At 45.1% G+C, this 144179-nt stretch overlaps 2 protein-coding genes across 5 annotated transcripts in view; both read right to left on the reverse strand.

Moving 5' to 3' along the window:
• Positions 1-49737: 49737 nt before the first annotated feature.
• Positions 49738-105081, reverse strand: LOC142771418 (uncharacterized). Of its 3 annotated transcripts, XR_012885908.1 has the most exons (6): positions 104903-105081; positions 84216-84352; positions 84082-84149; positions 80515-80598; positions 75974-76093; positions 49738-50009 (listed from the first exon to the last, which is right to left on the reverse strand). XR_012885908.1 is itself a non-coding variant. In XM_075872899.1 (5 exons), exons 1-5 carry the CDS (start codon positions 105008-105010, stop codon positions 49852-49854), a joined length of 555 nt encoding a protein of 184 aa, XP_075729014.1. In that variant the 5' UTR covers positions 105011-105081; the 3' UTR covers positions 49738-49851. The 3 variants fall into 3 exon arrangements, 1 of the variants encoding a protein (XP_075729014.1); XM_075872899.1 differs by lacking the exon at positions 75974-76093; XR_012885909.1 differs by lacking the exons at positions 75974-76093; positions 84082-84149.
• Positions 105082-121920: 16839 nt separating this feature from the next.
• The window catches only part of LOC142772020 (uncharacterized), a 61084-nt gene continuing 38825 nt past the window's right edge, over positions 121921-144179 (reverse strand). The window contains exons 1-6 of one of the 2 annotated variants that reach the window (XM_075874090.1): positions 133397-134119; positions 129744-129880; positions 129610-129677; positions 128592-128681; positions 126281-126443; positions 121921-122790 (exon numbers count right to left, since the gene is read on the reverse strand). In XM_075874090.1, coding sequence (XP_075730205.1) covers positions 122700-122790; positions 126281-126443; positions 128592-128681; positions 129610-129677; positions 129744-129880; positions 133397-133507 — 660 coding nt within the window. In that variant the 5' untranslated portion in view covers positions 133508-134119 and the 3' untranslated portion in view covers positions 121921-122699. Of the gene's footprint in view, positions 122791-126280; positions 126444-128591; positions 128682-129609; positions 129678-129743; positions 129881-133396; positions 134120-144179 lie in introns of those variants that run through there. The other variant, XM_075874092.1, reaches the window with a different exon arrangement.

Genomic DNA, 144179 nt, shown 5'->3' on the forward strand with positions numbered 1-144179 from the left:
GGTATATACTAGTTCATTGTATTCATGGCCCTGTGGCTCAACGCTCGCTAAACCTTTCTAAAACTAAGGAGGGTACACCCAGCGATTATAACGTAACTACCCTTTCTTGGCAGATAGTGCTCAATGTACATACCAATGGCTGCTAACGGGGATTGCAGCGTGCGCGTTAACTAAAAGCCGAATGCACCTGTCTCTCATTTCCCATTAGCAGCCATTGGCATGTATATTGAGCATTATTTTTATTGTTCAACAACGCACAGAAGAAATCTCTCACTGGCACCACCTTGGAGGTCAAAATGTTATACTTGTTACATACTAGAACGGCTACGATGGACGAACGGGTGCCGCTATAAGGAGCTTTGCCCCTAAAAAGGAAAGATCCCGTCCTTGCAAAGTCAACACCTTTCTACAAATAGTAGCTATGGCGGCCGTCCAGTGATGTTTGCTACAACGATTGTTATAGAGAGCCACACCAACATAACGTACGGGAGCTTCATTACAATTAATATTTGCAAACACCGAGGTAGTTATTGCTCACGCGTCTAGTCAGAATTCTCTAGTTTTACCAGAATTCATATATGCTCCGAAAATTTCAAAAAAAAAACGCATGGTAGTTTTTTGCCTCTTGAACACTCGGTTTCGCCACGCAGAAGAAGGCAATGTCACCTGCTCAAGCTACAAAGTTGATTTGCTCGGCTTCATACCTATATGCTCTAATACCTAAGTTAAGTAGCACACCTAAACAAAGTGGTTCCAAGTATACCGCAAAAAGTAAAAGCGAAAGCGTACGCCCCTTACGCACTGATGAATCGATTCTATTGTACTTGAAGGGTTTGATTCAATATCATTTTTGTTTTGCACTTTTTATAACATAGTGATATGCCATTCTACATCGCATCTTCTAACTGCAGATGTCTGAGCAGTTCAAACGAAAAAAATTGGCAAATCACACGTACAGTGAGAAGCGATAATATGCGAAGCACGAATGACGAAGGTGTATATGTCACTGTAAAATAAGCACTATGTTACGAAGTGGGAGTAAATGAGGCCCTACATGACTTACGTGTCATGATTATCGGGCTTGAAAGTGTCGTTTACTTTTGTCATCAATTTTTATCACGTAATACTAAATTTAGTATATTTGGAGATAGCGAAATGGCCGTGAGCGCGCTATGAGCGTGGTATGTTGTCATTTTCTTAAATGACACGCTTGTCAGCATTATCATGTTTGCGCCAGTCTTATAATTTGTTCATCCAATAACGTCACGTAACACTAGGTTTGTTATATGTGGACTTATCAAAATGGCCGCGAGCGCCTCATGAAGGGCCCAATATACTTTAATGTAGCGTTGACGTGCACGCACGCTGGGCACAGTGACGCTACGTTAGCAAAACTACTAAGAGTTCTTAAGAGAGAAATGAAGAGAAAAGTGAGCCCCGTAACTGCCTGCTTCAGCGAGCGACACCTCAACAAAAGCTTACAAGAAATGGGGGTGAGGAGGGATTAAAAGGGTAGGAATAAAGGTGTAGAAAAGAGAAAGAGTCATAAGGTGGTAAGCCAGAGAGAGCGACGACAAATCGAGGGGATAGGAGAGATAGGAAAGGTAGAAACACGGTCACAGGAGTCCGAGGACGGGGCACCATTTGCGAGAACTCTTGTCGGCGTCAGTAGATGGCGTAGAGCAAGCCCAGTTGGTCAGAGCTACACTCTCGTCGAAGGTCGTCGGTGTCAGGAGATGACGTAGGGCGAGCCCGGTCGGCCAGAGCTACGCTGACGTCGGAGATCGCGAGGGCACAACCGGTCGGCACGGGATCCAGCAAGCGAGTCTCAGCAAAACGCGAGCACTCTGTAGTATGACTCCAGGCGCGACCGGCACGACCAGCGTCCGTTCGCGCAGCCCGACGGCAACCATCGCGAAATGCGACGTGCTCAATTTCGCGCCGATGCCTTTCTCAGGCTGCACTGCGTCTCTCTCTTTTCGTGATGGAGGGACGCCAGACGCGCCGAAACGCGCATGCGTCAAAACAACGCAGCGCGGCGCGCGTCTGCGAGTATATGGCAAGAGCGGCGCCTGGCGTGGCAACGCCTGCGTGACGCGACGAAATGAACGCCGGTGAGCACGCACACCACGTCACGTCGAAATGCATTGGCACCTTGACTGTGGTATGTAGTCATGTTCTCGCATGACACGCATCTCATCATTATCATGTTTGCACCAGTCACATACCTTCGTCATCCAGTGACGTCACGTAATACAAAATTTGGCGTATGTGAAGCTAGTGAAATAGTGAAACGGCCGTGAGCGCACCATGAGTGTGGCATGTAGTCATGTTGTTACATGACACGCATGTTATGATTATCATGTTTGGATGTGTCATTTACCTATGTCATCCGTTCACGTCACGTAATACCGAATTTGGTGTAAGTGAAGCTAGCAAAACGGCCGCCAGCGCATCATTAGTGTAGCATGTAGTCATGTTGTTACATGACATGCACCTCTTGATTATAATGTTTGCACCACTTATATAGCTTCATCATCCCTTCACTTACCGTATTACAAAATTTAGTATATGTGACGCTAGCAAAATGGCTGTGAGCGCATAATGAGCGTGGCATGTAGTCATCTTGTTACATTACATGCATGTCATGATTTTCACGTTAGGGTCGGTCGCTTGTGTTTGGCATGGAATCATGTCATACCATACAGGTTTTGCACCATGCCATGTCAACGAAACCACCGCAAGAGCTAGGGACCATGAAATGAAAATCATGAGATCCATGAAAATCATGACATACATGTCTTGATTTTCATGTTATGACTAGTCAAATATGTTTTTAATACTGTCATGGTATGCCATACCTAGTTTTGTATCGATACCATTATCGAAACGGCCTGGAGAGCTAAAAGTTTTAGGCGGATAGATAGATAGATAGATAGATAGATAGATAGATAGATAGATAGATAGATAGATAGATAGATAGATAGATAGATAGATAGATAGATACGCCCAATGTCGCTGAGGTTCGCCAAGAAATGCTTCGCATTTAAAAAAACGCCACGCCTGCGCGCTAGGTGCAGCACAGTCACAGCGAAAGCTAGAAGAGTGGCCGTTCAGAGCCTCTTCTAAACACTCATTGGGCAACTGCTGCAAGCACACTTGCTTGATAACACCTACGGCATTACTATCAATAAAATTTAAAAGTAGACTGGCATTTTCTATGCAATTTTTCGTCATTGGTACGCAAAGCGTGGTATCCGCTTAACAGTTGCAGGGAGAAAATTTCGTGCCAATATTGCATGCATTGGCTGACGGCGATGAAAAATTATTCCTAAAGTGGATATGTGCCACCATTAATAGGTGAACAAGAAAAAGATTTTGTAATGGGTTGGAGCATCGGACGGTCCACTCGTTACGCTACTCGTATTGTGCGCCGACTAGTGGTTCTTTCGGTGTTTCGAAACGCTATACAAGTCGCATTAATTCGATTGCTATCCCGATATCAAGCCTGCTTAAGGCAAGATTGCCAATAGTTGCCAAACACCGGCGTGGCTTAGTGGTTGAATACTGGGATGGCTCTCAGCGGACCGAGAAATCAGTACCCCACCCCCCCCCCCCTGTGTCATTGGTACTGATTTCGCCCGACGTGTTTACGGACACCTTCGGCGGTGGCGGCGGACAACTACGGCGCCACGCGTGACTCGAATTTTAATCTCATAAAAGTTTTCTTTTTAAATCATCTTACCTTATCGAAAACCTTAGCGAGGTCAATCTCAAGAAGATCTACCTGATTCATGCTATTGTTAATGCACTGAATGGCTGATAGCATGCATGGTTATTCGTCTGTATAGAACGGCCTCCTATTCCACATGTTTGATGGCCACCTATGCATTTAGTAGTCACTGTGTGCAGCCTGTTCATCAAAATTTTCGCAAATATCTTATAATCATTGTATATAAAAAATACGCCTATAACCAGATACTTTCTTTAGTGCATCACTGTCGGTACTGTTCGAGATCGAAGTGGTACGACCCTGGTAAGAGGGAAGATGAAGTTCCCCAAGTTCACAGGCCTATTTGAAAAGTGCCTCACGGAAAGGAGTGAGAAGTTCTTTAAAGATCATGTGAAACTCCGTGCTGAGGCCATGTCGGCTTGAAGATTCGTTTCTCTGCAAAGTTCCGGTTGCAATTTCGATTTCCTCCTTAGCTTTTGGTCCATCGATCATGAGCCCATCGATCATGAGAGAGAGAGAGAAAGAGAATAAAATGAGGGAAAGGCAGAGAGGTTAACCAGAAAATGGAGCATCCGGTTTGCTACCCTGCACTAGGGGAAGGGGGAATGGGGAAGAAAGATTGGAAAGAAAGCGAAGAGGGAAATAGACGCGCGCAAAAAAAAGGGGGGGGGGGGAAGCTGGGGTGCAACAGTCTATACAATAGGCCGCTGCCACGCAAAAAGTTCAGTAAGGCCTTCACTGATTTTCTGTGAGCACACAAATCATGTCGTCTTTCCAGCACTGATTGTTCAGACAATGGCCTGTCGTCAAGGCGAGCTAAAGCAGCAGCTAATTGCCGTCTTTGCACGCTGTAACGAGGGCAGTGACAGAGAACGTGCTCTATAGTTTCATCGCTGCCGCAATGACCGCAAGCAGCACTGTCTTCCATGCCGATTCGGAAGGCGAAAGCCTTGGTGAAGGCGACACCAAGCCATAGTCGGCAAAGCACCGTTGTCTCAAGTCGAGAGAGGCCAGATGGAAGCCGGAGTCGACGAGACGCGTCCAGTCTATGCAGTCGCGTGTGGCGTAAGCACTCGGCGTTCCACAGGGATTTTAATTTTGCATTAGCGATTTTTCGGATGGTCATTGCAGCATCAGTCCTTGAAAATGGTATTGATTCTTCTTCACCATCTTCGTGTGCTGCTCGGGCAGCTGCATCGGCATGTTCGTTGCCCAATATGCCGCAGTGACTTGGAAGCCGCTGAAACGTGATTCTGTGTCCTTCGTCGAAGAGGTTGTGAAGCAGCTCTCTAATTTCCAGCACTAGTTGTTCATGAGGTCCCCGGCGCAAGGCGAATATCAAACACTGTAGTGCTGCCTTAGAGTCCGTGAACACGCTCCATTTCTTGGCTTCTTGGTGTTTAATGACTTGAATTGCGCTACGTAGAGCAGCAAGTTCCGCAGCTGTCGACGATGTGTGGTGGGATAAATGAAACTTCACCGTTGTCGCTGTTGCAGGAAAGATCACCGACCCTGCAAACGCATCCACTTTAGTTGAAGCGTCAGTATATAGATGAGTATGCTCACTGTATTTCTCATATAACAAGAGAAGAGAAAGCTGCTTTAGCGCAGGAGACGAGAGACGGGCTTTTGACCCTATGCCTGGAACCGTGAGTTCAACTTGTGCATAGGTCATACTCCATGGGGGGAGTTGAAATCCTCGATGGAGTTGTATATCCCATAGGAATGCGTGTGCGATATGACAGGACTGTCTGGCAAAATAAGGCACGAGGTCGGGCTTCTGGCAGTGAATCTAGATGATAGGCAGGGGCACGAGTAAGATGCCTCACGTGTGCTCTGAGCACTTCCATCATGATATGCGTCTTTAGCGGGTAGTCATTAGCGATCTCGATTGTCTCAGCTGTTGATGAACATCGCGGTAGCCCCAGACAAACTCGCAGAGCCATAGCCTGGATGCTTTCGAGAGTCCGAATGTTGGTTCTACAGGTGTTGGTCGACACAGGCAAACTGTAGCGCAAATAGCCAAGAAAAAGCGTCTTAAACAATTGCATCATTGCATGTGCTGATGTTCCCCAGGTTTTTCCTCCGAGATACTTGAATAAGTTAATAATTTCTGTCAGCCTCTTCTTCAAGTGGGCCACATGTGGGCCCCAGCAGAGGTCTCTATCATTGAATACGCCTAGAAATCTGTGCGTCCTGACATATGGTATGACTTGGCCATCGATTGCTATAGCGTATGGTCTCATTGGCTTTCGACTAAAAGCAATCAATGCGCATTTCGCTGGCGAGATTTTCGGACCCTGGTCCTTGAGGTACATTGATATCAACGTCATGGCTTTCTGAAGTCTTGCGCGTACCTGAGGTCTTCTCACGCCAGATGCCCAGACGCAGATGTCGTCAGTGTACATGGATAACTTGACGACACTTGGTAGTCGTTCTAAAAGCCCAATGAGAACGAGGTGTAAGAGGGTTGGACTCAAGACGCCACCTTGCGGGACTCCACGATGCGTTGGGTGTTGGGAGGTTGGACCATCTGCAGTGTTCACAAATAAGGTCCGCCCTTGTAAACACCTGCGTGTCCAACAATACAGTTGCCCGCCTAGGCCCACTGACTAAATGGCTTCGAGGATGGCGTCATGTATAACGTTGTCGTACGCTCCTTTTACGTCAAGGAACATGGCAGCAGATAGTCGTTTACATGCCTTTTGTTGCTGGACATATGTGACGAGATCTATAACATTGTCGATCGAACATCGGTGACGGCGAAAACCAGCCACGGCGTTCGGATATATCTCATAGTATTCCAGGTACCATTCAAGCCTGGCCAAGATCATTCTCTCCATTACCTTTCCTACGCAACTTGAGAGTGCGATCGGTCGATAAGAGGCAATGTCCAGGGGAGATCTGCCAGGCTTAACAATCGGTACCAAGCGGCTAATCTTCCAATCTTGCAGAACGACGCCAGCTTGCCAGGAATCGTTGAAGATGTTAAGGAGTGCTTCTCGTGCCCGTTTACCAAGGTTGCACAGCATCCTGTATGAGATGTCATCCGGGCCAGTTGACGACGACTTATTACATAAGACGAGCGCCGCATCGAGCTCCTGTGATGTAAACGGTAGATCCATGCGCGGGTCCCGTGAGTGAGGGATATGATTCACTGTATTTAGGCTTGTGTAAATTGACTGGCCCACGGTCATAGCGCAGAAATCTTCTGCTACCTCAATTTCGTGCCGGCGATGAAAAAGTGCAAGGGCTTTGAAGGGAAAACGCTGCTCTGGAACAGAACGTAGGCCTCGCGCAATTCTCCATATCTGAGGCAGTAGTTTATGAGGATCTAGCGACGCACAAAATTTCCTTCATCGTTGGGTGTCTAATTTGTTCGGGCGCCGTTGTATCTGCTTTTGGATGCGCCGGGCTGTTCGTAGATCGTCTGTGGAATTGGTGCGTCGGTATCGCCTTTCGGCACGACGGCGGATCGCACGAAGTCGCTCCAGCTCGAGGTCAAATTCAGAGTACTTTGAAGAGCATATTATTGTGCGCATAGCCGCATGTGCAGTTTCTTTAATAGCTTGCTGAAGACCATTGGACAGGCCTTCTTCGCAAGCATCCTCAAGTTGAGTTTTGAACACACTGCAATCTATTCTTTGTGTTGGGATAGAGGAGTACGTGTTCGAAATACCTTTAATCTTCAGGTAAGTGGGAATGTGGTCGCTTCCGTGTGTTTCAATGTCCAAAAACCACTTTACCCGTGTAGCAACTCGGCGTGAAACAAAGGACAAATCAAGGCAGCTGCTATATGTAGTGCCTCGCAAAAACGTAGGACTCGCGTCATTCAGAAGGACGAGACCATGGCTGGAAACCAATGATGCTAGACATCGTCCCGTTGAATTAAGCCTTGAGCTTCCCCAGATGGGATGATGCGCATTGAAATCCCCGGTGATAACCCACGGACCCGGATGTGCCCTTAATATGCCGTCTAGTTTATTGGCGTCGAATTTACTTGATGGGGATATATACACACCTAGAAGTGCGAATGTCACCTTTCCTTTTTTAACAGACAAGCACACATACTGATTGCCGTCGTGTGGTTGCACTGGCTGGACGACGTAAGTAAGCTCCCGGCGAATAAATACAACAACCTTGCTACTTTCGATGTCCCTTGAGGAGAAAAATGACTCGTAGCCGGATAATCTGATTGGGTGCGATAATTTCGGTTCACATATAATCATGATAGGAAATCGGTACAGATGAACGAACTGGCGAAAATCAGATATCAGAATCAAACCTCTTGCGTTCCACTGAAAAATCGACGCTTCTCGGACCTCCTGTCGGAACGACTTGTGATTGTCGGCCATGGCTTTGCTGGAGGCTTGCAAGGACTGGACTCAACGCGTCCAGCACCTGTAGGCCGCTCCTAGCAGTTGGCGTATTGATGCTCGTCAGAAGACTTCTGATGACACTCACAATGGATCGCAGCATAGGAATAATTTGACGATCGGCTGTTGGAGCCTCGTCATCAGCAGCATTGGCTTTCACTGGGAGCAGAGAGCGGGAAGGCTGCTCGGAAGGCTGTGCGTTCGCAAGCACCGGCCAGTCTTCAGGGGAGAGAGGCTTCGTCGGTGGAGGTATTCTTGTACTGTCTGGCTTTTTACTGGATGTTGATGGTGGTGTAGACCGAAGTGGTGTATGAATATCACCATGACTGGAGCGCTTCCGTCGGTGGCGACGTCGACGCCGGATTTTCTGTGAAGCTTCTCTATGGGTGGAGTTATCCCTGACCATTTCTTTCAGGATACCCATTTCTTTCTTAAGTCTTGGGCATTCCTCAGACGTGGCTTCATGCGTACCTCGACAATTGCCGCACCTATAAGTTGTTGCACAACAGGTGTCTATCGTTTGCGCCTCCGCCCACCGGGGGCATACGGTAGAGTTCACACAGACGCCCTTGACATGGCCGATCTTGAAACACTTGTGGCACTGAAGTGGCTTTGGAACAAAATGCCGTACCACATGCCAGAAATGTCCCACCTTGACGTGCGTAGGGATTGAGTCGCCCTTAAAGACTATCTTAACGCAGCGGCTGTCCCCGAGGTGGCTTATATGCTTAATGACCACTCCTTCGTACGCCGGTTTTATCAGAATGGGTAGATCCGTGTTTGGGATTGCCAAGTCAATGTCGTAAATGACACCTGCAGTGCAGGTCCCAGTCATCGGTACGACCGCTCGTACTTTGACATCTCCAAATTCTGTCATCATTCGAAGCTTCTCCAGCGTGTCTGCATGTGTTGTGTCAACAGCTAAAACGTTCTTACGTGTGTTTAGCCGGACCTCTTTGATCTCATTCTGTGCTATTCCCTTAAAGCAACAAATCGTTCAGCTTTTGGGGGCGAAGCTCCCTAGAGTGGCACCCGTTCGTCCCTCGTCCTAGTCGTAGTCCGTAACCAGTCTTACATTCTGATCTGCAAGGTGGTGCCGGTGGATGATTTCTCCTGTGTGTTGTTGAACAAGAAAAAATTCGCGGCATGCGTGCTTACTAAAAGCCGAATACTCCTGTCTCTCATTCCCAATTAACTGCCATTGGCAAGTGCTTTGAGCACTTCTGACAAGAAAGGGCTGCCAAGTTATACTCGCTGGGCGCAATCTTCTTGGTTTTAGGAAGGTTTAACGAGCGTTGGGCCACCGTGCCATGAATACAGTGAACTAGTACATACCATGAACTCGAGGTGGTTAAAGGTGGGAAGTAGGCAAGAAGCTCAAGCGGTAAGAAAGTGGGCGTGTGCCATCTCTCGTTTAGCCATTAGAATGTCCGCTGAACGGCGGTGCTTCTTATGCGGAATATATGATGAAAAGATGCCAGATGGTGGAACTTGGAGTGTTCACTAGATGGACGAACGGACACACAGACAGATGCATGGACGGACGCACGAATGGCTGCATTGGCGAATGGACGCATGGACGGACGAAGGGGTGGATGCATGGAGGAACGCAGAGACGGACGCATGGATGGACGTGCAGACGCACGAACACACACACGCACGGCCGGGCGTATGGACTCACGGATGGTCACACAGACGGACGCATGGACGGACAGAAGCAAGGGCGAATAGATGGACGGATGCTTCGCCGTCGTCTCCATCCCTCAGCCTGAGAATATGCTGCCACTTTTTTCTTCATATTCATTCGTAAGCTTAGCCATTGTGGACAGGATTTTGTAATGATCTTCAAATGCAGCTGCTATTTGTTGAGTATCTGTGCATATGAAGCCGTTTAACTGAATTTGCAGTATCTGGTTGAAAAGTGCGTATGACTTTTCATCCTCGAGAGCTTTTTTGGGGGCTCATCTTCAGTGTAACGAATAAAACGACGATGAATCATTGCTTCTCAGTTCGCTTCAGTATCATAATTCTGTATTTGTGCTCAAACTATTTTTGTTTTAAACACGTACAGCCTTGGCTCTTGGCTTTCAAAAGCATGCAGCTTAATAAATAGACAATAAAGACAGCGTTGTTCAGCTTTCTCTCCTTGTGCTAGATCACATGAGACGCTTATCGCTTCATTCTTTTTCTTTGAACATTTGCTATTGAGCGAAAATCAGCAGCTACCGATATGGGGTTACCACATAAAGCAATTCTTTGACTATTTTAACAAAACATTCCTCATGCAAGATCTGTACGTTTAGCTTCCATAATTCCGAATTTGTCAGACTCTTGCGAAATTCTCTAGGACTCCATGAAACGGTCGCTAAGCAATCGTGTGTGAAAAATGTACGCTGTAAAATATAGGCTTATAGAGACCTAAACATGAGCAAGCTGAGCATGACAGACACCCTAAATGTGCGTAAACATCGATCAGACAGGCACACGCTGTCCCACATCCATCAGATTATGGTCATTCAATAGATTGCGGCAATCAATCGGTTTACGCATCGGAACAATTTGTGAAATATGAGCAATCACTAGAGTCAGAAACTCAATTAAAATACCCTAACACAATCAAATGTCTATCAGTGTTAGCAGCCAGGTGAAAAATTGGAGGACCCTTCAACTTCGCCTTTAAGAGTTGAACTCGATAGCGAAATTCAGCCCCTAGTGCACCCTTACAGCTAAGTGCATACCTATTCATATGTTTTGTTAAATACACACGCACGCACACAAACACGCACACAGTATATTCGACCAGCGCGTGCTATTATCGCCGAATGGGCTCATTTTCGTCGTGACACCTGTCGAAGGAATTGCGTTAAAGGGGCCTTGGAACGTTTTCTCAAGTAACCATGGAATGAATTCAATAGGAAAGATTATTGCCTCACAAATTTAACGCCGCAAAAATTTTAAGAATCCGTCCAGCGTGAGTGGAGTTACAAAGGTTTGTCGCATGCTGCAATTGCATTATCTCTTCTCTTGTTCCGACGAAAGCGCTGGAAGCTAAGCAGGGAGGGGTGGCACGGCAAAAAAACTACAGCGCCTCATGACTTTAATCACTTTTTTTATTCTAATGCGCAGATTTTCCAGTGTGATCCCGCGCGCACGCCTGGACAAGTAGCGGCCTCCCATGGCTATCTTGGTAACATGATTTTTCGCTCACAGACACACAGACGATTTTTCGCTCACAACCAATGGGGCCGACACAGGCGGTGGGTTTTCGACACAAGCTTTTTAATGCTATCACGTTAAGAACAGCCAAAAGGAATTCATGTCATTCATTTTTGCGAAAGTATATATATATATATATATATATATATATATATATATATATATATATATATATATACACAAACGATTCTCCACTTGCAGAATTAAGAAAGATATCACAGCAACGAATATGACCTTCCCTATCAATATGCAGTGAAATCAAAGAATTACTCAGCTGCTTTTTAACTAATTAAAGGATACAGTGGAAGCACCACGTGCGTGGTTACTGTACAGATTGTAATTTGGAAAAGTTTCCTGTGCAGAACTGACATCTTGAGGTGACGATATCTTTGTTTTTCACACTACAACATTAACATGATGTTGCCAAAGCAGGTGAATTAACTGCTGCTGATGCCTTGCATTTGTTATACCACTCACATTGAGTGTGTCTGAACAAGGGGGGAAGGTAAGCGAAGTAGCCATTTTAATGAAAGTTTTTGTTGATGATCTTTTCCCACAGGAAACTTGTGGCTTCACCTCCCTTGCACTATTCTGAGGCACCTTTTTGAGTACGCTGGCACAGACGGCTCGTTTCTACACCACTTCACAAGGGCCCAACGCGCTGTCAACATGAAGACCCGTATTCTGCTTCATTAGACGCAGCTGCTCTTATTCCGACACTCTCCGGCGAAAGGCGTTTCCTTGCCTGGCAGCTATTCGTTGCCTCTTTTACAGATTCATCATCAGCAGGCTTTTCCTGTGATTTTTCCAAGCCAGGTTCGCCAATAGCATCTTCTTCCCGGGTGTCATGGCATGTGCTTGTAGCAGCGCCATTGTGACTGCTTGGCATGAGCTCCAAGGCCAAGTGTTATTTTGATGCGACCCACTGCTATTTCTGGCCCATCGACGTCCTGGATAGCATCCATTAGATGGTCGAGGTGAGGGTCCTCTGAACTAAGGTGGCCCGAACGCGCACCTTGCTTACGTAGGTCGACATGCAAACATCCGACAGATGACCGAAGCGATAGCACTGCAAAACCAGCGGTGTTTTGCATTGTCGACGAACATGTCCCACTCGCTTGCAGTGGTGACAGAGCGGAGGCCTACTTGGATATGCAACAGGCACCGGTGACCAAAGATGGTCATGTGTGGTATTAAGGTGACACTGACGCCAGTCATGAGCTCTAAGGACACATCCCGGTTTGTTGTCATCCATTGCTCCATAGCAGCACATCTCCACGTCTCTCTCTTTGGACTCCACGAGGATATAAGCTTGAAACGCCCCTTTTACACGTGTACTTTTTAAGTGAGGTGTAAGGCGAAGCAGCTTTTGCTTCATATTTTTGGTCTCCGGGTCTATCACCATGCATTTACGCCCTCTCACACGAAGCTCCCCATGGGTGACAAGTTTATGCTTTGCAATTCTACTTGCACAGGTTACCCTCCATACTGGCTCATTTGATACTGCCCTACACCCACAACGTCCACAGTAGTCAGTAGTTCAAGCAGAGCGTCACGAAATCTGGAGGTAGGTATAGTCTACCAGCCAAGTCCGCATAGATAGAAACGTAATTCAAAACATCATTACCGGTTGGTAGACGCGGTAAGGTGACTTTGTACCTTTCGTCTTCATCAGGAAACGATGTTGATGATCCTCGGCTTGGGGCCGATACGCTGTTTCCAGAAGAGAGCTTGCTTGCTTGCTTGTTCCTTTCTTTTGTGGCTCTCACCCACTAAGGGGGATTGGCCAAGAAGCCGGTGGTTAATGCAAGTAAATACCTATAGATTTTCTAGATTAGGGGAATATGAATACTGTGTTTTGACTGTGAAATTAATTTGGCGCAATGTTTAAAAAAAAAAGAAAAAAAAGGGGGGGAGAAATAGTAGAATTTGTTAAATATCTGTGGTGGAATCGTTATATGAAATTCTCCTGAAAGTTGAATCATTGCAGTGTATCAGCTAAATAGTAAGTGGTAGTGTGACTAGTAAAATTCGAGAGCTGATGGCTGACTCAGCAAGGTAATCTTCTTGTGCTATATATGAAATCGCAGAGAGCCCCGCAGATGTTCCTGTCGCTATGTCCCAATGAAATGGCCCCAAAAGACAAAATATTGGGAGTATCAAGTGATATTCCTAATTTTCTGAATAAAATTTCGAAGCAGTTTTTTCTTTGATTTTTGAATCGGTGACATGTGATAAGAAAATGGTCGATATGTTCAGGTTCGTTACAGCTTGAGCACAGAGGGGATGGCACCAGACCAGACCTGTTTAAGTAGAAATTAAGAGGTGGTACACGGCAACGTAATTTTGTTACCAAGACTTCCAATTTACGCGTGGGACACCATTTATTATTCCATGTGAAGTGCAGGTGCGAGAAATCTGGATTCGGTATCATGGTTTTTGATGAGTCTTCAAGAAGGGCAAGTTTTCTAAACCTCGCTGCTGTTACATAAGCTGTAGGAGGCATGATTGGCACAATCGGAAGATCAAGAGATGTTCGCGCAAGTTTGTCAGCCATCTCGTTTATAAATATACTACGATGGCCTGGCACCCATATCATTCGCACTAGATGGATGTTTGCTGGGATTAATGATTTAAAAGTCTCTAGTACTGCTGATGTCGACGACGATGATAAGAATGAACACACAGAATACGAGTCAGTCACTATCACAGCTGTCGAATGAGTCACAGGAAGTTTACGAATAGCTAGTATAACGGCCGTTAATTCCGCTTCAAATATTGGTGTATAATCTGGGAGGCGTAATGAAAATGACCAGAATAATGAGAGAGAAAAAATACCCACACCTGCCTTCTCGCCACTCATAGATGCATCCGTTGCAATTACTGTATTAGTACCTAATTGAGACAGGTGTTGTTCTAATAAACCAATCAAATATTTAGAGGGCAAGTGTTTAGCGTTCATGGGAAAGATATCGTCAAATTCTATTTGCACTTGGCCGATTGGTTTGACAGATGGTGTGATCTCGAATATATTAACATTTAAAGCATCTAGAAGTTTTTGAACAAATAGCACTTGGGGTTTATATACACGGGACCAATGCTCATTGAAAAAGACACCAGGCTCGGCAAAGAATACAAATTGTCGCCTTCTTAAAGTGGATTCAGAAAATTTTAAATAGGTGTTTACTGTTAAAATACAAAATCTGCAAGCAAGGGTGGGTATCCGAGCTTCTTGATACAAAACATTGTTAGCTGTGAATTTTGGCACACCTAAACAACTACGTAGGGCTTCCCGCTCTAAGAGAATGAGGGGGTTTATTTTGTATTCTGGTCCACCAGAGAATAGTACACATCCAAATTCAAGAATCGGACGAACGTACATGCGATAAATCATGATCATCGTATCTCTGCGAAGACCGGAATGGAGGCGGCCAAGCCTACTTATCATTCCAACAGCGCGTGTAGCCTTAATTTTAATATATTCAATGTGGTCACGCCAGCTCAGTTTTTGATCGTACAGTACACCCAGATATTTAATACAATTAACCTGGGGTATTATTTCTTGATGGTACTGAAGAGAAATAGTAACTGGTGCGTCCAACGGAAAAACTATTATAGCACTTTTAGTTACGTTCAGGTTCATATGAATTTTCTGAAACCAGGTTTCTAATGTTGCCAAATAACACTGTAAAGTCGAATGTAGTGAATAAATATCGTTGTCAGATGCAAAGAACGCGATATCATCTGCATATACATATACGTGTACCTTATCACTCTGTGGTATTGAACTTAACAAAATGTTAAATAGCACAGGCGATAGAACAGAGCCTTGAGGAACACCTCTCGTTTGGCTATACTTCGACGTGGAAATACCTCGTTGGAAGCAATAAAATTTCCTGTCTTTTAAAAATTCGTATATCCAATTTGTTATGTACTGCGGGAACGTAAGATCTTTTAGGACATTGATAAGAATAGCATGTTCAACATTGTCATATGCCTTGGCTAAATCAAGGGTTACTAGGGCTGCATATTGTCGTCTGTGCCGAGCAAGCTTTATACGAGCCTCTAAATCAACATGCGCCCACCATATAGAGTAACCTGGTCTAAATCCAATCTGGCACGCACTGAGTATCGCATTATCTGTTATGAACTTCGTAACTCTAACGTAAAGTATTCTTTCTATTAACTTAACTACGTGTGATGTTAAAGCGATTGGCCTAATGTTATCTATCTGCATTCCTAGTCCCTGTTTTTTAAGAAGCGGTATTATTTTTGCAAGTCTCCAGTCAGGAGGTATCCAACTATTTTCAAGTGAATAGTTGACAACGTTAAGGAGGTCTTCAGGAGAGATGTCGAATAATATTTTTAACATTTCCGAAGTGACGCCATCTGGTCCAGGACCTGTGTTTGGCAGAATACGAACGACGTGCGCAAGTTCATCCCTACTTACTTCAATAAAATCATTTTCGAATGACGGTTTTGCACACTTTATTTTGATTTGTGATGTAAATCTCTTCTCCAATTCTATTGCAATTTCCGTTAATGTATTTTCCAAATCAGTTGTAGAAAAAATAACTGAGTCAATATTTACGTGTGCTGTAATAGCTTTACGATTACGGAGAAATCTGAATAGAGCTTTCTTGTTGCCACTCTTGGATAAGTAGCTGTACCGTTTTTCTTCATATACGTCTTTCGCTAATGAAACTGTTCTCCTAAAGGTAGCTTTAGCAAATAAATAATTTCTCCAATTAGTCGGACATTGGTTGGTGAGGAGTTTTTTCCATGCAGCGTTGCGGCGTCTGTAATCTCTGGCGCAATCCGCATTCCACCAGGCAGATATGAATTTTCCCTTTGTTGAAGATATAGTGAACTGTGATTTTTTAATTGTACACTTTAGGGTGGAACAAAGGCTCATAGCTTTCATATTTGTTTCTATATTGGGCAAGGAAGACAGCGTTGACTGTAAGTTCTTTTTAAATTTAGAATAGTTTACAAAACTTTGCACCTGGCGATCCACCGTCACTAAAGGAATGCTGACTTCAAATACCAGGGGGCAGTGATCACTACTTGTAGCAGTATCAAGAACAGTCCAAGACAATATTGTCACACTTGAGCTAGCAAATGTCAAGTCTAAGACGGACCTCGAATTACATCGAACGAATGTCGGAACACTGGAGTTCCAACAAATAAGGTTATTCCGGTTAGTCCAGTCCCACAACCGTTTTCCTGATGAATCAGTGCGGAATCCCCATGAAACGTGATGGGAATTGAAGTCTCCCACAAATAGCATACTGTTTCTGCAAAAACTCGCAGTCACGTCAAGGGCTCTTTCATCTTGTATTCCAGCTGGAAAGTAGTTGTTGACTATAGATAGTGGCGCGCATCCGGGAAAGTGAATTTCCAGAACCAATACTTCATAATCGTGTGATATTTGTTGGTAAACTAAGTGTGCTTTATGGCAAATTTTGGATGAAATGAAAAACATTAATCCTCCACCACGTGAGTCTCGGTCCAGTCGAAAGCACTGATAGTCTTTTAGATAGAAGTTTTGATCAGAAGACAGCCAAGTTTCTTGTAAAATTATGACGTCTGGAGATTGTTGAGAAATTAGATATAATAAGTCTGTAGTTGCAGAGAGAATTGAACGGCAGTTCCACTGAAGTACTCTAAGGTACCCTATGATGATAAGCAAGCAGTAGCAACTGCTTGATCTAAGATACTATCTTTTAAGAAGTCCGCTTTAGTCCTAGGTTCCTTCACACTCTTTTTTGTTTTCGGATGAGAAGAATTATTAAGTTTGCTAGTGGGTGATCTGGTGCGTTTCAAAAGGCGAGCATCCATATCTACATCTCGATTAATTATTGATTCTGAATCAGATATACCTTCCTGCTCAGTTGTGTTAGGACTGGAAAGCATTGCCTCATTATCGATAGAGACATCTGACTGATGTTCGGCAGGTTTACTAATTGAGGCACTAGGAGGTTGGATACGCTTAGTTATTCGATCAGATGTAACCGACATCTGTGAATCCATAATACTATTGAGTGAGTCGGACAGATTGAGTAAAAATTTTTCTAATACTTTTTCTACGGCCTTTTCTACCATAGCACAAATGGACTGAGAAAGTGATGCATCCATAGAAAGAGGTGGACGAGCTGCTATACCGGCATAACCCTGACTCCTGCTTTGAATTTCTGCAATTGCTTCTCTACGAGAGCATCGTCTCCTTTCAATGATTTCAAACACCTGAAGTTCCTTTGATCTTGCAGGGCAGTTAGGATCGTCTGCAGCATGATTTGCCTTGCACAAACAGCATGTCTTATTGTCTGATTGACACTCAGCAGTACTATGACCAGCCCCGTATATGGCTCCGCATATGCGGCATCGAGTCTCCGATCGACAACCTTTAGTACTGTGTCCAAAGCGCCAACATTTAGCACATTGCAGCGGACGGGGAGCCAAAGCTTCGACCTTATAAATAAGCGGCCATGCCTTGATCTCCGAAGGGCGATCTGTTCCAGCGAATGTGGCAATTACAGTTTCAGTGGGAACTTTCTGTTGGTTTTCCTGTTTGGTACAGCGGTAAACAGAAATAACACCTGCTGGGGAAAAGATGTCCAAGACTTCTGCTGGGCTTAGACTTGCGTCTACCCCCCGAACCAATCCTTTGCAGCAAGCTAGATGAGGTGGGATAAAAGAGCTCACCGGATGTGATGCAAAAGTAGTGCACTTTAGAAGGTCTTGGATGCAGGCCTTGTCTGGTGAGCAGCATAGTATCCCCCCGCGTCCAAACTGACGAACCTCTGTTATCAGTAGAGAGTGGGGAGTGATCGCACGAAGTTCCGTTTGGATTGTCTTGGGGTTTTTCATGCGGATGAACCCACCGGTGGTCGGCACCAAAGCGACAGGAACGCTACGGGTTCCATTGCGGAGAAACAACTCCAGGGAAAGATCTTGAGGGGGAACAGAGGCTGACCAGAGGGCAGGCCTCTGGCCCGGAGAAGAAACAGACATGAAATAAGAAGTTACACTTATCAATGCACTAAAACAGTTGCGGAACAAGAGGTAGATCTAATAAAATAAAATAAAAGTAACCGCCGGCTACTTGACCGCAACCCTGAGGATGGAACAAGGAACGCAGCCGCAGGCACGAACAAGGAACGCAGCCCAGCGTTCTTCTTCTAGTCTTCTAGGTGATGCTTACCCATGGCTGCGGCTTGAGAGAGAAGAGAGCATTTCCAAACACAGCAGTTTCACACGACTTCTTTTTCTTCCACGCTTCCCCGCCGTTGAAACGGCCATGCATGAACCACTAGCGTCTCAGCAATCATGCCTGCGAGGGTGACAGCTATGAAATACGAGTCGAATGCGTGGATGTCGAGGGGAATAACATCACCTGCATCACGACACGAATAAAACAAAAATCAAGATGCATATTTCTATAAACAGGACGGTACAAATGTTCGGCTAGCACAAGACTGCTTTCGCATGTTTCAAGTAGCTGTTCACTAGGGCTCACACAAGCAGCGGCTTAGGTTTTGAAGCGACAGTCTTAGAGCCAGTTTCGCAGAACTGCTGGTGTCGGCGTCGGTGGGTGTGAGCAAAAAATCACCTTGTGCGCGACCAAAATATCAAAAAAGCTGGAAATAAAATATTATGCGCCGGAGTGAGGTTCTAACCACGGCCACTTCAGTGATAACTACTTGATTGGTTCGCTGTTTCTCAGAGTCCTGGTGCAACCCACCACGACTCTGAGGAACAGATAACCAACCAACTCATTGTTCTACCACAGAGCCAGCGTCTTCTTTGAAACACCGTGAAAATAAAGTTCCTCTGCTTGCCAATACAGCGAAAGTAATTTGCACGCTGTACAAACATACGCGTCTTGTATACATTATTCTCAATGCAACATGTGATCTCGCTGTATTATTGCGTCGTACAAGCTTGCATTGCATTAAGTCGCGTCCGAACATGCGATTATCACTAACTCATGATTCTAAGTAGGGCACCCACTACAAAAGACGCACTCGCTACTGCGACTTTGCCTGTAAGGCCCCATAGCAGGTGCATAGCAAGCTCGAGAAGACTTCTAGCGCGCAAATGACTGCATCGATATGAGAAAGCGTATCTGACATGACCCATTTTAAACTCAGTATTCTAGGTAACTCAGCACGCTCGGTGAACTAGGTTCAAATATATAACATTTCAGTTCTGACATACTTTCATCTTGGGTGTTTTTGAACGAAATGTAGAATGCCCTCGTAAATTTCGTCGAGGACTGGGGCACGTTAGGTTGAACGGTTACATTAAACTGGGCAGGGCCCAGTTTAACGTGAAGCTTCAAGTAATAGCGACAGAATTAAACTATTCATGACATGATTAGCTCAGCAAACATACTATTCGAACAAAAGCAAGCAAATCCTACATCCTTTTACTAATGAAGGAAAGATGCTTGCAGGTTCTGAGAGGGGAGCTCAACTTTTTTTAATTTCTCATGAAATATAATGAGTTTTCAGGTGAAGTTTCATATGTGAGTTTTCAGGTAAAGTTTTCAGGTGCTTGCCGTTCTTCGCGTGACATTACAATTTGTTGCAGCTGCGATCATTCCATCGCCCTCGTGGTGAAACAGTTTACAATAAACTACCAATAAAGTGGCTCTCTGAAGGCACGTTTCAGACTTCATGTCATACTCCTTTCTACAGAGACAAACAGCATGTTTTTTATATACTTTCTTCAACCCGTTACGCTAATTGACGTCCTCAATATTGCTTCTTTAGCAGTGACATTTCATTCTGGTATCAAAGCGGTAACATCATAAAAATATTTGTGTTTTTTATGGCGCTGTATTTGTTCTCAGTGTTTAGTATCACAATGACAGCTGGGTAATTTTTATGGCGCCGAAAAGAGAATTACAATGCCACCATCTGGTCACTCCAATTGACCATCATGAAAAAAAGCTCTGAGCACGTAAAATTGCAATTTTGAACAAAATGCCCTTACAAAAGCAGAAACCTTTTTAGAAGAATTTACTGGATACAATGAAGCCGAAGGGTATGGTGCTAGCCTCACGACATAACAGCGTACTAAGGTAGTCCACCCAACTCGCCGCCAGCACGGTTACATTTGGGTACCCATTCCTTAGGATCATCATGTGCAGTATTTTGATGTAGTACTTTGGCTTTGTTCTCAGATACCGGACGGCCACGCAGATTTCCTGGGCTGCCGTGTGGCTCAAACAATGGCTTCTGTTCTTTGCGTCTGCTGACGCTTTCTGCGACATGTAATTGCTCACGCTGTCCTGTTGGCGTTCCCGAACTCTCTTGCCGTTTCTGGCTTGATACAGAATGTGAATAATTTGTTTTGTATACCCAGATTTAATGGGGCGTGGTAAGTGAGTTTGTACCATGCATGACTCGAGAAAAGGGTTCAAGACATTCATTTCATAATCTGTTAAGCGTGCTTCTCCTTCACTAATGTCTTCTTGTGTTGATTTTGGAATATACTAGGTTCAAGAGATATGGAAGCACTGGAAAATAGGCTGATGGTTAGATAGGAACGCCGAAAGCACTTTTAGTAGGCAAACCAATGATTGGCATTTACGTAAATTAACAGATACTAGGTATTCGGAGTGAAACTTATAGAACAGCAAGCAAGAACATACCTACGCCACACTTTGAACCAGGTTTTAGGAGATAGATATATGCATTTATGTAATTTGTGTAGCTATACGCAGACGTTCGGCTTACCAGACAGGTTTACTACACTGAGACCCGTATTCACAAACGCTCCTTCACTCAAGGGCTCCCCTCGACTTAACGAAGTCAAGGCGGAGCTTGCTCCACCACTCAAGGAGCCGCAGCGTTTCACGCACGCTCCTCTACACTTCGTCAAGGTAAGCTTGGAAATGCTCCCTTCACTTAAGTGAGCTGCATGCGCCGAAATAAGTGCCTGATAACGAGATTATTTTTATTTGTGGTTTTTAGATGCCTATCTCTGTACAGCAAAACAACGGTTTTCTAAGTTATCTTTTTTAACAAATTCACATTAAAGCAAAATACATGCATTTAGAGGGGTAGCATGGTTTCCCTAAGCCTTGTGCTGGTAGAGTTAGCGAAACCTCTGCCTCAAGTCTGGCAACAATCGCACCCAAGCTACAGTGTCTAGAAATATATATTTCTTGACACTGTACCCAGGCAGCTGAACAAACAGCTCATGGCGTTTCGTCTGCTGGCGTTTCTATGGGCTTAGTTTGTTTTGTCTCGTATGGGTCTATTGATTGCAGTTTATATTCACGAAAGTGTCTACGTAGTGTAATTTGAGACCGTATACTTTCAACGGGTTGACTAACAAACTACGTGAGGGATCACAGGAAGCACAACAGATGGTTCGTTGCTTTGTTTACTTTCACTTTGCTGAGAGCCTTCTGATGCCTAATGTAGCCATAGAATGGATAACGTGTTTGAGTTAGTAATTTTACTATGTATCACATTACATTGGCGTGCTTTTGGAATTCACCACTGAATTGCATACAAAGATTACTCGTACGTAAATTCGTTTTCACTACGAGAGTACGTGCACAGTTCCCAATTTCAGGGGCCTGTACAAGGTTTATTTTTCTCGATTGCTGCGAGTATGAAGGTGGCGCTTTCGTAGTTGTTCCTCTGCGTATAATAGGAAATTTGGAAGACAATGCTCGTAACTGCTACTCAAGGTTATACCAGGGTAGCGTTAAAAATTAGGCATGTTATACTCGCGGCTGGCTGAGCATTCAAATTACACTGCTACGCAAGTTGAAAAAAGCGATTGTGTGCTTTTCTTTAGGTATTGGCGAAAAATGCGTTCTAAAGTTGTTGTTTTTAACAATTAGCAGAATACATAGTCAGTTAACAGGAACTGGTGTGTGTCTGTGTGTGTGTCAATTTTAACAATTTACACTTCCAAGGATATCTGAATAATCACCTAATTGTTTTTTCTTTGTTCTATTTACCCTGCATTTGTCATTGTGCCTAATTTGATAGACTTGAATAGACGTACCCTTTCAATCTGTGTAGCTTTAGTTTCCAAGTTCACAAAGCGGCAACGTCTTAAAATTTTTTTACCGTTTTCTTCATCTGCAAGCTCAGAAACACACTCGTTAGTGCACGACTGACCTTCGCACTTATGTTTTGGCTTTTATTTGCAGAATAAGATTGCTGGGAATACCTATTGAGAAGGATTATGGGGACTGTGCTGCATTCCAAAGCCTCGGCGGTACATACTTTAGAGGCGATGTTTTATTCTTTGGAAATTATAAAACTAAAGCCGTGTCTAACTTTAGGCACTGTTCTGTTTTGAAAATAATCCTGTAGGTTCTCTCAACCTTCGAAAAAATGTCATCAAGAAGCAGCGTATTCTACACTGCTGATTCATTGAAGACGAGTGTCAACAAAGTGTTGAAGAAGGCTCAAGAGTATTGCAGTCATCACGGATACACCTCTTCAGAACCCTGCAAATAAAATATCCGCTATTGCTGCATCATTAGCACATCTACCGATTGGAACCACGCCATCTCAGTTCTGTGGAAGAGGAGTCGTGCTGCTTTATATAAAACAAGTTTGAGTTTTCTAGAACTACTTTCCTGTAGAATTTGAGAAGTGGTTTTTGAAGTCGGGTCTTATCATGAAAAGACTAACACGACAATAAATATGTATTGATAAATGAACAAAACAAAAATTGTGAATGGCAAATGAATCTTTATTTCATGTGGCTGGTGAAGAGCAACGTGGCAAACAAAAGAATGCAACTTCAAAGTGTTCATCAATCAAACATACGCAACCTACACAGTGTAAAGGTGAAGTACGAGTTCGGAGGACATCATAAATAAGATTGAGGGAGTAGACAACATAGCGTGCCTAATGCAGAGCAGCTTCACGGATTCACTGCAGCTTTTGTCCTTTTTGTACAGTCGGGAACTTATGTGATTCTTAGAAGAAAAAAGAAGTAAAAAGTGAGCCCCGTAACTGTGTGCGTCATAGTACGACACTTAAACAGTAGCTTACGAGGGATGAATAAAAGAGGGATTAAAAGCATAGGACTAAAAGGTATAGATATAGAGAAAAGGGAAAGGAGAAAACGTGGTGCAGGGACAGTAACATACGGAAGTAAGTAGACGATAGGGAAGATGGACACGCTCGCAGGAGTCTTAGGACGGAGCACCACTCAGCGAGACCTCTTGTCGGCGTCAGAAGATGGCGTAGGAAGAGCCAGTCGGCCAGAGCTGCGCTGTCGTCGGAGATCACGGGGGCACAACAAGTCGGCACGAAATCCAGAGAGCGAGTCATAGTCGTGAAACTCTGCAATGCATTGCTAATACGACACATCTTAGGAGACCTTTGCTCTGTGTTCCTCTTTCAGCAGCTTGTCCCCTGCGCAAAAGAGGCAAGAAATAATATCAGAAAAACGTAATAGCTTGTACCCCGAAGCTGCATTTTTATTTACTAATAGAGGTGCACACATTCATTATTAATTTTAGCATTCAAGAACAGACACGGTCGAATTATTGAGCTTTGACTATTTCGAAACATGTTTGGCTCAGGCACTTGGGCAGCTGACCAGGCATAAGGTTCTACAATTTTATTATCTTATTGCACGAATCATTCCCACAGCCAGCAATTCTTAATTGGGGGGATTCCATCCTAAAATAAAAATAATCTAATTGTGTATCTGCTGTATCTTTATTTCATATGTTTGCGTGTTTATACGACACTCCATGCATTCTCGCGTACATGAAACTTTCACAGAGCATGACCCCCTCCTTGATCCCCTGAAGGTGGGCTTGGTTGTTCATTGGTATTGTTACCGGGAAGATTGATTCACCGACAGCGGGTCTTCCTAACGGCTTAAAGAGCGCACCGTCATGCAGGCCAACAGGGGAAGCTCGAGAGTCCAACCCACAACAACCACGTTGTCGTCTTCCTCCTTTTGGGTGCCATTTCAGGTGTGCCGGAGCGACCGTTCCATGCACGTATCATCACCCCGGCCGATAATAAACCGTCTTGGCGCCTGTTAAATGAGCGAGTCCGCGGTGTAGGGCTTGAGACGAGAAACGTGGACCACTTCCGTTCTGGGTGCAGCAGCCGATGAGTTTGTGGTAGCGGCTATCTCGTAGGTCACAAGTGTGACCTGACGAAGGACTCGGTAGGGCACAGCGTATCGCGATAGTAGTTTCTCACAGGGGCCAACAAGTCGAGATGGGAGCCACAGGAGAACAAGAGATCCTGCAGAAAAAACGGCATTCCTATGTCAACGGTCATAAAAAGACTTTTGTACTCTCTGCGACGACAATAATCGAGCACGAGCTACCGCGCGTGCCGTGAGGACATGGCTGATCGCATCCTGAGCGTAGGAAATGGAGGATGGATGTTCTGATGAAAGCAGTGTGTTGAAGGGCGGTAGGGGATAACGTCCGAAGAGTAGATAAAATGGGGAGTACCCTGCTGTTTCATGACGCGACGAGTTATAGGCGAAGGCGACGAAAGGGAGAGCTATGTCCCAGTCAGTGTAATCGGCAGATAAGTACATAGAAAGCATGTCTGTCAATGTGCAGTTTAGGCGCGCCGTAAGGCCGTTAGTCTGAGGGTGGTAAGAAGTGGTGAAGTTGTGACGGGTAGCACAGGATCGGAGTAGATCATCAACCACACGAGATAGAAAGTAGCGACCATGGTCTGTGAACAGGTGAGATGGAGCGCCATGCTGCAAAGTAATGTCATAGAGCAGAAAGTCGGCAACGTCGGTTGCGCAGCTGGTTGGTAGCACTCGAGTGATTGCATACCGTGTAGCATAATCTGTTGCCACTGCAATTCATTTATTTCCAGTTGTAGAAGTAGGAATGGGACCTAGCAAGTCCAACCGCACTCAATAAAATGGCTCGGCTGTAATTTCATTAGGTTGAAGAAGACCAGCAGGGGGAGTCTCAGGCTTCTTTCGGCGCTGGCAGAGGTCGCAAGATGCGACGTAACGGCGAACGGAGCGGTAGAGACCCTTCCAGAATACTCGTCGTCGAACGCAGTCGTAAGTTCTGGAGACTCTTAGATGTCCAGAAGTTGGAGCATCCTGGAATTGTCGCAGAACATCGTTTCACAGGTGATGTGGTACGACGAGTAAAAGTTCAACGCCATCGGGGTGTAAGTTGCGGTGGTACAAAACGCTGTCTTGAAGCAAGAATCTGCTAAGGGAAGGGTCAGTATGACGTGATTGAAGGCGGTCAATGATGGTGAGCAGCGATGGATCTCGGCGCTGTTCGTCGGCTACGTTCAGGAAGTCAGTGATGGCTAAAACGCAGGCATCGGATTCCAAATCAGTCGAGTTAGGTGGATCAATGGGGTGCCGGGATAAGCAGTCAGCGTCGCTGTGCAGCTTTGCATATTTGTACACAACCGAGAACGTGTACTCCTGTAATCGAATTGTCCATGAGCCGAGTCTTCCTGTGGGGTCTTTAAGCTTCGACAGCCACCAAAGCGCATGATGGTCCATGATGACTGTGAACGGACGTCCGTATTAGTACAGCCGTAGTTTCGCAATGGCCCAATACGAGGGCTCAGCATTCCCGCTCAGTGATGAAATAATTTTTTTCCGCTTCCGACAGAAGGCGACTAGCGTAGGCTATCACACGGTTTGTGTCATTCTGTATCTGAGCGAGTATAGCACCATTGTCATGGCCGCTTGCATCGGTGCGAAGCTGTTCGAGCCGCTGGATCAAAATGAGTCAACACAGGTGGTGATGTGAGGGCGGTAATCAACGATGCGAACGAATGTTCTTGGTCCTTGCCCCAAGAAGAGGCCACATTCTTTTTGAGGAGATCCGTGAGGGACCTAGCAATATCCGTGAAATTGCAGACAAGTGGCGGAAATATGAGCAGAGACGAAAAAAACTGCGAACTTCTTGTGTGGTACGCGGAACCGGGAATTCTCGGGCTGCACTGACTTTGTCAGGGTCCGGTTGAACACCAGTGGCTTTAACAAGGTGAACGAGTAGTTTATCTTCCAGCGTCCAAATGAGCATTTCGACGAATTCAGCTGGAGACCAGCGCAACGAAAAACGTTCAGGATTGCCGAGAGACAAGACAGGTGGCTTTCGAAGAAGGGCGAGAAGACAATTACACCGTCCAGGTAGCAAAGACAGGTCGACCGTTTTAAGCCGCGGAGAAGAGAGTCCATCATACCTTCAAAAGTAGCCGGGGCATTGCACAACCCAAAAGGCATGACCTTGAATTGGTAAAAGCCATCGGGTGTGATGAATAATGTCTTCTCGCGGTGGCGGTCGTTCACCAAAATTTGCCAGTATCCGGATCGAAGTTCAAGGGACGAGAAGTAGTTGGCACCGTGGAGGCAGTTGAGCTTATCATCGATTCGGCTACAGGATAAACTTTCTTCTTGGTGATCCAATTCAGGTGGTGATAGTCGACGCAAAAGCGTCAGGTGTTGTCCTTCTTTTTAACTAAGACCACAGGGGATGCCCAAAGACTCGATGAAAGCTCAATGGCGTCTTTGCTCAGCATTTTCTCAACCTCCATCTCTATAACTTGGCGCTCAGCATGTGACACGCGATAAGGGCGTTTGCGGAGTGGGCTGGCGTCGCCGATGATAATACGGTTGGTTACGACACTTGTGCGGCCCAGGGGACGGTCGTCGACGTCAAAGATATCCAGGTAGGAAAATAGAACACTCCGGAGCGCAGCAACTTGGAAAGGTAAGAGGTCGACGGATATCATTTTGTCGAGGAACGCCTCATATTGCGGTGTGTTGACAAGTTTTGCCACGGTCCTAGTGTCAGGGGTAAAAGAACAAAATAGAACAATCGTCGAGGGTGGAAAGATCGGCTGAAGTGATGCCTTGAAGAAGAATATGGGTTGACGTAGAGAAGTTCAGAACTGGAAGTAGCGCCATATTGTTAGCAACAACCACTAAGGTATGTGGTAGTGCGATGTGGTGCGTAAGAGTCAAATCAATGAGGGGAGCGACCAGATAGTCTTTATTAGGAACGGAATAAAAGGGCGACACAGGAATATACATAGCAGCCTGGGGCGGTAGCCGTAGAGACTCCACGGACCGTAGCCGAGTGCGACTTGGAAAAGCGAAAGCAGTGCGCAAAGGCAATTCGAGCCGTAAGATGCTGGTAGAACAATCTATGAGGGCGGAGTGAGTGGTTAAGAAATCAATTCCAAGCACGACATCGTGTGGGCAAGTATCGAGGACTGTGAAGAGAACGGAAGTGTGGTGGCCGGCAACAGTAACGCGGGCAGTGCACATGCCAAGCACCGATGTTTGACTTCCGCTGACCACTCGAACAGTAGAGAACATAGCAGGTGTGAGAACCTTTCTCAGGCGAGATCGAAGTGTTGAACTCATAACAGATACTTGGGCACCAGAGTCAATTACAGCAGCAACGGTGTGGCCATCAACGAACACTTGAAGTAAATTACGTCTTGAATTTGTAACCTCTTGAGGGTTTTCGTTCCGAGTCGTCAACGCAGCGCCACCTCCAGGAGTTGCACTCGTCAGTTTCCTGGGGGATGACCAGAATAAGCCAGTGACGGAGAGCGGCGGCGTTGAGGGGAGCGTGATGGCCGGCCCTGAGATGACGGCGAGCGGCTAGACCAGTTTATTTGGGCGACGACGTCAGCGTAGGACGGTTCGAAGCGTGGAGATAAGAGGCGAGGGGAAGGGTTCTGAAGATGGTTATCCGTAAAAGCGGGTTGTGAATATTATCCACGGTCATGACGGCGGTCGACATTAGGATAGCTTGGCGGCAATGGTGGGAGATGTGCCCAACTCGAGAGCAAGAAAAGCAGATGGGTCGATCATCGTGCGTGCGCCACTCAGATGGATTTCGGTAGCGTGGTGGAAACCGAGGAAGCTGCCACAGATACAAGTGGAGCAGAGTGGTGGTCAGCGTTGTGGACAGGATTGCTCATAGGCTGCGGCACGGGCCTGGTGGGCTGGGGAACCTGGACGCCCAAGTTAGCAAGCTCTTGACGTACGACGGCTTGAATAAGCGAGACTGTTGCCCACTTGTCTTGTGCAGGGGGCTGATAGGAAGCGGGTGCCATGGCCCCCAGCTCGTGGCGAACAATCCTTGCGATATTGGCAGGAGGCGCAAGTGAACGGGGCGCTGCGGAATCTTTCAAGACGAAGTCGCACCGGTGTTTGGTAGTCTCGTGAAGTGGGGAGTTATTCGCCTGCTTTTAGCTTGTTCAAATCGTCAGCATTCAGATATGATGCAGTCGACAGTGGTACAGTTCTTACGCAATAGTATGTTGAAAGCATCATCAGCAGTGCCTTTCAACACGTTGCTGATCTCTTCCGCCTCGGATATGTTTTTGTCAGTCTTCCGGCACAGTGGCAGTACGTCTTGAATGTACGTCACGTAGGACTCCGTTGATGATTAAACATGTGACGCGATTTCCTGCCTGGCTGCCATCTGATGGGCGGCTGACCAACCAAACAAGTCGCGAAGGTTTTGCTTGCGTGTGTCCCAGCTGGTTAATTCTTCTTCGTGCGTCTCGTACCAGGCGTGTGCCATACCCCGTAGGTAAAACAGAATATATGCCAGCATAAGCGTCTCGTCCCACCTGTAGTGCTTGCTGACGCGCTCGAATAATGCTAGCCATTATTCGACGTCCGTGCTGTCCGTCCGGGAAAACGTGCCAGGGTCAAGAAGATGGGGGAGGGGGGAATTACAGGTGATGGAGCCGGCTCGAATGGTGAGGCCTGAGTGCCGGTTTCAGGCGTAACGGCTGGACAAGGCTGGCGTCCACTGCTGAGTTCCAGAGCCGGGTTGTGTGAAGATCACGCACCTCCACCAAAAGATGTTACGGGGAAGATTGATTCACCGACAGCCGGTCTTCCTAACGGCTTAAAGAGCGAACCGTCATACAGGCCAACAAAGGAAGCTCGAGAGTCCAACCCACAACAACCACGTTGTCGTCTTCCTCCTTTTGGGTGCCATTTTAGGTGTGCCAGAGCGACAGTTCCATACACGTATCAGTACTTTGAGCTGCATAGAAACTGTATATGGAAGCTATGTTTCACGTGTAGTAGCAACAGCAGCACACTCATTGCGCCCAATTGCATTGTGTTTTGCTTTTCGTAAACTGTCTCTTATAGTGATCTGACCAAACCAGGAAAAAATGAAAATAGAAAACACAGGATAACTTACCTTCTCGTTGATACAGACGGTCGTCTAATGGAGGTATGCTTCTCCGTAAATTTTGGTTAAGGTAGCAAAGATTGACCGGAGAAAAAGCCACTCTAAAGTACGGCGAATGCAGCGCAACGAAAGTTTGCCATTACGTGTTCCTTCTGCTAGCTTGTCAAGCTTTCGTGCAAACGCTTGAACTGATGCGGTGTGCGAGCTTCATCGAAACACTTCAAAGCACTGGTGTCCGCAATAATTTTTAAAGCACTCGCACGGCGAGTATACGCACACCCGAGGGCAGGTAATTCGCTGGCTCGTGCATGAAACACAACACATTACGGCACTGTCGAGCGGTCATCTTGGCACCACACCTGGCAGTCCCGGCGCCAAAGTAACAGCTGCCGCACCATTCGAAGACAGCTCCGTAGTAACCGCGTACCACCTCTACCGAAAGAACGCGGAGGTGGCAGCCTAATTAATCGAGAAACCCCATCAAAGCAAGATGGGCTCCGCCATGGACCTCATTTTCACGCGGAAACTTCACTCGAGGGACGATTTAAGGTAGCTCGTTCACTTCCTCTACAAACTCGAGCAAACGCTTCAGATTTTCATAGGTGAAGGAAACATTTCAAGTGAAGGGCCGTTTGTGAACGGCAAAACGCCACTCGAGGAGCGTATCAAGTGAAGGGTCGAGTCGAAGAGCATTTATGAATACGGGGGTGAGTTCTCAAAGACAGCTCATTGTCTGACATGAGGCTACCGCTAATCGCATTGTTCAAAGACTGTTGCGCCGCCTAACGGAATTCAGAAGCGTTCTCTCGAGCATGATGAGTAGGCAGATGCTTCCAACGCTCCCTTGTTGGGCGGTGCCAGCCTGAGTGTTAACAGGTTAGCAAGAAACGAACACAAACTACTTTGTATGTTTTGTGCATCAGTGAATATAACGGACCATCTTTGGCACCATCAATGTAATTTGTTCTTACGAGATGCGAAGTTTTCGTGAAAATACGCGGCAACTCGTGCTTTCGATTATATCCTGCAGAGTACACATATCAGCTTTGCGAGGTGTTCTGCGGACACTTTAGTTGGTTTAATGTTAACGTCTCGCCATTGCAGTTAAAACTCACCTTATTTTCTGTGCGTAAACATTCGTCAGTGCTTTTGCAGTGCATGAATTTTACAGCATTCATTGTACTCGGAAAGTAGCGCAAGCTCTTGACTTTCGCTTCCAAACCATGGACTACGCTGCGTCGCCTGTTTTTGTGTTCGTTGATAGATGACAGCACACTGTAAGCGATTCCTTTCTTGGTGGGTATTGGAGCGAAATGATCACCGCACCCCAAGATAAACGTGGTGAGTGACGCCGTGTTGGTGTTGTGCGTAGTGGATGATGCGTTGTAGGCGCTTCGCCGGAGAAAATTTCTCAGATTACCTTCAGCAGCGATGTTCAAAGAAACTGCCTTGATGTCGAGGATTTTTCACTGGACCTAGATGGTGGTCAACGCGCTGAGAGTGACAGAGATGATGAACGATCTGCTGCTAGCTCACAAGCATCGAGTGGCCCTTCAGGTGCCGTCATGCGTTAATGTTATTTCGCAATCGTAAGTCGCTTTAATACTATTCATTGTATAATATCCTTCATCGAGCCTAATATAAACGCATTCTTTTTTGTGTGTGCATTGCATGTAGCCAAATTACAGTGGATACTACAAAGCACTGCATGCCACAAACACGCTCGAGCTTGACCAGCGAAGCGAAATGGTTAGAGCAATGAAATGTGCATTTACGATCACAGTCCACGCTAACTTCTCTTGCACTTCACCTGTGCCATGCGAATGACGTTGTTTGACAAATTTTGACAATTCTGACGTTGCGAAAATTGTGCGCGTGTATTCGTTTTGATATCTCTGTTTCGATCGCCCTGATGAGCTATGCAACATCCGAGTGCAGCGAATGCAGTGACTGTCGGAGTCTGATCATGACTGTGACAAGAGCACTACATAAAAAAGTTAAAGGTACACTAAAGCTAACCATTAGGTCGATGTTGATTAATGAAATGGCGATTTAGAATACTCGTAGTGTTACTTTTGTGCCAAGGAAGGGCATTTCTTGAAATAAAATCACATTTTAGGGCTCCGCATCGGGTTAGCACACTTTAAATACCCGCCTCAAGAAGCGGACCGACCGGACTGTCTAACTTCACTGTTGCCATGCACAACGTTGCCCGGCTTTACTGCGCTAGTAGCAGCAGACCGAAAGCAACGGGAGCCACAGCAGCAACAACGGTCATTGATCAATTTTCCGTCATTGCCTCCGAGGTTGCAGACGCTTTTCCTTCAACTGCACTCTGCTAGATGGCACCACCTGTCCAGTATAACAACGCGAAATTTGAATTTCGAACTACTCATGCTATTCCCCATAGTCCGGCAGTTGTTTTTTTTTCATGAATGAAACAGAAACGAACAAGTAGAATTTTGTTGCGTCTGTTGATGCACGGAAGGTTCTTTATTTGGTGCTTTTAGATCGATTACTAGTGATTAACTGTAGACTGTTCTTCTGTTGTGGTTGGTACCATATTGAAAATGTCCTACTGCGGCAATTGTGTTCCTGTGCATTTACCTTAATTTCTCGGCTAGTATGGCACTGTTTTTGATAATATTGTCGTTTCAGATGTTGTCACACACTAAGCTTTCACTCTGATATAAATTGTTATTTGACTTTAGTGTCCCTTTAAGTGCTTTTGTTTCGTTAAAGACGCAGCTGCATGGTGCTTACAGCGCAAGTGGTGACGATGGCGTAATAGGTTTGCAAACCATCACTACGTTAAACAATCGGTCCTGTGCAGCCACGATGCTGCACTACTTGCTAGTAGCCCACTACTGCTGCAAATGCGCCAGGCAGGCTCGGCACGAATTATCTCAGAGTGCCATTCAGTTCATACCTGAATTCTAGTTCGCGCAGTTTCGTATAGCACGCAAAGGATTATGCAAAGCATCGTTGCTGCACGGTCAATCAGCTGACACCACCTTTTGCACTACGGCAAAGGTGAGTTCACGAACAGTTCCAATTGTTTGAGAAAGTACTTTGGTTCAATATACATTCACATGATGATAAAGAGTTCATCTGGTGAAAGCAGCACGGGGAGTGCGTATGTGCGTCCTATCTTCTCCCGTCCCAGTTCATGGGTTGATCATCCTCCCGCAGCCATCTTGGATTGCATGGTGCGTCACTTATACACTTGGGCATTGGAAATGACAGTGTGTTTCAAGGGCAAAGCTACTTATAGTTTAGGGCTATCCCACGCTCCTTTGGCAGTGCAGCCATTCAACCATATGCACAGACAGACAGACAGACAGGCAGGCAGGCAGGCAGACGGCCGCTTTGCCACACTCATCATGTTGACACAATAGATTAGCTGTGATCTTTTATCTTGCGTACACTTCGCAACGCTTCTTAAATTGTAGTATTTATTTTAGCGGTCATTACCAGATATCGAGATGAATGGACATGTGGTGCACACTCGCGTACCATGCGTCGTCGTATGCAATTTCGTCCTGTACACTATGGGAAAGAGATTTATGACATACGTGAAAAGCATGCCATGTTAGTCATGTCTGTGTTTCTTGTCAGATACATACGCTATGTGCTCCTCTTACCTTTGTCTGGTAATTTCTGGCATGTATTGATTCAAACTGGTCACAACGAGCAACCTGACGTAGACAGCTAGATTTAAATAAGTGAATAAATACCTCTTGTTTGTCCGTAAATTATTTACCCTTGTGAAGAATGTATTGCCTGTGACGTTGTGATGAAACAAATGCAATCAGTGACTACTGTAATCGAGTAAATCATTCATCCGAACCTTTTTGAAAGAGAGTCATTCGCCTTTTGTGAAATGTATCAAAGATTCCTTGTATCTGCATGTCACACCTGTGAAAAAGAAGTATTCATGTTATGTCGAACCGATGAAAACAATCCACAAGCTCACCGTCTTCCGCCGATAAGGAAAGACCTTTTGAACATGATGGACAAATGGCTTATCGATTCTCGTTGGTCGACTTCACATCGAATGTCTGTTCTATTTGTTGTTTCGTACGTCCATATTCTTTGAGGTGTGTTGACGAACTGAAATGACAACAAATAATGAAAACATAAACGTCGATTAATTAGGTCATTTAATAAATCAATCAAGCTATGGTCATTCAATCAATCATTTTATTTCACATTTCAAGAAGCACGCAATATTGTCATTGTTAACGTCCGAGTGCTGAAGTGTGAGTGTTCTATATGCAATATCAAATTACTTAAAAAGCAATCAGAAAGGATCGCTTCATGCAATTGTACCCTTAATGTGTGCCACTAATGAGGTTGAGCATCATGAAAATGTATGAGAACAATATAAATATGGCACATGGTCACTATTATCTAGCTGTGTTGTCACTGCTGCTACTCTATAGAAGAATAGCCAAGCATATAAAAGTTATTCTCACAGCACAAAAGTGGACATGAAAAATTCCACCATCTCTCACTTAAGGAACCCGCGAGTAGCATGAGAAGCAGCGCATAGATTCACCTGAAGTTTCATTCATCATTGCTACCTTGTCCGATGTTAACGCTTCCTCACAAATGCAGCACACCATGAATTCATTGTAGTTTGTGTTGCTGTTACTCGCCCCGAAACCTTGTTAGAGCACGGTACTTGGGGTACTCTCTAAAAACTAAGAGAGTGCTGGGCACTCTCTTTAGGAGAGTTCGTTCTTGCGCCACATTTCACTTTCTTTTCCAGAGTAAGCCACATCTTATTGACGCAGAATCAAGTGATTGCCCCATAACGGGTCAAAGCCCTCCGCCTCAACAGAGTAACATAACGCTGCCCGAAGGAGAGTACCAAAACCTCTCCGAAGAGAGCAGCAGTATATCTCCCGAAAAATATAGCAGAACTTGTTAACAAATTGACATTTTTAATTGTCTTGACGGATTTCCTCATACGCAGATTGTAATAATTGCTAAATACAAGCACTACGACAAAAAACTGAAAAAAACATGAGTGAGCAGCGCTCGAACTGATGACCTTTATATGCACTGCAGATTACTGATTTCGAGCCCAACACCCTAACCACTACACCACATGAACAATCCTTCTGTTATTTAATGCATGAAATCATCATCAGTGAATCAGTGACGTATGTATTACGTGCTTCATCAGAAGTCAGGCAAACACACACAAGCGTCAAGAAGGGGAAGCCAATCCGGAATGGGGTCAAAAGTCTAAACAACGCTGCGCGCTTGAGCAGCTGCTTCTCGGAAGATCGATCTCGTCGACCATGGTGACTCGGCGTGTCTATCAATTATGCGACTTTTTCATAATGAATAAAGTACCAACAATATAAACAAGTCGTAAGGAGTATTATCAGTGAGACTCTTTTTGAACGGAAGGAACCTAATACCTTGAGCTGTGATTGGAAGTTCTTTTCTTATTGTTCTTTTAGGATGTCCCAAAAATAAAAAAAGCGTCACGACAATGAATAAAACAATGCTCTATAGTCTAAGGTTAGCTGCAGAGTCTACAATTCACTGTGCAGGGTACGTATATTGATTTTTCATTCAGCCACGTTTTCACTGGCAGCGTGGAAGTGTGCAGTTTAAAGAAAAATGTTTTCGTTGAAGGAGATAGACACATTCTACGTACACAAAATATTACATTGTGACCAGGCAAAAGCGAATATGGCTTTCGATGAACAGGTTCGGGGAAAAGGTTATTCAAAAGTGCAGCAGTTAAATTTGTTCTGTCAATAGTATACAAATACTCTAAGGTAAACCCGGCTTTCAAAAAAACTGACAGTATCAACAATTTCTTTTAGGAATCTCCGTAACGGCAATTCCTTAGCAACGCTAGTTGTGACATGAGTAAAAGGAAGGTGGTAACATAGACGGTTACGAAGAACCGCTAATAGAAATGGGTGGCACACATCCTTGAGGTGAAAAAATCGCAACACCAACTGTCGCACGAAAAAATGCATAAGGCCGAGGCTACCCTTTTCAAGTGGACGAAAAAGATTGTTTCTTCTCATGGGTTCCCTGGAATAGCTCCAAAGAAAGCAGGCAAATATCCTATGAAAGGCTTGAATGTGTACCCGAGAGCAATGCAACACCTGCAGAATATAAATAAGCTTTCATACAAGGAATATATTGCACGCTTTCGCTCTGGCGAAAACGAAAAGCTCCCGTCCGTGCCATATTGCCACCTTTCGGCGGATCGTAGTTTTCGCAGTGGTCCAGTGTGGGCCGCTGTTACGATAGTTATCGAGAGGCACACCAAGGTATTTCATAAGAGTCGCATTCCAATGAATATTTGTGAAGACCGAAGAAGTTTGGGCCCACATGCCTAGCCAGAATCCACTACTTTTATCAAAATTTATGCTGGCGCCAGCGACCTCACACAAACGTAAAGTAGTGTTGACTTCTGCTTGAACGCTGGGTTTATCAGCGCAAAAGAAGGCAATGTCATCTGCATAAGCTAGAACTTTACCGTCCTCCGCGTCATATCGGCAGCATCTTATGCCAAACTTTAGAAGCACACCTAAACATAAGGGTTCCAGATAAATTGAAAAAAGCAAAGGTGACAGCGGACATCCCTGGAGTATAGATGAATTTAACTCTATATATTGTAAAGTGTGCGATTTACAATTAGCCTAGTTGTGCACTTTTTATAACAGAGTGAGATAACATTGTATAGTACATCACCCAACTGCAGGTGTCTTAGGAGCCGGAACAAAAAAGCATGCTGTACCTTATTAAATGCTTTTGCAAGGTCTATTTAAAGGAGGGCTACTTGGTTCATGCTACCATCAATACACTCAAGAACTGAACGTGCAATATGAATGTTTGTCTTTTTAGAGCGACCGCGAATCACACATGTTTTGTGTTCATCTAGACATTTATTAATCACTGTCTGTTCCCGATTTGTCAACAATTTAGCAAATATTTTGTAGTCAACGTTACATAACGTTATAGGCCTATATCCGGTATCTCTCTTTAATGCGTCAGGATCAGCACTTTCTGGGAATAATGTTGTATGGTGCTGATAAAAAAGAGGAAGTTCACCACCTTCATATGCCTCTTTAAAAAGTTTCTCAACGAAAGGTATCAGAAGTTCCTCATAATCTATGTAAAATTCGCCAATAAGGCCATCAGGGCCAGGAGATTTGTTCTTCTGCAACGTTGTTACTTCAAATCTCATTTCCTATCCGGTCATGGGCCCATATACAGTGAGTCTATCATCACCTTGTAACGGAGGCACTAGAACAATCAAATGGTCAGCTTCTTCCTCAAGATTCTCCTGAAGTTCAGCCGTGGTGAACTAATTTTTGTAATAAATTTCAAATGTGGCTCTTATTTCACATGCCTCTGTGCAAAGAGAACCCCGCGACCCAATGTGCAGTATCTGTGTAGAAAGTGCATATCTCTTTTGATCTCCGAGGTATTTTTAGTGGATTCCTCTTCAGTAAAATGGGTAACACGGTAACGAATATATTCTCCTCCGTAGAAATCTGTATCATGTTTTTGTATCTGTGCTCGAATCACAGTGATCTCGGCCGTGTACAATCCCGGCTAGTGACTTTCAAAAGTGTGGAACTTATGCGGTAAATCATAAAGATAGCGTTTTTAGCTTTTTTGCGCTATTTCACATGAAATACTACTTGCCTGATACTTAACTCTTCTTTTGAACCTTTCCGATTGAGGGAAAATTGGCAGCTGTCGACACTGTGTTACCTCCTGTTCCGATTGTCCTACTATTTTAACAAAACGCTCTTCGCGCAACAACTGTGCGTGAAGCTTCCATGTGTCTTCCCAAAAAACGGTCACCTAGCAATGGTCTGTAAAAAATATGGCTTTACAGCATTATTAGGAATGTAAGACCAAAGACTTAGAGATGCATACACATGGTCAAGCCGAGCATGAAAGAGGCCTTGAAAGTGCGTGAACTTCACTGAAAACGTGCATGCGCTCCTACATCCATTAAATTGTGGTCATTCAAAAATTTCTGCAGTAAAGTAGCACTTGAATAATAACAATTTGTTATATATGATTGATCTCTCGCGTCACAAACACAACTAAAGTCTTCAAAAACTATCAAAGCTCTGTCAGTGTTTAGCAGCGAAGTTATAGAGAGGAAAAAAGGATTCCTGTCATTCAATTTGGAAGGAACATAGACACAGATAAACCTCCATTTATGGGTATGAAAAAAAGTCGCAACAAAGGAGGCGTCCTTTCTCATGAACAAGAAGCGACGCCATAGTATGATGAAAGTGTTTTCTAATAAAAAACATCCAGCGGATGCACCACGTGCTAGGCTGATGTATAAATTGCAATCTCAGAAACCTTCCAGTGCGAGATGGGTGTCACGAGCAGCCGAAATCTTACTCTCTTGCACTGCAACTACATCAATGTTGTAGTGCTCAAGCACGTGGTGCAACTGCCACTGATGCCTTAAGTTCCTCAAGTCGTCACGTACGTTGAGTGTCGCTACACAATTGGCAAACGTTAGCACGGTAGCCGTTTTGATATCTTGAAGCTTTTGTAGGTCACCTTTAGTCACAGGGCAACCTGTGGCTTTACCTCCTTTGCACTTTTTAGGAGCATCTTCTTGAGGACGCTGGCATAGGTGGCACGTCTCTCAGTCCCCAAAGGAGGTGACACGGGCACCACCTAAGCACACTTGCTTTTTCGTGTCTGGTGCACTTGTTGCTTCATCGGTAGCCGGTGCCTGACGCTTTCTTGTCTGACCGCTATTCATTGCTTCTTGTTCCTCTTTGTGAGGAGGCTTGTTTTTAAGGTCTTCCAGGTGGTGTTCTCCTGCAACATTGCATTCCTTTATGCTTTCACTGGCGTCGTTAGCGCTGTTATTTTGCGTGCCGAGGGTATCCATGTACAAGTGTTCAGCTTCCTTTAGGGCACCTTTCGCTCCTCCCACCGCTTTTCCGGTCGCATCAACTACCTCAGTAGCATCCATAAGATCAGCCAGATGTTGCTCTTCTGTGCCTTAAACAGACCAGAGTTTGTTGGCATAAGTCGACACGCAGGCATCTGACGAGTGACCAAATCAATGACACTGCAAGAACCTCGGTGTTTTGCACTGTCGACGGACATGCCCCCATCACTTGCAACGAAGACACAGTGGAGGCCTATCGGAAATAAGTACGAGGCATTGGTGACCATAGATTGACATAAGGTGGGGTGTTGAGCTAACAGTTATGGTGCCCTTGAGCTCTAAGGCAACGTCCCTATTTGTTGGCATCCATTGTTCTATTCCTGCACATTTCTATTTCTCTCTCTCAGCGGACTTCACAACACCGTAAGCTTGGAACGCCTCTTAAACACGTCGCGATTCAAAATGATGTGAAAGCCTAGATAGATAGATAGATAGATAGATAGATAGATAGATAGATAGATAGATAGATAGATAGATAGATAAAATACACGAAGAAAATGTACTGGATTTTAAAAATGGTTCATTGGTTCATTTTTAATAAGCTTTAACAAGGTAGAGAAGTCTAAATAGCCACACCAGGTCATGATTTTATAGTATAGAAACGAAGAAGAAGATCACGCCCACATAGAGTGGGAGGAAAGACAATTTCTAGCATTTTTTCTATTAAATTCGTGGGGCAGTCTTCCGTTCCAAGAAGAAGTTTCAGCCTATTATTCTCGGTCTCCGGATCTAGCACCATGCACTTCAGCCCTTTTACATGGAGCTCACCACAAGTGACGAGTTTCTGTTTCGCCATGCTGCTTGCACATGTAACCATCCATACATGACTCATTTGATACTGGCCAACTTCTATTATGTCCGCTGCACTCACCACTTCAAGCAGCGCGTCACGGAAGTCTGGGGCACGGTACGGCCTACCAATCAAGTCACCATGAAGGAAAACGAAACGTCTATTCGACACGTTTTTTTTTTCACAATAAAAAAGGAACGATTACCGCAACCAATTTTATCAACGTTATTAGCACTGAATTGCTAAGTGGTTAGTCATTTCCGCCTACAAAATCGCACATGTGAAGTGTACGCTAAACAATTTCGTTTTTATTTGTACTCCCTTGAACATATTTTTGCTCATTCTTGTTCACGTTCTACGACTAAACCCACCTTACTTCTCTGCAGCCATACCGTACGTTTGGCTTACAGCACCATCACCCATGTGCAATGGTCGTAGCGAAAAACATGAATATTAATATAGGAAGATTGTCACAGCCATTTGAATTGAGTTTCGATCGTGACCGATTGAACGAGGTAGTATTGGCTTATTTCGCTACTCAGATCCAAGGCTAAAAATGTGTATATTAAGGGCTCCAATTGCCTTCTAGAGCGCTGAATTCACTGGTGCACGATGAAAACGCTGTTCCTTTTGTTAAACATCTCTAACGTTTGAACAAACAGACGCAGTACGTTTTACCGCATATATGTGTGGTTAAGATAGTGCTAGTCACTCGCGGTGTGCCGACGCATCTAAAAGTAATCAAGAGCAAGAGTATAACCCCGTTTTACTCTCTCATGCCTGAAATCCATATGGGCATTTCACTCTCTCAAAAGATAAAGGGTAGGAAGCTGTTTCACTCTCTCGTTTCATACAGAGCAAAAACGAATTTCTCTCTGTCTGATGCTTTTCGGGAGTACACGAACGCCCTGAAGAGTGACTTGGCCTTTTTACTCCTGTGATATCCTCCGCAATTTTTAGAGTGTAGTCACCAGGCCACTTGTGAGGACGTGTGTTCATCGCGCATCTGCAGAACCTCGTTCCCAATGCCATTTTTTACATGATTGCTGAGAGAGTGTAAGGCGGACAGACCACATTGTCTTACCCAGCTCCTTACACAGGGCTGAACGCGGAAGCGCAGGAACGCGTTCTGGCAGTTGCGCATGCGGGGTAAGTGGGCAAACACAACGGCTTGAGCTCGACCATAAGGTGCTTCTTATATAAAAATGTTTATGAGGATCACGCGTGTTGTGTACGCATAACTCATTTAGTGGCAGCCGACTTGCTGGGTAGAAGCGTTATGAGGACCAGTAAAAGAGAGTCGTTGTGCGGGACGCGTCATCCGTACGGTTCGTTCTCTTCTTGATGCGACACTGCGGTCGCTCATGGCCACAGACCTTATTCAAGTGAATACACAACCCAACATATCATGAAAATAAATTTCATTTAATGCAGTCGGCTGCACGCATTTTCTCTCAGTTTCCGCGTTGAGCAATTTATTACGACGTGGGATGACTTTTTTGTATAAACTGAGAGTAGTTGCGGACATACTTATGACCTACTAGACAAGCCGATTACACTGGCATGTACAGTCATTAGCAACCTCAGCTCGAATGCTGCTCAGCATGCCCTGAAAAAGGTTGTTTGAAGCTAGGGCCCCGTAGCTTTGGGATCTGTGGCCGAGATATTATCCTTGCATGCGGTCATACTACCCAATCATCCCGAGGGTTTGCGCCGGCAAGATCGCGCAGTTGTTGGCGGCTGGCATCAGTAAATGTAGTCCAGATCGCGCGTCGAAGCGCTCGTGTAAAGCATGCAGACGACTGTACAGAGTAGCTCATGATCCGATGTAATGTAACCACTCATATTAGAACAGCTGTGCCAGTTTTATTGTCCTCTATTCCACACGGCGTGGTGGTAATTTGCGCATCAGACACAGTGGTCATAGAGGTCATTAATATTAGTACTCACGTTACGCTTCACATTAACCTGGGGAGTCATGCACATGTAACGTTTGTAACGTTTGCCACATTTTGAAAGTAAATAACGACACTGCCACGGCCATTGACATTCTCGTGACATGATTGTTGCAAGCATTTATTTTTTAACAAATTGAGGCACTGGCGTTATTTTGAAGTAGAGTCTATGAATGCCATCTAGATTGCCTTGATTCGATTCCGGCTCAAATATGATGTTCAGCAATGATACCGTTTTCCTTTCAGGTCCCGTACGAGTTTACAAAAACTGTCACTACCTTTGGCATATACGTCACGCAGCGCCTGACGCCGATCCGCCTAGTGCGAACATAAAGCAACTTTGTCTACTACTGTTCTCTTCGTCTCCTTCTTCTCGTTTGCTGCTTGATCACGTGCGCACTGCATGCGTTCTCCCGTTACGCCACTTTGCGTACGTTCCATTCAATTAGTCGAATGGGTGATGCAACAATTTCAGAGGGAGAGAAAGAGAAAGAGCCGAATAACATAAAAAATACAAACGGACAGACAGACGGAAGGACAGATAGACAGAGAGACAGGCACATAGATAGATAGATAGATAGATAGATAGATAGATAGATAGATAGATAGATAGATAGAGAGATAGATAGATAGATAGATAGATAGATAGATAGATAGATAGATAGATAGATAGATAGATAGATAGATAGATAGATAGAGAGATAGATAGATAGATAGATAGATAGATAGATGAACTAAACGAAAAAAATGCACTGGATTTTAAAAATGGTTCATTGGTTCATTTTTAATAAGCTTTAACAAGGTAGAGAAGTCTATATAGGCCCACCAGGTCATGACTTTATAGTATAGGAACAAAATAGAAGATCGCGCCCACATAGAGTTGAAGGAAAGACAATTTCTAGCATTTCTTCTATTAAATTCATGGGGCAGTCTCCCGTTCCAACAAGCATTTGAAGAATTGAACGCAGACTATTATTAAAAACACTGAATACATTGTTCAATTGTGGTATACGTAGCTGAAAAAAAACGTACAGTACAACGCGAGCCATCAAGTCAGCCAATCAAGAGCAACTAAGACTTGTCAAACAAAAACAGACAATAATACTTGCAGAGCGTGTCCATGGCATGGAAAAGGCCGTCTTGGCCTTGAATGCTATGTACGTTATGAGTACGGGACTACAGTAACTGACCTGCTTCATATCCAAAGACACGATAGTCCTCGTTCTATTAGGCACCACGATTGTAACATTGGTGAAGAAAATGGCGAATATGGCCACGACAACCTCTTTTTTCATGCCAGTTCACTGTATATCGCCACACTTTGAATACGAAGCTTAACGTAGCCGGTAGTGCATACAGTAGAAAACGCAGCCCAGCTACCTCTCTCTCCACTTTGAAACAATAGGAAATTGGAGCATGGAGATGTTGTGGTCGCATAATTATTTTGGAAGAGGGTGACAATGTTGCATTTTAAGCGGCATAATGTACACGTATAGCCTGCCTAGAGAACCTTCGCATGACACCGGCTTATCCACAACCTAATTTAGTATTGAGGTTGCACCCATAACTTGTGAAATAGACAATGCACAAGTACTGGTCTGAAATACAAAGACAACACAAAATCAAGGCAAATGTCTGAACAATGCGAAAGAGAGGTAGAGCGACCACGCATGAATTCACTACTACAGGCTTCGGTTGGCCGACTAGGACAAATATTTGGCTGCTAATAAATCTTTGTAGAATTTATGCTAGCTTTGCGAAACACTAATTCTAAAAGAAACATGTACATATGAGTCGCGCATGACGTATTTGCAGAACTGTCGGCGCCAATCGCGAGAGAATACGCAAGAAAAAAGCTTCGCGTGCGGCGTTTGATGAACACGTCACAGGAAGAGAAAAAGGGCGGTCCTCTTGAAAGGAAAAAAAGAAAACTATAGTGCGCTTTTAAATTCATGATGCCAGCGAAACATAATTTACGTCGCTTACGATTTAAGATGGCGCCTTGAGCAGGGTAAACCTGTGCGGTAGCATTGGAACCGATAGGACGTGCTTACGTGCAGCCTTTTCCACTTTCACCGGATGAAGTCGTGAGCTGCACTGAAATAATTGAGACAAAATTAGTCTCCGAAATTACAATGATGTGCAAAGGTTATATTTGTGCTCACTACCATGAACAAATGACGTCTTGCGAAAACCCGTGTGTGCAACAGAAAACTGTTCGATCTAGAATAGACGTATGAAGTCGGTGGCACTCGATGTATAATGTAGCGAGCCTGCCTGGAGGATTTGCCGCCGCAGTAAACCGCCAGCGAGAAGCGTCCTGACTGCTGCATGGGGCTGAATGTTTAACATGGTGATACGTTTTCAAATATGACACATCGTATTTAGTTGCGAACTCACGAATAGGGAGTAAATTATTCAACGGAACTGAAGTATTTAACATATTATGCAGTAGCACTTGTGTGCCAGCTGCCTACCATTTTCTACAATATAATGTTGCCGGTTCGATCGGCATAACCGAAATATACAAGAGTGCACGTATGCGCACGGGCACTTTTCACAATCTTTAATTGTTCGACGTTAACAAGATGCAGTGATAGCAACCTCATTCGGAAGGTACCACTGAAGAAGGTTCAATGTTAGCAAAGGGGCATCGACTCAGGGAGTCTCTTCACGTTTCATCACTCTAACCTTTTAACATCGCTGCTCAAACTAAAACGTGCTCGCGGCAAGCCCTGGTTTTTAAGGTCCACAATATTTCAACCGGAATTAATGCAGAAGAGAAACTATGCAATTCGTTTTTTATATCGCTGAAGTATGTCATAACCTAAGCACAATCAAAGTCATTAACGAATGTGAACAATATTAACGCCCCAGAGGACATGAAATGGAACTTTATCCTCGTCAGTTTTTTTTCTAGCATCTAGTTTGTCATCGTCGCTGTCACTCGCAGTGCGGTTACAGTCTTTTACATTAAGTGAAAAATTCTTGCCGTCAAGATGGTTTATTTCAACGTCAGTCTTGAAAGCATTGATAAGACTTGCCTCCGAGGAACGACTTCGACCACTACGAGTCTTACCGTTAACTGGCCGCGGAAAACCTTTCACTCTCAGACCGGTCCACAAACAAATCACTTGCAGTGTGGTGAAACCTATCAACAAGAGCGCATTTCGCTCCCAAACCGGTCAACAAGCAAATTGCTTGCAGTGGGCTGGAACCAATCAACAAGCGCACATTTTGCTCTCAAGCCGGTGAACAAGCAACTCGCTTGCAGTAGCAGTATCCTGCAACCTATCAACAAGCGCCCATTTCGATCTCAAACCGGTCAACAAGCAAATCGCTTGCACTGTGCTGCAACCTATCAACAAGTCCATATTTCATTCCCAAACCGGCCAACAAGCAAATCACTTGCAGTGGGCTGGAACCAATCAACAAGCGCAAATTTTGCTCTCAAGCCGGTCAACAAGAAAATCGCTTGCAGTATCCTGCAACCTATCAACAAGCGCCCATTTCGGTCTCAAACCGGTACAAACAAATGGCTTGCACTGTGCTGTAACCTATCAACAAGTGCATATTTCATTCGCAAACCGGTCAACAAACAAATCGCTTGCAGTGGGCTGGAACCAATCAACAAGTGCACATCTTGCTCTGAAGCCGGTCAACAAGCAAATCGCTTGCAGTATCCTTCAACCTATCAACAAGCGCCCATTTTGATCTCAAACCAGTCAACAAGCAAATCGCTTGCAGTGGGCTGCACGCTATCAACAAGTGCATATTTGATTCCCAAACCGGCCAACGAGAAAATTGCTTGCAGTGTGCTGCAACCTATCAACAAGCGTACATTTTTCTTTCAAACCGCTCAACAAGCGAATAGCTCGCAGGGTGTCGTAACCTATTATCGGGCGCACAAAAACAAGCTGCGCAACTCTGGCCATTTTATATTGCTTGCGAGCCCGTGCGATATCGCGCATACATTGTTAAGAAATTCCTGCAGTCCAAAAGCACTGAAGAATGATCTATTCAAGTCAATCCAGGTGAGTTTATTTTGAAATGTCAGGCGATGACATCGACCTAACCATCGCGCCTACAATAAACGTAGTGCAGCTGATATGCGTCCGCTGTGGGCTAATATGGAAGGCGCGACTTGCCTCATAATTTTGTGAAAACTTCTAGCATCGCGATAATCAATAAGTCTGTTCTGTGTTATGCATGGAACGGTTTGTTCACTGATGCAAAAAATATGCACAGTCGCAGTTTTCATTCTGTGCTAACGCGTTCACTCTGAGGCTAACACAGCCGCAGGAGGGAGCATCACCATATTGCCGTCATCGTGCTGACTAGTCACCCACTTCGAGAGAACGCTCTTGAATATGTCTTCATTGAGCTATAATGTATGGGCACTGCAAAAGCACGTTGAAGGGTCTTTAAAAATGCGTAGAACAGGACGTCCTGGAATTACTGCAGTCATGTCTCCCAGACTTAAGGGTCATGCTTGTTGTTTTACGCATGCAGAAGGTCTGCAAGGCCTGCTTCCTGTATTTTTTTAATTATATTTTTTGCCATTAACGTCATCATTTAGGTACTTTGTCCACCATTGTACTTGAATAACACTGCCAGGAAGAAAGAGCACTGAAAATCACTGAAAAGCCCCGCCGCAGTGGTCTAGTGGCTAAGGTACTCGGCTGCTGACCCGCAGGTCGCTGGTTCAAATCCCGGCTGCGGTCGCTGCATTTGCGATGGAGGCGGAAATGTTTTAGGCCCGTGTACTCAGATTTGGGTGCACGTTAAAGAACCCCAGGTGGTCGAAATTTCCGGAGCCCTCTCTTACGGCGTCTCTCATAATCATATGGTGGTTTTGGAACGTTAAACACAACATATCAATCAAAATCACCGAAAATATATCGAGGTGCTGTCAAATGTGCTCGTTCTGATAATGGGTATTGGGCTTCTGTGTCTTTTTTTTCAATCAACCTCTCTAATGCCCTTCATACATTTCTGTCGCACCAAGTTTTTTTAAGCATAAGAGTCATGGTGTCTTGAATTATGACGATGCTGCATGGTATCTAGATGTTCTTGATAATTAGGTCGAAAATCAATAAAAACGCAAATTTTGTACAGGCCTTGTGATTAGACCTTAACTAAGCTAATAATAATGCTGTCTCTAAAGTTATTGGCTGCAAGGCGCATTCATATTGTGGAATACTTTTCCCCGGATCATATTGCATACACTATGTTTTTTTTTGCATAGGCACCGGCCAAACACAATAATAGGGCTAAAACTATTCTCAATGCGCTAGCTTTCGTATTCTGCTCAGTCGGTAAGACATGCTTTGTGGACATTGGGCCTTTGAATATCAACACAAAAAACCTTAAGTTCTGTAGTTACATTTTTTCAATATGAATCAGTTTTACTTTTGGGGATAGAGAGGCAAAAGTTTGAACTCATTCATTTATCTGGGTCTTTACGCAGTTAAAAGCTCGTTTGCGAAACGACCTATCAGCATCCTGGTGAATGTGTTTACTTGTTTTGATTTTGCTAACGTTATTTTGAATAACACTGCATGTGTACATTTCTATACTTCAAAATGATACTGAACATTTCTTAATAACAGAAATAAGTTATCATATATCACAAACTGGACTATGCCGAATCTTTGAATCAACCCTGTGATCTTCAGTGGCTGAAACTGTGTAGTGCCAGTTCAGGTTTTTTAACAGCTTGATTCTTGGCCTGATAAATCCAGATGTAGTTTAGGTAAGAAGCGGAATCACGATAGTTAGCATTCTACGCTTCCAACCAGGTTGCGCGAATATAGATACAGCAACAGAGGACTGATTCGCGACACTTTCGAGTTCTTGCATCTCAACCTCGTGAAGGCGCCAAGATAATTAGCGAACATTGAACAAAAGCTGAAAAAAGTTGAGTCAGTAAACCTTCCGTATTAGTCCCCTAAAGAACTGTTTAATTGTATTCACTGGCACACGATGTTTCGCGGTCGTTTGTCGTTCTTTTTTCCGTCTTGGTTTTGCTACTTGGTTTTTTGTTGCTTAGCTTAGACGCGTAGTTTTTGTCTTGTATAGGCTGTGTACTTTTGTGTTGCATAAAATCAGACTTGGAAGTCCACACTTCTCCCTACCTTTGCTGGAGCCCCGTCGCGGTGGTCTAGTGGCTATGGTACTAGGCTGCTGACACGCAGGTCGCGGGATCAAATCCCGGCTGCGGCGGCTGCCTTTCTGAAGAAGGTGGAAATGTTGTATGCCCATGTGCTCAGACTTAGGTGCACGTTAAAGAACCCCAAATGGTCGAAATTTTCGGAGCCCTCCACTATGGCGTCTCTCATAATCATATGATATTTTAGGATGTTAAACTTCACAGCAGAGTGAATTTTCTAACTCTATAATTGTCCTCTCTCGTACAAATATTTGCTACTGAGGAGTATTTCTTCAGAGTGACAATGTTTTTCTTATGATTTTGGCTCCAGGATGCAAATGGTGAAGGTGGCTGCATGGATAACGCGCTTTCTGAACAACTAATGCATAGCCAATCACCGCCCGGACCGAGTGTTATCGACTCAAAAAGTTCAAGAAGTAGAATACATTTGGTTTCGACAAGCACAATTAGACACATACGGTAGAGAAATAGTCTAGCTCAAAGCGGGACACAATTTAGAGAACAGTTCATCGATACGTGAATCCACCCATTCATCGACGACGAGCGTGTTATGAGGATACGAACACGCCTTGACAACGCGGATCTTATGTGCTGCGAGAAGACACCGGTGCTACTCCCGAGCCACCATCCTTTGACTCACCTCACTGTTATGCGGGCTCACCAAACAGTGCTCCACGGTGGTGTTGGTGCAACGCTAGCCAAGATTCGTGCTATGTTTTTAGTGGTGAACGCCAGACGAGCCATGGAGCGCGTGGTTGGAAAGTGTTGGACGTGTGCGTGGTGTCGCGCTAAGGTGACAAGTGTACCAGTGGCCCCTCTTCCATAAGAGGGGCCACTGGTACACTTTACAGAGTTTATGTCATAATACAAAATTGTCTCACACTTTGCTGGTCGCCTATCAAAAGCGCAATGCACGGTGCACTATTCACGTTGGTTTTCAAGTGTGCTATCACAATACTGTGCTTCGTATGTTGAAATCAAGTTATACTTGATGACTGGTAGGGTGTTGATCAGAGCTGCATCACTATCCGCACCAGCTGGCGCCAGTAGCAAAGCAAGCCTGGGTGTAGCCGAGGTCAATCATCCAAATCAGACTGATTCAGCCACAGTGGCAACGCTCCATCTTTCAAGGAACAACAGGATAGGAGCACTGTCTTCTAATATATGGCGGTTTGATAGTTGTGTTGCCTTGGTATTTCTAGAAGCCTGCTCCTAGAAATATTGAGACCGCACAACAATGTGCCTTACGTCCCGTGATTTCATACTGGAAATAAATTTCTAGACGCCTGCTTCGAAACATAGATCTCCAGTATGAAATGCGATACCGTAAGCATTCTGAGGTGGAATGCCACGAACATGTTTTTTTTCAAGGTCACTTGTAAGTTACTGTTGGGAATCTATGTATTGTACTGCGAGACGTAAATTTTCCTTCGAGACATTAGTGTCATCTCCAGCTCCGCCTTGCTGCTGTTACGTTCTGCGAAATCCAATTGATGTGTTCAAACTGCTGTTGCTCATGACTATATCTTGCTCCTCACTCTCCTAATATCGCAAATAGTGTTTGTCATACGTCTTTTTAAGACAGGACAGCAGTCCGGTGACACATTTAGGTTCGGGTGGTGTGAAGAGAATCGGTCGACAAATATAAATAGTGGAGGCAATGAGATACACACCGATATCGCGAAATGTATTTTCTAACAATATTAGTACTATTATGGGTTAACTACTAAAGAAACCATTCATATCTACGAAGTGAATGATGATGATGGGCAAAGCAGACTGCATCAGAATACGAATTGCCGCCTTCTATTTTTTTCTGGTTAACAACCTTCATTTCTTGTTAACATTTCGTTTTGTCATATGCGATGGCTAATTGGTCATTAAAAGTCTGTGCTTTTCTCCCGTGGACGCCTTTTATTTTGTTTGTTTTGGTTAATAGACTTCGGATAACTTTTTGTGCGTCACAGATGTTTCCGGTTACAACATCTGCTCTAAACAACTGGCAGAGGTTTATGGACAGAGGGACGTAGTGCAATCTTGAGGTGATTCGCCACTAAAGAATTTTCATTTTTTTATTTTTTATTTTACAGCTACAGAAGAACATTCAGCAGGGTCCTCGATCATTCATCTACATGAAACCCAAGGTGAAAGAAATCCGGTGTCACTCTTATGAAATCATCATGAGTATCGGTGGATGTAAAAGAACGTGCATGGTGCAAAGAATTCCACTCACCAAGAAAACAAGGTTTTTAATTTGCAATGCTCTGTAGGAGAACAGTGTCATGGTAAATATCGCACGTTCTTGAAAAAAAACCCCATTGAGCGAAGTACGTAACAACCTCTGCTTTATTTGTATTTACTCAAAAATCATCAACATTACCGGCGTCACTTCAGTCTAAAACCAGATAGAACTTGTCCTAGTGGGATACAAGAAGTGCACACCTATTTGCCTTCTTTAAGTGCGTTCTGGCATCCAGGAACGTACATCTTGTAGGATGGTTCATATTTTATGACCCTATAAAAATAACTGCTACAACTTTTGTGAGGCTTCAGATGTACGGAAGAACTTCTGACTCGCAGATCGTGCCGGAGGACGTCCCCTAAAGGAAAAAAAAGTAGATGCAGATTCAGTAAACTGTTCGGCAAACATGTGTCTTTCATTAAATCTTTGTATCCACGGAATATGCAGAGAATGTTATGTTAGAGCCTTTTGCTGATGCATTGATGTTAGGTGAAAATTTTCTTAGCGGCAGGTGATTCGCCAGAGGTGTTACAATTCTAAGTTGTCACAACCTGTCGACTTTACATGCCACCATAACAGGAAAAAACGGTGCATCTCCAGCTGTTCTGAGTTTACGTTTTAAAGTTTCATTCTTACTGAGCCCAGCTTTTATATGTCAGTTCTTGCACAAGTTTACCCCGTCATCACTGCCGGTCAGTGAACAACTAATCGGCGCGGCGATCGTCATAAAAGAGCTTAGGTCACTGCTATGGTTCACAGAACGCCGTATCTACAGTGAGAGTGTGAGGGAAGTGGCATAAAAAGGTTGTCATCTTGGAGACTTTTCATTTTGTCATAGTGCATGGTGTAACGAAACAAAAAGCAGGAAGAGGGGCAAAATAATACAGGCTCTCAACGATACTTATGAAACATGAAACCAGCCTCCTGAACTGTCTCACTATAAATTTAATGCCACCCAAAAGGTTTAAAAGACAACGCTCGGATTCCATGAAAAAAGTTCGGCAGATCCCACGTACTTGGGAATCGACGTTACGCGAAGCATGCGGACGGAAGGGGACCGTGTTGCAATTTTTTTATTGAGTTACACGTCATGAAATGACGCTCAATATATGTACAAGTCTTGCACGCAAAGACATATGTTGAAGTGTTCCAGACGTTTTTTCAGCTGTTTGCATTTACGCAACGATGTCCACTGTAACATGCGTATTAGTAACACCAGAAGCTAATAAGAAGCGCTGAGGCTCACGAAGATGCAAGCCTTGTACACTGCTGCGCAACTCAACTTCAGCGCATGGCAAATATACGCAATTCACGTTAACCGGACGTGACGGCTCTATCAAAGGAGTACATGTGACATCATTATAAAATTGGGTAGGCAGCACTGCAACCACTATTGACGTTTCGCGAAGATTAGGATCTATCTAATAAGTTGTTCCGATGCCTGGCGTAGTTCTGTGGTAACATACTTCATTGCCACGCATAATGCTTGGGTTCGATTCCAGCTGTGACCATGGCATATATTTATCTGCATTCATCGAGACAACGCTACTGATGTCGGGTATTTCTTACCACTCGCGCGTTAAAAATGCTCATGTGTGTCCTCGTCCATTCTGGGTAGATGCTGTTAATCACCTACGACACATACCCGAATACGAGCGGCACATACCCGCCCGTGCGTATGTGCCACTGTCTCCAGGAAGTAATTGACGACGTATGCGATGGTTTTGTGTCATTATCCATGTCTTGACAAGCACGTCATTTTCGTCAAACCATCTTACCCTTGCATGCTGATTTTGGTTCACGCCAAGATAAGGGGGTGACCAGGAAAGCACCCAAACGTAAGCGGCTAGATAGAGAGAAAGAGAGAGACTGAAACAACTTTATTTAAGTGCAAAGAATTCACAGAGGATTGGCGGTCATGCTGTACTTGACCGCCACCTTCTCAGCTCACTGTATGGTCCAGAGCTGTACTTTTAAGCTCGTATAGCGGAGTACTCTTTCCCACGCCTCGGACGAGGGAGTCGTCAGAAGATCAGGCGGGGGCGGATCCTTGCTGCAGTACCATGTATATAAGAGAGGGAGGCGACGTAGCCACATTTTGAGCAATGCGTACTGAACAGATTGGGGTAAATGTGTGCGTATACCCGCAGGCACAGGAACGAGTTCGTTTGGAGGCGGTGCTATGTGATTTCTTGTGGTTTCGTGAATTTGTGATGCGACGGTGGTTTTGTTCGATGCGCGAGGTGATAGTGCTGGGCAATTTCGTGATAGGATATGAAGGGTTCGTCGATGTTTTCTGGGCTCGTGGCGGGGCCCAACGCTTGGTTAATGAATTCTCGAGCTTGTCAGTGAGTGGCCTCGTTCCTCGGGTTTCCCGCGTGCACCGGGACCCAGACGAGAGATACGGGAGGTGGATCATCATCTTCGGGGTGGGCGAGGGACTGAAGGAACCGTTAGGTACCAGGAGCAACGGTTCCGCGAGCGAAATTAGAGATAGCGGTTTTTGAGTCGCTGGGGATCGTAGTAAACCCGGAGGACTTCGCGAGAGCTATGGCCTGTTCCTCGGTTTCGGTGGGGTGGAGAGCACGAACATAGCCGGCTACTCGCAAGATTACGCCGGTGTTGAAGGGGGTGCGAATAGTTATTACGCTAAGTGCGTACGCGCTTGGTTGAGTGTAGTAGCAGCCCCGCGTCCTCGTAGGCCACATTGGGCCGCGAGGTGTAGTCGTCGTGTAAGGATTGGACTCATACTCGCCGTCTACCTCTACCATCGTGCTATTCTGTAAGCATGTTATTCGGCAGTGGTTTGATGAGAAAACGTCGACGTAAAGTCTGAGGTATAGAAATCGGGTCTGCGCCTGATGGCCAGGCGGTGAATCCTACGCAAGCGAGAATCCAGTGGCCGGTCTTGCTACCGCAAAATCTCTGAGTCTGGGCTGTGCGATGCGCTTCGATGAGTTCGTCGACAGTGTTGTGAATCCCGAGGTTGAGGAGACGCGACGTAGATGTCCTAAGAATGAGGCCAAAAGCCGTCTTTTACACTTTGCGAATAATGTGGTCCAGTGTTTTCATCTCGCATCCCAGTAGACGCAGGTATGGTAGTGCGTACGTGAGACCAGATATCACGAAGGCGTGAATAAGCTAGAGTATCTCTCTTTCTTTCATGCCTTGCTTTCGAGCAGATACACGAACAATGAGGCAGGTTGTTTGAGTGACGGCAACGGTGAGGTGTTGCAGTGCGATGGCGTGCCGTTGATTTCATGGAATGAATAGGGCTAAAATGCGCATGTGGTCAACTAGCGGTACGGCTACACCATTAACACAGACGTGGAGGCCGGTTGAGGAGGATCGATGCTTGTTCCAACGACGATTGGGAGGGCGAAGCAGGAAGAGCTCTGAATTACGTGAGGCCCGCCTGCGTCGCGTGGATAACGACGGCTTTGGCCGCACGTTGGAGGGTCTCCTCTATTTGGCTGTCTGAACCCGTAGTAGTCCACAGCCTGGCATCGTCTGCATAGATGGTATGATGAAGGCCCGGGATCACATCGAGTGAAGAAGGCAGTGAGCGCATAGCAAGGTTAAAAATAAATGGAGACAAAACTGCTGTTTGAGGGGTGCCTCTGTCTCCGAGTGTGAGGTGTTTAGAGGCGGAGCCACCGGGTAACGCTATTTCAACGGTATGGATCGAAAGGAAGTGACATACGTAGATTATGCGTACGTTCACCCTTCTTAACGGGGGCAAGGTTTGAGGCGATGTGAGGTCTAGCGTGTGAGGTCTAGCGATGTTTCGCGCCACACACTGCTGCCTATGCATGTGGGCGGCTGCTGCAGATCGTTAAGTAGGGTAAGGCGAAATTACCTTCCTGCCTTCCGCATCCGTGTGCATTTAGCCCCAATCTGGATGTCGTGCGTTAAAGTCACCGAGCAAGAGCAGCTGTGCGTCACCGACGAGAACACTTGTCTCAACGAAGAGGCGAGAGAAGTCTACCGCTTTCTCACGGGGTGAACTGTACACATTCAGGACGAAGAGCGACTTGCCTGTGAGTAAGCGTGGTAGAATCTCAACGATCATATGTTGAATGCCCATAGCTTCTAATTCCTGCTGTACAGCTGTGCGGCTGCTGTGAACGAGCATGGATCTGCAGGGGGAAGCATGCGTATCAAGCTGATGGTAGGCCGCGGAACCGGGGAGGGTGCAGAGAGTAGACGTCTCTTGCAAGGCGATAACATCCGGGGCTGGTTCTGTCGCCTGCGGATCAGCTTGCAGTTTCTGTACGAGCTGCTGCAGGTGGCTCCATTTATTACGGTACCCCCTGCAGTTCCACTGCCATATGGCCAGTCTGCAGCATGCCATGTTTGAGCCATTGCAGGCTTGGGGCCCACCTGCAGCATGGCTGGTTGACCGAACATGGGTAGATGCTCGTGGCGCTATAGCCGTGCATACATTTCAGCAGTGGTGGACTCCATGTTATTTTTAGAGCATTTAGTAAATGATCGGTGGCCTCCGTATAAGTCTTCAGGACGTTCAGTGAGGTGTTCGTGTTCGCAATGTTCTGTTAAAGACTTGAAACTACTTCGAATTTCGCGTCTAAGGTCGTAAGAGCCGCAGATACTGCTTTAGAGACTGCCGTAGCGATATCGGTTTCGGCATCAATCGATGCGGTGGATGTGTTACTGTTGCGCTTACCCGCGGGCTTCGATTGCGGCTGGGATGGGGAATATACAGCCTCCATCGGTTGCGACGCAGTCACGGCTGGTTGTTCAAAGCTTCTGCTTAGCTTTACTACTAATGACTTGATGTATTGTGTAAGGTTTCCTATCTGGGACATTAGTTTTGAAAGCTGAGACTCCTGCGAGGAAAATTGTGCCTTAAGTGAAGAGTTCTTCCTCACCAACTCCCTCACGTGTGGATCTTGTGACGACGTCGGTGACGCTTTGAGTGACGCAGGGGGTCATTGGGCCCAGGCAAGCTTCTTGGTTCCAGGCACGGACGATGACTGTGGGAATGCCTGGGTCAAACCAGGGGAGGAAGAAAGAGGCAACGAGGACGAGTTCAGGTAGCTAGAAGAACGAGACCATGATCAAGACTTGGAACGTGACTTGGGCCATGACTTTTACTGTGACTTACTTCTAGACTTAGACTGGGGCCTGGATCAGCACCTCGACCAGGACCGGCCACGGCTTCGGGGTCCGGAATGGCCGGTCTGGTGCTGTGGCTGGCCGAGAGGCGGGTACGGCTGCTCTTAGGACGGTGAGTGATTGGTGCGAAGGATTGATGGCTGCTGCGATTGTGGCTCTTCGTCGGGTGCTTGCGCCGGTGCGTAGCAGAACGGGGTAGGCAAAAGATATTTGCAGTTGGAACTGCTCTTTGCGTGACCTCCCTTACAAACGATACAGCGGGGATGGCATGTCGGTTGGGTGTCCTGTGGTACCTGCGGGTGGACCTCGCCACAATGCGTACAGCGGTTGAGTTTATATTTATTTATTTATTTATTTATTTATTTATTTATGTATTTATTTATTTATTTATTTATTTATTTATTGTACCTCAAAGGCCCCCAAGCGAGGGCTTTGCATGAGGGAGTGGGCAAACAATAAAGATTTAGTAAAACAACGATTCCATGGCGTTCCTAAATGTACCTGTGTTGGAATGGTCGACTACACTTGTTGGAAGATCGTTCCAGTCCCTGGCTGCCTGAGAGAAGAAGGATTGATGGTGCGCTGTAGTGCAAACAGGAGGGGGTACACGGCCTTGTGTTGACTGGTGCGGGCTTAAGTCCGATGGGCTGGCTAAATAGGGGAGTTATGATCAAACGCATGATACATTTGTGGTACAATGAGAGTCTAGAAATCTTACGACGTAGGTCAAGGTTAGGTAATGAATAAGTGCAAACGTCAGTTCAGTGACCCACCTTGCGGCAGTTTGCTTTTACTCTTGCTTTTACTCTTGCTTGTTACTCTTGCGGCCACATGCTTTTACTCTTGGGTAGAAGGGGTAGAGGCGAATGTAGACGCTGTAGTAGTAGCTGCATTAGGGCAAACAATCTTCAAGCATGGTGACGAATGCGTGGTTGGTCTGTCTTTCAATATTTATGCATCAGTAAAGCTCTAGTAGGCATTGAACATGATGCCACGAAATGCATCGTCGGGTTGGGGGGCGAAAACGTGAAATTCGATAGTCAAGACTCCGATCTGCAGTGACGTGACGCGAAGGCAGGCTTGTGCTCGGACATGTTCTCGCACACTAAGAGTGAAGATGTTGTTTGTGTGGTGAACCCGCACTTTGTTGCGGGACGCTGCTGGCTGGTTAGGTAGTGATGCGGCCTACAGCAGGGCTTTGTACAGTTGCCATGGCGGCAGCTTCGTAAGGTCGACGGCAGTTTTTGGCCGTCTTACGATGTGGATTGCGTCAAGCGGCATCCTACACTCTAAGGCAAAATTACCCGTAAAAGGAGTAACGGAGCCCAACAGGCGCGCGCTAACAACGAATAGACCGTTGAGGAGCAACCACAGAGGAAAGCGTGCCGCGCGAAACCACTTAGTTTGCGAGCACGCTTCAAAGGAATGAACCGCCCAGGGTTGCAGGCAGCGCGAAAAGCGTTGCCTAGATGACCAACCCTCCTTCTGCTCCCTTCTTCTCCTCCGCTGGCTCGGTCTTTCCCCGTATTTCGCCGGCGACGGTGGGCATTCCGTCGCGCTCTGAGTGCTCAACCACGGCCGCCTGGATTCGCCAATCTAAGAATTACGACGTGGTGCTTGTGTGTACGGTTGGATGAGCGTGGGCTGCTGCTTTTGAGTTTCGCAGCCCCGATGAAGTCTGGAGCAAGTCTCCACACGTCACCACGCCACGCTGTAAATATCTGGCTTCAAGATAGTCACGACCAACACACGAAAGCAACAGTTGGGAAGGTCAATATTGCGGCCGAGAGGAAAACAGGCCTATCGGATATATACTTCAGTCCGACTCAGGGCAGAAAACAGTGCTGGAGTCTAAGGCAAGTAGGTTCGCATTCTTTTTGCTACTCTACTTGTCGCGTGTGGGATACGGATCGCGCTTGCCGGCAACGGGCTCGGTCGTGTTGTATATCGCACGCACGAAATGCATTGCGAAGGTCAGCTTCAGCGTCTGCACAGTTCGCGTGTACTTTGCGACCACCTGAAAATTGGCCGCCATTGCCGTCAGCCTCCCGTACGTTCGCTCATCGAGAGCTCGCCTGTCTTCGCCGCCGTGATAAGCCCCGGGCTGATGATATTGGGCTGAGACCTCGTCGCTGTGTTGGGAGTCATCGAAAACACGTTGCGGGTTCTCCTGAGGAGCTTGGTTGTAGTATGTCGCGCGCTGTAAGTGCACCAGCACGGGCTGGCGGGGCTTTCGCTAGCGTCGAAACTCACTGAAAATTGGCCGCCATTACATTTGGCTTTCCCGTCAGTCGGTCGCAAGCAGCTCGGTGGCGTGCTTTGGCATCGGCGGCGGACTCAAAATTTGCGCGCTGCCCTTGCTCGAGTTTGTGTAAAAGAGCAGCATTACCGTCACTTTTTTTTGCGCTGGCTCCAAACCAGCTCGGCGCTGTTCGGGGCGGCGTCCAAGCGTACGCTCACTCTCCTGTTTGAATTTCGCTGGTGGCACACACTCCGCGTGATTCTCCGTGTTTGGTCTCGCGCTCGCTTGCTCGAGCTGAACGACGTCACTCGCTTAGGACTCGCCGACTTGTTAGCGGCACGGTGAATCGCGGAGTTGTGGGTGCGGCCACAGCTCCTAAGCTGTTGCGCTACGGGGATCGAAATGAATCTTTTACGACGTGTGACATCACGGTGAAATTATTAGCATTTCATATCTCACGCAAGTTTTCATTTACCTTGCACGTATTTCTCATATGCATTTGTATTCATCTTCTGTCACCTGTGACTCACTATTTTACATACTTTTTGTGCAGCCGTGGGCACACACCATGCTGAAGACAGTGTGCACTGACGTCTGCAATACTTGTCATGCATCTCTTTCGTCAGAGCAGCTTCAGAAAGACTGGGCGAGATGTGAAGGTGAAGTTATTTGTGTGTCATATTTAGCGCTTGTTTTTTTATATTAACGTGCTCGTACTTGTCATATGCGTGCATCTTCATCTTCTGTCACGTGTGTCTAACTAGTTTTACTCTATTATTGTACTTGCAGCTGTGGGAATACAACAGGCAGAAGGTTGCGTGCACTGGCGTCTGCAATGCCTGTCATCTATCGCTTTTGTCGGAGCACCTTTCCAACGACTGAACAAGATTTGGCAACGAGACTGGGCTTGTACACTTAACCATGAATTCATTTTAAAATGTTGAGAAACTTGATGTGTATGTATAAAAATAAAATATTTCGATGTCTCACTTTTGTCTTTCGTTGTTGCCGTGACTGCGAAAGCAGTTACACATAGGTATCTAACACGTGTTCATTTCTGTGCAGTTTGTTGCTCACTGCGCCAAAAAACAGGCGAAAAAAGTATTAGGCCTGGCGGAAAATGAACAAAAAACAATGTTCGAACTGGGGACAAAAAGCTTATCTGATTGGAGTATTTGAGTGGATCAACCGTTGGTCCGGCAAGGCGCAACTGTGAGGAATAATGGTGGCCCGGTAAGGTGTAAATGTAGGGATTAACAGTTGCCCTATAAAGTGCAAATGTGAGAAATAAATGTTAGTCCTTTTAGGTGAATTGTGGGACTAACGGTTACTTCGTAAGGCGTATATGTGAGGACTAAATGTTAGCCCCATGAGCTCGTCTTTGGGTACTAACTGTTAGACCTGGTGCCGTTAGTCCTTAAAGAGACTAATGGTTGTGGCAGCCTCATTAGTCTTCAAAAGGCTGAACCACACACCCTTTTAACACCCTTTTGCCTTAGAGTGTAGGTAGTAGGCAGCGTCTTCACAGGGGTGGCGGGCGTGGTTTCAGGTCATTACGCGGGGCGTCACTTGCTGGGCGCCATTCAGGTGTGGTGTCACCTGGCGAAGCTTGAAGCGTCACTTCTCCTGAGCGCGAAAACCGGGCGATGGCTGCCAAAAGCCGTCCGACCACTCTTATGCCGAAATTGCGGTTCCTTCAACCATGTACTCCATGTCGGGTGCGACCGGGTACCGCTGGAACACGAGGGAAAACGCTAAAGCACTAATAATACGCCTACGCGAAACAAAACGGGAGCGTTGCAAGAGACGCGTAAGCGTTTCTCATAGACGCGAAAGCAAGAAACGCATGTCTACTCTCTTCGAAAGCACGAGAGGGACTCAAGCGGCTAGATAGATAGTTGAATATTCACGTTCGAAGTCGTTGAAGTTCGTTCAGAAATGCTTTGTATTCAAAAGACACAAAACGGGCCTGGGCAATATCAAGGCAGCTTGACAATAAATGCGTCATGCTTGAAGGATGTGCTTAGCTGGGCAGCCTCTTTTTTTTACTTTTCAGTTTGCTCTTTCTTAAGGCTGGTGCACACCAGCAACTAGCAGTGGTCACGCGACCAATCGTGACTGGCAACCAAAAAGCGACTGATGTTCACACCGACACAGGGTGCGTGCGAGCGACCGCAAGTCGTAAACCCGGAGAGGCACGCCCGAATCTCGTTATCAGTGAGACCTCTGGCAACCAGCGCCGATCAGCTGATCACTGCCGGCCGAGTGAGCGGAGCAAACTGAGCACGCCGCATTTATTAAATGCGAAGCATTTCTCAGCGTAATTTGGCGACTTTGAGCGTATCTATCTATCTATCTATCTATCTATCTATCTCTATCTATCTATCTATCTATCTATCTATCTATCTATCTATCTATCTATCTATCTATCTATCTATCTATCTATCTATCTAACTAGCCGTCTACGACTTTTAGCTCTCCTGGCCGCTTCGAAAATGGTATCAATACCGAAAATGGTATGACATAACATGACTGTACGAAGAACATATTTGACTCTTGATATCATGAAAATCATAATATGTATATCATGAGTGTCATAGTTTGCACTTCATGGTCCTGCAGCTCTTGCGGTGGTTTCGTTCACATGGCATGTTGCAAAACTGGTATGGTATGGCATGATTGTATGGTGAACACAAATGACAAACCCTAACATGGTATCATGACATGCGTGTCATCTAACAATATGACTACACGCCACGCTCATTGTATACTCGCGGCCGTTTCCCTAGCCTCACATATACCGAATTTGGTATTACAGTACGTGAATGGAGGAAGATAGTTGTGACTGGTGCAAACATGATAATCATGAGATGCGTGATAATCATGAGATTCGTGATAATCATGACATGCTAAGCTCATAATGCGCTCGCGGCCGTTTAGCTAGTTCCCCATGTACCAAACACGATATTACGCAGCGCGAACTGACGACATAGGTAAATGACACATCCAATTATGATAATCAAGACATGCGTGTCGTGTAATAACATGACTACATGCCACACTGATGATGCGCTCGCGGCCATTTCGTTAGCTTCACATATGCCAAACTTCGTATTACGCGACGCCAATGGATGACGAAGGTATGTGACTGGTGCAAACATAATAATTATGAGGCGGATATCATGTGAGAACATGACTAGATGCCACAGTCAAGACGGCAATACATTTCGACGTGACGCGGTGCGAGTGCTCGCTGGCCTTCATTTTGTCGCGTCGCGCTGGCGACGCCATGCGCTGGTCCTGCCATATACTCGCAGGCACGCGCCGTGCTTCGTTGCTTTGACGCATGCGTGTTTCAGCGCGTCCGGCGTCCCCCCCCCCCGTCACGAAAAGGGGGAGACGCAGTGTTGTCTGGGTAACGCTTCGGCGTGAAATGCAGCATATTGCATCTTGTGCCGGTTGCCGCTGGAACGCGCCTACGGACGCTGGTCGCGCCTGGCGTCACATTGTACGAGCGCGTGAGCGAATACTATAGGTGGGACCCCACGTTGATGCTGGCCAACGTTGTATTTTACTTGCGAGATATGGCGCTCACCTGGTATGAAACGCATGAGTTGGAGTTGACCAGCTGAGACATTTGCAACCTAAGCTTGTCGGGTTGTTCAGCAGGCCATTTGTGTGACAGCAGGCCACGAGGAAAGCCCTGGAATGTCGCGTGCAGACATCGACGGAATCGTATCTACCTTACATTCAGGACTTATTGGGTCTCTGTGGAAATGTGGACGAGAACATGAGTGAAACTGACAAAATCACTCACATATGAAAGGGAATTGCCGATGACGCCTTCAATCTGTAGATCGTTAAAGATTGCGCCACCATCGACGCGGTTGTGAAGGAATGCCAGCACTTCGAGCACGCCAAGAACCGTCGCATAACCCACCAGTTGGCGCGTCTGCCTAATACTGCAGCCACTTGGACCTGCGAAGACAGCCCCAAGTTCACGCAAGCTACATCGTCCGAAAATGTCACCCGAATCGTTCACTGCGAACTCGAAGCAATGGCTCCTGCAGCCATCGCTTCCGACGTTCCTCAAAACAACGCGTCCACAGTCTCCCTCATCCAAGCCGTCGTTCGCCAAGAAATAGCAAATCTCGGCATCGCACCTGTTTGCGCTTCTCGCACTACCAAGAGCTCGGCTTCTGTTAACCAGGTTCCGGTGTACCGTTCACGCTACCCTTCCCGCTACCGGAACCCTGCTGAATGGAGAACGGCGGATGATAGACCGATCTGCTTTCACTGCTCTCGCGCCGGCCACATTGCGCGCTACTGTCGCAATCATTGTACATTCAATTCATCTTGGAACACTGGGACGTGGCGTCGCTTTGAAGGCCACTCTCACCAGTTTTTTACTCCGTACGATCCGTAGCCTGCTCCTACTAACGTACAGGGCCGAAGGTTCAGCCGGTCACTATCACCCCAAGGCCGCCGATCTCTCTCGCCGATGATTTCTCGATCCAGGTCCCCTGCACGACTTGGGCCCTCAACCTCGGGAAACTAGACCAAGAAGCTCCCGGAGGTAACGCTGCATTAATGACCCGGTCTACAAATTCTCCGTTGACGATTCCTACACGCCACAATATTTTGGACCTTTTGGTGGATTACGTAACCGTTACAGCCCTCATAGACGCAGGGGCACAAATTTTGGTTATGAGCGCAGCTCTCTGTATTAAACTGCGAAAAGTGATCACTCCTCCTATTAAGTGTGTAGTATTCCTTGCCTATAGGAGCACATCTACCGTTCTCGGCATGTGCACCTCTGGCGTGTGTATTGCTGGCCGCCAGACTGTCGAATTGTCCACAATACGTGATTCTCGATCTAGACTTTCTCTCTGCGCACTCCGCCCTTATCGACTGCTCGATGGGCCTTCTCCAGTTGGAGCTGCCTTTTGACGCCGCTGTTGCCTGTGATGATCAAAGTCGCCTTTGTGCCACCGAGTTCCTGCATCTTCCGCCGCAAGCCGCGACTTACGTGCAGCTCGTGTATCATCCGCCTGTGTGCTATGGTGAACATGTCGTTTCACCTATTATCGACGTTGTGCTAAAGCCTTCTATTGCTGTCCCGCAAACCGCGGGGAGAGTACGCCACAACCAGACCCATTTGTCTCTTTTGAACTTTGATTTCTCCGCGCACGTGCTGCATGCTGCTATTAAACTAGGCGTCATGTCGTCGTTGCAAGAGTGTGATATTTCTGAACTGTCGGCTGAGCAACCTATTCCGCAGGTCAACTTGCTCACTGCGCCCAACCTGTCAAGCATTGACATTAACAAAATGATAGCGCCACATCTTTCGCCCTCCGAAGCGCATGACCTCCACCGTCTGTTAACATCCTATGCGGACATATTCGATCTTGACAACTGCCTTTTAGGCCATACATCAGTTGTGACCCATCACATGAACACCGGCGATGCCAATCCCATACATCGCCGCCCTTACCGTGTCTCCGCTGCCGAACGCTCTGTCATCCAGAAAGAGGTCGAGAAAATGCTCGCCAAAGGCGTCGTCGAACACTCATCTAGTCCGTGGGCATCCTCGGTCATGCTTGTCAAGAACAAGAACAACACGTGGCAGTTTTGCGTCGACTATAGACATCTAAACAAGGTCACTAAAAAGGACGTTTACCCCTTACCAAGAATAGATGACGCCCTTGACTGCCTTCGCGGCGCAAAGTTTTTCTCGGTCATTGACCTTCGATCTGGTTATGGACAGATCGCTGTTGACCCACGGGACCGAGAAAAAACAGCATTTGTATCCCCCAATAGGTTATACCAATTTAAAGTAATGCCGTGTGGCCTTTGTAATGCGCCGGCCACCTTTGAGCGCATGATGGATTCCCTTCTGCGCGGCTTCAAATGGTCCACTTGCTTATCGTATTAAGTTGATACAATTTTTTCGCACCGACGTTCGCAAGCGATCTTGAGCGACTGTCCAGTATTCTCCAAGTATTGCGCCACGCTGGTCTCCAGCTGAACTCCTCAAAATGCTGTTTTGGCCGTCGCGAAATAACTGTACTTGGTCACCTCGTTAACGCATCTGGGGTACAGCCCGACCCGGACAAAATTCGCGCAGTGACTCAATTTCCCGTACCTTCTTCTGCTAAGGATGTCCGGAGCTTCTTTGATTTGTGCTAATACTTCTGCTGCTTCATCTGGAATTTCGCCGATGTTGCACGGCCTCTCACCAAGCTTCTTAAAAAGGACGTCTCATTTACTTTGAACTCGCCTCAAAGTGCTGCATTTTTGGCGTTCATTGCAGCCCTCATGACTACGCCAATAATAGCCCACTTCGCTCAGACTGCCCGACAGAAGTTCGTACTGACGTGAGTGGTCACGGAATTGGGGCTGTTTTAGCTCAGCTTTAGCATGGACGTGACTGCGCCATCGCCTACGCCAGCCACCTTTTATCCCCTGCCGAGAAGAACTCTTACATCACCGAAAGAGAGTGCCTTGCTCTTGTTTGGGCTGTCGCTAAATTTCGCCGGTACCTGTTCGGCCGCAGTTTTGCTGTTGTAACTGACCATCATGCACTCTGCAGGCTTTCCTTGCTCAAGGATCCCACAGGACGTCTCGGTCGTTGGTCTCTCCGCCTCCAAAAATACACTTTCTTGGTTTTGTATAAATCTGGTCACCTCCATCAAGACGCCGACTGCCTATCACGGTATCCAGTGGATCATCCAGACGCCACAGAAAGAGCTACTGAGGCTTGCGTCTTATAAATATCAGACTTTCTTGATATCGCTTCTGAGCAACGCCGCTACCCGGATTTACTTCCCATCATAGAAAGCCTGAGTTCCGCTACTCCACTCACTTCTATGATCTTGTATTTCCTTCATGAAGGTGTTCTCTACCACCACAACATGCGCCCTAATGGTCCTGACCACCTTCTCGTCGTGCTTCCCATATGCGTGTAGATGTTCTCCGGCAGCTTCACGATGAACCTGCCGCTGGTCACCTGGGAGCCAACCGCACATATGATCGCGTCCGGCGCCGTTTTTTCTGGCCGCGCCTATATCGCTCTGTGCAAAAGTATGTCGCCAGCTGCGACCTTTGTCAACGTCGAAAACGACCAACATTGCTTCCAGCTGGCCTTCTTAACCCAATTGAGATCCCTGCTCAACCATTCTACCGCATAGGGCTCGACTTTTTTGGGCCATTTCCCACTTCTGCATCTGGGAACAAATGGGTTGCCGTGGCGACCGACTACGCGACACGTTACGCGATCACCCGCGCTCTTCCAACCAGCTGGGCTACCAATGTCGCTGACTTTCTACTGCATGACATCATATTGCATCACGGCGCTCCTCGACAGGTCGTTACTGACCAAGGCCGATACTTTTTATCTCATGTCGTCCAGGATATCGTACGTTCCTGTTCCACAAACCACAAGCTCACAACGACATTCCATCCACAAACTAATGGACTTACAGAGCGCCTGAATCGCACTATCACCGACATGTTTCAATGTATGTTTCTTCAGACAACCGTGACTGGAACGCAACGTTACCCTACGTCACCTTCGCTTACAACTCCTCCAGGCATGACACCGCAGGCTATTCCCCGTTCTACCTTCTTTATGGACGTGAACCCTCTCTGCCTCTTAATACACTCCTTCCCGCTGGGTCAAGCTCCCCTGTCACATACGTCCGCGATGCCATAGAGCGAGCCGACGCAGCACGCAGATGGCCGGAGAACGACTCATACTTTCTCAAGCCTTAGAAAGATTGATACAATCGTCACCACCGTGAAGTTTGTTATGCAACAGGTTCTATAGTACTCTTGTGGACCCCATGTCATCACATCGGCCTCTCAGAAAAGCTTCTATTTTGCTAAGACGGACCATACAAAGTCCTAGGCAAAATCACCAACCTCACCTACGAGATACAGCGAGTCGTCGATAAAGCACACTCAATGCCACCAACAGCTACTGTTGTGGACGTCGTAATACTGAAGCCTTATGTGTCACCCAACACTCCCCTTTCGTGACAAGCACCGGGTCGGCGCTTTTTAACGCCGCCGGGTAGTGCCACAAGGCAGTAATGGGATTGGGCACAAAGCGTTAGAGGGTCTCTGCATGAAAGAAAAGACTACGAAGTGGCTAGAGACTGGTCTCTATTTCATACCCCTCAGATAATTTTCGTTAAAAGGAAACTGGATTGCATAAATGTAAACATTAGCACACTAATTGAAACTAATTCCTCAATCCTCAACATTAGAATAGAGTACGATGAAATCTTCCCCCCACAAGCCAAGTTAAAATCTCTTAGATTTTGACCACTACATTAAATGATTACTTGGTACATGCAGAAAAAAAATGTCATAGCTAGAGATGCTTCTGTCAACAATGAGATCGCAGGCGTAAGAATTGCGTCTGATTTCTTCGGCTGGTCTTTTTCAGTAAGGCTTCCAGATTTCACTCCTATATTTGAAGCCGAGCGAGTAGCTATTATTTTAGCTCTTCGTAAAATTCGTACGACTGAGACCAGTGCAATCATCCTAACAGACTCACTTTCGGTGTGTGCAGCTCTGACAACCTCCGAACAATCTCGTTCCCTGGCAGCGTTCCACACATGAGCACCGCCGCATTTAAAACTCCTCAAATTAGTGTGGGTCCCAGGTCACTGCGGATTACAATTAAATGAATTGGCAGATGTTTTGGCACGAGCATCATTTGATGGACCAGTAATTTCAGTACTTCCCGAGTTAGAATACTTATCAGGGGTTAGATATAGGAAATTCGCTATTTTTACAGATAGTTTAGAAAATATCACACAATGGACTGATTATCAGCACCTCAAATTTCCATGGAAAGCCCAGTGGAGTCCGTCAAAAAAACTTGAAATTATAATCTCCAGATTCCGGTGCCGTGTCCCCCCAATAAATTTTTATATACACAAAGCTGGTCTGACACTTTCCCCCTTTGTCCGTTTTGCGAAGATTCAGAAACTATTGAACATTATTTCGGCTCATGTCGTAACTATGCATTAATTAGGAAACGACTTTTCGATATTCAATTTGCGAAGCTAGGTTTAAATTTAACCACAAAAAAATGTTCTTAGTTTTGGTGCCTCTGTTTTCGGAAATTGCCACAGAGATGCAGTCGATGCGGTGTGAAATGGTATTGAAGACTCTAAACGTTTTTCAACATAAAGCCCACGTTAACTGGTACTAAAAAAAACCGCGTCGAAAAGTAATTTTTCAAATCTGGCTAGATCCGTGACATACAAAATTAATCGTGTTTGGCAAAACCAGCTGTCTGGTCGACTCCCAAAATCAAGTTATAGCTATTAGTGTCTACTTTCTTGTTGATTCTTTTTCTCACTATCTAAATCTTTGGTTTCTTCCTTTTTTTAACATACTGTCTTCACTATACAACTCCCCCCCCCCTTTTTTTTTCGTTGTAAGCAATAATGCAGTTATCGTCCGTATGAGACAATATGTTCTCGTGGCCAATCCCCCAGAGTGAGTACGAGCCATGGATTTGAGGCTACAAACAAACAAACAAGCAAACAAACTGGTCTCAGCCCGCCAGTGTGCCAGGCATTGTCGTCGCTTGTAAACGTCGTAAATATGTGCAAATATACGTTTCCTTGTAAGATCGTTAACATTTCTCATCCGTGCTTCACATAGCATCAATTTCCACTGTACGTGGGATCCGCCAAATTTTGTTTTCGTCCGTTCTCGCACAGCGTTCCACACAGAGTCAAGAAGTTCAATTCAACCGACGAACAAGAGATTGTAATGGTGTTTGTGCTCTCTGCCATGGTTCCAGCGCTGGCAGCTCAGGTGCCGCGAAAGGAAAAAAGCCAGTGGTGGGTGTGACCTTCCCTTCGATCGCGAGAGTTGGCCGGCCGTGCAAGCCGCCTAGCTCCCGAGCTGCGCTAAGACGACAACGATTATTTCCACGAGTCGTGCGTATTCAGAAACGCTCTTGAATTGATCTTGACTTGCCACAGCCTCCAATGCAGCACAAATGCTTCTCGAGCGTGGTGTCTAAAGTCGTTGCCAAGGCATGAAGCACAAACGCGTTCCAAACGTGTTGCATTGAAGGCGATGATAAGTCAAGTTCAAGACATAAAACAATTCTGAATATGGGAAAAAACAGTGCACAATTTATTTTCTCTTTGACGGTGTTTAGCTTTTCGCGAATGCCGCCCCGCAAATTCAACACTTTCCTCGAGCTGGTGCACCCCGCCGTCTCCAAGTTAAGTATTCGGGGGTGGCCATGGTGTCACAGACACAGAGGAACATAGTCGTTAGTATCTGGCGGCAGGAGACAGGCACAACAAAAAACAAAAAAACAAAAATCGAGCATCGATGATTGGTTCCAGGAGCTATGCGACAGCAGTCGCGCGACTGAAATATCAGTCAGGAAGTGACTAGCTAAAGCAGTCGGTTTGCGACCATTCACGACTGTTTGCGACCAGTCGCAAATGGTCCCGTGACCGGTGGTAGTCGCTGGTGAGCACCAGCCTTTATTGCAAGCCCTTTCTTACTCGGCTTTTTTTTCCCACTGCACTACTTTTTTTCTCTCTACCCAATTATTACTACCTCTTTTTTGCGCTTTCTTTTTTCTTTATATTCCTCCCCTCTTTTCCCTTTCTATATTTCCCTTGCTTATTTCTACATTTGTTTTTTTTGTATTTCTTTTTTATTCATTATGTTTACGCTACGTTTTGCTATGTTTTACTCTTTAGGATCCTGCATTTTCCCCTCCTTCACCCCACTTCCTTTTCTAAGTCTGTTCTTCTTTCGTGGTCATTCTTTTAATTTATTATGTAGCTTCCTTTCTCTTTAGTTTTACTTCTTCTCTGTTTCCCCCTCAGATTTCATTCGCTTTGTATATTTCTTGCTCTTTTTATTTCATTATTCTTTTTGCACTGTACTTTTCTCATCCTTCTTTTCTCATCATTTGACTCTTAAACACCTATCCAATCTGCTACAAGGCTCTGCTGCATTCTGTATGCGCTTTTAAATATTCCTTGAACTATTTAAAATTCTCTGTGTCTTGTGTTTATGTGCGCGTCAGCCTAACTTTAAAGAGATCAAGTGTGTTGAATTGATGACAAGATTTGGGAAATATATTCCGACAGATCTAAGAAAAAAAAAGACTGTCGGGATACCTTCTTGGTTAAGATGATTGCCTACGCATCCTGGGAACACAAGTTCGAATCTGTCAAAGCCAAACTTTTTTCGCCAGGAATCTTCCTGCTTCTTTTTACATTCTACCTGCCTCTGCTGCCTATTTTGTCACTTTTTTTTCCTGCTTCGCCTTCGTTATTCTACTCATGAACTTGTGTCCTGCTCCAGAAACATGATTGCACAACATCTAGGAGAAAAGCTGAATATCAAGAAGACAATATGTATAAAAACTGAGACCAAGAAAGTGTGTACTAAGATATGTTGATGATTAATAAATTCATAGCATTTCCTAGTGAACTTAGGTGACTTTGAGCGTATCAATCTATCTATCTGGCCACTTACGCTTGGGTGGTCTTATGGTCACCCCTTTAACTTAGCGTGAACCCAAATTACCATGGGAGGGTAAGACGGTGGGACAAATATGACATGCTGGTCAAGACATGAATAACGTCACAATCCCAATGCATATGTCGTCTACCACTTCTTACCAAACAGTGGCACATACCCACGGGCGGTTATGTGGCGCTGGCACGCGGGTATGTGATTGATTGATTGATTTGTGGGGTTTAACGTCTCAAATCCACCATATGATTATGAGAGACGCCATAGTGGAGGGCTCCGGAAATTTTGACCACCTGGGGTTCATTAACGTGCACCCAAATCTGAGTACACGGGCCTACGACATTTCCGCCACGCGGGTATGTGTCACAGGTTATTTACACTTTGTATCTACCCACGAACGACGAGAACACACATGAGAAATTTAACGAGCAACCAATAAATAATACATGACATCGGTAGCGTCAACCCGACGAATGCAAAGAATACGTGTCAGGGTCCTAGCTGGAATCGAACCCAAGCATTCTGCGTGGTAATGAAGAATTTTAGCCCAGAGCTACGCCAGGTCTCAGAACAACTTTTTAAATAGACGATAGTCTTCATGAAGCGTCAACAGGGATTGCAGTACTGCCTACTCAATTTTATAAATATTACTTAAGTACTCCTTTGATAGAGTCGTCACGTCGGGTTAACATCAATTGCGGGTAGTTGCCATACGCAAAAGCTGATGCATGCAGCAGTGTATAAGGCCAGCATTTTGTACCAATTGTCCATGCAGTGGCTGACGACGATGAAGAATTAAGGCTGAAGTGGGTATGCACCACAGTTAATAGAGAAACAGGAACAAGATTCAGTAAATGGTTGGAGCATTAGATGGCCCACTCGTTACGCTATTCGGATTGAGCTACGGCTGGTTGTTCTTTCGCAGTTGTAAACGCTTTTTTAAGTCGTATTAAGGCAAGTTGAACAAGTCACAAGCACCGGTGTACATCAGTGGTAGAATTTTGCTGCGCTGGCACCCAGAGGACTCGGCTTCGAGCCCCACTGTGCCATTGGTGTAGGTCATGCCTGTCTAAGGCAAGTTTGACAAGTTCAAGCAGATGTGTACCTCAGTGGTAGAATATTGGGCTGGTACCCAGTCGAACCGGGTTGAAGCCCCACTGTGTCATTGGTGCAAGGTTGTTTTTTTTTGTCTTCAAATATCGCGCGATGTGGTGACGGACACCAGCGGCGGCGGCTGACAACATGCAACTGCGCGTGACCCGAAAAGTTATCTCATATCATCTCGCGCTGCAAAAAAAATGAAGAACTGAATGCGCATGAAAGACTTTATGCGCGTCACTGTCGAGCTGTCGCACTATGATGCAGACAGTTACGGGGCGCACTTTTATCTTCTTTCCTCTCTTTTAAGAACCACTTGCGCAAATATGCACGTTAGAAGACAGTGCAATTGACTTCTTTGTGTGGATTGTGTAGTGGAAATAGGCACACTCTTTCTCACGGTATTTGCGACCATCAAAATGCTCACTTTATTGTTAATTATATCCAGCCTATAGTCGGCGCATGATTGTGTCACTTATTTTTTTTTGTGTCCAGTCTCGCTATGCACTTGCACACGCGCGAATCCTCAGAAATATTAGGTCTCTTTCTGCTGGTGCTTCTAAATTACCTTCCCTAGCAGGCATTCACGGTCGCCGACTCAATGCAGCATCTAGGGGCTTCGTCGTCAAAGGCATTTCCGCGCAATTTTTAAAGAACTACCAATTTTCGCACCAAATAGAAGCTCAAAATAGATGCTGGGACCAGTGTATGATGCTCTTTTAGAAATATATTTCAATGCACTTCAATGCATCAGTTGATTTTGCCACGAAATTCATTTTTTCGACGACATAATAGTGAATTCATATAAACAAAGACGCACAGTGATTACTTTTAGGTTGAAATATCATTTGGTAAAGCCTATCTCATGAGCAAGGTCAATTTAAGGCAATTTGAGGCAATAAGTTATGTGTCCGCTATTAGAAAAGCAACGGACACATTACTTATAGGCACGTACTTTGTTCCTGTTTTTTTTTATCTAGAACGCTTTAGTAACTCTCCTGTACCTGAACACAGTAGCGGCTTGGGTGACAGGGCACGCCATGCACTGTTCTCAAAAACATCGTGCAGTTTACAGTGTAATGAGAGCATACATTCATCGTTTTCAGGTCGAGTGAACAGAACTAGACGACTCAAAAGTTCATTAGTGCACCTACAAATTTGTCTGATAACACAAGAACCGCTTGGCTGCAGTATTTCGTCCAGTGCACTTTAAATACACACAACTAGACGAGTTGTAAACTGGATTATACCGGCACCTTTTGCAGTATCAAATGCTTTTCAAATATCGGAAAACGCTGTACAGTACTGAAACAGTGTTCGTGGTGGTGAGCCTCGCATGATGATATTTTTCTGTTTTTTTAATAAGCCCACACAATGTTATAAAAGCGCGGCATTGTGAAATCGTTTTTCTTTGTTGCGTCATTAACTGTGTCTGTTCCACAGTTGATAAAATAACCTTCGTGAACCCAGCGGATCAACTCATAACAATTAGTATAGAGCCGAACGAACCCGCTGTTATCATGGGAGAATATGGCATGAAGACGCAGAAAAAGAGAAAACAGTAAAGCCAATCAATAGCTTATTTTAAAGCTCTTAAAATTGGCTGTCCCCTCAGAAATATCTAATTGTGGCATTTCTTCGTATATGTATTTTTGAGTGAGAGTGTGGTGGTTGTTATTTTTGCACCATGAGAGTTTTCCCGCAAGTCGAGACAAAGTGGTCTGGCAGATTTCTTCTGACACGTCAAGACCGAACGATTGAAACATGCGTGCGGTAGTTAATTTCTTAAACTGTGGTGCTCTTGTTTTGCAGCTGCGCAAAAAGCATAGCCAGAACTATTTGTTTTAGGGGCGATACTATTTATACGAGGGGTCGTTCTCTCCTCCGCATGTAGTGTGTAGCTACCTCTAGTTTTCGATAATAGATAGCGCTGTGCGTATGGGCATTTGAGAATATTTATACATAACAGCCGCTAAACGCGGCTGCATGAAAGAGGAGGACGAAGTTCTTCATTAGGACGAAGTCAGTTTTTGTTTGATGCTGGACTGGCGCCATCTTGCTCATCGAGTTCTGTGCGTTGTAAATAGATTAATAAAGAAATTACTCGTAACATTATTGGTGGAGGTGGACGATCCCCACACCTCGATGGAGACGCGCAGCGGTCGCACCATCGGCGACCTTTCGACTGCTTCGACTGATGGTACTTCCTCTACGCCGCCCTCATCAGTCCAAGCCACCACCTACGTCACACTCCTGCACCTCCGGGATCCCGGCACTTTCTCCGGTGATGGTACCATTGATCTCGACACTTGGCTGAACCGGTATGAGCGCGTCAGTGCTACTCTCCGCTAGGATCCCACGCTCATGCTCGCCAATGTGCTTTTCTACCTAGACGGCGCTTTCCGAACATGATTTGAAAGCCACGAAGCTAACGTAGTGAGCTGGGATCTCTTCAAAGAAAAGATACGTGACCTGTTTGGCGATTAATCGGGTCGGCAGCTCGCTGGGAAGAAGACTCTTGCCACAAGGGCTCAGCCTTCTACCGAATCCTACGTCTCCTACATTTTAGGAGCGAAGCTCCTTAAGGCGTGGGCTGTGCGTCCCCTGTATGTAGCCACCTCTCGTTCAGTTCTAAGTATTACGCTAGCCACCGCCAGATCTAAAGGGTACATCCATATCCATCCGTCCATCCGTACATCCGTCCGTCCATCCATCCATCCATCCATCCATCCATCCATCCATCCATTCATCCATCCATCCGTTCATCCGTCCGTCCGTCCGTCCATCCATCCATCCATCCGTCCATCCATCCATCCGTCCATCCGTCCGTCCGTCCATCCATCCGTCCGTCCGTCCGTCCATCCATCCGTCCATCCGTCCGTCCGTCCGTCCGTCCATCTGTCCATCCATCCGTCCATCCGTCCGTCCGTCCAAAAGATGCAAGATGTTATAAACTAGACGGCGGTACGTGTAGTTGATTATGAAAGATGCGAGGTGTTATGCAATAGGAATGATGCCACATATGGCGCGTGTCATCGTTCGATATAGTGCGGCGACGTACGCTAGGGGGAGCGTTGCAATAAAATCGAGTGGGCAAAATGTACGGAGGATTCATGGTTTACCAGGTTTACCTCCAGAGCTTCGCCCACTCATCATCATTCACTTCGTGGATATGGCGGCATTTTTATTTGACGTCTTGGCCGACCAGTGCATGTCGGAAGACTAAGAGGTTAACCTCTTCTTGAAAGGCATTGCCGAGGATGCTTTCCACCTACTGGTTTTTAACAACGCCTCGAGCTTGGACACCATCCTTAAAGATTGCCAACGTCTCAAACAAGCTAAAGCCAGCCGCGTAGCTCATAGCATCGTACGCCTTCCGAACACAGTGGCCACTTCGTGTGACGACGCCTTACACCAGGCCTATCGATGTGAGAACCTCACACACATCATTCGTCGAGAGGTCAAGGCAGCACAACCGGTAGCCGCGCCATTACCAGCGCCTGCGCCTTCCCCTGCCACGATCTTAGTGATACAAGCCGTAATTTGTTAAGAGCTATCGAATGTCGGCCTACATCCTGTTCCTGCCGTATACTCTGCTGAGCCTTCTTATCGTCCCCCTTCTGCTCCTCGCATACAACGCAATCCGTCCGAATGGCGTACCCTTGATGACAGGCCCATATGTTTCAACTGTCGACGCGTTGGTCATATCGCTCGTCCCTGCGTAGCCGCTGGGCTCCACCGTCCCATCATGCACCTCAGTATCACGCCACTTCTGTTCGCCAGTCGTTCCCATTACTTTCTCCATCAACGCCGACCACATTTTTCACTCCTGCAGCACCTCTGAGCAGAGCTCGCTACAACGGGTCACCGTCCCCTGCTCGTCGTCCGTCCCAGTCGCACCCCACAACGCCGTGCTGTCTCCCCGACCTATTAGCAGGACCTCCGACCGGAAAACTAGGCCGTGCAGCTTCTGGAGGTGGATCTGCATTGACCACCTTCGCAAGAAATCCTCGCTTAACATTAACGACGAACCCGAACCTTTTGGACGTTACTGTTGACAATGTTCGTGTCAGAGCATTGATAGATACTGGCGCGCATGTGTCCATTATGAGTGCTAACCTTCGCCGCCGACTTAAAAAAGTTGTAACGCCTGCCCTCAACCGAGCGGTACGAGTCACGGATGGAGGAACTGCCGAAATTCTTGGCATGTGCTCTGCGCGAGTCTCTATTGGGGAGAGAAGCACTGTCGTTTTTTTCACCGTTATCGAACATTGCCCTGATGAACTCATTCACGGTATGGATTTTCTAGCCATGCACTCTGCCCTCATAGACTGTTCAGCTGGCTCTCTCCATCTCGATTAACCTATTTTTCCGACCCGAGCAGCCTACGGCAAACCAGCCTCTGCTGCATCGATTTCACGTGCCTCCCGCCTAACATAGTCACACATGTCAACTTATCCTCCACGCCTTCAGTACCTGATGGTGATTACATGGTGGTCCAGATTCCTGCCGTGATGCTTATGCATGGGGTCAATGTGCCGCATATGATTCTGATGATTACGAGAAACCACACCTTCCTTCCACTGGTCAACTTCTCACTCAACACCCAAGTTCTACCACAGGGTATCTCCCTGGCCTAAATTACCGCTCTCCAAGATGACCATGTGGAGCCCTTCAGAGTTGACGATTGCTGCAGCTCAGTCACTGGTTCCACTTCATATTTTTTGGGGCACCAACATCGAGCGAATGGTGTCATCCGACCTCACGTCTGAGCGAGTGCAGCGTTTTGGCACGTTCTTGAGGGCTATCATAGCATTTTCAACTTTACCAGGAACTCTTTAAGCCGAACAACTGTTGTCACCCATCGCGTAAATACTGGCCATGCAACTCCTATACACCGACGCCCCTGTTTAGAAAAAGTTTAATTACAGCATGTACAGAACACAAAGGCTTCATACCATTCCAGTAACAAGGCACATACACTTCGGCACATCTATATTTCACGACTAACATCACTATGTTACAGTGAAGACATTTGCTCTAATATACATGATTATGTTGGCTTACACGTACACAAAAATTCAATGTAATATCACGATACAAGGGTATAACGATACAATAGATCCAAATGAAACACAATTTGTAACAAATGAAATCATATATAACAACTCAACGGGCGCTGCTCAGCACCAAGTCGGTCAGAGCATGCAATATTACAACATGAAGTCGGCAAAATGCTTGCGAAAAACATCTGCTTAGCACCAAGTCGGTCAGAGCGTGCAATATTACAACATGAAGTCGGCAAAATGCTTGCGAAAAACATTATCGAGCCTTCATGCAGCCTCTGGGCTTCTCCAGTCGTCCTTGTTAAAAAGAAGGATGGAACATGGCGCTTTTGTGTCGATTACCTTTACCTCAAGAAAATTACAGAAAAGACGTTTATCCTTTATTTCACATCCGCGACGCCCTCGACTGCCTGTGTGGTGCACTTATTTTTCAACTATTGACCTTCGGTCAGGCTACTGGCAAATAGCCGTCGACGAGATAAACCGCGAGAAGACCGCATTCATCACTCCTGGTAGCCTTTATCAGATTAAGGTGATGCCCTTTGGTTTCTGCAATGCGCCAGCGACATTTGAAAAAATGATGAACTCATTGCTCCAGTGGTTGAAATGGTCCACTTGCTTGTGTTATCTTGACGATGTTATTGTCTTTTCACCCGCATTCGCTTTACATCTCGATAGTTTGTCAGCTGTTCTGGACGTTTTTCGTCAAGCCGGACTCCATCTTAACGCCTCCAAGTGTCACTTCGCTCGTCGTCAAATTTCCGTGCTTTGTCACCTTGTCGATGCCCAAGGCGTGCGTCTAACCCAAAGAACATTCGCGCAGTCACGAACTTTCTTGTTCCAAGAACCACAAAGGATGTCCGCAGTTTTGTGTGGTTGTGCTCATATTTCAGACGCTTTGTTAAGGACTTTGCAACTGTTTCACGCCCCCTCACAGCCCTCTTGAAGAAAGACGCCGCGTTTATCCGGGGCCATGACCAAGCGTCATCGTTTTCCCAACTTACGACACTGCTTACAACGCCACCAATCTTAGCTCACATTGATCTATTAGCCCCAGCAGAGGTTCACATGGACGCCAGTGGTCACGGCATAGGAGCTGTGCTATTGCAGCAACAACGGGGACACGACCGTGTTATAGCCTACGCAAGTCGACTGCTATCTCCAGTCGAGCGCAACTATTCTATCACGGAGCGCGAGTGCCTCTCCCTTGTGTGGGCAGTCGCCAAGTTTCGTCCATACCTGTACGGGCGCTCATTCCATGTTGCACAGATCATCAAGCGCTCTGCTGGCTAGCCTCCCTGATGGACCCCACAGGGTGTCTCGCTCATTGGGCCCTACGCCTTCGAGGATACACGTTCTCTGTAATGTATAAAAAGGGCGATTACATCAGCATGCGGATTGTTTATGCTGCTACCCTGTTGATGAAGCAACCAATACTCATGCTATCACGGACGTTTTTTCCGAGTCGCAGCTGTTGAACATTGGCGAAGAAAAACGTCGGGATGCTTCTTTACGAGCCATCACTGACAAACTGGAGTCAACGCCTCGCGACCTGGCCTAACGAAAGTTTTTATTGAAAGACGGGATCCTATATCGCCGTAACTTGGATCCTTTAGGATCAGACCTACTTCCTGTCATCCCAGCGCGCCTGCGTTCCACTGTCCTGCATCAACTTCATGACGCTCCCATGACGGGCCATTCGGGCGTTTTTCGCACATACGATCGGGTACGACGTCTGTTTTTTTTTGGCCTGGACTTGCTTCCTTTGTTCGACGCTATGTCGCGGCTGGTGAGCCCTGTCAGCGTCGCTAAACGCCGTCTGCCCTCCCGGCCGGCTACCTTCAGCCGATTGACGTTCCCACTGAACCTTTCTTTCGAGTTGGTCTCGATCTGTTGGGCCCTTGTCCACTCTCCGCAGCCGGAAACAAATGAATTGCTTTTGCCACAGACTACGCGACGCGGTACGCAATCACACGAGCACACCCGACCAGTTTCGCTACCAACGTTGCGGAGTTTCTGCGGTACTACATAATATGAGTGCACGGTGCTCCCCGCCAACTTCTCACCGACCGTGGCCGCACGTTCTTATCAGCTGTCGTTCATGAAATCCTGAGGTCTTGTCATACCAAGCAGAAATTTACTACTTCGTACCATCCCCAGTCAAATGGCCTCACGGAGCGCCTCAACAAAAACCTAACCGATATCCTCGCCAAATACGTTGCGCCAGACCACCAAGTTTGGGACATTCATTTGCCGTATGTGACGAAGTGAGTTTTTGTTTGATGCTGGACTGGCGCCATCTTAGATTATTAGATTAATGGAGAAGTTACTCATAACAATATTATAACTTCATAGCGTTAGTGGCTTTCACAGCTCAACGGCGGAGTGCATGATGATGAGTGGAGCAGAGCGTACGTCCGTACAACCGTGCGTCCTACATCCGCATGTCCGTCTATTCGCTAATGCATAGATCCGTCCATGCGTCTCTCCGTCAGTCCATGCGTCTCTCCGTCAGTCCATGCGTCCGTCCGTGTCTCTTTCAAAGCTTGCTTTTATTCATTCATGCGCCAATTCATCCGCGCTTCCATGCTTCCGTCCGTGCATGCTTGCGTCCGTGCTTCCGTACATCCTTCCGTCAGTCCGTGCCTCTGTCCGCCCGTACTTCTATCTATCCAATCATGCGTCTATCCGTCTGTCTGTCCGTTAGTCCGTGCTATTATTCATCCATGCCACAGTCCGTAGGTGAGTCCGCCCATCTCTCCGTCCGTTTGTCCTGTCGTCGGTCAGTTTATTCTTGCTTCTATCCATGCGTCCTTACCTCTGCCCGTCTGTTCATTGTGACGCACGGACGCATGGGCAAATGGACAAAGCCACGGACAAAAGCACGGACGCACTACAGACGGATCGACTTACAGAAGCTCGGGTGTACTGACGGACGCATAGACGGACTGAAGCGTGGATGGATGTGACAGATGAACGGACATACGGCCGCACAAGTGGATGCTTCGCCCCACTCATCATCATTCAATTCATAGATATGCTGTGATTTTTTTTCTTTTATTTTGGGTGGGGGGAGATTAAATTACATTCTTTGTATGTAGGTCACTGTGTTTACAGCTGCACATAACTACATCAGGCAAACTGAAAAGGGGCTTAAAGTTTAGACCCTTCCCCACACCCTCACCCACCTTTCAAAGGCGCAGAACCCCTGTAACAGTTGACAAACTTAACGACAGTACCCGGGCAGTGACAACCATGTGTCTTAAGCATCTTTAATTAAAACCGCTAATACTCTTATATCTTTACTGCCATTGGGCTTGCGTTGAGGTCTGTCACCAAAACATTTTAACTAAAGTTATGAAAATAATTTTTGCTATGATACGATATATTCTACAGGAAAGTTTAGAAGTATCATGAATTTTTCCTTTATGTGCACTTCAGCCGTGGTACTTTATAACTTAATATATCAAGACTAACTCTAGCCTCCTCTTGTTTCCCCAATGCCATCTGACTTTAAATTCTGAATGCAACAACACATATATTTACGTTGAGAATTGAATAGTTTTCACTGTTCTTTTAAGTACACGGTGGCCTACCAAAATGATTATGATCCTAACAAAACTGCAGATTCCACTTGGTGCGCACAGCTAAAAGATCTCTTTAGCTGAAGGTCAATGCATTTATTACGGTAGCCACACACTGAATTCCTCACGGAGTGATACCGGCATTTCCCGACTTCGGCATGAGAGACGACGCAAGAGCCCAAAGGCTAGCGCATGAAGTTCATCACTGCATAGCTAATCGAACTTTAGGCCTTCTATAGCTTCGATGCTACCAGCACAATGAGAACACAAGTAAAAATAATTAGCTTTATGTACATCAATGTTCAGCCAGTGCTACCATGATTGCATGTTTTCATCCGAGAAATCCGAAGCCACTCGCTGCGCCTGCAACCTATGGTGTCAAATTTAGGCACGCATTGAAGTAGGTGCGACAGACCTACAGCAGTAGGTTGTACATGACATACTGCTGTAGGTTGAGAGTGACAGACTCGCTTGCTTGACTCCGCGACGAACGGTTGTGCCTCCGCGAACTCTAAGGTAATCGTAGCTCTCACCAATTGGCCCTCTGTTCACGATCTCCTGACGCCATGAAGCTCTCGCTGAGTGGTGCCTCATCCTGGGACTTTTTCGATGGTGTTGCAATCTTCTTCTTTATAATTTTGCTTTCAGTTTGAGTTTTACTTTATTTTCAACTTGATAATACAGCGTACAGTAGTGTTGTGGCAGTGGAAAAAAAACCTCTAAAATGGGCTTGAAAGCGTTCACTGACAATTTAAAGACAGCAGTACGTAGGACAAAAGGAAATATAATATTCGAAATTTGAAGAATACACTGTTTTTACACAGGTGAAAATGTAATCAACATAATGGAAGTGTTGAATGAAGTCAATAGCCCAAATATGTGATACAAGCTAAGTTTAACAAGCGAAAGTCTGCCGTAAAAATAGTCTCTGAAAAAAAAGCAACAGACTAGCAACAGGGAAAATTTGAAGCTCAAAAAGTGAAAGTCAATTGGCCACACACACTAGAAAAATTATTTATTTAGGATACGTGGTAACTGTATCCGCAACCTTTCTTTCCCATAAGTAGTTCTGCAATGAGAACCTTCCCGCATTTCCCGAATCCTTGTGTCACGTGATGTGTACGCTAAGCGACAAGTAGGCGATTCTTCTAAGGGCCTGGTAACTTTCCTACTTCTGATTGATAGCGTTTAATGAGGACACGCTCATGTATGTTTGGCTGGGAGACCAAATGCAACTCGCGGGAAAGTGGTTCTGAATGACTTCCGTGGGAAGCATTCGCAATTGTTCAAAAGGTGTTTTTTTTGTATAATCATTTTTTCTTATGTTAGAAGTAGTTACAGTAGAAGTAGTTGTAGCACTTGGTTGCAGTAACTTAAAAGTGAGAGAAATAAAGAGTTTTAAATGAGAAGCTTCACAGCCATGGGTAGGGAATAACGCACCTTACACAGTACACCATCGGCTCGAGCTAAACTGGTTGCCGTTGCTTTTACATGATGAACCCATCACATGCACTGTTATAAAAAAACCGAAACACTAAACTCGAACTACTAAGCGAATGTGTTATTCCCGAAGCGTCGGGACAACTTCTGTATCAAATATATATTTCTTGAGACGACAAAGAACGGCTTTGGTTGTAGTACCAATTTTTACAAGGGAATCAGCAGCATACGAGGCTGATAATGTTTAGTAGATCGCTTCTTTTTAGAAGTGCATCACTTGGCTCTCTTGGTGTAATGATACGGTACTGTCATCAGCTTAAATGACACAGTCAACAAAATTTTCTATGTTTACGAGGTCATTTTTATATAAGCAAAACAAGAATGGTGGCAGGATGCTTCCTTGTGGCACTCCTGAGTGTAGTGATTTCCAGTCTGAACAATGGTTGTTTACTGTCACTTTCCACTGGCGGCAGAGAAGATAAGAGCGCAGTAAATCTAGGAATACACTGACACTGTTCCTTTTAATCCCTTTTTATCTAATTCCGCCATGAGCTACTTAAAAGCTGTCGCATTTGGCGGCAGACAGTTTCGGGGCTCCCTTTTTATCTTTTCTCCTATTTTAAAAGGACCTCCACCTCCATTACAGCACGATATCTCTCATGTGACTACGTTTGATATGTTGCATGTGTCCTAAGAACTGCTTATGATTTTACTAGTCGTATTTTTATACCCTATGAACCAAATACAAATACGTACACTTTATTAGGGACTCGATCCTAAAGACAGCACATGATTGGTCTGGATGCATGTAAACCATATTTTCAACATTTATGAACGCATCTGAAAAACAAGTAAACATACAAAGCAGATCTTTAACATTTGTAACAGTAGTGTGCTACACATTCACTTAGTGCAGAAATGAGATAATACATATCCCTCTCCTTACATCGGTTTCTATGACTAAGGCAAAGACAGGTAGATTTTAGATTCTTTCGAGTGCAAGCATTAACTCCGCTAGTACAAAATCGCAACTAGTATATTCGGCTCTTATGAACTACAAGGCTACAGGGTTGAGTGGGAAGGCTCAGCATAGAAGCTGAGCTGTTAACGCTTTTATTATATTTGATTTGACCTGGTAAAAAATAGTGCTTTGGGTACGCCTTCTATTCACAAATGATGTCAATGCACCGTATAGGCATTTGCTCATGTGTCTCTGACCTTGGAGGGAGAAAAATGCGATGGTGCTGAGAGGCGGGCGCCCACAAACTCATTTTCATTAATTCGTATTACCGGCATAATAGCTAGAAATAAAAGAAAACGTAACAAGAACACCACGCGAACTTAACGAGGTCTCTTTATTAGCATACCAGGATGTGCATGCTTGCATGCGAAGGCGATGGCTTGCGCTGAGAAATTTCGCCTCATCATCAGCCAGTATTGACTAGCTCCTATTTACATTAGCTGCTTACAATGAAAATCTGCAGTAACAGAGATTGATAGAGCTCATGAGAATAGTTTTTTCAGTACTTTATTGATAGCGCATCTAAGCAAAGCCGACCCAAAACTGCGAAATTTACGCCAACTATATTAGTTGAAAGACTCAATACTTTCAGTTGTAATACGCCAATGCACAGGTGTGACAAGCAATTCTTTGTTGACAAACGGTGCACTTCGGCTCAGGGGGTGTACGTACTGCCTTTTCTATATTGAGGAGAAATACCTTCATGCCGGGGTCCACGAAGGCGTCATTGAGGTACTTCTACCAGAGAACTAATGTCAAGGCAGTCCACATGGTCGAAAAAAATGCAGTTCTCTCTGCGGGAGTTGAACCCAAGACCATTCGGTCTACGACAACAAATACCCGGCACGCTATCACTACGACACAATATTTATCTTTCATCATTTGTAGTTCCGTTTTTCAACAGTATTAGGAAAGCATCTACCGAATTCAAAGAGTAGTTCTATCTGCAAAGAAGAACATTTCCTTCACCACACAAAGTGCTCACAGGACCATCGGCGTTGACAATTAGGATTCAACAAATTAGTTCTCATCCGAATCTCCCTTTCTTAGAATGTCAATTCTCAGATGACTTCAGCCCGCAGTGCTCTCACTGCGGGGTAACGTGTCCAAGCTTTGGCGACCCCCTCGTTACGTGGAGATAATGACCTCACAGAGCTCAGAGCGCACAGATCAGCTTTAAGCAATCTCGGTCACACGAGATGACGAGGTGTGCCGCGTCACATTCAGATCGCTCGCCAATAGTCCCGGTCAGTGGGTGGCCACTGTGGCGCCTGATGGGTGCAGAGAGAGAGTGCGTAGTGCACCACTGAATGACCATTGTCTCCTATATAGTGCACGCGAAGGCGGGAGTACATCAACTGCCACGAGCGAAAAGTCCACGGACACAAGAATGAACGCGGCAAGCATCCTGCCAAATGCAACACGCCATGGCAAACGGTCTCAGACGATTGTCGATAGTTAGCTTGAGGTGCCACACATTCGCTTGTCAAGAGACTTCCGTACCATCAAGGTAAAGGCCCCAGAATAGGCAGCGGGTTTTAGCACGATGGGGAACTCCAAGGGCCTCGGTTTCAAAGACGATAGTCTTTCTTGGGGACATTCGACGGAAAAATTTTTGTCTGTCTGTCTGTACATTGGTCTGTTTGTCCGTCCTAACGATACCTCAAACGGCATCAAACAGCCAACCCTATTCGCAGCGCCAACAAATATTTCTCAACGTTTAGCGTTTATAGTAGCGCGACTGTCAACTAAAAAGCAAATATTGCGCATATTTGTGGCGCCATAACAACACTTTGAATTTTTGTATGTCTGCCTTTATATTAGAAGAGGCACACACAAGTAACTCTAAGGAATGAGGCGTTTATCGCACTGCGCTGAAAGTGCAACGCGATGCTCAAAAAGGTGTTTTCAACGCTTTGCTCCAACGTCACGGTGGTGGCACCTGCCTGCCGCTTTGCGTTCTACACCTTATCACCTCCGAGACTGGCGCGCATCTTTCTTCGCAAGCTGCACGCTTCCATTTTCGAAGATAACTGCCAGATGGCGCTTGTGTATAGCGTGCCTCGATGCGCTCGTTCGCCTCCGCTACACGCGCGAGGCACTCTAACGCAGCGCCTTCAGAATATTTGTTGAGGAAGTTGTGACGCCAATCTCACTAACTGAATTCGTAACGCTCTGCGAGACCTTGTACATCCGTCCGTAGACCCCCGCGCAAAGCACATCCGCGTAAGGCCGAGCACGTGAAGAGCTATGTCATCCGAGTATAACTGATGCACTGGGATGATTGACGTTTCAGGGAGGGATTTCACAAGTGTTGCAAGCATCAAGTAAAAAAATGGCTGAAACCAATGCCCTGTGGATCGCCACTGTGGGCAAGACGTGGTTGACTGGTCGCCCTTTCAATAAGCGCGGCAAGCATCTAGTCTGCAAGGATGGCCAGGGTAGAATCGAGAAGCCTGCCCTCAACGACAAGAAAGAGCACTGCACTGGTGATGGAGGCGCGGGACAGTTAGCCAAAGCAGACTAAACAGCAAGAAGCTAACCATGTCATTTTCGCGAAGATTCTGTTCAATTGTGCTGACGATGGCTGTAAGACAATCGTTCGTTTCATTACAGGGTCGGAAACCGCACTGCTTGTGTAAAAAGACATTGCGTGCACCCGCAAACCAGTGCAATTGATTAACGACCATTCAATTCACTGGTTTCTCCGCAAATGAAATGAGGATAAAATTTCATCACACGCGATGACTTGCCTCACTTGAGGAATGGGATGACATTTGCCGCGGGCCGTAAGTCAGGAAAGAATTCACTAGCGAAAGCTTGGTTATGGGCCTCCAGAAGAATGGGGGGCTTATATATGTCGAAATTTCGCAAGATAGGGTGGGTTATTCCGTTCGGTTCAGGTGAGCTGCCTTTTCACTTTCGCAGAAGCACATGTTCGAGGTAGAAGAGAGTCGAATTCTCCTAGCAGACCAAGCGGAGATGGCTCGGAGGGAGGGCGGTGCAGTGTAGCTGGTGGCACGTGCAATAACGGCACCCGGCGCGGTGGAAGCAGCAAGCATGAAGGAAGAGGCAAGTAGTTCAGAGAGGTCGATTTCCGTATACCATGCCCCTCTGGCATGGCCACCAAAGTGAAGCGTGGAGTGTTGCTGTGCAGGATCGCACGCATTTTGCGCAGACCACGGTGATATCGGTTTGCATGGGGATGAGCAGATGTTCTTCTTAGCCAAAAAGCCGCAGAGTTTGCGATCTGAAGGTGGCAGAAATACGTTCGCGCTAAGTGAGTGCATACTTAATGATACCTTTTTCCATCACAGTCATGCGTCGCTTGCGACGTTTATCAAATATTCCCCGCAATCGAACATCAAGCCTGCCAACGAAAAAAAAAGAAACACTGAGATCAAACTACGCCGGATTCCAAAAAACAAGGACTTACCTTCTGTTGCTAATGTACAAGGATTTTTTGAAAGTAATTGACAAATTATATATTTCTTCCAGCTCAACAACTTCGCATCTGACGAATCCTCTGTTGGTTGTTTTGTACGTCCATATTCGCTCAGACGTGTTGACGAACTGAAATGACCACAATGTGAGTCTTTGAACATGAGCAATGAAAACGTTCAGTCGTATTAGCAAGAATTCACGACATTAGGCAAGGCTCCCTTGCCTTCAAGCTGCAGGTGCAAAATTTTTTACTTTTTTGTTTTTAAATAGAGCCATTCCTGAATTTTGACTCAAGTAGTTAATTTGTAGTAGAGCATGTTGGCATTGATGGCTTGACACCGTACGAAGGGGCGCCGTGAATTAAGGTTCAGTGCTGTCTGCTCTTAGGATGAGCACGGCTCAGCATGGCTGCATGCTCCGCAGTGCCAGCGCATGCGCCATGGTGGCACATTAAAGTGTTGGGACGAGCCCATATTGAATTAATGATAACGTAAAGGCCACATTGCTTTTCTGGCATAATTTCAAAATTACGTCGCACATTGGCGAGCAATTGGTGTCAGAACAGAATGGTATTGAAGAAGTCATCTTCTTCGATCACGTCATTCAATAAATCACGTGGTACATCGCTTAGGTATCACTGTGTATTGCTAGGGCTCACCTCTCTCAGTGTGTCTGCGGGTTCCACTAAACCTCACACACTTTTTAGTCATAAAGCAGTAATAATTAGTATATAAGCCTCATGCAAAAAAGCTGTACATCTGCTGCAAAACGCAGCATATAGAAAAAACACCTGAAAAGTTGGCCGAACAGGCGGACCATACCGGCCCTTTATCTCTCTAACTATCGCTTTGTTCTATGTTCCCTCTTCAGCCATTCTTACATAACGGTTGTAAAGCACAAAAATCATAATTTTGTGTACTGTAATGATATAAGCTCTTCTAATCTTCGACTCTGTTTCCTTGTCCCTTTTCACACTTTATCACTTTATAACAAAAGGGAAGCAATACCTCAGTGTTGTATACACACAGGCTACTTTTCGTCCTAACGTACTTCGCGGCTGTTTCACGAAACGTGTGGGGCTGCACAGAAGCGCTTTTCTTGGCTTTTCACTTGCACCTTGAGAAACATGAAAGAACACTGCGCAAGCGTGCCATAAAATTGGTTAACCAGCTAAATTTGAAACGCGCTGCCCCGGTGTTGAACTGAGGGTCCAACCAGACGTGACAATGAAGCCTTGAAAAATGATTGGCTAGACTTAGTTTTGGTTGTGCACTAAGGGACGAGGACTAAGAAGAAAGAATGTGCAGAACACAGATGCTGACTCGCAACTTGCTAAAAAAAGCGTTTCGATTTTCATATAGGCTGCATTGCCATGCTTCTCAATGAGCTCAGACATATAATAAGTGCGAATGCACTTTATAAGTGACCCTGAATCCACCGTCCACGGTGCGCCTCCTCATCTCCCCTAGCAACGGCGCGAGGAGCGGAGAGGGGCGTCTGTAGCAACGGCGCAGCGACGTGACACACCACGTGATCGCGCGCGCGCCCGCACAGCCATGACTTGCTCGAGATCGGCAAGTCATCATAGGTATAGATCCATCGCAGGCATCAACCTCGACTGCGATACCTCCAACAGCGAGTGCAACGCAATCGAATGCGAGCATTGCACGCGTCGCTGAAGATGTCGTGCCGGTTGAATACAAGGCAGTGCGGCGAAGAGCCCGTGATGCCGAGCGCAAGCGGGCGAAGCGGGCCGCGGACATAAACATCATTATAGTGCGAATTTACTCTCACATATACGCGTAAACTCACCAAGATTTTCCGAGAGGGTCTAATGGTTCCTGGGAATCGTAATGTGATCACACGGGGGAGTTTACGTTAACTCACTGGCGAATGCCAACAGATTTTAACTTTACTCCCTCTCATAGCAACACCCCGTGCATTAGCACTTAACCATGTTCACCCTCGGGGAAACGCTTGGGAGTTTTTTAAGGCTAGGTGATCATTGGTACACAGTTGCTGCCGAAACACGGTCTCCCGGGCCTGTTTTTTCTTCCGGACGTCATCATTGCTTCTGCGAATGCGAACTCTTTCACGTTTCAAAAGTTGGCGCTGTTCTAGAGTTTTCCGTGGTATACCCATGTGGAAAGTTTGAAGAAAAATTCAAGTGCACGTTGCAACAACGACATAACTGAAACGGTGAGAACAAGGTAACTGATAGCACAGTGACCGGGATAGTTTGTCACACCAATGGTGAACGGGTTTACGCCATCAGCGTCACAAGTTTGGTCCACATTGAGCGCCCGAGGACCCTTTCAGGCAGAATAAGGTGTAATCAGCCGCAAGTTCAATGGTGATGCCCATTCACCATGAACCATTCAATGGTGATGCCCAGACCCTGCGATTGCCGCAAAGTTGTGAGCGACGTGTCTAAATCTTCCGAACCATCGCAGGTTATGTATAGCCACAATGCGTATTGCTTAGGACGCTTCCACAACTAGAATGGAGGACATTGTTGATCGATATGCGGGGTTCAACGCCCAAAAACCACCATAGGTATATGAGCGATGCCGTAGTGGAAGTTTCCGGGAATTTCGACTACCTGGGGCTTTTTAACGTGCACCCAATTCTAAGCAAATGGGTCTACAATATTCTTACCTGCATTGAAAATGCATCCGCTAGAGCCGGGATTTAATGCCGCCTTCTGCGGCTCAGCAGCCGAGTACCTTCGCGACTGGACCACCACGACCGGGCAGGGGAACAATGTTGTAGAGACCCATATTTATTTTAGAAGCATTACTGTACGTACTGCAAGCACTTTTAGCGTCTATCGGCGTATATATATATTCGTTTATCTGCTGAGTCATCTACGTGGCGGTTCAACTCATGATCACCGCATTAAGTTGGGGTACAGAAAAAGAAGTACTCCAATGTAAAATTGTTTCACGAATACAATGCGCCAATCGTGACAGCAATAATTTCACAATTTCGTCGCATAAGTCATTAACTTCTTTCCAAAGAACAGTAGCACATGAATGGGGCGCGGGTATGCGCCACTGGTACGCGGCTATGTGCCATAAGTGACGGAAATTTCAATCTACTCAGGAATGGCGAGAATACACTTGGGCAATTTTACGGTTCAGCGTTAAGAAAAAGCTGTTATTGGCAACGTTGACCGGACGAATGCAATGAATCAATATCAGTGTCCCAGCTAAAATTGAACCTCACCCTCCTGCGTGGCAATCAAGTATTGTTCAACAGAGCTACGCCAGGTCTCGGAAAGACTTAGCAAAGAGACCATAACCTTCCTGAACCATCAATTCTATTGCAGTACGCGCTATGAAACCTTATAAACGATACATATGCACTCTTATTATACAGCCGTCATGCCAGGTTATTGTCAATTGCAGTTAGGCGCCATCCGCTGAGGTTGATTTTTGTACCAATGTTGAGGGATACCATTCTCGTCAGGTCCAACGCCAACACCAGCGCTTCATATCAGCTTACTGCTTCTGGTGTTGTAATATCCATCTTGCCGTAGGTATCGGTACGCAACTGCAAACAGCTGCCAATTTAAAACATATGTGGCTGTTTAACGTACCTGTGTGCATGGATTTGTGCATATATTTAGTGCCACTTCATATAGTCTCACTCACATTTGCGAAGCATCCGCACGCTTCGTAAAACGTTGATTTCCAAGGTATGTGCGATCTGCCGAACTTTAATTACGAGCGTTTGTTGTCGAAAGAAAGACACTATCTATCTATCTATCTATCTATCTATCTATCTATCTATCTATCTATCTATCTATCTATCTATCTATCTATCTATCTATCTATCTATCTATCTATCTATCTATCTATCTGCTCATTCCACCATGGTGCCTTGCTGGTCTCGTCATTTGGTTCATATTGGTTTCAACATTGCTAAAAATGTTTCACTATATAGATTAAAATGCATGGATGTCAATTTCATAATGATATAATTAAGGAAATGTCCTAGCATTATAAGGAATGTTCCTTTACCTGCGACGTAACATAACCTGTGACATAACGCACGTGGTTGGCTAACATAAATGACTGGTTCCAGTAATGTTCGTGACATGGTAATCAATCCTATCATAGCATGAATGCCAATAAGATTACACCATTTCCCGCTAAAGCAAACCATGTGCCGACGTAAAGCAGCGGATGCTAACGCTTTCACCGGCGGGGGCGTTGACGGTGCCGCTAGTTTGCGGCTTTGTACAGGAGAGAAACCTGAAGAACCGGATAATACGCAGTGGTGGACCAGTGTTTTGTACTGTAACATACCAATGCTGCTAATGGGCAATGAGAGACATAACACTTCAATTGGGCACGGAGACCCACAGTGCTCGTTTAGTTAACGCCCCCACTGCGAATTCTCATTGTGCAACAACGCACAAAAGAAAGCGCCCACTGGCACTGCTTCGGAGGTCAACATCCAGTGCCTTTTTATACGGGGATAGTGAATGGTTGGGCAGCGCGAGAAATCGGTTTTTCAATGAAAAAAAAAACCGCTAAGAGACGCTGCTTGCATCTGCGTTGCGAGGTGAGAGGGGGGAGAGTGGGAGAGCATAGTGATTGGAAGTGGAAACGCACGCACATTAAAGATGGTAACGCCGGAAACCAGATTGAGCTATAGACCAAAGGAGGTTATGCTAAAGCTTACCTCTATGGCTCAAACATAACATGCTTCGCATCTAAAAGCCATTCGGCAGATTCCGTGGGAATGGATGTCATGAGACGAAGGCCGAGGGAAGGTGAGTGTAGTGTGTAGATGTACAACTGTAGTGTATAGATCTACAACTGTTCGAAGAGGCATATTGCTACGACTATGGTTGACGGATGTTTATTATTATCGTGAGCTTTTTAGTTACGTAATGACAACGTCAGTAGACTGTGCCAGCCTAAGTCTACTTCTTTTTGCTCGGCTCTTACCGACATCCTTCCGCGCTTCTAAGACGTAGCCCGCTGGGCAAGTCCGACTCACTGCGAATGCGTCAGGTGAAACTGCTTGAGGGCGGCAAAATTTAGCAAGTGCATCTAGTATGCACGACCGGTAAGATTAGGTTAGGCTATAAAAGGTTACGGTGCTCTTCAAATGAAGCTGACATCAAGCGTGTGACCACGTACGTTAAATCGCTCAAGTGATCGAAAATGTCGAACAGACCCGCGTACTGAAGTGACAACTTTTCGAATAACTTACGCTAGCGTTGTGGAGTCCACAGCTACAAAACGTCTCATTTGCTGTACTAGACAGATTGATGCCGGTAGTCATAAGGTTCCTTTGATCGATGCTATGGTGTCACAGTACGAAGACGAGCAATTCACCAGCCTTTTTCGGCACTGGGATTCACCGGGATTCTCGTTATGAAAGTTAAACGTTATCATCTTGCCCTTGCAGCTTAGAGGTGGACAAGCAGCAACATCATTATCATCATCAGCCTGACTACGTCCACTGCAGGACAAAGGCGTCTCCCATGTTCCGCCAGTTAACCCGGTCCTGTGCTTGCTGCTGCCAATTTATACCCGCAAACTTCTCAATCTCGTCTGCCCACCTAACCTTCTGTCTCCCCCTAACCCGCTTCTCTTCTCTGGGAATCTAGTTAGTTACCCTTAATGACCAGCGGTTATCCTGTCTACGCGCTACAGGCCCGGCCCATGTCCATTTCCTCTTCTTTATTTCAACTATGATATCCTTAACCCCCGTTTGTCCCCTAATCCACTCTGCTCTCTTCTTGACTCTTAAGGTTACACCTACCATTTTTCTTTCCATTGCTCGTTGCGTCGTCCTCAATTTAAGCTGATCCCTCTTTGTAAGTCTCCAGGTATCTGCTCCGTAGATAAGTACCGGCAAGATACAGCTGCTATATACCTTCCTCTTGAGGGATAGTGGCAATCTACTTGTCATAATTTGAGAGTGCTTGCCGAATGTGCTCCACCCCATTCTTATTCTTCTAGTTACTTCAATCTTGTGGTTAGGCTCTGCGGTTATTACCTGCCCTAAGTAGACATAGTCTTTTACAACTTCAAGTGCACTATTACCTATCTCGAAGCGCTGCTCCTTTCCGAGGTTGTTGTACATTACTTTCGTTTTCTGCAGATTAATTTTAAGACCCACCTTTCTGCTCTCCTTGTCTAACTCCGTAATCATGGGTTGCAATTCGTCCCCTGAGTTACTCAGCAATGCAATGTCATCGCCGAAGCGCGGGTTACTAAAGTATTCTCCATTAACTCTTATCCCTAACTGTTCCCATTCTAGGCTTCTGAAAACCTGCTGTAAGCACGCGGTAAATAGCATTGGGGAGATTGTGTCCCCCTGCCTTACACCCTTTTTGATTGGTATTCTGTTGCTTTCTTTATGAAGCACTATGGTAGCAGTTGATCCCCTGTATATTTCTTCCAGAATGTTTATATATACTTCATCTACGCCCTGATTCCGCAGTGTCTGCATGACGGCTGATATTTCTACTGAATCAAACGCCTTCTCGTAATCTATGAAGGCTATGTATAGTGGTTGGTTATACTCTGAGCATTTCTCTGTTACCTGATTGATAGTATGAATGTGGTCAATTGTTGAGTAACCTATTCGAAATCCTGCTTGTTCCTTTGGTTATTTGAATTCTAATGTTTTCTTTACTCTGTTAGCAATTACCTTTGTAAATAGCTTGTATACTACAGAGAGCAAGCTGATCGGCCTGTTATTCTTCAAGTCCTTGTCATCTCCTTTCTTATGTATTAAGATGATGTTGGAATTCTTCCAAGACTCTGGTACCCTTCCCGTCAGGAGACACCTCGTAAACAGGGTGGCTAGTTTTTCTAACACAATCTGTCCTCCATCTTTCAGCAGATCTGATGTTACCTTATCCTCACCAGCAGCTTTGCCTCTTTGCATGCTCTCCAAAGCTTTTCTGACTTCTTCTATCATTACTGGTGGGGTGTCATCTGGGTTACTGCTAGTTCTTATAGTATTAAGGTCGTGGTTGTCTCGGCTACTGTACAGACCTCTGTAAAACTCCTCCGCTATTTTAACTATCCTATCCATATTGGTAGTTATTTTGCCTTCTTTGTCCCTTAGTGCATACATCCGACTTTTGCCTATCCCAAGTTTCCTCTTCACTGCTTTGACGCTTCCTCCGTTTTTCAGACCGTGTTCAATTCTCTCCATGTTATACATTCTTACATCGCATACTTTACGTCTATTAATCAACTTCGAAAGCTCCACCAGTTCTATTTTGTCTGTTGTGCTTGACACTTTCATGCTTTGACGCTTCTTAATTAGGTTCTTCGTTTCCTTGGAAAGCTTGCCAGTGTCCTGTCTAACTACCCTGCCTCCAACTTCCACACTGCACACTCCGTAATGATACTCGTCAGATTATCATTCATTGTATCTACGCTAAGGTTGGTTTCCTCACTAAGAGCCGAGTACCTGTTCTGCAGCGACACTCTGAATTCCTGTACTTTCCCTCTCAGTGCGCTTCTTGCGTATCAGTTTCTGTCGTTCCTTCTTCAAGTCTAGGCGAATTCGAGACCGTACCATTCTATGGTCACTGCATCGTACCTGGCCAACCATTTCCACATCCTGCATGATTTCTGGGTGTGCAGTCATTATAAAGTCTATTTCGTTCTTATTTTCGCCATTAGGGCTCCTCCATGTCCACTTGCGGTTTTCTCGTTTTCGGTAGAAAGTATTCAAAATCCGCAAGTTATTGCGTTCTGCGAATTCTACTAATAGCTCTCCTCTGGCGTTTCTAGAGCCGATGCCATAATCTCCTACTGCCTGGTCTCCAGCTTGCTTCTTTCCTACCTTTGCATTAAAGTCGCCCATCACTATAGTATACTGTATTTTTACCTTACTCATTGCCGATTCCACGTCTTCATAGAAGCTTTCAACTGAAGTGTCATCATGGCTGGATGTAGTTGCGTAAGCCTGTACTACCTTTACCTTGTATATTTTATTCAGTTTAATTACAATACCTACCACCCTTTCATCATTGCTATAGTATTCCTCTATGTTGCCAGCTATGTTTCTGTGAATTAGGAACCCCACTACCAAATCTCTTCTGTCTGCCAAGCCCCGATAGCAAAGGACGTGCCCATTCTGTAGCACAGTATAGGCCTCATCTGTCCTCCTAACCTCACTGAGCCCTATTATATCCCATTTAACACCCTCTAGCTTCTCGAGAACCAGGTGACCATAGTCACCTGGTTCTCGAGAAAGAGCCAGATGACCATAGTCACTAATGACATCCCGCGCACAACCTTGCAAAAAATTATTCAATCGAAACAAAAACCTCACAGCACACGCAGTTCATGAAGATGGTACGGCCATCAATTCAGCATAGCGGGCGAAGTAGTCAACACGCACTGCCACCCTTCGATCGTCGTTAGATGCTCGTGGAAGGGGGTCCAAAAGGTCGGTTACTACTTGTCCAAACTGTAGACGTGACGGCGTGTATGTCGTAGCATATACCTTATGATGTGCCTAGCATAAGGTATATGCCAAGAAATGGACAGTTTGGTTTACTCTTATGATGCAATGGTTCAGCTTAACGACTTTTTGGAACACTATTGTATTCGGTACCGCCATGCATCAAACTGAAAAGGCGCCATTGTCGTTGGGGCTATAAGAGAGTGATGTGCTCCAGCGCCGAAGTAGAGGACCGGGCCTATCTCCTGCAACACTCAGCGTACGTGCAACGGTACGCTTCAATGGAGGCCACGCAATGCGTACTGGCGTTACGCCGATCACAACGATGCCAAGCTGTGCGCACCCTAAAACGTGACTTGCGCTGTACACCATTTTCCGCCTGACGACCAGGGCTAGTTGGCCAAGTGTCAAGTATGTCAAGCAGTATTTTATAAGCAAGCGCAAATATGGACATGCGCATGGTAAACTTGGGGTACTGAATTGTTCGTTAGAAAATAGATGGCATCAGAAGTAGTGAATCAAATGATTTGAGTATCACTCATGACATGACAAGAAGGACACCAAAAGTAATATATCATTGCAGAAATATATGTTGTATACGATGCCTTGGACATGCTGACATTAACAGCAATAAAACACCGTGTCATTAAAAAAACACTGCGTGCTCCAGATACCCTTACACCAGCATGCCGAATTGTCGATCTGCTGGCTAATGTCATGTGAAGATACCTATACAGGGTGTTACAGCTAAAAAGCACCAAGCAATAAAAAATTTAAAATGAGTGCTACACCTATCCAGCTAGCGCAGTATTGTTCTTATCTGTATGTAGCACGTCAGAATATTTTTTATCCGCCAAGCACGGTAATAAAATGATGGCTAAAGAACTTTTTAAATATTTACACTAAAAAGAAAAATTCAATGCAATACTTGTAGCTTTTATCCAGAAATAACACAATTTTTAAGTTACGGTAATATAATAATGCCGGTTAATCTTTTTTCCAGGGTTCGTTTAGAGTGCGCAAAATTTAAAAAAATACCCCGTGATTGCCATGTAACGCACTGCGCTTTGTGTGCCCTCAAACGTTAGTCGAACAAATTAGGGAAAGCTTCACTCGGACGAAGGTCGTTTGAACAGGCTATTGGTGGCTGTGATCGACAGTAAGTCATGGGTGGATGCACGGTGCAAGAATACTTTAAGTGAGCAAACGCCGCGGAGCGAGTGCTTATCAAGGAGGGACCGATCATGTTCTCGTTTTCGGCATGCCGACAGATGGCTCGCCGGACTTAGGACCGTGGCGGGCTGCTGGCAAGTTACGCAAAGCACATCCGGCACGTGGGCGATGGTTTCCAAATCGGAGAAAACCGGGTAATTGCATTAGAGTGTACTAGAAGTCCTCCCTTTTATAGTACACTGTATTCGCGTGATATCAACCACGCGACACGCATGGAGTGGAAGCACGAAAGAGGGGTTGTTAAAGAATGAGGTTGAGGGTGCAGTGAGGGTGTTGTGATGACGATAAATTAGCAGCTGTACTTTCCTACATCACGGGGCTTTTCTATACCAAGAAGGGGGATGGGAAGCTGGGGCAAGTTTGTACCGCCATCACACAAGCTCCTATCGAAACAGAACATTATCGGGCCGCGGATAGTTCCGGCATTCACTCACTTTAAGTATTCTTGCACCGTGGTTGGATGGTACGTATAAAAAAGATGGCGAGGGGGGAAGCGAAAAAAAGAAACGGAGACAATAAACTTCGAAGAAAAAGTGGCTGCCACGTCCGTTGCGATACGACACTGGGGGCAGCATTCGGCACACCGCACACTTTTTTTTTTCTTTTCGAGCCAACGACCCCGATCTGTTTTCGGGCCCTCTCCCCCAGCTTCATATTTATCGTTTGCGTGAAAAAAAAAAACTTCTGCGCTGCGCCTAATGCAGCATCTGGTCTCGTATCACAATGCACGTGGCAGCCGCTTTTTCTTCGAAGTTTATTGTCTTCGTTTTTTTTCTTCCGCACCCTCCCTTTTTTTTTATGACCCCATCCAACCATCGCCCAATTTCTAGCGTAGTCACCAATAGCCTGTTGAAGCGACCTTTGTGCGCGCGCGAGAACCGTCGCTATTTGGTTCAACTCACATTTGAGGGCACTCAAAGCGCCGCGCGTTTCGCTCACTTTAAACAATGTTGTTATCTTGCCGTAACTTGGAAATCTTGTTATTTCTGGATAAAAGCTAAAAGTATTGCATTGAGTTTTTTTATCTTGAGTCAGCTTTTAAAAGTTCATTAAGGAATCTTCATTATTTACCGTGCCTTGTGGATTCAAAAGCTATTCTGACGTGCTATACATAGCTAAGAGCAATACTACGCTAGCTGGAGATGCGTAGCACTCATTTTTAATATTTTATTGCGTGGTACTTTTTTAGCTGAAACACCCTGTATAGCGTTCGCTTACAATTGAGACAGGAAGAGAATTGTAGGCGGACAGCCAGCTCTTGTAGGCTACTAATGATGGGTTATGCACAGTTGTATTCATTGGTGGCTCACTAGCCACTAAGAGTACCTAGTATTGGGTAATGCTCACTATTTATCAGATAAATATAATCAGGTGATTGAAGCCAGCGCTTGATAGAGTAATATATCATGCCAAGTTTCTTGCCGATTGGCTCAAATGGCATCGCTTACAAAGACATTTGTTGTCAGCAGAAATCTTGAGACGTTGCTTCATTAAACGCTGATCACAAGTGGTTTCATTATTTGTAACTGATGCCTAGAAATGCTTGCTTCCAGACTGCCTAGTATCATAACTTTCTTTTACGTGTATACTGTGCCTCTAGGGCATTATGTGGTGCAGTTCCGGTGAAGTTCGACAACATTCATTTTATCGTTTTTTATATCCGTCCACTTAGCAATGTAGCCATTTGTAGCAATCAAAGTATACTTTAGGCTCACTTATCTTTCCGCTGCTCATTTTATCACTTATATAGACTTTATGAGCAATCCAATAAACAGTCATTGGAGCCCTCATATCACTCACATAAAGAAAAAACTGACCATGATCACTCACGTCCCAAGGTTTCTTGCGAGAAAATCATGGGGTGCATCGGTACGAGTCATGCTTCAACTGTACGCTGCACGTTTTCTTGGATTCATGCGCTACCACCTACCTGTGCTTGGCAAGGCTCGCATAACAAACGTACGCGTCCTCCAGTCATTACAAGCTCAAGCACTGAGAATATGCCTCGGTTTTCCGAGATTCGCATCCTCAGCAGCGACTTTCACAATCGCTCATGAACACCCTATCACAACCTACATTCGTGTCGATGCTTTAAGAACGCACATAAGACATGCCGCCCGGATTCAATTGCATCACCTCCTCTCCCTTCCAACTTCCAGGCCACGCTCTGCGTTCTGCTCTATTATCGCCCCACATCGCACGGTGATTCCCATGAACTTCACGCAGGCAGCAAGACCGTCGTTACCATTGTGGTGTCTACATCCACTAGAAGCCGTGATAACTATCCGCAGAATGCAAAAGAAGAAAAATTTGTCAAAATTGTTCCTAAATCAAACAATAATATTGTTTCTGCATGAGAAACACAGTGGACGCATTCACATTTACACGGATGGGTCGGTCACTTCAACAAGTTCAGCAGGCGAATTTTTAATTCCCAGGCCCGTAGCTAGGGGGCGGGGGGTTGAGGGGGTTCTGACCCCCCCACCCGAAATTTTTTGATGCTTTAACTTTTCGGGTGATACAAAATATTTACACGCCTTCACAGCGACCACAGGCTGCCAAAGTTACACTGCAAGTTTCCTGGCATTGCTTCCCTCTTCTTCCTTTCTTAGAACCTACCCTTTTAACAGAACACCTCAGCGCTCTCTCCCCCGCACGCGCACCGGCCCTATTTGTACAGCTTTGCACTTCGCTCTCGCGTTCCTTCGAGTCTTTTTTTTTTCGTCTTTCACACAGTAGCAGCTCTTTTATTGATTCCAGATGCTTTCCTTGTGCACTGCCACTGCAGAAGTTATCCGTCTGTGCGGACCGCACGTGTCGGCTTTGGGTTCCTACGAAAAGCGCGTCTACTTCTGTGAACGTAAACAGTTCGACAGCAACGGCAACACCAACACGACGTGCACAAATTTGCCAGGGAACGAAACCCTTAAGCGGAAAAACTCAGCGGCGCATTCCGAGGACGCAGGCTGCAGGGCAAACTTTTCTCAAACTGTAGTCCTCGCCACCGTAACGAATCATCGAAGATGACATCTACTGAAAGACTGGCATATCCGAGCAACTTCGAACAACCTTAACCACACGCAAGGAAATCTACCTCTTCTGTACACAGAAGGTATATGCACCTCCCTACAAAGCGCACAAAGCGAGGATACAGCCGGCACACAATCCGGCTCCAGCGGTCAACTTTCACCGGAGAAAAAAAAAACGCCGCCAAGCTGGGCTGCGCGCGGGAGTACAGAAGCTGACGTCACAGCCTACGAAGTGCATTTTTGGGGGGTCACGGCTATTTAATTAGCGCAGCCCAGAGAGAATTATGCAGGCGCACAGGAAGCCGTGTGTGAAAAGGTGACTTTTTCACAGGAACAGAGCAACACCTCCTTTCTGGACTGTACGACGGGAGTGCAAAAGTCTCGGCAGTGCATTCTTGGGGGTTCACGTATATTAATGGGAGTATGCAGTGCCCATTGAGTCTTCTGTGAAAAGGTCTTTAAGTAGCGTTAATCCAGTTTGCTGAGGCTGGATTTCTATAATAGGCCTGCATGCACACCTGCTGTAGCGGCGTTCAGAAAACACATGCGCCACGCGGGAGCCGGCGCGTTCATCAAATTTCTACATTCTAGCCACTGTAAAGTAGATAAGAGAGGAAGAAAACATCGCCCGCCGTTCACGCCAGGCAGTCGAAGCAGTCGCAAACGTCTTTTTGGAGCCGCTGGCCACTTCTGTGTGCGTGCACAGGATTGCGGCAGCAAAATGAAAATACACTCTGCAACAACGCAGCAAAGAAGTCTTGCGTGTTACTTCAAGAAAGTTCGAACCGATGAAGCGGACGGCGAAGAACCGCCTCCTTCGAAGGAATAAACTTGGCCCTCCTCAGCACTGATGGAAAGCCAAGCGCGTGCGAACTTCTGTAGCGACTCAGGTGAATGCAACGGTTTATATTAATCCCCCGAGAACGAACACAAGCAGTACACCCATGCGCCACCGGGAAATGATGGTGGCCGCAGTGCAACTCTAAGTGATCTTTGTTCTACAGTCAACGCTGGGCAAAGTGACGCCTTTACCACTGGGCAATGCCCAAGGAAGGTGAGTGGCATGGCACCTACACATTCTGGTTCGCCTCTCCTCTGTGTGACGAGTGCGAATATTTTCGACTTGGGACTGTTTGTCTCGGAAAGCAATAGCGTAAATGATCCAGAGACGATGGAGAAGCTGCTGCTCAATCCGTGGACCTTTCCAGCTAACTATGATTATCCGGCCAGAGTGAAAAGGAATCTGAAGTTCCAACCTCACTGGGTAGATCGTTACCCATTGCTTGTTGATTCAGAGAAGCTTCAAGGAGCATTATGCAAACATTGCGTAGTCTTCGCAAGCGAGTGTGCAGGAAAAGGGGAGCACCAGCGCTTGGGCTGTTTTGTAACTAAGGAGTTCACCAATTACAAGAAAGCCATGGACGCCTTTAAGAGCCACGCATCCAGCAGTTATCACGCCATGTCAACAACGTTATCCGAGAACTTTTTAGCAGTCCGGTCCCGCTCACAGCATGACATCTTAACACAACTTGACCACGGCCTTAAAAAGCAGGCGGAAGAAAACCGCAAGAACTTGCTGCCAATAATAGAAACAATCCTTTTCTGCGGCAGGCAAGAAGTACCGCTCCACGGCACAGACGACTCTGGTCCGATAAATATGTCTGAAGTGCTGCCATTCAAAAATGATGGAAATTTCCGCGCACTGCTTAGGATGAAAGCAAAATGTGAAGATGCCGCCTTGAGAGCTCACATGGAAGCATCTCCGGCGAAGGCGCTGTACACGAGCCCAAAAATTCAAAATGAGTTGATCACCCTCTGTGGTAAAATTATACAAAGGAGGATAGTGGAAAACGTCAACTCAGGTTTGTGTTTTCAGTTCTAGCTGACGAGGCCACTGATATATCTCACACCGCCCACATTTCCCTATGTGTAAGGTACGTTGGACACGACACGTCGGGAGTGCCCATTCTTAAAGAAGATTTTGTAGATTTCGTTCCTGTGTACTATCTCACTGGCAAGGCGCTGGCGATCACAATCCTGAACAGCCTTAGAGGTCATGGCTTTGACCTGAGCCTACTTTGCGGGCAAGGATACGACGGCGCGGCATCAATGAGCGGCCACCTTAACGGTATTCAAGCCTTCATTCGTCAACTAGCGCCCAAAGCGTTGTACGGGCATTGTAGTGCCCACTCGTTGAACCTTGCTCTGCTTCACGCATGCAAACTCCCCAGCATCCGCAACTGTTTGGGAACTGTATCTTCAACCTGTACGTTTGTGAGAGCTTCGCCACAGAGGACGAACCAACTGCGAGACAAAGTAGAAGATTTAACACAAGAAAAAAGAAAATCAGTTCTCTCGTTTTGCCAAACAAGGTGGGTAGAGAGTCAAGATGCACTACAGCGTTTCCTTGAACTGTACGTGCCTATTGTACAATTCCTCGAATATTTGTAAGAAGAAGCCGCGTCATCTGATACTTCATCAAAAGCTTCTCAACTGCTCAATGCCACGACGAAGCCCGAGTTTGTCGTTTCGCTTCAGATCTGTAGCGACCTCTTCTCTTTGACACTGCCACTTTGCAAGTTTCTTCAAAAAGTTGACTGACTTGGCTCAAGCGTGCGATCACTTAAAGAATGTTATAGACGTTCTTTCTACAAAAAGGGCTAGTGCGGAAACCGAATTTATTAAGATTTGTCTGAAGTCGCTCTCTTTGCTGAAGATCATAAATGTTGAGATGGCCCTACCACGCATCACTGGAAGGCAGATGCAAAGAAGCAACGTACATTCTGCTACTCTCGAAGAGTACTACCGGAGGAATGTGTATTTGCCTTTGCTGGCTTACTTCGTAAATCAATTAAAAGACCGGTTCGATGCCCATAAGAATGTCGTGGTTGGCCTTAACATGCTGCTGCCGAAATTCTGCGCATCGGCTAGCCTTTCTGATATTGATGATGCAGTGCAGTTTTACCTTGGCGACATTCCTTCGGCTAATGTCCTCGAAGCAGAGTTCACACTGTGGGTGAACAAATGCTGCCAGATTGAAGAAAATAATCGCCCAGCTTGTGCTTTACAGGCCTTAGAGATGTGCAACCGCGACTTTTTTCCGAACATCCACAGCCTACTTTTTATCCTGGCGACTTTACCCGTGTCGACGTCGACCCCGGAACGGACTTTTTTCACACTGAGAAGGCTGAAGAGCTACCTTCGAAATCATATGAACAACGACAGATTGACCGGACTAGCACTGCTCAGCATCCATCGAGAACTTCAAGTGACCCCAGAACAAGTCCTCACAGAATTTTGCAAGTTGCCGAGAAGGAAAAACTTCCTCGTTTAAACTTCCCTCTATGTTTCAAGAGTCGATTAAAAGCTAAACCCAGCTAGCCCAAGCTTCAACCCTTCTATCCTTTCGCAATTACGAGGAAACTATCCAGCAAGCAGAATGTGCGAACGGTAACAAGAAGATCGGAATGTCGGGCGACTTGTTTGTTTGCTTGCATACATGCTGTCACAGACTGCCATTTTTGCGACCCGGCGTAACGGCAAATTAGCGGGCGCCGCACACCCCCGCTGACCGGTGGAACCGTTCGCTCATAAAAAGACTGGCCGTTAGTGCAGAGAAGTACGGAATAGGGTGTTCTTCAAACGTTAGTCGCCGATGTTTGATCCTTTGTATCTACGGCGGCGTCGGCAGAGTCGTCAAAGGCCGCAATGCACCCCGAACTAGCTGTAGACTACAAGACTCACCGGCTGAAACCAAGAAAACTGACCATCCCCACGAGCAAAACTGCTTGTGGACAAGCCGTATGAGAGAACCCCAACAGGTTGTCACTCTCGCTCAGTTGAGGACCCTCTCCTAATTAAAAAGGGACGTGGTCAATATATTTTTAGGGTGGAGTTTCCAACAATAAAACGTGCTTGATTGGACCCATGTAGAGGTCTCTTTTACCCCAGGACGAGAACCAGGGGACACGGAGGTCGATTTAAGAGCAGGATTTCGCCTTGCTAACCAGTCTAGTTGCTGACCAACATGGTGTAGAAGGAGATCAAGAAGTATCCCTTAAGTGGTTGCGGCTCCGTGTCGGCTGGTCACCTAAACTTAGCCATTCGTCTATTTGTGAGGCGAAATTAACGTCTGTAACGTAGGCATCGGTACTTGTATCTCGAGTAAGCTCAACCTGCCCGAGATCGGCTTCAAGCACTAGCCTCCCGGAAACACCAGCGCTGCAACACCGCCGGCATCGCAGTTGTGCCAGAACTCTCTCTGACTTCTCGCATCCGATCGTCGTGGACTCAATGCTGCCGGTCATCACAGGTATCCTTCACCTGTTTATACCTTCGGACTTTCTCATCTGTAGTTTTATTGTTGGTTAGTTTTGTGTAGTTTGTAAACCTTCTCTCTTGTAAGCTGATTTATTGATTCTATATGTATTTTGTTAGTTGGTATTAAGTGTTGTACTAGATTCCTCTGCAATATTCCTAGATTTTTCTGCAGTGCTGCAATATCACTAGAGTTTTGTTTTTCCCCACATACGTCTCTGATCTCTTCACTGTCTCTGCTTACGTACGGAACGACGTAACCTGCTGCCATTCCCGTCGCCGACTTCGCGCTGGCGACGCTAGAGTGGCAGCTTGTAACACACACATACCATTTTTGTACCGCGGTTACATTGTGTTACTTCATCAGGAGCCGTTGGTCGCGGTGTCCCCGGCTTTGGTGGTGCTATTTTCCTAACTTATTTCTTGCTTTAACCAGAGTTCGAGGGTGACATACCAATTTATTTATTTGGGTACAAATATTTGAAAAGTACCATCGAATTATTACAAGTAAGCGATGTACTTGCTTTGTTCACGAAAATAAGCCAGTATAAATCTTAAAAAATGGCAGCCGTTCTACACGCAACCCCCCCCCCCCCCCCACAAAAGAAATTCCTGGGTACGACCCTGGTAATTCCGGAGAAATATCACGATAAAGTTAAGGACCTCGCATCTGACATCATTTATGGCGGCAGATCTCGCCACCATTCGTGCCGTTCTGGAGTTCCTAGTTGAACCGCAGCAGACATGGTCAATCTTCTCCGACTCCAAAGCAGCCCTCCAGGGCATTGCCTCGCCATATCGTCACGGACCAAACGAACAACTAATTGCTAAAATACGACTGTTTCATCACCGGGCTATAGATAAACAACATGACATAGCGTATCAATGGATACCAGGCCACTGCAGCATTGATGGAAACGACCGTACAGATGAAGCAACCCGATCTGCTCATCATGATGCCCCTTGGGCAGCTATACCATTATCAAGAACTGACGCCGCTGCGAGGCTTCGATCACTTGCACGAGAACGGACACTCGCTCAGTGTAATTCACCGGCATTCACCAACGTCCGCCTTCATAATTTCGACCCACACCTACAGCTACGTCTTCCATCAGGAATAACCAGAGCTGAGGAGACACTTTTGTGCTGTCTAAGGATTGGGGTGGCCTTTACGAATGCTTATTCGTTTCGAATCGGAACGGCCAGCAGCCCAAAATGTGCCAACTGTGGCTGCACAGAGACTTTCTCCCATCTTCTCTGCGAGTGTCCTCGCTTCAGTGGGCCAAGAAAAGAACTATCGAAAGTTTTAGATAGAATGGACAATTGCCAATTGTCGGAAGAAAGGGCATTAGGACACTGGCCGAGACCATCCTCTGCATGCAAGGCATTGAGAGCGTCGTTGCGCTTTCTGCGGGCAAGTGGTCTTAGAGACAGACTGTAAGCAGCGTCGTGGATCGTCTGCTGACCTTCTCCTTTTTTTACAAGGTCTCGTTTCTCTGATCTTTTATACCCCTTACCCCCTTCCCCAGTACAGGGTAGCCAGCCGGCCTGAGAACAGCCTTACCTCCCTCTCCTTCCTCCTTCAATCCTCCTCCTACCCCTCCTCCTCCAAAAACCAGTCGTAGTGACGCTTGCAGCAGGCACTTTACGGTAATTACAATCTTCCGTTACCTGCCTAAAATAAACCGATCTTATATGATCGATGCCTTTATTCATCTGTTTTAATACGCTAAACTTGTTTTAGGTGCACTTCGCGCATCGGGTAGTTAGTCTGAGCATTGGACTTGTGGGATAAGTGTTAATTTGCCCGTTTTGGCAACAGGGTGACTTTTCACAGATGTCTGCTCAATTCAGTTGTGCGTGTTTTGTTCGAAAAATACGCTTAACCGACAATCTTAAAAAAAAACCGTGCAGCCGCTCAAGGTTGTGCTTGCGTAACCTCAAAATTGTGTAGTTTGAATCACTCTTGGAACTTAATTATCAAATTGTGGTGTCAGCTTTTATTATGACAATGTTTAGGGCTTATAATTGCTACATATTCATGCCAGCTATTCAACCCAGCGCTTCTCAGAGTCGGGGAAGAGTTATTCTACCAAACATATTTTCAAATCTCCGCCGCATAACGTGTGTAGTCGAGTTTTTCAGCCAGTTTACCAGAGCTTTGGTTTCACTTCTCTTGTTATATTATACTCAGGTCCACATACATTGCAGCTCCAATGGCGTCATCGTCACGTGCGCATGGCTGCGCACCTGCCCCACGTGATGCGGGCGCCGCGCGAAACTATCTTGCAACCACACGTGAGTGGAGTCAGGAAAAGCCAACCCCGATGACATCACCTAAGTGTCAAGCTCTGACAACAAGGATCTATCCTGTCAGCTTCAGGCATCCACGACCATTTAGGGGTTTGCGTCCAGTAACCGCACGTGCGAACTTACTGGCCTTTGTTCACAATCATAGATCAATTCTAGTTACGTGTGTGGTACACCAACGCTAAGGTACAACGGGCTGGCGCCGGCAGCGAGCTTCTCTTGGCAACAAGAAGGCTGCTCGGAGCTAACCTCGACCCAACACTACGAAGTGGTGCCAGACGTTTCAGGATGGTGCGAAATTTCGTTCATTCTTTTCACTACCATCTGCAAAAACCCAGATAAATACTATTGTATGCAAATTTAGGAGCCCCAGCCAATGTGAAGGGAGGTGGTTCACGAAAATACGTGACGCCAGATGAATTCGTAAATTGCATTTACCATCCGATTTTTATGGCAAGGTTCACGGTGCTGCAATCCAACTGCATTGAAACACCAGCAGGCTCAACTTGTTAAAAGCATAAATTTGTGTTAAATGTGCACGAGACCACCTGAATGTTACAAAAAATGACAAAGTTTTTTACCACATGGCACGAGCAAGTAAATAGTAGCTCCGTTTTGAGTTTTTTCTTTATAATAAAACATCGATGTGAAGTGCATATATTGTTTTTGCACTATTCGTGGGTCAGTTATCTGCCAATTGTATATCTTGAATTTTCTTCGTTTTCGAAGTTTCGCTTACTTAGTATTTTAAATTTTCTGTTTATGTGGTGGGGGCAAAATTTTGTACACATTCCAACTTTCGTACCACCTATAAATTGCTATACGACCTATATATTTTGAAAGAAGAATTCATTGGGTATATCTTCGTTTCCGGTAGTGCGTTGAGTACTTTTGCACGGGAAAAAGCTTTCTTCGGGGGAATATGAAAAAAACATCGTTTTCTCGCGGCAATGAAAGAGTTTAGATGGCTAGTTTTACGCACGCAGACACTCTCTTCATCGTTGAATGGTTCATGTTTTGACAGAGAAGCGAAGCATGTCAATTGAAGGGAAGGTGATGAGTATGAAGCGTAATTACGCTACACCCTTCCATTCTACCTTAAGCGTCCTCGAGGCTTTCGTATTGCTTTGAACGAAACGATTTCCAATTCTGGAGTTTGCGGCCTTCTGGCATAGCCAAGAACTGATTATTTGCATTACTCGGAAGTCACACTGATCAATTACCGCTGAGACTAACCAATGAATAAAGCATAATGTCAATTTTTAATTACGTACGAGTGTGTTCAAGGGTTCAACAATTTTTAGGCGACAACAACAACACAAAAATTATAGCTCACCTGTTTCACACTCACAAGAGACCGAGGAGCTATAGAGTTCGTGAATGTTGCAAACCTAAAATCAGTTGCAGAAAGAATCAATATGGCTACTACAACCTCTCTTCGCATCCCGCTTCTGTTTACTGCACGTAACACCGAAGTGCGCCCCACGTGAAGCTTATTCCAACCGACTGGGCGTTCAAGGCACAACGGCAACTCTACTCTTCTGTCCATTAGCTAACAAAGGGAAGTGTATCTAAGTCATTGTTTCGGTCGTATTGTTCATTTGAATGGCCGCTAAGAATTCCAATAAGAATAATTGCTAAAAAATGGCTCGACTACAAAAACCTCAGCACATAACTGACGTTTCGACAATAGAGGGAAATGCCATTTGAAAGAAACTTATGTTTTTCCACCGAAGCATAGAGTTTCCTAATATACTCTAGAAGGAACTCTGGCGCTAGTGTCTAAGGGAACTGCAACGCACGGCGCTTCAGTGAGCATGGGAATGATGGGTAGTCACTCATTTGTCTAATATTCGTACTTCTGGCCTGTTTTTGGCTTCATGTGTGTTAGTGTGGCTTGGAGTTGTTTTCTTACGAAACAAATATTAGCAAATGTTCAGTGGTTGCGCTTCACCAATTTATTCTTTTAGACTTACCTTTCCAAATTGGGTAACGAAGTATAAAAGGGTACAGTATATTTTTGAAAACAAAACTGAAACACAGCAATAAACGAAGCAGCAAGTACGAATTGCCACCCGCGAGTACGATGACTAGACAAATGGGTGTACTGCCCATGATTCCTATGATCGCTAAACGAACGCAGTGCCAGAGTTTTCTTTAGTTAAATTTAGGAAACTCTATGCGCCGAAGTACTTGGTGTAGCAGGAGCCCTGCATTGTACGCAAGCTCTGATCACTTTACATATTTGTGAACGCTTGCGTCTCTTTTTATTGAGAACGTCAATCCCAAGCAATATATCTGCAAGTGATTAACCTTGGCCCAGCATCGGTAAATGTGTCCTGCAACATTCTATCAACGTACGCAACTCATGGTTATAAAACTTTCTTAGCCATCGGCCTAATTTTGCGTTTTTAACATCGACCCCACAGTGGTAGCTTGCCGTCATTAGGCCGAATTCCGCTAACTGTCGACGGGGTGGTGCTAAATGGCCTGCATTGCGCCAAAGTCAATGCTTCGGCCACAACTGCGTCAATCTGAAGCAGTCAGCAGCGCTTCACCTGCGTTGGTCTACCATGGGTTAAATAGGTATGCCACTACTAGGGCTATTCCAGACTTTCTAAAAAACACTGGACTGGATACTAAGCTACAGGGGAATCACTGTGCTAAGTGGCTACTGCACAAAGGCACCACCTCTTCCGGTTCTCACTATTACCCTTCATTTTTCAAGGACGGTAGCCTTTTTTGGGGACCTTCGACGGGAAAATTTAGGTCTGTTTGTCTGTCCAACCGTGCGTCCGTCCGTGCATTTGTCTGTTTGTCCACCCTAATGATACCTCAAACGGCCGACCCCATCCGCAGCGTCCACCAATATTGCTCAATGCTTAGCGATCATACATGTGTGATTGTCAATTAAAAAACAGTTGTTGCGCATATCTGAGGCGCCATAACAACGCTTCAAAGTTTTGTATGTCTGCCTTTATACTAGAAGAGGCACACACAAGTCTAAGGAATGTAGCGTTTATCGCGCTTCGCTGACAGTGCAAGGCAATGCTCAAAAAGGTGTTGCAAACGCTTTGCTACGACGTCACGGTGGTAGCACCTGCCCGTCGCTTTGCGTTCTACACCTTATCACCTCCAAGACTGGTGCGCATGTTTCTCCGCGGGCTGCACGTCTTCATTTTCGAAGATAACTGCCAGATGGCGCCTACGTCTAACGTGCCTTAGAGTTACTGTATATGCTACCTTTAGGTAGCAGATTTGCGCCAAAGTACGCCATCTTGGGTTCAAATGCCTTGCAGGAAAGCCACTCGCATCCACGTAGGAGCAACGCTCGCGCCTCAGAGGTCTACATTGTTCCTCAATATTGAGAGAATATGGTATTAGCGTGGCTTAATTTTTTCACTTTCTTTCTATTTTTAAAAATATGAGTAAAACTTGGTTGCTCCGGTCACACCTAGAAGCCTTTATTTGATGCTTACGTTTATGGTATGTAATAGTAGAACAAAGTGCGTCGGCTCGTGAAACCAGTAAGATGGTTGGTTTATACTAGATTTTTATTTATGGTTGGTTACACTAGCTTCCTCTTCTTTTCTGCTGTTTTTCCAATTTACAAATATGAAATTATTTTTGCACTTTTGATCGCAATTGAACCAGTAAGGGATATGTTTTTTAATTGTGTTGGACTCGTTCGTTAACTGTGTGAGAGAGCCAGGTGTAGATTTTTTGGCCTTCAACTGAATCAAGCTGTATTGCGATCGAGAGTATCCGTGCGACGCCCATATTACGCGCAGCTCTCTCTTACGCTCGTATTTCAATTGCGGCTCACGACAGCTGATGTGAATCGTTGTTCAACAGCCCTGTGGCGCCCAACATTCCTTCCGCGTAAGGTTTGAAAGCTGCATTGAATTCACGTAATTTGCGCACTAGCTGCAACACCTTGTCGATTTGAATAAGCCTAGTTTAACATATCGTTTCTCTATAGTGCAACTGCGGTCACAAGAGCAGTTAATACCTTTTTAGAAACAACTGGACTATGTTCGCGGCTATAAAATGTGTCTCAGCTAGAAAACACTACATACTCACCTCTCTATCTCACCATCGTCATCCATTAATCTTTCTTTTCCCCTTTCCCTTCCCCCAGTGTAGAGTAGCAAGCTAGAGCAAACTATCGCTCAGGCCGACCTCTCTGCCTTTCTGTAATAAACATACTTCCTTCCTTCCTTCCTTCTCTATTTGTAGTGTTATACCAGTCAGACCAATTGGGACGTATGCAGCCGACCCACGCTGACCAACTCTGCATGTATAACGTAATCACTGCATCTGTGGGTAATAAAAATTTAGCCAGTTTGCAGTGCCATGGATAGATAAAAAGAAGTCAAACATTTGTTTCTTCCTTACCGAAGACTTATCTTTCTCTAGCAACACCCGCGTCTAAGCACATGGGCGGTAAGTAGTACAACTTACCACCAAATGTACTTGATACCACATTTCTCTCGACCAACATGACTACAGTACCGAAGAAGTGCGGCGAAAATAACAACAGCCGATGTCCAACAAGCTTCATCTGCCCGGAATCATCGTATCGTTGGCTTCTCCACAGTGCAGTTGAACCACGTATGACCACGTGTCGGCGCTCGGTGAATAGGGGCACTGAAATCCCGCAGGTGGAGCGAGCGGCGCCCGGAAAACAGTGGCACAACTCTGCTACCTAAAGGTAGCATATACAGTAACTAACGAGCATCGATGCGCTCGTTCGCCTCCGCTACACGCTCGAGGCACTCTAACGCAGTGCCTCCAGAATAGCATTCACCGATTTTCAAGCGCAGAATATGAAATAGACGTTTTGTTCACTCCCTCCAGACGCAATACTATCGTCTTTCGACGACATTTGTGGTGTAACATAGAGATTTGGGACCAATTTTTTCAGCTCAATTACCTAATGCCCTGCGTGGAGTAGGAGGCACGAGCAAGTTAGCTAAGACTGTTCTCTCTGTCTCCTAATAAATTATCTTTTTCTCTTCCGTACTGTCACGAATGAATGCGACAGCTTAATGTAACTTATGCTCAAGATTACTTCAGTGAACTTCTCACTTTTTACTAAAAAAAAATCAGTGGAAATAAGAAAATGGCCGATCAAGCAAAATGAATGTGATGTGTTTCAGTTGGCTCGCTCCACAATTTTTTCATTTCCGGCACACTTTCAGTCCAAAAATCAATTACAGTGCTCGGTACTTATCTATTTGCCTTTGCCTTATCATCTATGCACAGTAATTTCGGTATTATAGTTGTTATGATGCATGAAATCCAAAAGTGAACGGTTTGATGCCGCCGTAATGAAATGATGAATAAATTTTATTTGAAGTCCGGCTGTTTCCTCTGGGTGAGGTGGGGAAAGAGAGGATTAACTCCTGTCTTTTCCCACCCTCTGTCGATTACGATGGCGGTGCCTCAGGTGATTTCTCGAAGTCCTTGGACCCTGGTGGCATCCTCGGATTGTCGGATTATCGGATGGCCTAAAGCTGGTTGGCCTGCTCGTCGCTCGTGGGTGCCGCCTCCCAGTGACAGCGCAGCTGACGAACCGCAACAGTGTCTGTAGTTGCGGCGGAGGCCGGCCCCTGCCCTCGGGCGGTTGTAGCAGCAGGAGTTCGTCCCTGCCTAACATGCGTCGCGAAGGGAGTGGCGGCAGCGACATTACTTTTTTGGGCACATTTCCAAACGATGCGCCGCATGTGGCCCTTTCCCCGCACGCTTTACACGTGTCCATTGGGTATATGCTCGGATAACACAGACGTGGTATCACCGGGCTGCGGAACGTATTTGTCTGTAACAACCTCAGAGTTTCGGCCTGTCTTTTGTTCAATTTGTTGTGTGGTGGGGGGTATTTGCGTCTGTTTATTCTGTAATGTGGTGCAATGTCGTTGATTGTGGTCAAGCGACCACACTACGACCATTCCGTTTGTTATTGTTGTGTTGATAATGTCATCGCCCCGCTCTCGGAGGTGAAGGCGGCCACTGAATGGGCCGCGGCTCAGTGAGTGAGATGAGCCGCAGTGTGGGCCACCTGGCTGCCTGCGAGCTGGGCGCTAGTGTTAGCCGGGGTCCACAGAAAGAAGACGGTCGCATTTTCAGTTTTTAGAAGCGAGAACGACGACACCAAGCCCATCGCTACTCGAAGCTCGCCGCCGTCCTTGTTGCCATAACTTGACTGAAGCATCCGGGCCGCCAGGCACGAGATGCTACCGCGCGCGATGGCACGGACGGCAGCTTGCGAGTCACTGATTACAACTGCAGCTTCCGGTGCCGCGACCAGTGCAGGAGAAATCATCGTCTCTTCGGCCGTCCCTTTGTGTTCAGTACGTACCGTGGCACTCGCGAACCATTTGCCCTTGCGATTCTCCATGGCATTCACGTGTGCACGCCTTCCCTCTGGGTATAGTGCGGCGTCCACGTACGTAAGAGGCTGCTATTTTATTGAAGTGGGAAATCACGTTAATTTAGAATTCAGTGTACAATGAAAACGCAGGATGGTCAAAGAATAACACCAGTTTTTAGAGGCAAAGCTCTCTGAAGCGGCACCCGTTCGTCCCTCGTAATATTATGCTTATCGCAATCCGGCAGTAAGCTAGAGCCAATACTCAATCGATATAAAGTTAAAAAGGCTGTACTAAACCGCCGTTTGATATGGATTCATCTCATTTCGTAGAAACTGATTGAGTACTTGTTTATTGAATATTTTCTAGATTGCTTCCTTTATAGGTTTGTTGATTACTTTTCTGTTTTTTGTTCAATTGAATAACAGCCTAAAATAACGTGACTTACGGTATGCAAGTCAGCAACATGCATTTGGTCTAGTTATCGCACGTAGCGATAGCAATATTTATACTCTGGTTGAAGCAAGAGGTGCGGTTAAAACCAAAATAGCTAGGTGCAAGAACATTAGTCTAGCACTGCAAAACAAATAAATTGAGTAACCATAAATCTTCCTTCTCTACGTCACCTTCAGCTGCAGCAGCATGACTAAGCCAGTCAAGGCCAAAGCCTTCTGGGCGTTCTACCAATTCATGCACTTTTTGCGTGCTGCTGCCACGTTATATCCGGCAATTTCTTAATTTCATCCACCCACGTTATGTTCTCTCCCTCCTCACGCGTTTCTTTTCCCATAAAAGCTACTCGTTCACTCCTAATGATCACTGCTGATCCGGCCTACTTGCTTCGTAACCTAACTCAACTTCATTTCTTTTTGATTCCACTTAGATGTCATTATCTCCCAGTTCTATCTTTAGCCACTCTGCTTTATTTCTGTATCTTACAGTTACACTTATGATTTTCCTTTCCAATGCTCAGCGTGTTCTTCATCACTTTGGGTAGAGAGAGATTGTACACATGCATGTTCCTACTCCATGCACCGGTATGACGCCAGCTCTGTAGTTCAGTAATAAACTTTGGCGAGCATGCAGCCATTCTCGTGGTGCTTGTGAACAAAGGTATACAAGTTAATGTGTTAGAGGACTGATCTGCCACATTTCTAAACACAATAAAAAAGAACATCTGTAGCTGGTTCATTCAGCAATAGAGTTGAAGCCGTCTCTGCGGAAAACACTAAAAGCTCACTGACAGCCGACTGACTGCTTTAATTCTCAGTCTACGCTGTAGAGGCAAAATCGGGTATACATCTGTTTGCGAGTAGGCGTATGGTGATGAAAACCTTTATTGAAGGAACAAGAGTGATACAACTGCTGCTGCAAGCGTGCGTGGACAGTAACGACAAACACTGAGGGACAGTTTGTGAGCCTTGCCAGATGTTGCCTTTCACAGCTAAAAACTTGAAATAGAATATTTTGTTTGGCCAGCTTGCGCTTGTTTTACGCATTCTTCCATGTTTTTTTTCTAATTTCGTCTAGTTTGCGCCTTATTTCTTCTGTAAAAGAATTATCACATGCTTAGTGTCTCACGTGTAGGGGGCACCGATGGGGCTCACGTCATTGTCTGGTACTTCTTCGTCGTTCCTTAAGGGACGTTGAGGGCAATCTGTTTTGATGGACGAAGTTAGTGTCTAGCTAGCTCGACTCAGGTTCTGGTTCTATCAGGTGGAGGTGCTCTCCAATTCATCTAAGTTCACGGCTGTGGTTAGCTTTCACGGAGGCAAGTTGGTTTAATGGAGACTGCAGGAGCCCTGGCCTCCTGGTGGTTACCGTGCACAGTGACCTGCTGGCCTGGTCTCACACGCACTACGTTCCTGCTACAGTGATGATAGTAGGTCCTGTGTCGTTGGCGTATTTCTCGAAGACAGCCCTAGTCCACGTCCACTGGGATGGTTTTCGGTTTTAATGGGCTAGTAGGTACCGGCAGCAGCGCTTTCATGTGGCGTCCGATCGGCCTTTGCGTGGGGGCTGGGGCTCATCATCACGTGGGATGATGAGCCACTCCAGCAAAGCCATCTCAAACACTGCCTTTTAAACGGGCACTATTTTAAGGCTTTTTCCCTTTTTTATCCTTCTCTTATTCATGCCGTTTGACCACGGTTGTTAGGGGCTTGAAGGTGTTCCAACATTTCTTGAACTCGTGACTAACAAAAAGCAGATCATTATCGCTGCACAATTGAGTGGGTAAGCCATGAACGAAAAAGATTTCTGGTCACCATGCTTTAGGTGAGCTCATTGTTGTGGTTCTAAACTCGCAATTTAAAAAAAAAACGGGTATAAGTCGGCAGTGACTGCGAAATCATAGTCTCGAAAACATAGCACGTCCACGCCGGCAACCTACCATGGTAGTTTAGGTACATCGCGGCTCATAAGAGCCCATTTGAGATCTTTATGAGAACTAACAGACAATAATAATAATGAAAGCTTGGGACATGTTATTAAAAGTTGTTTTAAAGTAAATGTAAAGATTAGAAGTTATTTTAAAGTAAATGTAAAGATAAAAAAGTGGACGAAAAGCCAACTTGCCACTGACAAGATCCGTACTTGTGACCTCCGGAAAACACGCCCGATGTTCTATCATTGAGCTGCAGTGGCGGTCAAACATGTGCTGCCTTAAAGTGGAATATATGTGTGTTTAAACGTAGGACAGTTAGTAAGCGCCACTTGTCGCCATTAAGGCGATGTGGAACTCTTTTGTTTTGCTGCTTTGGCGTCACGTAGTAGGTGATCTGATTACGAGATAGCAGATGATCAATAGTTCCTGGCATACCTCATCGCGCCATCAAGCTTGCTAAAACGACACCCCGGCTAAGTGTATAGTCTAAATAGTAAGCGCTCGTCTTTTTTCATTTAAAGTGTACACACTTTGCACACTTTGCAAATGTGGCACAATCTACACGCTTTACAAAACCGTTTGATGCCGCTTGACATGTTCGTCCAAAGCATCACGTGCCTTGCTCTAGTATTCTTCTTTCCAGTTCCAACATGCACCGCGTGAAGAGTGCGAATTATTTCTGACATATTCATTTGGGGCACAAATGTGTTGTTTCTCCGGAATACAGGGTCACCTTGTCCATGCATTTTGTCCGGTAATCTCACCACTTTTCAAACGGCTCGCCGATATTTTGCTCCTAAAACGACCACGTGGTATGGCGTGTTCTCGGAGCTTACCCAGTACCGCGTCTTCATTGGTTGCACGAAGTATATCCTGCAGCATGTCATACAAGGCGTAAATACGATCAAGAACGGGCACTTGGAACTGCTCGTGATCTTTGTCTTTATTTCGCTAGGAAACATTTATAAGGCATCTGTGAGGCATAGTTCTTTGGCAGGTTTGTAGTACGTAAATCGAATAGTGTAAAGTTGCAGAGTTTGGAGGCACTAGTATACACGGAACTCGTGCGATGGCTTATCGAATATCGTAACTGAGATGCGGTTATCAGTCTCAACAGTCACCGCATGTGGTTCGTTTATCTAGTAATGAAATCTGGCGCCACCATGTCGAATAGCGAATGTTTCTCTAGCTGTGCGTATTGTATATGCGCGACTGTAAATGTCCTTGGTGAAAGTGCGACAGACTGCGGATCTTGCGTCAAAAGATCACCTACCCTCAGCTGGATTGCGTCCATGGATAATGTACCTTGTTTACTAGAGTCAAAATGCCGGAGGATGGGTGCTTGGATCAGAGCCTCGCGCAGTCTATGAAAGCTATCTTGCTGCGTGTTGGTCCAGAGCCATACAGTGTCTTTCCGCAGCAAAGTGGGGGCGTGACATTTTTACCGACGTGAGCTTACATCCACTTTTCGTGCAGGTTCTTTTCAGTACCCTGCTGTTTCCGTTTCGTGGATTATTCACTGCGAGTGGAGGCGAGTCAACGCAGTCTTATTGTACATCGATAAATGCGTGTAAACCCCTGCTGATGTTTTTTTTATTGATAGATTGATATGTGGGGTTCAACGTCCCAAAACCACGATAAGATTGTGAGAGACGCCGTAGTGGAAGACTCTGGAAGTTTCGACCACCTGGGGTTCTTTAACGTGCACCCAAATCTGAGCACACGGGCCTACAACATTTCCGCTTCCATCAGAAATGCAGCTACCGCAGCACACATGCTGATGTTTTTTTTTCTTTTTTTCTGGAAAACAATCGTGGAATTCCAACGTTAGGTGCTTTTAAGAATTTGGCTTTGCAACCACCTTTGTCAACTGATATTATACGGGGGTGGATGCACTTGACAGACTGCTGCTCGGGCGTGACATCCCTACCAACATGAGCTTATGTCGCCTTTTCAAGCAGAATCTTTCCGTAGCCCTGCTGTTTCCGTTTCCTGGATTCTTCACTGTGAGTGTGGCGAGTCATCTCAGTTTGATTCTACACAGATAATTGCGTGTGAATCCACGCTGTAGTCGTTTCTTGTGGTAAACACTGGTGTAATTTCAACGTTGAATTCTTTCAAGCATTTGATCTAACCTTGGTCAACTGGTACTGTGGGGGCGGATGCGCTAGTTAAACGACTGCTGCTGCGGCATGGCATAGCTGTGAACATGATCTTACCTCGCCTTTTCGTGCACGTTAGTGGTCGAAATGCTGCATATTGTAGCCGATGTTCGAATCGATGCTTGATAGCCGTGTCGTGTCCTGACTTCCTATTTGAGTGCTTGAAAAAATGCATGTCTTTTTGTGCGTTCACAACTTTTGTCTTGAATGTAATGTTCTTACTACTCTTAGGAGACGTGGAACTAAACCCGGACCCTGGTTTGCCTACCAGAAGTAAAAGCGTAAGTGCCAGTCCCGAAATTTTTTTGACATCGTTCACAGGCTAGATCAGGGTTGGACACGTTGTATTCACAGGGCTAGAAGAAATAAAGAAACAACAGCCGGGTTTCGATACTTCGCTTCCATAACTGCAGAGTATAGGTGCTGCTCTCTAAGGTGATCTTCTTGCAGTCAAAAAGATTTCAATCAAAAATCGACAGACATTGTGCGAAGTTAGGGCATCTCTCCAGGGTAGGAGCAACAGCTCTCGCAGAAACAACTTTCTAGTCTTTAAGTTGCCTGACCATCCAAATGAAATCCCATGCAAATTCAAAGAAACTGTTCTCGCGTTTCGAAGAAAGAGCTTGACCAGCCACGTTAAAACACAAGATATTTAACCCACCCACAGATCAGAAAAGTACTGTGAAGGTGAAAATCAACCGATTATTATCTCAATTCGGTGACTCGAAATTAAGGAACAAATATTGTATTTCATATCCAAATGTGAAGATAACAATCACACAATTCTCGAGGACTTCTCTCCCTATATCCGGATTTTGCGCTCAAAGTAGACTGAGCATGCTAAAGGTCTGAAACTGCCTTTCGAACTGCGCCCAGATAAACTTCGAGTGAAAAATAAAACGTTTCTTGAACACAGGGCTAAAGACAAGGTGACAGAACTCAAGAGATAGCTACATGGCGCACAACTGGTTAACGAAAGCCGCACGTGTGAGTTCCTAATATTTCTGCTCTCGTAATCTATGTTTAACCATTGATGGCTAACTGTCGCAGTCTTAAAATTGAAGTGAATGAATCTGCCGCTTTGCTACCTGCTACACAACCGTCCATTGTAGTTGGAACTGAATCTTGGTTGCATAAATTTATCGCTGATACGAAGGTTTTTCCCTACGGTTACTTTGTTTACCGATCTAACAGAAAAACAGAGGGCAGCTAAGCTTTCATTGTTAATAATGAACTTCTTTAGAGCGTCAAAGTGTCCACTACTTTCCATCATTCTGACTCTGCTTGGCGCAAAGTTTGATTGAGCAATCGAAAGTTTTCCGCACTTGGTTTGTTCTGCCACCTTCCCAGCTCCACTTACCCCGAATTATTGGATGAATTGTCACATTTTCTAACTACCATAAACAGTGACATTTTGCTTGGAGACGACATTATTATACCTTCAGTAGCCTGGAACAATGGTAAACCCGAATTCTCCAGCTCTAGTTCACTAACTTGTTCTTTCTCAGAGATGGTCTTGACTAATAATCTCACCGAGTTTGTTTCGGAGGGAACCTGAAAAGGTAATTTTTCTGTCAGCATTCTGAATTTTGTTTTTGCTAACTCTGAGTCGTTGCTCTGTCATGTAGTTGCAATTCCAGGTATTAGTGATCATGACTGCGTCGTTTGTACTTGCTCTATTACATCCTTAGCAGCAGCTCAGAAACAACTACGAAAAGTACAATAATAAGATCGAGGTGACTCTGTCTGTTTATCTCAAAAGCTTTGTCGTTTTTATCCAAGCTTCTGTGAAATCTGCGGCTCACTGAACATTCTTATTCAGGTCTGGTTTTGGAGATAAACTTATGATCTCAGTCGAAGTTAGATTCCTTCCAAATACATCGCCATAATGACCAACTATGGATAAACAGGGAAATTCAAACCTTGATTAGCAGCAAACACGAACTATGTGCCACGTAATTAAAACATCACAGACACACTGTCTATGAAGAAATGAGTACTTGAGCTACACAATATAGCATGCGATAAAGGTGAAAAAAGTGATATACGTTTCTTCAATAATTGTAAGGCTCAAATATAATTCCAACGAATCAGGAAATTGATTAAAGCGAACAGCAAGACGATCAGCGGGATACCTAATCTGTCAGTCCATGGTCAAGCAGTCTTTGATAACTAAGAGAAGGCTTGCTCTTTTAATTACTATTTTAAATTGCTGTTTGATGTTGATTTATATCTTTCAATCACAAACATTTTTCTGTGAAATCTGACTACTATTTTCATTATGTATCCCTTGAAGTGGTGCAAAAGTGCATATATATATATATATATATATATATATATATATATATATATATATATATATATATATATATATATATATCTGACGAAGGCTGTGCCACGGCCGAAACGTTAGTAAATACGATCCTTTTCTTATGTGCTATCTTCAAGTTAATTCAATATAGAAAATACCCGGACCTGTCGTGCCTTCCCTTCAAGTATATATATATATATATATATATATATATATATATATATATATATATATATATATATATATATATATATATATATATATATATATATATATATATATATATATATATATATATATACATATATATATATATATATATATATATATATATATATGTGTGTGTGTGTGTGTGTGTGTGTGTGTGTAACGTAAGAAGGTAGTGATGGTTAGGAGTTGGTAGAGGAAGAAGAGGTGCGACATGGAATAAACATATATATATACATAAATATATATATATATATATATATATATATATATATATATATATGTTTTTTTGCAAAAATTGTAATCTGAACCAGACATATTTAAGATGTCGCCCTAAAACTTCTTAGGATGCTTAACCTCATTAGACGCAATTCTTACAATGCCTCTAAAAGTGGTAAAGAACAACTATATAGTATGTATCTTCGTCCAGTTTTTGAATGCGCTTGGCGTCATGCAACCGCAACACCTGATGCTTTAACGATTAACATAAGCGTATTCAGAATGGCGCACGTATGTTTGTCACTGGTAATTCCACCTATAAAATCAGCATTTCCTTCAATAAAGACATCCTTGGTCGTGAAACCTATCCCAACGCCACCTTACTATTGAAATGAAAACTTGTTTTCAAATTCACATTGATCTCACAGGAGTGAACGAAACATTGTATATTTCTTTCCTTCACTTCCTCTCTAAACGTTTTAATTATGAGTGCAAAGTTTTGAAAATGCTCTCCTGCATGAATGTGTTTCAAGTTTTTTTCCCTCACACTTCCATGTATTGGAACATACTTCCGAAGAGTAAATCTGATTGTGAAACATTATCCCGATTCCAATCAATTTTACAATCGGATCTTCCGTGAGATAATAATTACCAGTCGCCTCGATTTTTCAGATACACATTTCTCTTGTTGTTTTTTTTGGAGAAATCATGCATGTATTCAAATTCAGTTCTTCGATCGCATGTGTTGCCATTTTTCTATGCGGAGTGCACCGCTGGCTCACATTTTCATGTCTGTATAAGAATTTCGCTATTGTATATTTTTTTCTGGGTTCCCCTGCACTAATGCCCTCGTGGCGCTGCAGGTACTCATATAAAATGAAAAGAGGTTTATTGGCATGTGTTGTGATGGCAGCTCTATAAATAGAACACAAACGGGAATGAGCAGCGTTAAGGCAGATGCCAGCGACGATCAGCGCGAGGTGAGCGCAATGAGTCAAGAACACAGTACCCAAGCTGGTTAGTTGCTTGGGCCCAAGAGGAATGGCTCAACGCACTACGAGGGATCGGCCATCAATCACGCGGCAGTGGTATTTCGGTGGAAAGAAAAAAATGGGGGTGCCTCAGTTTTCTATATGAACGGGACGCTTAGTTTTGCTATCAGTCAGTTAGAATAGTTAAAAAAACAAATAAAAAACAAAAACTGAGAAATAAAATACAATGACTAATGTATGAAATAGACTACTTAAAAAGTAAGTATTGAGTATATATGTACTTGTAAGATTAGCATAGTAGCCGTTTTGATTCTTTTATATATTTATATAACGCTCCATATATGCCGCTGTTGCAATTACCTGTAGGTTACCGAGATGGCCTTTGAGCAACCCATTCAAATATTTTATCGGCAGAAGTTTAGCATTTTCTGGAAATATGTCGTCAAACACTGCTTTTACCGTTGTATTCTGTTCATGTGAGAAACTCGCATCACGGATTTTTACCCCTAACAGCTCTAAAATTTTGCACATCAACTATTTGAGGCCAACATAGTCGAGAATACTCACAATGGAAAAATGTGGAAGGCTCGCTAATAAATACATATTGGGAGCGTCTCTGTGAGGAAGCACAGATGTTCAGAAATGTTTCAACAGTCAGTATGCGAAACCTGGTTTGTATAGAAGGCAGATATGCTTCATGATAAAGAACATTAGTAGAAACAAACTTAGGGAGGCCTAAACACAGGCGCAATGCCTGACGCTCCATAGAAAAAAGAGAACTTAATTTATGAGTGGGTCGCCCACACAAGAACACACATCTAAAATCGAATATCAGGTGGACGTACATGCAATATGCCATCAACAAAGCTCTTCTACGAATTGCGATTCGACCATTGCTGATGCACTTGAGCAACCCAATCACACGTAATCTCTTAGACGAAACATGCTCAATATGTGAACTCCAATAAAAACTTGCAGTGTATATATACCCAAATACTTTAGTCAGTCTACCTGTGGCATGAAGTCCTGTCTTTACATCAATGCTATTCTCACAAGAGAACTTAATGTAAATGCAAGAAGAGCACTTTTCTTAATAAGAAAGGACCTATGCAGAAAACTAAGCCACGTAAACACAAATCTATTGCATGACGATCCGAGCAATTATGATTTCAACAATGTTATTTCATATTTAGCAAGTTACAATCACACTATTTTACCAACAGGAATTACAATTCACAAGCATTCAACCAAGTAATAATGAATGTAGATTATTTAGTTCGGAGATTGGTGATCAAATTCAAGTTTTTCGCTATTAAAGGAGTGCGAGAACGTAAAGTTACTGATGATGGTTACTTAACGCGAGAAGTAAATGAATATTATTTCAAAAAATTTCAATTCCTTGTTCAGAATATAAATTGGAATAGCATATGCAATTTTGGTGACGTAAGTTTGGCGTACTTTAAATTTATTTCTAAGTTCTCAGACGCCTATAACAACGCTTTCCCGCTAAATAAAAGAAGAGTACACAGGAAAAAAGATCAGAAAGCCTTGAATAAATAAAGACTTACGTGAAAAACATTCGCACTGTGAACAAGATGTACCATTCCTTCATTCGGAACCAGAAACCCAGTCTTTTAAAAAAGTATAAAAAGTACCAAAATTAACTAAATAAAGAACTAAAGACAGCAAAAACAAATCATTTTTATGAGCGATTCACAAGAATTCAAAACGACAGTAGGAAAGTATGGAGAAAAGTAACTAATCTAACAAAAGCGAAAGATAATAATCTGTTGAACAATATTAGCGCGACGAATGGAATGTTGTCCAGTTTTGATTTAGCCTGTGCTTTCAATGAGTACTTTGTCGATGTTGGTAAACCACTTGGTTATCCGCCTAAGCTTGACAATCATTCAACAACCCTACAAGTTCTTCATCAAAGTCTGCGTTTTTCTCACCCATATCTCCCAAGGAAAGAGTGACCTTCAAAAACAAGATAGAAAGTGATGTATCTCCTGGTCACAGCGACATAAGATCAGTTCCCAATAAGTACGTAGCGCCTTTCATATCTAACGTATTGGCTTATCTTGCTAAGTTAATGTTTACTACAGGTGTTTCCTAATGAGCTAAAAATCACCAAAGTCTGTCCAATATACAATTGTAGTAACAGAATGGACATGTTAATCTGCCTACCAATTTCTGTGTTGCCAATATTTTCGAAAGTATTTGAAGGAGTCATAAACTGCAGGCTTATATGTTTTTAACTAAGCACAACATAATATCTGTTATCCAGTACAGTTTTCTAAAAAAAGGTCCACAGAGCAAGCGCAGCTTGTTATAAAGATAAATTAATTGAAACATAGAACACAAGCTTTACACCTTTGGTCTGTTCTTATATTTTCGAAAAGCATTTGAGTGCGTACAACACAAAATACTCTTACAGAAGTTAAATTGCAACGATGTGCCTGGTATTGCACTCAACTTAGTGCATGATTACTTATGTCATAGAATGCAGTACGTATAAGTGAATGACTTTACACCTAACTGTCACTTGTGGAGTACCTCAAGGCTCAGTACTAGGACCACTATTGTTTTAATATATATCAATAATATAACCACACTACAACATTCTCATGACATGATCATGTATGCCGATGATACAAATATATTTTTTACAGCAAAATCTCTTGTACAAGCGGAGGCTATAGTAAACGGGTACTTAGGTAACCTGCAATCATGGCTAACATTCAACATGTTTTCTTTAACATTATCGAAGACCAACTAAATTATTTTTAGACCAATTATTACTGCACATTTTTTAAAGGTCAACATCCAGTTTAAACACGTAAACGTACACGGGGTTCAGTCTATAAAGTTTCTCAGTGTCTGGTTCCACCAGAACCTTTCCTGGAACACGAATGTCTCAAAATTAGCTTCTGAAATAAGCAAAACTGTTGGTTGTCTCTACAAAATCATTTTTCTTGAACCCGTATGGTTGGAACAACAGATGTATTATGCGCTTGTATATTCTATACTAACCTAATGTATTCTGGTCTGGGGAAGAACTACGACTACTAACTTTCAAAAACTACAAGTACTTCAAAAGAGAGCTTTGCGGTGCATTCATTCTTACTGCGGCAGTCCCCAGGATCTTCCCACTTCGCCATTGTTTCGTCACTATGCTTTGCTTGAAAAGAATCAAGTCTATTTTTTTCGTCTGTTGCAGAATAATAAAATCAATCATTTACATACTCAAAGCAATACTCTGACTAATCAGTCATACCATCTTCGAAAACAAAGCCTGCAGGCCCCTAAGACGCGTAAAAACTATGGCAAACAAAAATTAACTTATCCGGTGACAGTGGTTATGAATAAAGTGTCTACAAATGTTAACTTCGATGTTTAAATGAAAATATTTAAAAAGCAAACGAAGAAATATTTACTCGACTCTGGTCTTTGTTAGGTATAACATTTTCACTGTTATACGCTTAAGAAGAGTTTATTTGGTTGTACTTGCAAGTGTAGCTGATTTATCTATTTATTATGTCATACATGTAGGTATATTGTTTTGTTATCTGTCGCGAGACTGTAATATGGAGCCGAGGCCGTTGTCAGGCACCCCAGCATTTAGCCCTGGCTTCCTCCTTAAATATGTATGAAAAGAAATCAAGCTTCAATTTCACTTACTTCAAAAGTATTTAAATATGGTTGTGAAAAGTTGTACAACGAGTGTATGTTATTGTAAACTGAGAAGAAGGCTATATTGTCTGCGTATAATACAGTTGCACTTTATCGTGAGTAGAGATAGAGCTTATAAATAAATTGGAGACAATGGTTCAAAGAACGAATCCCTGAGAAATTCCCCTTGTCTGTTTGCATTGCTGTGAAGATAGCCCATTGTGCGAACAATAAAATATACGCCCATATAATTTTTTGAATTCATACAATCGGGAACGTTAACACTTCAAAGTTTACTAATCAATATGGCTTGCTTCACACTGTCGAACGCCTCAGCAATATCTAAGGTCAGAAGAGTGGCGTATTGCTTTCTGTGCCAAGCTTGTTTAATTGTAGCTTCAAGGTGAACATTCGCACACCGTATAGAGCAGCCAGGTCTAAATCCAATTTCAGATTCACTCAATACATTTTTGCTCTATCCATTTTTCAAGATGTCAATATACAACGTGTTGTATTTGCTTTACAAGCTTTACAAAATTACAGGCGATGGAAATTGGCCTAATGTTGTCTATAGCTTAACTGGCTCCCTGTTTTTTTAGGTACTGGTGTTACTTTGACAACATTCCAGTGAGAATGCATGCAGACATTCACTATAAAACATATGAAGTTAGCGAGGTCACTGGGAGACAAATCAAACATAATTTTTATTATGGCTGCAGTTATATTATCAACACCTGGAGAGGCAGCTGGTACTGATTATACTACCTCTGATAGCTTTTCTAGGGTTGTTGCCTTGTACTCATTTGCTTCTTACGTGTCCAACAAAGAGTCGGGCAGCACCGATTTGATGTAAAGTGATCTTTTAGGTTTTCCTTGGTTGCTTCCAATGACTGCGACAAATCTGCAGATGATAAACGAATTGATTCTAGATTTATTGGTGTCGAAACAATGTTTCTTTATCGTAAGAACATAAAAAAGGCTTTCTTATTTTTCGTCTCCCACATATAACTGTAAAGTCTGGAGTTGCACTCTTCTATTGCTCTCTCAACCGCTTGTCTGAATGTAACAGCAACATACTTAGAGTCTCTTCAATTACATGGACACTTGTTGTAGATTTGTTTCTACCATGCTGCCTTTCGTCACCTACAGTCGCTATCACAGTCAGTGTTCCACCATGGTGAATGAGTACTACTTCTAGTTGACTGCTTACTGAGCTTAGAGTCATTCATAGTGCTTCCTAATAGCGGCCATCAATTAGGGACCTTTGCCTGCTCGCTTTTTTCTGCCTGTTCATTTAGGTGTAGTCGTAATGTATATTCAAATTTGGCATAATTAACATAATTTCGGACATACTTGTTTGTCAAAGCAAGCGGCCGTAATATTTCAAACAATATTGGAACGTTATCGCTATTTGTGGCCGATGTGACGGTGGACCAAAATGAAATAATACAACCTGAATTAGCATAAGTTCGGTACATCACAGAATGTGATAGGCCACATACATACGTGGGTGATCTGGAATTTACCCAATGAACGCCATTCAGACTGGTCAATTCTAATAACCCTTTTCCACTGACATCGGATCTGTAACCGCATGTTATGTAGTGTGAATGAAATTATCCTGCGATGATTATATTCTTTTTACCCGCAGCTACTGTGGAACATGGGAAACTAGTATTCACACCACCTGTGGAGAAATGAGCATTTATTATATAATATTGTACAACCAGGAATAGATATATCTATTACTGAAATTCCATTCTCTATCGATGTAAACGAATATGCTATCTTCGCTCTATGTGCTAATCATTTTCATCTCGTAAAGATGAAAATCGATGACCCCCCTCTACATGTACGGCGATTTACACGAAAGCAGGGATAGTGTCTAAGATTAGAATATTCTTCCATAGATAACCATGTTGCTTGCAATATAATTGCTTCAAGAGAAAATTCGTTACAAAGATGTAAAAGATCAGTAGCTGCAGCGAGAATCGAGTGACGATTTCACTAAAGCATGTTCAATGACCCTATGTTGAAGCTATACCAGTAGCCTCAACTACCTTCTGGATAATGTTGTTCTTTAAGAAATCGTCCTTCGTCAGCGGACTGCTATCCTGGCCCTTTTTTTGTATTCAATTTATGAATGATAGTGAATTTCGGTGAGTAATGGCTATACCCCGGTGTTTTGTGGCTTTGTTGTCCAAATACATATTTTCAACAGTTTGTGAAGTGGTCTCGAAACCATCCCACCGTCCTGTTCGCAAGGAGATGGAAAAATATCGCTGTACTCCAACGCAGTTTCTGCACCAGACGCAGTTTCTACACAAGAAATCCTAAATGTTTGTGTACCAGAGGTAGTTTCTGGAATAGTTTCGTCTATGCTTTCGTGGGTGAGCGCGACACCTGTGTCGAGAGTAGGATTTCCTGTACTATGTAAGATTTGGGTCATCTGAGTTGTCAAAGCTTGCCCGTCTGTCTCTGATAGGGCAGAAAACAAGGCGTCAGTGCTTTCGACATGGCCTTTTCGACAGCATTTGCCACAAATTCCCCTATAGAGGTTTCCAAACGTTAGAATGTCGAGTAGCAACTTCACCGTACCCGCACAATCTGTCTAATACTGTAGCTCCAGCTTCCCGGCATGAGCATCGTTTCATTTCCATAATCTTTAGAGTTTGGAGCTCTTGATCTCTAGTCGGGCAGTTTGAACTATCAGCAGGGTGAGCACCTTGGCAAAGACAGCATCGTTCATTTTGCGAGGAACACGTTTTTGGTCACGCTCTTTTCCGCATATGCGGTATCGAGCAGACGATCAGAACCTTTAACAGTAGTGCCATATCGCCAGCACTGGGTGCATTGAAGTGGGCAGAGAGCGAAAGCCTCAACTCTGCGAATAAAAGGCCATGCCTTAATCTCTGTTGGTCTGCTCACGCCTGCAAATGTTATAATGACCGTCCTGTGGGGACTTTTTTTTCACAACTCGTGAACATTGGTACGCTGATATCGCCTCTGCAGCTGAAAACATTTATAAGACCTGTGAGGTGCACAGACTCGAATCTATACCATGAACTACGTCTTCACGCAAGCGCGATGAGCCGGAATAAATGGGCTCACCGGTTGAGATGCAAACGCGGAGCACCTTAAAAGGTCAGAAATTCAGGCCTGGTCTGGAGAGCAGCACTGAATGCTGCCCCTGCCAAACTGTCGGACATCGGTGACATTCTGGTAGAGTGGGGTCACTTTCCTCAGCTGCTCCTGAATAACCTTCGGATTTTCGACACGGATTAGTCTCCGATTGGTCGGTACTAAAACAACAGGAATGCTATGAATACCACTGCACAAAAAAGCCTGTATGGTCATGTCATTAGAGGGATTAGAGGCTGTCCAGGGAAGAGACCTCTGGCCAGGAGAGGAAAGAGACATTAGGTACTCACAGTGCAATCAGGTCAGAGTAGAGAAAAAAAATAGAAATCGTACAACTACAAAACACTGCCGCGCGACACACAACCGACACCCCGCGGACAGATCTTACCAAACCACCGGGTACTAGAAGCCAGACTCGGTGGATGCTTGACGAGGCGACCTCACTGACGAGCCGGGTGTCAAGCGAGCTACCAGCGCTATGCAGCACGAGTTGGTCTCGATAAGAAGCCAGCGACGAGTCCTAAGCTTTAATGAATAACTAAATAAATAATATAAAAGAGTTCGAAATGGTGCGGTGATCTCGGACATATTTGAGATAAAATACTGTACAAAAGTAGTATGCCCCTAAAAACTGGCTTCACCATACAGTTGTTTGGTGTGGGTATTTATAAAGTATCTTTAACATCTCGTGGGTTCATTCTCTGGCCTTCGGCGCTAGGCACGTGTCCAAGATAGCGTAATGAAAAAGAAGGACGAAAATAGCACGTGCCGTTTTGTGATGTTGATTACTTTCACGTCACGCTGCGCGGCCTAACAAAATAATTAACAGCTGCGCTGCTTTGTCAGAAATCTCACGACTCGATAATTAGAGTCATGAAGGATCACGTCATTTGAAAATACCAATGGCTAGTCGCGAGGGTCCTTCTTTACACTTGTGGGCCTCTACGTCTAAGTTGTCATTTGCAGAGTAATCTGCATATGAGGTGTTAGCTGAGTGATACTTTGCGCATGATGCATAGTGAAGAATGTGTCACGTAATCTAGGCTTCAAAATTTGTTTTTCTAGGCTTCAAAAGTTTTTGTGTTTTTTCAGGTGGCTCAGTGCGCACATCAAGTACTAATCAATGAAAGCAATGCCAAGCTAACATAACGCCAGTTTGTTTATTTACGCGTGTTCATAATCTTAGGAAAAAGCTAATACAGTTATATTTAAACATAGCGGGAATATAAATAATGGGATATTCTTATTACGTAGCCTGTTGGTGAGATGTACTCATTCGCTGGCAATCATGGGAGTATATGGTGAACAGCATTCGTGGCCCCTTTACGCGGTGAAGGTAACGTCGGCAGTCTCTGGTAGGTCCATGGCGAATCGTAGAATTTTTCACTTGGAGGTCATACCGGATGTTGTTTCCTAAGGAAATAAAACGCACACGCTTAGGGAATCATATCATAAATCAATCTGAAATAATTGATTTCTGCATAACACAAAAATTTATGTTGACACCAGGGTTGCCGTCAGTGGCTACGTTGCGTCGAGGTGGCTAGTTTTGGTGGTACAAAAATTTTAAGTTGGTGTCATTGCTACTCTTTCGCTACACTGAACTTTGGTTCTTCTACATGAAATAACCAATTTTGTCATTCTGTCCAAACAAGCAAGCTTGAAGATTACACAGTTTTTCAGTCTTTACTTTTGCTCAAGCGGACGTGCATGGATGTTCTCGCCTAGCAACCGACTAGCGCATCGAGAGCTTTTAGCGCAGCGCACGGCATGCCTACGCAGGGTGAGTGATGAAATTGGGTGCATGTTGCATAATGCGGGGCTAGCGCACTTCTTACTCTACCCATTGCCTATTCTTACACGAGCTTCTAATACTGAAAGTACAGCTCTTGACCTAAAGTGAATTACCGCCAAGATAAAGCTCGTCTGGTATTGTTGAAAATCAATTTCTTTGTTGATTGATTGATTTGTGGGGTTTAACGTCCCAAAACCACCATTTGATTAAATCAATTTCTTTGTCCATTGCGGTTAGCGCCTTCGCGAATAACTGCTTCGACATTTATTGTTCCCAGTGGCCCTTCTCCTGGTGTGTTGCCCAGCCGCGGTGGTCTAGTGGCTAAAGTACTCGGCTGCTGACCCGCAGGTCGCGGGATCGAATCCCGGCTGTGGCGGCTGCATTTCCGATTGAGGCGGAAACGTTATAGGCCCGTGTGCTCAGATTTGGGTGCACGTTAAAGAACCCCTGGTGGTCGAAATTTCCGGAGCCCTTCACTACGGCGCCTCTCATAATCATATGATGGTTTTGGGACGTTAAACCCACATATCATCATTCTCCTGGTGTCTTTCAAAAGCATTCTTTTTCTATCTCCTACATAACTCTGTGCTGGCACAGTAAAATTGTACTAACAAATTTGTTACAGATGTCCTTCCAGCTGGTTCAAAATGTTTTGTGGAAATAAGCCAAAAAATCTACCGTTATTTGTGTAGTCCGAAATATTAACAGTCTGCCTCTTTATCTCCTCAACAGTTCCGGTATGACACTCGCCACTTAATACGAATATCGATACAATCAGGCATCACGTGATATCAACAATAATAATGCAATATTTCTCAGTGCAATCACATTGCTAGTATGGCAGCCACGAAATGCAGTCTTTTCAAGTAATTTTTATTATCATAATTCAATTTAGGCAGCTTTAACTTTCTTCACGGAATGTACCTGCGTAGCGTATTTCACAACACTAACCGCACTATATGTTTCATTGCAGCGGTGGTCGCTATTAGAAAAATATTTGGTTTTTTTTAAACCCGAAACTTTATTACCAAGCTTTCTTACCTGATAAAAATTATCTTCATGAGGAAATAAGCACCATTGCACAAGTAGACTTTTGGAGGTTTGTGCAGTGTTTGTTTTTACTCAGTGTATTATCTACTATTTATATGTGCTGTATCAACTCCCAACTGTTTTGCTCTGGGCCATGAAGTGCGTAAAAAATACATACATACATACATACATACATACATACATACATACATACATACATACATACATACATACATACATACATACATACATACATACATACATACATACATACATACATACATACATACATACAAACAAACAAGCATCAATAAATAGTTTTTGCGACTCAGCTAGTGTTCATTGTCCAAGCACTGCGCGGTAAAGTGCATTCCTATTTTTTATATTTTCGGGTAATAAAGTCCTCTTTATTGTATAATATTAAATGTTATAGCCATATCACCAGTATATTTCTATTTTACTGTGCACTTGACTACACAGGTAACTGGTGTGCCTATTTAGGCAACCTTTAGCTGGAATTTTGTCTCTTTTTTCATATCTACGGAACAATGAACCTGGATGAGACTAAAAAGTAAAATGTACTGTAAGTCTAATTGATAGCAAAATAAATTATCAATCATTGTGAATTGAAAGTAAATAGCTTCGTGTTCTCCTCCTTCTAATACTACTCCTAAAATCGGTATTTCTTAAGTGGTAAAATAAAAGTTATGAGTGGGGTATAAACTGCCAATACATACTTTCTCTTATTGACTTGATCTTCAAAACTGCACAGGAACCATCTCGACCCACATAAAGCAATTTTTCGACACATACGAACTTCCACAAGCCTAAAAAAATTAAGGAACGTCATTGTGATTCAAAACATATATATGTAAAGAAAGTATATTGCAATCAACATATGTGTTGCTTATTATTTCACACTTACTACCATCACTATAGCTATTCTAAAAGGGTGGTACATCAAGTTGGAGTTCAAGAACTGTCAAGTTCATGTCTTGAGGTTGTAGAACGTGTAAAGCAGATACCAACTCTCACTATCCTAATAATGTCAAACATTAAGGATTGAGGCTCAGTCTTATCACTGATGCTGAGTGTTGAGGACCAAGTGCCAAGTCTGTTTGTGTCTGTCTTCAACGCGCATAAATTGATTCAACGCGCTTCAACAGTTCAACGCGCACAGCAATAAATTTGAAAATATAGCATGTTGGCTTGCCTATGTATTTAATTTTCACTTGACCACTGGCGCTTACGGGTGTTTTTGCCGTGTTCACGGCCTGGTGAGCTTTCGGCTGACGCTTCTGGTTATCCATCAATCAAATGAGACACTAACTTATGATCGTCAATAATGCATTGTACAATTTTCGCGCTGACAATTGCATTGAAATACAATCGAGGATTCTCAGTTTCTAAACTTGTGGGAGCTCCAGGCTTGTGGTCATTTTGACATCCAATGACGAATCAGACCTCTTCGACGGAAGGCAGAAGGCACTTGAAATACGATGTGATATACCCAAAATGAATTTTCGAGACATGCAATGGAAGTATATGAATTGGTGGGCGAAGGGCAGCTGCGAATAAAAGGTAATAAATGCTGATTAGAAAACGCAGAATTTTCAAAAACTATCCATTGTGTTTGTTAACGAGTCAGTTATCTTACATTTTTTTAAAGTGAAGCAATGAAGACTTGTATGGCTGGAAATGATTTTGATGAATTATGAGTGCCTTAATAAGAAGGGGTACATACTGTACACTAACCTTCATCAAAGAGAGTCATCCGCTGTTTGTTAAATCTATCAAACACTCCGCGGAGTCGTACGTCCATCCTTTCGAAGAAAAAGAAAACCTTTGGCTAACTAAAAAACCGATCGCAATTCAAAAACAAAATTTACCTTGTTTCGTTGTATAAGAAAGATCTTCTGAAAGATATCGACAGTGGATGCACATATTGCATTTGATCAAGTTCGCATCTGACGAGGCTGGTACTAGTGGTCGCGTACGTCCATATTTGCTGAGTCGTGTTGACGAACTGAAAGTGGAGAAACCAGGGCTTTCCAAAATATTAGTAATCAAGAAACCAACATGACTGGTCTCTTCATCATAGGAATTGGTATAATATGAAAACGAGAGTTGTCTTCACAGAAGTAGTGGCTATTGTGTAGGAATATATGATAGCTTCTACAATGTTCATTGGCGATTGACAGCTGTAGAACCGTTCGACGTCGATGCTGCCCCCACGTAGATGTTTAGTGGTGCATCACCATCGCGACAACTAATGCCAACGGTCATCATTTAAACAATGTATAAGCTATAGTCGCAGACATTTACTTTCATACAGCGTATCACAAATGCCCGCTTATGATAGCATTAAAAAGCATTTAATAAACACTGGTACTCAGTAGTCGGTTCCTGGCAGCATCCTCAATAAAGGATAACATCAGCATGGTGTGCTGATGTTTGCATTTTACAGCGTGGTCGGTGCTCGTTCATACGAGTACAATACCACACTGCTCTTCTGTAACAAGGGAGGCACAGATTCGTAGCTTAAGCTGCGAAAGCGTGCAGGTGTTTAACATCTCGCTGAGCTCTGTCTCGCTCCACTAAGGAACAATTTCCGCCCCATCGCCGATTTGCCTTTCGGTGGCGATTATTTGCAGCAGTTTTTTCAGTCGGTGCTATCGCACTCAAAGCTGTTGGCGAAGAAGACACATTGCATGCTCATGTGGCAGCTTCACTGCTCCAGCGACAAACTGTCACCAAGCAGCAAACACGAAGGGCCAATCGAAGAACGTAGCTATGTCTACCCCAACTCCCCTATGGTAGCGGGGTTAGTATTTTTCGCTCGTACAGAAACGCTTCAAACATGGCCTCCGAAATGTGATTCTCGAAGGCGATACCTTGCATACGTCATTGCTGAATTCCTCCCTGTCGATTCTAGTAAAGGCCGTTTCGCCTTACTTCCCTTGGCCGCTCACAGACCGCATCGCTCTGCCTAGCTCTTCCAACTAAGGGCACCGTACGGGAGCGAATGTTTGGTAGTTCTGTGTCTCGCTTTTGGTGTGTCGTGCGCCTAATGTCGCGGATCGTTAGATCTTATGTTTTATTCCTCGTTGTGGAACGGTTCTTTCTGTCTCATTAGCGTTCATTTTATCAGTGTCCTATTCATGATGTAAATGCGCTACTGAGATCTTGGAGGGCGGCGGCAAACAACACTTTCATAGAATAAAATATGATGGCATATCCACGAAGCGAACATTGATAAGTGGGCGAAACACGGAAATCGTTTTGTGTTATTCACCCGTGACATCCATCACTGACAGATGTGAATGAGCGCCAAGCAGCGTACAGTTATATACAATGTTTACTGGTCCTAGCTTGTATGTTGTGTTTATATGTGTATTCCGTTACGCCTTCACAATCACTGCTTCGTGGTATTGGATTTACCTCGAAGTTGGCAAAGGTAAGGTCCGTTCACGTTGCTCTGGGGGTTATTGCTTGTTTCCAGTCATACGAAATGCATTGGAGAGCATATCGAGACGTCTTATACTGCACAAGCCAGTCGTCGTTCATGATCATCAAAGTCATCATCTTCATCGTCATGTTAGTGGTTGAGTTTGCCAACTTATTGGCAACTACCCTGGAGGCTCCATTTTTTGAAGCAGCAGATGCCAATAGTGGGTCTTGCCAATTTGTATTGAACATACTCGCCAGTAGCTGTGCTAACCCAAGTAGTTGGGATAGCGCGATCAATTGGGTCGCGTTAATCGGGACCCAACAAATACAACTAACTGGCGATTAACTAGCGATTAACGGCGACTAGCTGGCGACTTACTGGCAATTAACGTGACCCAACACAGCTTCGCTGTTAAAAGTAAACTAATATTGACCTGGTTTACCTTAAGAGGAATGCCGTGCACTGATTGATATGTGGGATTTAACGTCCCAAAACCATCATATGATTATGAGAGACGCCGTAGCGGAGGGCTCCAGAAATTTTGACCCCCTGGGTTTCTTTAACGTGCAACCAATTCTGAGCACACGGGCCTACAACATTTCCGCCTCCATCGGAAATGCAGCCGCCGCAGCCGGGATTTGATCCCTCGACCTGCGGGTCAGCAGCCGAGTACCTTAGCCACTAGACCACCGCGGCGGGGCTATTGCCGTGCACTACAAGCACTGATTAGAAAAGTGTCAATATTTAGTGTGTATATAAACACAGAATAATGGTGATCTGAATAGGCCGGCACGGTTCTACATGAAATGGACGTAAGCGCTTTCACTACCAGAGAGGCATTGGAACCACGCTGCTGCCCTCCACAGTTCCAAAAAGCTGCGATATAGCGCTGCACCGCTTTCTCAAGGACAGCCGTATGATTCATCATTTCTGATGCCGAACGGGCAACTGTTCCGTCGTCTCGAAAAGCTAATTTTCTCTCTTCGCTATAACTTTACTTCTCATCCTCCTTTTCCCTATTCAAGGTAGCCTACCAGGCTTAGCCCCTGGTTGACGTCCCTGGCTTTTTTCTACTCGTATTCTCTTGGTCTCAGAGTAGGTTGCTTGCTTACATACACAAAATATGAAACTATGCGCATTGTGCGCCTCCTACATTACCTACAACCTGCGTTTGGGAGTCAAGTTTTTGACAGTCATTACCACATCTCTAGGATGTGAGACTGGAAATAAGGTGAATGGCATTTTTAAACGATTTCGTTATGTTTATTTATTTATTTATTGAAGTACCCTAAAGGCCCACTAGGGGCATTACATAAGGAGGGTAACATAAACAGAACACAATATTTACAGAAAGGGAATAATTGCAAGTTAATACAATGCTATATACATAGTACAGAAATTCGTAGAACATAGTAACAAGGCAAGCCGAACAACCAGAGTAGAGAGCAGATAAAGCAATTATGTATAAATGTAACAGGGCTGCAAATAGGTTAGTAATGCTGATTTGAACAAAGAAAGCTCAGTTATTTTAGCAACTGGAAAATAATTCATTGCATTTTTTTATCAATAAACGTAAAGGCGAATTTTTGAATTTTTCTGTACGGGCGAAGATAGGGTTGACTTTGAAAGAATGATCGGGGTGACTAGAATTATGAGGCGGCGGTAGAATATGCGTTCGGGCAAATAATGTGTCAAAGTGATACAGGGTATGTAAGAAGGATAATCTGGAAAATTGCCTGCGCACAACAAGCGGCGGTATATTCACCTCTGCTTTCAAAGATGAAACTCTTTCAAATCATGGGTGTGATGATAAGATTAACCGAGCTGCTTTATTCTGAACGGCTTCCAGTAGAGTAGTAAGTGTGATCTGTTGGGGGATGCCAAATGATTGATGCATATTCCAGTGAAGGGCGCACAAGGAAATTATATGCTTGAAGCCTGGTGTCCCTGTCGGCTAGATATAAACGTCGTTTCAGAAAGTCTAGTTTCTTCTGCGCTCTACAAGAAATGTGTTTTATGTGGTCAGTCCAGTGACTTCAAAAGGAGTAGCAAGTAAAGTCAGTGGCTTTAAAAGGAACATAGATAACTTACATTCTTGATATTCAAACGAACTGCCAGATCTGCATTGTTCCTGGGCGTCGCCATTGCAATGCCGGTCGCAAAAAGGACTAATACGGCTACAAGAACCTCTTTATGTAACATACTCCAGGAGCCTTGTGGTGATTTTAAAGGTTGTCCTAACTGGTACTTCTTTGAGTATCAAACGCGGCAGCGATTAATTTTCTGTCAAATATGAAATAATTTGTCGTACACGTAAATCATTGTTTCAGTTACATTGTTCTGTTCTTCTGTAGTGATGCGTTTCAATAGGTTTATTCAGTAACAATGGCAGGACTACATATCTGTTAGAATGTCACTGTCATTTCGACTTCCTTCTTGGAAACGAAACATCATTTTCAGTCGCTTTGGCAAGTTTCATTTTCCGGCACACAATATGCAACGCATCTGACACATCGTCCCAACAACTTTAAAGTATTATGAATCGCTAGTAACGTATATTTTTCTCCTCAAATAAAGAAATAGAAGCATTGTACCTTGACAATTGAGCCACGCCTTTTTTATACATGTTTTCGTGTGTTTCGCTCATTAAAATATGTTGCCTCATTTTTTTATCATTGCCATGTTATACAAACCTGTGAATGGATATGTGGGGCTTAACGTCCCGAAACCACGATATGATAATGAGGGACGCAGTAGTGTAGGGGGCCGGAAATTTTCCCCTCCTGGGATTATTTAGCGTGCACCTGTATCTGAGCACACGGGCCAACAGCATTTTTGCCTCCATCAAAAATGCTGCCGCCACAGCCAGGACTTGATCCCGCGGGCTGCGGGTTAGCAGCCGAGTGCCTTAACCATTAGATTACCACGCCGGGGGACAGGAAGGGGTGGTTGCGCATCAATTCAATGACCATATCTGCTAAGCGCACGTTACTTGACTGTGACATGAAGAGCGAGTCGGACTTGGCCACCGTTTTTTTTTTCGTTTTTTAATTTCTCGGCTAGCACTTTTATTGGTTCGCGGCGAGGCAATCCGGTGGCAGACACCGCGAAAATCGGTCCTAGTAGTGACCGGCGCGGAGATGGCCCTTTCAGCGCATCTCACCACTGCCGAATCTGATTCGGAGCCTTTTCGGCGGACAGAATGCTCACTGTTAATGCGCCTTACTTGTTGAGTAGCTGTTTGTATGCAATTTACGTTGCTACTCTATTTTCTGTTTTCTGCTTCAAATGATCCTTTTTTCTGAGGTGAAGGCAAGCTGACCTTGTAGATGTTTATCCAGCCATCTTTTTTTCGCCGCTAATGCTTCTTTCTTGTAAAAATAACTTTATTTGGTTGGCGGAGTTCTCTATTGATTGCTTTATTATCATGAAAGAACTCTACCTTTCAATGCATTGCTTGGCTGGCACATACTATCTTCCCTTTCTTCATCTTCTGCTTACTCTGGGAACACATGCGTCTAGCTGATAAGCTAATAATTGGATGAAACACTCCTAAATATGCAAATGAATGCTCTTGTCAAAATGAATAACTCATACAGTGCTCAATTATTAGGCTCATTAGAACCACGTGACTTAGTCAGCGCCAAGCTAAAGCTTAGGTTATTAGGTCTTTACTATTTTGGACGCACTGACCGCAACCAATGAACGCAGTCAGTATTCATACTACGTGAATGTATTTATAGACTAATTAAAATCTTTCTATCAAAATGCAGGCTGATCAAACTCGCGTTATTACAATCATGCATAGTAGGTTCAGACTAGTTTGTATCTTTTCATGTACGACATCCGTATTTAAGAGCAAGTTTACGTATTTGGTATTAGGCTGAGTAGCTGTGGTTTTCCTTTTATTTAAAGCTGCCACCATATCCACGAAGTGAATATTGATGAGTGGGGCTAATCTGCGATGCCTATTGGTGTAACCACGAATCAGTCACCCACGCATCATATTAGCCTCGAGAAGTTGGAGTGGTGCCGGCTGGCGGATGACGTCACGGTACATACTCTTCGATGCTAGCCGTGGCGCGCCTACATAATAAAAAGCTCGCTTCGTGCGCTGTTCCAATGTTTGAGTTCACTTTTTGCTTATGGGTCAAGAAAACATATTTAGTAATATTTCTGGTAAAACAATAAAAAGTTTACTTTTGCTACTGCAGAATCACCCGCTGGGTCGTATAGCAATCTGAGATAAGTGAAAAGGTCTCTGTCGCGCTGCTAATCCCGATGATGGATTCCATTCGCGGTGATGAAAGCCGCATTCGGACGGATGGGAAAATCAAAAACACGCCTATGTTTCGATACAACATACTCACCGACGCATAACCTTGTGATTTTGAGAGACAATAAAGACGTCATATTTACGTTATTAGGTTAAAATGTGCATGGGTACTTTCTTTCGAGGATATTAGGGATTCTTTTTCTCTGGTAGAATAATTTGTACCGAAGGAATCCGCGTATCTACGGACAGCGCTTTAACAACTGTATCAAGCCCCACGCTCAAGTGCAGTATCGAGCCTCGCAACAAATAGCGCAATACGCTCGCCCTAGAATACCACCGCCACTGTTGTGTGTTTTTCTTCTGTACTTGCTCGCTCAACACTTTGTTTAGTCTCACGTTGCTTTCGCAATACTTTACAGCTTTATTTGACCCAAATCATTGAGGTTTAGTGTGGTTGAGGTTAGGTGCAATTCTGAAGCCTTGACGGAAATTATGTTAAGTGCGGTTGAGATTAGGTGTGAAAATTCTTATTGGTAAGATTTTGTCTTCGTGTACAATCGTAGCAGTGGTGCGGTCGCACTCTGGATTACCAGTTTGGAGGGCTACCTCATATGTAAAATTTCCTTTCAGTCGATTACCTGTTAGTGGACATAACGCGCGAGACCAGTCGTCACAGGCGAACGCTGTTCAGTTTTTACATGGGTGCCAAAGCCTATAGGTTGACATTTTTTTCTTAGTTGGAGGAGGTTACCTACTTGAAATGTCTATTTCTCTCTCTGCATGGGAAAAACTTATAGGGGTAGGGGACAAGAACGGGGAGCCATCCCCTGATTACCGCACCGCTTGGGCCACGTCATCGAGTGCGCTGTAGAAAGAGTTCATTTCAACTTTTTGACGTTTGGGTTGAAATCGTGGCTATCAGCGGTCCTCGTACGTGAAGCCCCCATCAGCGTTTGTGGCGTGGCTTTAGAACACTCCAGCATTTCACGCAAATCAGGGTATAGGACTATATTATCCCTGGTGACTGTTTAGAATAAACCTGCACTTATGATCCCAGTGAACGAAAATACCTCATTATTTCCGAAATCGTTGTGTGGGTGGCAACATTATTTTGTCTGCATGACGAATATGTTTTGTGAATACTTATGACAGTCACAAACATGTAATGTATTCGGCTGGAGAAAGCGCAGTTCTGGCAGATCATTTAGATAATTTGCAGATGCAGGCGTGTTTTGAACGAAAAGCGCATTGTCTTTAGTAAATTGAAAATGTCCCAAATTCATTTCTCATGAATTTGGCACAGACGTGCTTCATTCACGGATTCTATCCCTAGTCGTAATAACATTAGTACCACTTAGCATATTTTTTAGCACCCATTCTGTGGTGTACGCGGTAAAAACAGCGAACGTCTTCTATTGCATCACCACGTTCACAATAAATCTTCCGTTCGGACGGAAGTCTGTCAATACTGAGATAAATTATGAAAATGGTCTATAGCTTTGAAAACTTTCACTAGTTGTGAAACCTTGCACCTTGTTTGTTGAGAAATATGCGGCACGGAATTGTGGAATAATCCCCAACGTATGGCTAAAGAGCGTCTACACAGCGGGTGCAGAAAATGGTGACAAGCGCCGGCGGAGCAGCGAGTCCCTGCCGTGACGTCAAATCACCACGACCACACCGACGCCAGTGTTCGTTCTCAGGACTAATATGGACTCGACACGTTGTTGTAGGGGTGACTGTATATGCACTTATGTACACGATGTTTATTAGTTACATGTAGATGCAACTATATACACTTATGTGCACCCTAGATGTATACATAATCATTCCTATATCCATGAAATTTTATAGAAGGTTTACAATGCTGAATACAAAGCTGTGAGGCTTGTTTTCATTTGAATATAACTACGTTGTGGTCGGTGAAATACATGGTGAGAGAATTTTTAATGAGAGGTTGTATATGAAAGTTGCAGAAGGCAACCTCGATACAGGTCTCTCCGATGGTGGTGGAACGCTTGTGGTTGTACGAGCTGTACCAGAGGCCATAAAGGGCCATAATATATGGGACTAGCCTACAGTCGTCAACCGACATGATGTCCACATCGGAAGTCTCCAACGACCACGAATGAACCATGTATGAAATCGGTTCTGTTGCAAAGCATTGCCTTCTCGATGCAAGTGCTGACACCTCCCTTGTATAAGTTTGGTGCGCGTTAAATGACCATGACGACAATCCCGTTGAGGAGCTTCACGGTAGCATGCTCCATTTAGTGACGGTGGTCAGTCAGGGGTCGTTCGAGGTCTTCGGCCGTTTCGGATAGACTTACGTAGATCCCTACTCCTCCCGCAGGATGCTCTGCATAATCGGTACATACGATCCTGTCATAGCTGTTGACGGGCACGTTTTCAACATTCTTTGTCTCTGTGATGCAGAGCCCGTCCTCTGCTGGCAGGATGGGGATAGTGCACAACGTCTGTCACATGAGTTTTGAGGGAGCGAGCGTTGAGCAGGACCAGCTTGAACTCCCTCGGGTGGTTCTGGCGATGAGAAATGAAACACGCCGAAAGCGCTTGCACTGGCCTCGAGAACTAATGGGCAGCGTTGCCCCTAAATGTGATGAAAGTGCAAGGGAAGCCACAAGACAATGAGACCATTTAAGACGAGCGGACACTACCATCTCAAGTTCGTTCATTGTTCAAAGGTTGTGTCAGTTTCGCGTTGAGCAAAACGTTACCAAATGACGCTAACCACAGGTACGAATGCTATAAGGAAGAGTATATATTGCCACAAGCATAGAACGAGGTTTAGCCATGCCAATACGAGTATGTGTCATGGTGTAAAAAAAGAAGAGGACTGTTGAGGTGCTCGTGCTCTAACGTTCGGTTCGGCTCGACGTCCAGTGCTGCTCCTGTGAACAGACGTTGTGGTCGTTCTGTAATCACGTGACATTTTCTGGTGGAGGTGCTGGGTAGTGTTGTATGCACTGCAATCAGCAGAAATGTCCCGACACTAGTCGCGACTTCGAAGAACCAGCTGACCTACGGCGTATCAGGCGACAACTAGGCCTACCTTCTGAATTCAAACCATTTCCACAACTCGGCAGTACTATGGCTAGTGCGGGAACGCAAACCCAAGAAACATCAATGCTGCCTCCTCCATGGTTCTTTAATGCCCCGCGCACCCCGAAGTCATTCCACGGTGACCCTTACGAGGACGTCGACGACTGGCTTGACGACTACAACCGTTGCGGCAGCGTCAACGAGTGGAACGAGCAGCGAAAGTTTTGGTATGTCTACTTTTATCTCGAGGACTCTGCGCGCACTTGGTTCGAAAACCATGAAGCCACTATGACAACCTGGCAAGAGTTTTGCTACCAGTTGCGGAATACCTTCCAAAGCTCTGACCGAAAGGAGCAAGCGAAACGGCTTCTCAAATCCTGAACCAGCGTCCGAACGAGAGTGTTGCCATGTTCGTTGAGGACATGTCGCGGCTGTTCAGGCGAGCTGACTCTTCAATGAGAGAAGAGAAGAAGATGCGCCTCCTAATGCGGGGAGTGAAAGAGCAGCTGTTCGCGGGACTAGTGCGGAACCCGCCCAGCACTGTAGAGGATTTTTTTCGCGAAGCCATGACAATGAAGAGAATGCTAAGGCAGCGTTCGTACCAGTACGATTGTTCTGGCAGTCTTTCGTCAGTGTCGTCGGCCCTGCCAACACCTGACGTCACGACTGTAAGAGACCTGACGGAGCTCGTGCACAGTATTGTGCGTTGAGGAACTGCAGAAGCTGAACGTGGTGTCTTCTCCGCCCCATGTTGCTGCTCTATCGGATGTCGTTCGCGAAGAGGTCCGGCAGTTGGTGCACTCCATGACGACTCTGCATGCAACCGAAGTCCAACCCATGACGGCCCCGCGTCTAGCCGAAGCTCCGCTATTAACGTACGCGGAAGCAGTACGTACTCTTGCACCAGCTGTTGGCTATCCGTTCTGTTCGTCCACCCTGAAGACGGTGCCGTCATTCTACTCAGGACCACCGCATTACAGCAACCTACCCCTTACACGAAAATCCAGTGTATGGCGTGCTCCCGACAACCGGCCTCTGCGTTATCACTGTGGTGAACCAGGTCACATCTACCGTGAGTGTGCATACAGGTACATGGTTCTTCCTGGCTTTCGTCCGGATGCTCGTCGACCCAGAGAAGGTGAGCGGCCCCGTGCTATCGCCGAATACTTGGCAAGCCAACAATCCTCAACCCTTCTGCGTCGCCAATCCCGCTCACCATCTCCACGGCGTTCCACGTCACCCGGCCAACAATCGGCCTTTGCGGACGTCCTGGCAGGAAGATCGCCTAGATCCACAAGCCCGCGCCGGGGAAACTAAGAACAGCGACCTCTGGGGGTGAGGCTGCTGTTGATCGACCGTTACAAGACCCTCCCCTGATCTGCCTGCCGACACGCGACATCCTTTCACCGACGTGTGCCATCGATGACAAACGTGTATCTGCTCGCATCTCTGTCCTTGTCGACAGCCACCCACTGACCACTCTGGTATATACGGGTGCCGATTATTCCGTTATAAGCACTGATCTCGCTGCACAGCTAAGAAAGGTAACGACACCTTGGGGACATGGAACCAACCTCCGGACTGCGAGAGGTCAGCTATTGACACCACTGGGAATGTGCACTGCCCACCTCCGAATTCGTGAGTCGACGTACATTGTTTCCTTCGTTGTATTGTGCGAATGCTCCCAAAACCTGATTCTCGGAATGGATTTTCTCCACGAGCATGGAGCTATTATTAGCCTTCGCGACCTGCTCATAACGTTATCTAACGACCATACAGCCCTACGAAAGGATGCAGTTGCGCAGACCACAACACTTCGAATTGCTGACGACACCATCGCACTTCCGCCGCGAGCCAGTAAGTTGGTAACTGTGGAGAGCGACTGTGGCAACAAGAGTTGTGGCATCGCGGAAACTAAGCTCTCGGCGCTCTTGGCTCGGCAGATTTTTGTCGCGCGTGCTATCGTCCAACTGAAACATCGGAAGACTCAGCTTCTGATCACGAATTTCGGCAGCCAGTACCAGCACTTGGCGAAGTGAACAGCGACCTCAAACTTTGAAGCCATCGATGACGAAGAATGCTCCACTATCGCTCCGATTGCCACTGCTGCCGAAGGTTACACTGCATTAGCCAGTACAGTTGAAGTGAATTTCCAGCTATCCTCTGCCCAGCAGCAGCAGATACACATGATTTACATACTTATAATGACTGCTTTGCGTCCACTTCCAAAATCAAGCAGACCCCAACCGTCAAGCACCGCATTTTAACGCACCCTACCGAACGACCTATACGACAGCACGCCTACCGCGTGTCGCTCAAAAAGAACAAGAGGCAATACGTTTTCTAGTAAAACAGATGCTGGACGGCGACGTCATCCAACCCTCGAACAGTCCATGGGCGTCACCCGTCGTACTTGTTAAAAAGAAAGACGGCACTCTTCAATTTTGCGTCGATTACCGGAAGCTCAACAAGGTGACGAAGAAAGACGTCTACCCTCTCCCACGCATAGATGATTTACTGGATCGACTTCGACATGCCCTATATTTTTCATCAATGGATTTACACAGCGGCTACTGGCATATAGAGGTCGATGAACATGTCAGGGAAAAAACAGCATTCATAACTCCCGATGACCTCTATGAATTCAAAATGTTACCATTTGGATTGTGCTCTGCACCGGCAACGTTCCAAAGGATGCTGGACACCGTCCTGTCCGGCCTAAAGTGGGAATCCTGCCTCGTGTATTTAGACGACGTCGTTGTTTTTTCCAAAACATTTGAGCAACATTTACAACGACTTCAGTCCATCTTCGTCGCTATTCGATCCGCAGGCCTGTCGCTAAAACCGGAGAAATGTCATTTCGGCTACGAAGAACTAAAGTTCCTCGGCCACCTTTTCGGTCACGATGGCATTCGACCAGACCCAAAAAAGACCTTGGCCGTTGCTGCATTTCCTCCACCTTCGAACAAACAGGATTTGTGCCGGTTTTTGGATCTCTGCGCCTACTACAGGCGCTTTGTCCAGAGCTTCGCCAACATCGCTGAACCCCTTACACGTTTAACGAAGGAGGATGCTCCTTTTGTGTGGGGTCCAGAGCAGACATCCACTTTTTTCAAGCTTCAGCAGTGCCTTCAGAGCGAACCCTTACTAGGGCACTTTGATGAAGATACCGCCACCGAACATCACACTGACGCAAGCAACATCAGTCTTGCTGCAGTGCTCGTCCAGTGGCAAGACGGCGCTGAACGTCCTATGGCTTATGCTAGTCGCATTCTGTCATCTGCGGAAACTAACTACTCGACCACGGAGAAGGAATGTCTTGCTGTTATTTGGGCGATAACAAAGTTCCCACCGTATCTGTATGGCCGTCCATTCAGAGTAGTTACGGACACTCATGCCCTTGTTGGCTGGGCAATCTCGAGGACCTTTCAGGGCGCCTCGTGAGCTGGAGCCTACGCCTTCAAGAATTTTAGGTTACAGTCGTCTACAAGTCGGGTCGCAGGCACACTGATGCTGATTGCCTTTCGCGCGCTCCCCTCGCGACGACATCGAGTGACGATGATACCGATGGCAATTTTCTTTGTGCAGTCAGTGAATCTGACTTGGCCCAACAACAGTGGAATGATTCAGAGATCCAACAACTTATCAAATACCTTCAAGGTCACAGCTCGAGTCCACCATCGGCATTCGCACGTTCAGGGTCATTTTGTCTCCGCAACGACATATTCTACAAAAAGAACTTCGAACCTTATGCGACTGAATACCTCCTCGTCGTTCCACCAGGGATACGTGCTGACATTTTATTTGCCTGCCACGACGAGCCTTCCTCCGGCCACCTAGGATTCGCACGTACCCTTGCCCGGATTCGGACTCGCTACTACTGGCCAAAGCTCACCCAGGATGTCAAGCATTACGTTAAAACGTGCAATCATTGCCAGCGCCGTAAAGCCCCACCTGTGCGCCCTGCTGGTTTATTGCAGCCTGTTGCACCCCCGTCACAACCATTTGAATGAATGGGCATGGACTTGCTTGGGCCCTTCCCGAAGTCCCATGATGGCATTCGCTGAATCGTAGTCGCTACTGACTATTTAACGAGGTACTGCGAAACGAAAGCCCTACAACGAGGCACCGCCAATGAGATTGCGTATTTTTTCAACAACAACATCGTCCTCCGCCATGGAGCGCCAACAGTTCTTATCACTGACCGTGGAACAGCCTTTACAGCCCTATTGATGCAAGACGTCACGAGACTTAGTGGAATAGCTCATCGCAAAACGACCGCATACAATCCACGAACCAATGGTCTGACGGAGAGATTAAACAAGACGCTTGCCGACATGCTATCTATGTACGTCGACCACGATCACAAAAACTGGGATCAAATTTGCCATACGTAACGTTCGCTTACAACACTGCGGGTCAAGAGACTACGGGTTTCACTCCCTTCCGGTTGCTTCACGGTCGAGAAGCAATTACGATGCTGGACACCATGCTCTTGCCTGACATGACCGATATTGCTACTGATGCGAACGACTTTATCCGGCTTGCCGGCGCGGCCCGCCAGCTTGCACTCGAGCAGATCCGAAAACCACAACGCCGTCATCGCCATGTTGTTTACCAACCCGGTGATCTGGTATGGCTGTGGATCCCCGTTCGCCAAAGGAGCCGCTCGGAAAAGTTTCTTCATCGCTACTTCGGTCCTTATAGAGTACTACGGCGCCTCACAGATGTCAACTACGAAATTCTGCTTGAAAACACAGCTCGGTGATCTCGATGTTCCCAGCAGGCCGACATTGTTCATGTGTCACGGATGAAGCCATACTACCCCCGAGCCACCTGACACTGCTTCATCATGCGTCTTTGTGCATGTACGCGATTACTTTAACTTTTAATCCGCATTGGTGATCGCGGTGGTACTTTTTATTTCGAAGGGGGTTAATGCCACAGACACGGAACGAGGTTAGCCATGCCAATGCGAGTATGTGCCATGGTGTAAAAAGAAGAAGAGGACTGTTGAGGTGCTCGAGCTCTAACGTTTGGTTCGGCTCGACGTCCAGCGCTGCTCCTGTGAACAGACGTTGTGGTCATTCGGTAATCACGTGACGATATATTGAGCAAAGGCATCTACATTTGTTTACGATGCCAATAGAAACGTGGGTATTACTGCACCAAACGTGGTAAGCTAAAGGCCACCGTTTGGCAATGTGAGGTTAGTAACATTAGGTAGTGCTTCGTAGACAACCTTCAGTGAATGTAGCTTCACTAGAACTGAAGCTAACGCGACGTGACACTTCTATCATGGGAGTAAACGTAATGTTCATGAAATTAGATGCATAAGCACTGCAACCACAATTGTTCTTTTTCCTAGGATTTTTACAGCGAAAACTGCTACAAGATACCAACACGGGTCACTCACGGCACCGTAGTTGTCTGCTGTTGCCGGTGTTCGTAACCACTATCACACGAAATAAAGAAAAAAATCTAATAAAAACGTCAAAGACATGTGGTGCCACAGTAAGCTTCCAATCCGGGTTC

The sequence above is a fragment of the Rhipicephalus microplus genome, chromosome 9 (assembly GCF_043290135.1).
Source record: "Rhipicephalus microplus isolate Deutch F79 chromosome 9, USDA_Rmic, whole genome shotgun sequence".
Taxonomy (NCBI): Eukaryota; Metazoa; Arthropoda; class Arachnida; order Ixodida; family Ixodidae; genus Rhipicephalus; species Rhipicephalus microplus.

Excerpts from the sequence above, each read along its gene's own strand:
- LOC142771418 (XM_075872899.1), bottom strand. The coding sequence starts at position 105,010 with ATGCGAAGAGAGGTTGTAGTAGCCATATTGATTCTTTCTGCAACTGAT. Across the intron at positions 84,150-84,215 it reads TTGTACATTAGCAACAGAAG|GCTTGATGTTCGATTGCGGG; the intron begins GTAAGTCCTTGT and ends TTTCGTTGGCAG. Across the intron at positions 80,599-84,081 it reads CATGACTGTGATGGAAAAAG|ATGCGTTCATAAATGTTGAA; the intron begins GTATCATTAAGT and ends CTTGTTTTTCAG.